This window comes from Rhinolophus ferrumequinum, chromosome 6 (assembly GCF_004115265.2).
Source record: "Rhinolophus ferrumequinum isolate MPI-CBG mRhiFer1 chromosome 6, mRhiFer1_v1.p, whole genome shotgun sequence".
Taxonomy (NCBI): Eukaryota; Metazoa; Chordata; class Mammalia; order Chiroptera; family Rhinolophidae; genus Rhinolophus; species Rhinolophus ferrumequinum.
The window spans coordinates 61,361,019-61,462,481 of record NC_046289.1 but is presented as its reverse complement, the minus strand read 5'-3'; the positions used below and the strand labels follow the sequence as shown (position 1 = coordinate 61,462,481).

Below are 101,463 nucleotides of genomic sequence, written 5' to 3'. Positions count from 1 at the left end.
TATCCCTGGGCAATCTCATCTACTCATGCTTCCCTACCACCTACAGGCTGATGATTTCCAAGTCCTAAAGGAAGATCTGAAAGTACTAAGGAAGTCCTAAAGTACTAAAGTAAGATCTGACACTGCCCAACTGAAAGCACCTGCGTGGTTTTCATCTCCTATCCTTTACATAAGGTATAAGGCTCTTTAAGATCCAACCCTGACTGCCTCTCCAGCCTCCTGTCTTAAAGTTCCATGCTTTCTAGTTTGGGTTTCAGAAATAGTGAACTGCTTTGAGCTGTGTGGGGAGAGTAGAAATATGATGGAGCCCTCTCCTGTAATCACTGCACTAGGATGTGTCTCCCTGCCCTAAGGACCTCTCACCCTTGGTCTGGGAGTTTTATTCAATTGTTCATTGAAGTGGCTTCTTGTCCCAGTTCCTTCTTTCTTTTCAATGACATCGAACATGCATATCTTAGCAGGTAATATGCTATTCATTGTGCCATACAAGCAATGTGAATTTGCCAAGCAAGAATTATTTTAATTGGAAGGTGATTTCAGATGCTTTATTGAATTGCCTTACTCTAATATTCTAAATATTCAAATGCAGGGAAAAACTCATCTCAGGCTTCACCTTCTCCAGGAAACCTTCTCAGACACCCGCCTCCCTTCCAGGTTGGATGAGGTGTGCTTCTAATATCCACTCATTGGCCTTTACACATTTTTCTCGTTTATACTCACCACACAGAGTAGTAATTCTATTTCTGTATTTGTCACCCCCAAATGAAGAGAACAGAGATGTGTCTTCTTCATCTTTGTGCCTCCAGCACTTAACACATTATCTGCAACAGAGTAGGTTCTCAGTAAATATTGAGTTGAACTGAAATGAAAAATAATGGTCTTTCCCCTCAGAGACTTCTTCAGATGGCATTTCTTGCCTGCCACCTGGGTGTGTCCTACTCCAGCCCACTGTCCACATTGCCCTCAAGAAATGTCATTCTAAGAAAACAAACCTCATGATACCTAAGCCAGAAATCGTATGAGAAAAGACATATAGATTTGACTAAAAAAGTAAAACTTCTCTATACTGAATATATATTATGCCAAGTAAATTCAGATGGAGCAAAGATTTAAATTTAACAAAAAAATTAAGCCTCAAAAATACTCAAACAAAGTAAGTAGAGAAGGCCCTGCCAACCATGACCCCAATTCATAAGCCCTGAAAGGCGACTGATGAATTTACAACTACATAAAAATGTAATGCTTCTGAATTGCAAAAATAAATAAATATATAAAACCATAAGCAAAGTCAAAAGAACTTTATTTTGATTCAGTAATCTTACATTTACCTTTAAAAATTATTTAAAAGAAGTTTTAGTTGAAGATTCTTTTTGTTTCTGAAGATTTTGAGGTCTCAGAAAAGATGTTTACGGTAAGCCCAGGTACTATTAGTAATATTTCTTTCACAACTGCTGGTAGTCAATATTATCCAATCAGCAACCATGTCAAAATTAACATAACACTGTTGATGGATAATATAATATTCCTGTGAAATTTATCAGGCTCCAGCTGCTGACTTTTGAGATTAAGTCAACGGCAGGAAGTTGGCCTCCTGTCTCACCATCACCTTGGGGGATAGGATTTCAACATGTGAATTTCGGGGGGAGACAAATATTCAGTCTATAGACGTGACCTTTGGGGAATATAGGCTAAGTATATAAAACCACTAATTTTTTTTAGCGGTATTTTACATTGAAATATAATATTTAATTATAAAATTCTCAAAAATGTTATTGTTTCTCAAAACTATGCTTCTATTTACAGTATAGAAGAGGTGGGTATGTAGATAGAAAAAATGAGGCTGTCTTCCAAATCTGTATTCACTCCATAACCGGGTAATTCAACTTTAATCTGTAATCACCATATTTATAAGGAAACTCCTGGTTAAGAGAAACTTTTTTTTTCCTGCTTCCTATCACCGGTTTATTACAAAGAATGTGAATGAACAGCCAGATGAAGAGGTACATTGGGTGAGGTTCAGAAGGGTCCTGAGTGCAGGAACTTCTGTCCCTGTGGAGCTGGGTGTGCCACCCTCCAAAGCATGAATGTGTGCGCCAACCTTAAGAGAAACCTTTAAAAACAGATTGTTTTAAAAACAGATTGGTTTCATTTAGGCTCATTTATTTAAACATCCTATGACATTTGGTAGATTTTTTCAACCTTAGGAAAATGCAGTTCTTAATAGGGCTTCATTGAATTATACCTAAACTCGGCAACATATTTTTTGCACACTTAGAAGTACCATGGACTAAATAAGGTTACCTAAACAGATAAAAGTAAAGGGTTTCTTTTCAAATTTAAAATATATTTGTTTCACACGTAAGATTGCCTGAAAACAAGCTGGAAGAAACTATTAATGTCTTGACTATGACCGTTTATTGCATTTTTCGGCCTCTGTTTTAAAATGTTCAATAATTTGGAGTTTTAAGTCCTACTTTTCTACTTATGTTAAAATAGATAGACTTGAATGGCTGACATCACCACTATGACCACTAAATTGTTTGAGGACCAGAAATCAACTCTATTAAAGTTGCTTCCTTGTATATTTCAATCATGGCTTCAAATGTTCTAAGCATTTTGGATATGACTACATTTGCTTAACGCTGATTGGATGCTGATGATGGTTCCAGGATGTCTCTGGTTTCATATCCAACACATCTGTGGCCGTAATACATTCCCTCCTATCCTTGCTCCTATTTCTCCATATTATCCGGGAGTAACTCAAAGAAAGACACCTTTCAGATAGGGTGCTGAATATACGGTCACCAATTACAATTTCCACCAATTTCCCTGATTTTCTCTGACCAAAAGCTGAGGTTTTATTTCCTGGAGAAGTGAGATGAAAATCAATAAGCTATTCTTGTTCATCTAAAACTTGGTAGTTGATCTCCAGCGAGGCCATCAGGATCTGGCCTGGTGGCTGGCTCAGGAGCCAGCTGACTCGTGTCACTCATCCTGTCGGCTGGAAGAGGTAGACTTATACACGCTGGCTGAGAATCTCCAGGTGGCAGCAGCACGGTTACTGTCTGAACCCTTCTTGGCCTCTGCCCCTTCAGGACCTTTTTCCTCCTAACATTTCATTTTGAAAAATTTTACACCCACAAGAAAGTTGAGAGACTGATAAAATCAACCACTGTGTGTCCTTCACTTAGTAGTCGATAACATTTTGCCTAACAAATATTTTTTAGATAAACTCCTCTGTTGTATCAGGAAGTATCTATTCTAGTGACTAGGGACTTTGGCTGACAGAACCATAAACAGGAAATTCACAGAACGAGAAACACAAATAAGAAGTAAACTGAAAAACTGCCTAACTTCCTTTTAAAATTACGAAGTAAAACAAGGAGATACAATTTTTCAATGGTAATAACCAGTTTGGGGAAGACTGTTGGGAGATATTCTATGATGGAATATAACTTGGTACAGTTTCTGGAGAGCAGTTTCACAGTGTGTAGGAAAAGTAATAATAGGGAAAACCTGGAAATGTCCCCAATGCAGGAGTGGGTGAAAAAGTACGGTATATTCATATAAAGAAATACTATGAAGGCATGAAAAAAACTACATAGATCTCAATTATCATAGAAATAGATATATTGCCCATGATTAATCGTTAAATAAAATAACTGTTTGTGAAGAAATCTATGCAGCATGATTTCATCTTTGTAAACACATACATCCAGATTTATATCTATATATGAATAGACAAAGTCTGGAAACAAACATTAATTCATTAAAAGTTGTTATCTTTGGTGGTAGGATAACAGGTGATTTAAATTTTTATCTCTATTCTTACCTATATTGTCTGAACTTTGCATAATTAATATGAATTTTATAATTAGAAAAAAAATAAAGCTGCCTGGAAAAGCTTTTTAAAATATCAATCAAAAAAATACCCAAAAGACAAATAATAAGGAAAAAAACCCAGCTCCACTGGTGCCTGCATCACGGTCCAAAGGTTAAGGTCCACATTCTCTTCCTTGGCCCCAAAGTCCTCTGTAGGCTCTTATCTCCTCCAGGTCGAGTTTGTTGCTTTCCTGGTATCATCCTCGATTTATGGGACTATAAACCAGCTCCTTGAAGAAAGAATTTCCCCCAGTATCAACTCAGTCACCAGCACATAGCAAGGTGCTCAGTAAAAGTTTGTTAAATGACTGAAGATTGTGTTGAGCACAGAGACCTGATGGATAGGGTAGGGCCAGGCTGAAAAGCCAAAGCTTTGGGGCATCTTTGTCCTGGGGACCAGTGGGCTCCTTTTGTTACTTTCATTCCCTGATAAACACTGACAACAGCTGGCGGAGCATATGTGGTTTGATCCATTTGGTATGTGTTATTGTGAAATTGTCCAGTAATGGCAGTGTCATCTGGGGCTGACCCACCTCAGTGGTGGCAGTAATATGAGGAAGACCAAGGCTCCTGACCAATCCAGGCTTTAGGAAAACTCCTACCTCCTCAAGCTGTTCAGCTGATGCTAACCCTCCCTTAAAGGTGAGTGTACTCGAAATGCTGAGGTTTTATTTCCCGGAGAAGTGAGAAGTGTGGCCAGTCTGCTTAAGCAACAGGTAAACTCAGCTTGGCAAAGGCAAATATTTATACAGTACTAGGCTCCTGGCAACCAAGGCCCAAGTGGGCATGATTCTGGAAAAGGGGGATGAACTGTTTTGTTTTGTTTTTTCTTCCTGCTGTAACAAATTACCAGCAGCACAATTTATCATTCCACAGTTGTGTAATTCAGAAGTCCAACACAAGTCTCATGGGGTTAAAATTAAGGCTAGTTTCCTCTCTGAAGACTCTCGGAGGGAATCTGTGTTCTTACCTTTTCCAGCTCCTGGAATTCACCCACATTCCTTAACTCTGGCCCCTTCTTCCATCTTCAAAGCCAGCATGTTGCATCTCTCTGACCTTAGTCAGGAAAAGTTCTCTGCCTTTAAGGACCCATGTGATTACACTGGGCCTACCCAAATAATCCTCAATCCCTAATTAACCAACAAAGTCTCTCATGCCATGTAAGGTAATATTAATACAGTCACAGTTTCCAGGGATTCGAACATAAATATCTTTGGATGGAGGGACATTATTCTGCCTACCACAATGTATGATATGGAGAAAAATCTAAAATGGTTAATAATAAGAAGCCAGTTCTGTACATACTGATGTGGAAAATATCTATATTTATAAAATGAAAATAAGCAAGTTCAGTAAATATGTATAGAATGACCCCAATTTTGTGGCACTACATTTCCCCCTCACTAAATCCAAAGTGCATGCTCACTGAGCCACCTCCACCTGTCAATGGCCAGGCTTCTGGTGATAGATCACACCCTCAGGCAGCCTGCAGGCAGAGGGCAGACCCACCTCAGGTGTTGCTGTCATTGGTCATTAGATAAGTAGACTTTTGGCTAATTTGACAGATGATAAATTGTCTTCCAGCAAACACATTGTGGCAAGTTGATCTATAGTCAAAACAATAATAGTAACAACGATGATAATAAATAATGAAATAAATAAAAATTATCACAAAATCACCGACCTTTTATTTTCTGGCTACCTCCTTTGTATCTTAACTACTCTTAGTGTTGATGGCAGCTCTTGCATATACATGCATCACATTTTTATGCTGTTCATTTTGTTTTCCATTTCTGACTCTTTACTAAAGAATTCTTCTTGGTTTTCTCACAGTCCTTTTTTAAGAGAAGAGTTTAGAAAGTTCCCAGATACCAGAGAGTAGAGAGAGCATATCTTGCTGCAGGTCCAACATAGCAGGGGACAGCCAGAAAGGACCACAAATACTAACTGGCCAGAGGCAAGTATCAACTAAGCAAGCTGGAAAGGGGGAAGCTGGGGCTTAGAGGAATTTTCCAAAAGGAAAAAAGGGCATTTGAAGGAGAGTCTTGATTTTTTTTATAGTGCTGCATGGAATCCAAGGCAAGATAGAAAATCCAAGTTAACATTCTGCAGTTTTAACTAGGAACTGAGATGCAGACCCAGGACCTATGATTCGAAAATACCTATAAAAGGAGACTGTAGCAGTAACTTAGTCAGTGGTTGTGGTATTCCCCAGGGACAGTGCCCAATCTTTGGCTTCTGGGGTTGTCCTGTTGCCCCCTACACTGTTCGGAGGTTTTGGCTTAGCATTTATTTACCTAACCCCTCTCTTTATCCAAATTGATGACTGATGCTACCTCGAATTCCTTTTATGCTTTTTAGTGGGTGCTGTGATCTAAACAAATCATGATAATAGTCTTTGTAGTTGTAATTTTAAAATTCCTCACCTTCCAAACTATATACAATATATATCCACAGAGAGATAGGCACCAAACCTTAACAATGGTTTCTGAGGGGAGGAGACACAGGAGGGGAACTTTCACTTTCATTCGGTAGACCTCTAACTGTTGGCATTTTTACGATGGGCATACAGTCATGTATTGGGCTTGTAATTAAAAATAAAAAGTACTTTAAATGCTGTGGTTACTCCTGGGAAGAAGATTTGAGGGAAATTAGGATTTTATTGTCCTGTATTGCTGGATTTTTTTTATAGCAATAAAAACAAATTGGCACTTGATAGCTCTCAGTGGTTACCCACAAGGCTGTGAGGCAGAGATTCCCCACCCACCAGATTATTTCAAGTCTCTCAACTTTAGCCTTCCCATGTACTTGCTCTCAAATAGAGATAATAGTACTTACCTGATATGGATCTTGTGAGTTTTTCCCCCCTCCTATGTATGGTGTCTGACTTAGTAACTATCAATAATAATAATTTAAAAATTCCAGTGCCCACTCTGTGTGTATTTCCTTTGGGCCATCATGTAACAGCTCTCAAATCTGAGAAGTCAATCAACATAAACACTTTAGCTGGGTGCTAATATATTAATTATTGGGCTGATTTTTAACTCCAGATTGAAATCTCCTGGTGGGCAGGGTCTGGTGTTTTCTTCCCCTTTATCCTTACAGTACTTAAATTTGCCACAAAGCCTGCATTCAACTGACATTTGCTGAATTTAATAGAATTTAACACAAAGGAGTGAGGATTTCTAGCCCCCAAACAGACGAAACCAGGCTATACTTTGGAGCAGGCAACAATCTTCAAACTCCTTAAACCATTTAACAATGGTTATCTCTAGATTGTAGGATTACTGGTGGTTTTAATATTCTTATCATTTACTATCATGTGCATGTATTACTTTTGTGGGCAAAAAAATATATTTTTCAATTAAAAACAATACTACTACACATTGTGGTGCTGGTGCCTGCTTATCTACTTCCCCTCATCTTCTCATATGCTTTTAATTCTTGCCTGATCTTCAAACCCCCAATGAACCCCTTCCCATGAACCCCTTCTCAGAAACTGATTTTCTAATAGAAATTATGAGGCCTTTGGAATCAGATGGGCCAGTGTTTGAATCTCAGCTCAGTGCAAAAATGGTTAAGCATCTTATTTCTCTGTCTCCTTATCTGCAAATAAAAGTAATACCTATCTTCTATATTGTTGTATAGCTTGGGTCGGCAGCTCCACTAATTTAATGTGTGTATGCATCCCCTGGGATGTTGTTAAAATGCAGACTCTGGTTTAGTAGGTCTGAGGTGCGCCCATGAGTCTGCATTTCTAAGAGTTCCTAGGTGGTGCTGATGCTAGTGATGCATGGATCGCATTTTGAATTGCAAGGAATTAATGACATAACATTTGAAGAAGCCCTGTCACAGATGTCCTACCTATGTTTGTTCTCCTCTCAAGTGGGCCTGACTTTCTGGCGGTCTGGACGAGTCCACCTGAGAGAGCTGCTGTGACCCGCTCAACACAAACTCACTCGAGTACAAGCCAACTCCTGCAAGCTTTAACCTAGTCCTATTTTCTCCCCACTTCACTAGCCTTCATTTCTTTCTGTCCAAGTACAGGTAACCCCGTATAACATGGTTCTTAGGTTCCCAAAATATGCCGCATTATGCGAATCCATGTTATACGAAACAAAGAACTAGTACCAAAAAGGGAGTTAGGTTCCAAAAATTTTAAAAAACATACTATTGCATTTTTATAATTAAGAGAAATCTCTTTATGAAAGCAATTTTCACCAAAAGTATAACATATTAATATGTATTAAATAATTGTTTTCTTCATCATCACTACTAAGCTTTTATTACGTTCCATGTTGTTCAGAAATTTCTCTGATTCTCAAACCATATTAGAGCGAAACCGTGTTCTAGGATGCCATGTTGTATGAGGGTTTCCCCAATTCCTGAACCGTGTTAGAGTGAAATCGTGTTATAGAAGCGCTGTTATACGGGGGTTGCCTCTACTTCCTTCTTCTTTTGCCTAACAACAATACTGGTATCTGTGCTTATAGGGGTTTTTTTTTTTAACAGCTTTATTGAGGTACAATTGACATACAATGAATAACACTTAAAGTGTACAACTTAATAACTTCTAATATACACAGACACCCATCTTCTTTGAAGCCATCTCCAAACTCAAGATAATGAACATATTCATCACCCTCCATGTTTCTTAATGCTCCTGGTGCTCCCCCACACCTCCTGAAAATGACTCATTTGCTTTGTTACATAGATTAGTTTGCCTTTTCTAGAGTTTTATATAAAAAGTTTATATTTTATATAAAAAGTATATATTCTTTTTGTCTGGCTACTTTCATTCAGCATAATTATGTCATCCATATTGTTACGTATATTAATAGTTCATTCATTGCTAATTGCTGATAGTATTCCATTATATGGATAAATACAACAATTTGTTCATCCACTAACCTATTGATGGATGTTTAGATTATTTCCAGATTTTGGCCATTACAAGTAAAGCTGCTATGAACAATTGCGTACAAGTCTTTTATAGACACATGCTTTCATTTTCTCTTGGGTAAATACCTAAAGTGGAGTGACTGGATCATATGGCCAGTTTATGTTTAACTTTTTAAAAAACTGTCAAACTATTTTCCAAAATAGTTGTACCACTTACATTGTGCTACCAATCTAATGCCAACAGGGGTCCCCAATCTGGGGTGCAGTAAAAGGAGAAACTTCATTCAGCAAAAAAGTTTTCAAACTTTGCAGCCTCCCAAGGAAACCAAAACTGCTCTCCACTGAGACAAAAGAAAGGCTAGCTTTTAAAGAGAAAGTTCCCACCCCATCCCTGATTGGTCCATTTCTATGCAAATGAGGAATCAAAATCTGCACAATCTTATTGGTCGTTATGGAGTTGCTCTGCTTGGTCAGTAAATATGCAAATGAGGGTATAGCTGTTCTGCTCCAATTAAATGGGGCAGGCCTAGCCCATTGGTTGAAAGATGATTCCAGGAACTCCTTTATAAAGGTAGGCGTAGCTGAACAGGAACACAGTACAGGAGGCTTGGCAGCTCAGTCTGTGGCTTTTCCCTGAAATGAAGTGTGCATGAGAGGCCTCTGTCAGCAACTGGGCTTCTAGACTCTGGTTAGGAATTTGGGCCGAGTTAACCATGAGGAGTCCTTTTTGGCAGATACATTCCTTCTTGAGGTTCACAGTTCCCCCCCAGAGGATATGACCATTCCAGTTCTTCCTCATTCTTGAAAGTATTTACTATTTTGAATAACTATTCACTGTAAAAAGTTTTTAGGAGAGTTGGGAAAAAAATACCATCTGTTAATCCCACTACTGGGAGATAACACTATTAAATTGCTATGTTTGTAGATTTCCAAACGACTGACCTACTAGACAAACAGTGTGCTCTTGGATTTAAAAGAATAGTTTTATATCTCATTTTCACCCTCGCTATTCAAAACATGTTACAATAGAAATCCAAGAAAGATACAGGAATTTCCTAAACACAAAAAATTGAGAAATATACTTTTCTGTCTTCACTGTGTTGTTTTATTGCTTTTAAACTGGTTTTCTAAGTGAATAGGTCAGAATCTATCTTTAATAAATTATATAGTATTTCTCTGTGATGTAGTAAACAGGAGTTTAGAGGTGAAAGATAGCCCAGTTAACAGTAACATTTCAGCCCTTAAGAGCCTTAAATGAGTTATAAAACAAACATACAAACAAATGGGAGGGGCAGGAATATCTCTACTCATAACTTCATGCATAAAAATTATTCCAATATTTCAGGAGAGTTATAGCTAAAGCTGGTAGAAAAGCTAGGTAAATAACAGTAATTACAGTACACTTGTTAAATATTATAGACACTCGCTAGGTGCTAGGAACTGTGTGAGGCTCTCTCTGTGCATTATCTCTTTTCATTTGATCTGTAGAGAATATTCTACTTTTTCTAGTTTAGCCATGGCCTCCACAATAGGGATTATCAACAGATGAAAGAAACCCAGAAGATATCTGTTGTGCTCCTTGAGGAAAGCACAAGCCAACTCCCTTCAGCTGAAAAACCATGGTGATTTCCAAAATCTCTGCCCCTCCAGGCTCCTATGATTCACTTCCTCTTCTCACTGTTGCACTCGGAGAAGACTGATGGACTCAGCTGCCATGTGATCACAGCTTCTTTTCTAAGGTGTCTCCCGAGTGTACGTTTTCTTAATGAATCTGTCTAATATTGTCACACTCTTAAAATCAATAAGTTTAACTTCTTTGGCTGGGCCCAGGGCAGATGCAATTTAAATTCTCACTAAAACTGCCACACCCTTTATCTTACAAGTGTCGGGAAGTATGAATTAGGCCAGAGTTTGAATCCTAGTCTCTTAGCCTGTTTTCCCTATTCATAAAAATTAATGAGGCAATTCCTAACTCCTAGAGTTTATTCACGTATTCGCTCCCTCGTTTGTTTGCTCGTTCATTCATTCAGTTTACCAAATACCTACTAGGCACCAAGCTCCACTGTAGTGTGGTAACTCACAGGGAATGACGGAGTCTGTAAACTCTAAAGCTCTAAGCAGTTACTTACTTTTACTATCAGTGGTCGTTTCCCCCACAAATCAACAAAACAAAGAAAATCACCTAAACAACAGCAGGATGATACAGAGAAGAATTTCTTGGCACAGAGCTTTACAGAAAGAAAGTTTTCCCTGAAAGAATTCAGGGAGCAAGAATGTCCTCTTTCACTCTGGACGTTTCTCTGAGCAATCCGCGGGAGTCCTCGAGGTTCCTGGACGATTTTTCTTGCCCCGCAAATCCAGAAACCTACCGTGTATTGCGGGTTGTAATGATTAACAGTAGTTTTTGTTCTGCCCAGCACCGCTCATCCGCTGACCACGAACTTAGTCTTTCTGGGCCTCAGTTTTTTTTCAAATGAAAACCACACGTTCCAGGCTCCTAACTGGCTGAGGCGGGGTAAGAAAGAGACTTAGCATCTCTAGGGCTGGTTCGAACAGCCAGGTTGCTGCACCAAGGTGCGTCCAGACTGAAGTTCTAGGCCAGCAGTTCAAACTCGGAGGCGCACCCCAGATCGGGGGGCGCCGATTTACAGATAGGGAACCCACCCGGTCCAATCCATGCCTTCTTAAGCATCACGAGACTTTATAGGAAAATGAAACTGAAAATGGAAAGTCCCGTTTCTAACCTGGTTCAGCATCGCCCACTAGGAGACGGGTGACGGCTTTCCACACGCAGACCTCTGATTGGCGGTGCTTGAGTGGGTATATATACAAGCCGAGGCGCCAGGCGCAAGCACAGTTAGGCGACCTCTCTGCTGAGCTGTAGTCGCGATGTCTGTCCCGGTGACTTTGGTCCTTCTCGGACTGCTCTGTCTGTCTGGCCTGGACGCCGAACCTCGTGAGTGTGTCCTTCTCCCCTCCTCTCTTCCACTATCCCTTCTCCCGGCCCCAAACCCTCTTTGACACTCTAACTCTTGGGTAACACTCCGGGTCCCCAAGTGCTCTTTCCTGGCCGGGGTCAAGACAGGGAAGCGGTGGGAGTACAAGCGCAGGACGCAAGCTTTTTTTCTTCTTTCTCGCGGAGCGAAGGGTTGGGGAGACCTCAGGCACGCCCGGGCCGGACGGATCCGGACAAAGTTTCCTAGCGTTGATAAGCTTTAGAGCGACCCGGGCTAGGGAGGGTTTCCTTCCGCTCTTCCGCGGGACCTCTCGCCCCCGCACAGCTGGAGGGGAAGGCGGAGAGTCGGATCCCAAAGGCGCGGAGTTGGGGGCTTGTGAATGGGTACAGACAGAAGTTTGGCATTTGGCGGAGGCACCGCCAGGGTAAATCAGTCCATGGCAACTCTGCTTGGCTCGCAAGCGGAGGGCTTCGGGCTTCCTCCTGGCGCCTGCCAAGTTCTCTTGCCACTCGGCACTTCCCCATAAATATGGGATCAAACCATTGAGCGAGATCAGCTCGCGACATTTGTTGAATATTTTGAGGTGCTAAAGAAAGCGTTCACACCATTAACTCACTTGTTCCCATTACACGTCGCTTTTAATAATCAGAAGAACTACCTGTTTTTGAATACTCAGCGTGCCTTGGACTCTGTGCTTTATGTCATTTAATTCTTAAATGCTACTACGATGTAAATATGATGGTTATCAGCATCTCAGATGAGGAAACTGAGTCACCAAGAGTTTAAGTAACTTAATCACACAGGGAATAAATGGCAGACAATAGCTCCTGACCGAAGCATTAAGCGGGGGGTGTACGCCTTTGGGCTGTAATCCAAGCGTTTTGCAGAACTGCCACCTTGGGGTGTGAGATTGGAACTAGCTGGGTAGCCGTAGGCCCCGGTTGGCTTTTCTTTGCAAAGGGCTTTCTCTTTGGCTCCTTGCCTGGTTCTTTCCAAGATGAGCTACGCCTCTACTTTCAGTTTTGAAAAAGCCAAGGTTTATCAGTCAGAGAGTTTGTAAAACCAGTGATAAGGGTAATCAACACGGTTACCCAGACTGGGGGACACCATGGATATTGAGCTCGTTCCAAATACCCCGCAATATACTGGACCCTCTCATCTGTCCCCTCTTAAAAGCATCTATGAAGCGTGTTTTTTTAATCATGAAAAAAAGGTATTTGATTTACAAAATAAAGCATAATGTCTGTCATTACTATTATTCATATTTGCTGCTGACTATAGAAGCCTTTTGAAAAATAACAAGGTGACATTTTAAAAAAAACCTTAATCTGAAATTTTCCAAAGTAGTACAGGCTCTGCATAGACCATTTCTGGAAAATACGCAAGAAATGGGTATTGGTGATTGGCTCTGGGGGTCTATTTTCTGCTCTATCTCATATGTAGGTTTTGTTTGTTTCACTGTAGGCATGCATTGATTTTTCAGGTAAGTTTGGAAGCTTAAATAACTCTCCCAAAGTCACAGAGCCAATAAGTGGCTGAGTCCAGATGCAAATCCAGGCCTGTCTGATACTGGTCCTCTTCTGAGAAGAGATTTTCATGATGCTTTTGCAAAACCCTACCTGGCTCCCTCAGAGAGAATTACAGGTTGGATGAACTTTGCTCTGACTCTTGTGGCATTTATTATGTTCAAATAATTAGAAGCTCAAATGCAAAGAGCTTTCTCATTTAGTTTCACTTTTAACTTGATGAAAAAAAATCAGGGCTTTATTGGGATCCCCAGTCCAGCTCTTGTGGACTTTCTATATTTCCTGATGACTTTTCCTTTGATGATACGATGTTTTAGACAAATACATCTGGTCAGCGTGGCCTGGTACTCCTTCCTACCTCTTCCTGGACATGGAGAAGCAGCTGCCGTGTAGTAATCATGTACCCTGAATGTATATGTATTTAAAATGAACTATACACATGTATTAATATATTTAGTAGCAGTAACACTTACTTCATTTGGGATGAAAAATACAGAGTTTATATTTCCTTCCTACATCCCCAGGAATGGTCTAGTCATGTGTCCCATTTTGGAAACCACTGTTCTGTAGCATTATGCAGTGTATTCCCAACCTGCCTAGTTATAGGAATCATTTGAGGGTGCTATTTAAAAATGCAAATTCCATTTGCATGCATTACTCTACTTGGTCATAATGGCACGTATGTTCTCTCCCATTTGCCAGAGTCCTTACCCTTAACTCTCTTAGGAATCTGAGCAAGGCGGTAATAATATCTGTCACTTACAGAACAATTGCTGGGTGCCAGGCACTGCACTAGAAGACACCTAATATACATGGGTGTCAATCCAGGCAGGAGCAGGTACCAAAAAGGAAAAGGAGTAGTCCTAAGAAAAAACAAATTGACAGGGTTGGAATAGAGTACAGTAACATGTGTTTTTTGATGTGGCTGCTATGGTGGGGGTGTGAAGCGAAAAATGACGTTGGAAAGGTTGGGGCCAAATCATGTAGACTTTTGAGTGATGTGTTAAGGAATTTTATGGGTGCTGAGAAGCCATCAAAAGTTCCTGAGAGCCTCCACAGAAAGATTCCTAAAGATTCGGCACAATCTCCAATGACAGAAGATACTACTAGAAATCTGCTAGAAAAAGCCAAAAAGGCATGTGTAGGGGAATTGACGTGGGAAAGATACTAAGTCATAGTTTATCCTTCAAAATGGAGGTAGCCTTTTGGAAAAGTGTAAGTTCATTTGGCCGGAGTGGAAGTAGAATTGGGAGAAATGGATGATCAAATTTAAACACTTGGTGCCTGATAGCTTTAGACCAAGTTTGCCCCAACTGAAATACTCCGCAATTTTCTTTTGTCTTTCCCTAATGTTCCTTAGGTTCTCCAAGGGTTCAAGTTTACTCACGGCATCCAGCAGAGAATGGAAAGCCAAATTACCTGAATTGCTATGTGTCTGGGTTCCATCCACCCCAGATTGAAATTGATTTGCTGAAGAATGGGGAGAAGATGAAAGTGGAGCAGTCAGACCTGTCTTTCAGCAAGGACTGGTCTTTCTACCTTCTGGTGCATGCAAATTTCACTCCTAGTGCTGAGGATGAGTACACTTGCCGTGTGAAGCACATTACTCTCTCTCAGCCCAAGAGAGTTAAGTGGGGTAAGTTTTCAAGTTCCTCCTTAGCTGCTGACAGTATCTGAGTGTAACCACAGCAGAGAGCTGCTTTGATATTTAAAAAGAAAATACACATACAGGCATAGTCGGAGAATGTTGTTAAAGCTCTGATTAGTGGCACCTTGTGAGAGACTTCAGCATAGCATGGTCCTGGAAATGGTAATTTTCCTGTGGCAAGAGCAAGGAGCAAGCAATAAGCCTTGCGCAAACCTCACACTCCCAGCGCATATCACACACTCCCAGCGTTTCTTACCTACTGGCTTCCTTGGGCTTTCCTGACAGCCTCCTGGATTCTAGGACCAAGGACAGAGTCTCGGAGGCACAGGCCTTTGTAAGTGCTGCTATCCTAGCGCCCTACAATCCTGGGCTCCTCCAGCAGTCCCTGGCGGGGTTGGGATCGGAGGCTAGTAGGCAGGGTTGGGTCCTACTGGGTAGTTCTAAACAAGGTGTTCGTGGTTGGGGACAGCAGGCTATTCTGCCAGCCTTGTTTATGACAGTTTTAGACATTTGTTAATATATAGTATTTAAAAAATAAAACTTACTGTTTTTCTTTTTCTTTCCCCATGTTCTTTTTCATAGATCAATATAACTAAACCAGTTATCACTGAGGTGAGTTTCTAACCTTAAGAAAATGCTTTTTGCTTCGCTATCCAGGGGACTATTTCCAGACAGCTCTGATAGTGTGATAACCTTCAGTATCGGAGGACATTAATCAGGGTAGCATTTCAGCAGGCAGAGAAGACTTCTATGAGGTCACACACTCCCGTCTCCTGTGGAGTGACATGAGGAAGGCGTGTGGGCCAGTTGTGGCTCTGCCAGCATCACTGGCCCTCTAAATGCAGTCAGAGGAGCTGCCAGTGTGGTGTGACAGGATAGAGACAGCTGGTTACCCACAACACCTGCACGGGTTTGATCTTTCTTCTGCCATTTCTACATTGGGCATCTCTGGGCCTTCAAAAATGAACCGTTCTCTTCTTTTGCTTAGCAGTTGCTTTATTATTCAGTCAGAAAAGAGGCGTGACAGGGTTCTGCAGATGTCCCATTGCTTCGACCTCTTGTTGAGCCTTCAGGTGTGGGCACTATGTTTGCCTTCTAGAGGCTCCCAGTCCAATAGAGGCAAGAAATAGAAACAGATTGTTATTATGCGATGTAAAGATACTGTAATAGATATATCTACAAGGAGTTCTGCAAGCATGAAAGAGGGAGGAATTGAACTTCCCTGCGTCTTTGAATGGAGTCCAGAGTAGAAAATCCAGCTCTTCAATGAAATTGTACTCCATAAGGTACCTTAGTACTGAAAACCTATTCAAATCTCCTGTTATATTCTAGGACAGGGAAAGTAATTTGAGAGAGCATCAGAGAAGTTGGGTGACCTGTTCAGAGTCATACACTTACTAAACGGTAGAGCCAGGATCTAAACTCTAATACCAGCATTCTTTCCTCTAAGGTTGTGGGAGAATCAATGGGATAAACTAATGGAATATGCTCTTGGTAACAGGTCTGGGAAATTGTCTGCAGCTACCTCTTTTATAAATGGTGATGTACATGGCAGAAGTTATACAACTTGGGTGGTGTGATCTGTAATTCAAATAAAATAAGTATATTTGCTAACAGGACTTTTTTTTTCTTTTCAGATTTGAAGACATTTCATTAGGGGAGAGAAGTAATTTCTAATTGTGTTTTCCTTCATCTTAATACTTACATACTGTTATGCTTTATGTATTCAAATTGAGAAGTTATATTGATGTTAACACAGATATCTTCTTTATAATTCTACTTTGGGATCTACATCGATGTAGATCCCAATCTGGGCAGGGAGCTGTTGGAAGTTGCTGGAAGTATGGCGGGGGCGGAGAGAATCTCATGTTCAATAACATCTTAGTCAAATCTCAACTCTTCAGTCTTTTGTGCACAAAATTTGATAAGATAGGTATGCATGTTTAAAGTTAACCTTCAGTTTTCATTGCTTAGAAATATGGGGAAATTTTTTGAAAAAATATTGTCAGTACTCTGGAAATTTTTTGTGGATGAAAGAAAAGATACAGTCATATTTATCTCTTACATCTGTTGCATAACTTTTGGTATTTTTTGCTATACTAATTAAAATGATGGGAAACATCAATGTGTTTAGTTTCTTATATATCTCTCCCTCTCTTACCTCTTTGTTTTCAAACAGGGAAACCATCTTCAAGTGTCACTTGAAAAAGAGTGTAAACCCCTGGTATACAGGGTTTGCCTCACAATGGAAGGGGCCTCAGTGATCTGCATTTTATAGATGAGGAACTAGATCACAGAGAAGTTAAATGACTTATTCAGGGTGACACACGGCTGTCTCCTGGAAGTCCAGGCTTCCATCTTTCAGCTAGAGTTCTGTTTCCTAGGCCAAGACATGAGGAATGTGCAGACAAAAAATGAGCAAAAGTTTGTGGAGGAGTTCATATTTTAGCAAGCAGTATATATACTTTGAATGAAAAATACTAGATTTTTAAATTTCAAGACATAGTTTAGACATGACTAGCTTTGTGCATTTGTTTGACTACATTTGAGTTAGCTAGTGCTAGGTACTGACAAGATGAATGAAACAACACTGCTCTCAAATCGCTCAGTTAATGGAGGGGCAGCCATGCATTTGAACAATTAAAATGTAGCCTGATAAAAGAGTAGCACAGGTTTGCCCAAGGAACTAGGTGACAGGAAAATGTGTTCAGGGAACAACAACAAAAAATTTAGATAGGTGTTAGGAGGCCATTTGCTTGAGCTGAGACTTGGTGGGTAGTGGTTCTGACTGGTAAGTGGGGTTTGGGGTTTTCAGGAAGGGGGGCAAAATTTGAGAAGTATAGAGAGACGACAGGTGTGGGTAATTCCAAACAGCAGAGCAAGGGTAGCTGGGGGAAGATTTGTAGGAACTTCGCTGAGAAGATAAAGGAGTACTTAGACCAGTAACTATCCACCCTGGAGGCACATTAGAATCACCTGTGGAACTTAAAAATACCAGCTCTGACAAATAAAGTCTATTAAAAACAAAGAACAGCTTTCAATGCTCCAATCCCGATAAACTAAATCATGGTCTCTAAATACAGAGCCCAGGCATCAGTATTATTATTTTTTTAAATTAAGACCTTATGTTTTTAGAGCAGTTTTAGGTTCACAGCAAAACTGAGGACGGTACAGAGATTGCCCATGTATTCCCTACCCCCATTAACCATAGCCTCCCCCATTATCAACATCCCCTACCAGAGTGGTAAATTTGTTACAACTGAAGAAACTACATTGACATCACCAAAGTCCAGAGTTCATACTACAGTTCGCTCTTAGTGTGTTGCGTGTTCTATGGGTTTGGACAAATGTATCATGACATGTATCCATTATTATGGTGTCACATAGAGTATTTCACTGCCCTAAAGCTCCCTGCCCCCAACCCCTGACAACCTCTGATCTTTGTACTATCCACATAGTTTTGTCTTGTCCAGAATGTTATATAATTGGACTCACACAGTATGTAGCTTTTTCAGATTGGCCTTTTTCACTTAGTAGTATGCATTTGTGGTTCCTCCATGTCTTTTCATGATTTCATAGCACATTTCATTTTAGCGTTGAATAGTAAATATCCCATTGTCTGGGTGTACCACAGTCTGTTTATCCATTCACCTACTGAAGGACATAATGGTTGGTTCCAAATTTTGGCAGTTATGAAAAAAGCTGATACAAATATCATGTGCAGGTTTTTGCATGGACATAAGTTTTCACAGTGTTTTAAAAAACGATTTCTAGATCCAGTGTTGAAACCCATGGAGTTAAATCATAAAAAACTTTCTGTTCCATGTCATTCAACAGAACTGTTTTGTGAAAAGTTTGTTTTGCTAGCCGATGGTCCAATTAGAGCATGCCTTAGTTCTCCATTTCAGAAGAAGGGATCGATCAAAGATGAGCAACACTGGAACTTAATTATGCTTATTAAATGTAATTGTGCAATGGAAATTAAACAAAACTCTCCATGTCAGTAATAAAGAATTAGATATTACATACTGACTTAGAAGAATAGCCATGCTATATTGCTGAAACAAAACAGTAATTTTTAGAAAATATATATTGTTAGTCATTAAAAAGCCCAAACCAGATAAAGCACATGCATTATATATTTGCATCACGCACAAAAGCGGGTCTGGAAAGTCATGCCCTAAATTGTTGTTAGTGGTTACTCACAACTAGAGTAAATAAAGAAGAGGAAACTGACTAGTCTATTGGAAAATTAATTTGCTAAAAGCCATTTTGCTGAGTTATCAGTTGGCATTTTCCTGAAACTCCATGTAAGTGTGTGGCGGGGAAGGATTTGGAGGTGGGATGGGAGTGGAGGAGTAGATGGTGAAACAGGACAGACTCAGACCCTAAGAAGAGGTGTTTCCTCCTGCTGTTCACCATGTTATGCCCTAAACACTGGGGAGTGAGCCAACTCATCTGGCCAAATGGAAGGAGGCCAGAACCCACACTCTCCCAGGCACAGGACTAGTCTCACCCCCAGACTCTATTGGTGAAAGGGCTGAAGGAAGCTATTTCTCAGCTCGAGGCAAATCAATCACTTAGAAAATTATTTGGCTAATCGATATATAAAATTGTTAGAAAATTGATTGTAGAATTGTTTTTAAATTGTCCTCATCATCAAATAATGAAAATAAAGAAAAATATAAACCTCTGCAAACTCCTAGAACAGAGATTACCAGCTTTTGAACCCCACTGAATTTTTTTCAATGTGTACCCATCACTCTCCATTTTATGTTATGGCTATTTTTAAAAATTTAGTCTTTATGAAATAGTTCTCCTTGTATTTCCTTGTAATTCCCCTCTTAGGAGAATTTAGAAAGGTCCAAGACACCAGAGAAGGACAGCGTATGATTTGATGCAGTTACTAGACCTGTAGGGGATGGCCTGAGAGGACCCCATACCTCAAATGATGAAAACAAGGGATAGTGAGAAAAAGCTGTCACGTGGGAACCTTGGCTTACAGCAATTCACCAAGGTAAAGGAGAAGAGAATGCATCTGGAAGAGAATCCAAAGAAATACGGAAATGTGTGTTAGAATTCAGTAGTTTTAACTTGGAACTGCTCGGTTGACCCAGAGACCTACAATGAAAACGTCAAGAGATGAGACTGTGACCGTAACGTAGTGTTTTATATGTAATATTCCTCAAGAATGGAGCCCGGATCTTGGCAGCTGGGGCACTCATCCTGCTCATCCCCTCTTTCAGAGTCTCAGCATTCTCTGGCACTCCAAGCTGAGGTGCTACTTCTGATCCCATTTTTACCCATTTTTAAACAAACTATATTAACGTTTTTACTTTTTTGCCCTCACCCTCTCTTAGCACATAAATCGACAGGAAAAGGTCTAGAAATATACACAACAATGTTTACTTAGGAACAGGAACTGAGATAGTAGGAGAAAGATGAAAGCAGACTTTAAAAAATATTATTCTTCATACTTCTATATGATTTGAAGTGTTACAACTTTCATTATTTAAATATATGTACACTATGTTTTAGGAATTTTATACAGGCAGAAAGGGAAAGAAAATTTATAATCCCACCACGCAGAAATGATCACTTATCAGTGTTCATTTTCCTATGTTTAGTTTCTCAGCAGATTTTTATTTTTCATTCTGTTTTTAAAAATGGTTATTGTTATTATTTTGTTTATTTAAAAACCCTTTCAAATAATTTTTCTCATTTTTTTCACCATCCCTAATTAAAACATGGCATAAATGGAAATAATACAGAGAACTGGCAAATGTGGTCTTTTCTAGTTTTTGTTAACAACCACTCTCCCAATATCTTTGGGCTGTTGTTTTTTACTCGTCTTTCTTATATTGTAAACTCTTGAGGTAAAACTCAAGGTCTTCCTTTAATAAAATAAATAATTTGTCTGTGATGTAGCCATTAAAGTTTTAGGAGCAAAAACTTACCTTATCTCTCCTTGGACTTTAGGTTTTTAGAAAGAAAAAAAATTGAAGACTAACATTTGGGTCCTAGATACCTTGAAATAAATAAAGCATCTGTGAGTACCTTGACTGGAAGCTTTATGCATTAAAAACTGGTCTGATACTTTGGAGAGCAATAAGAAGGGCCAATAGGAAAAAAAACATTTAGTAAATAGAATTAAAAATAACAGTTTGAACACATATCAAGCACTATGTACTAAATTCCGTACATCTTCTCTCATTAGTCGGATGCACAATTATTTGTCTTCTTTCGTCCTCCACAACACAGATGATGTAAATAACTAGGAAATTGAAGAGATATTTATCTCTGACGCACACAGGCCCAACTGAAGGCTTCCCTTCCCCCATGGGCCACTTCCTCTTTTTTACGGTTTTCACTTAGCAAAGAACAAAGAGGATTCTTGTTGACACACAATGTCATGGTGGTATTTGAAGTGGTTTTCCAGGTATCCATAGCTGCCTGCTAGTGTGCATGCCATTTTCATCACCTGAAGAGTCAGTGAGTGTCACAGATGGAGTTCTTGCAGAAGCAGACCCTGAGCCAAGGATTTGGATGCAAATGATTTCTTGAGAAAGGGCTTCCAGGAGAAGCCAAAAAGGGAGTGGAGATGAAAGGTAGAGAATGGGAAGAAGCCCAGGGAGGGTGGATTTCAGAAGTCCCACACTCGGCCTGTTCCCACAGGGAGCTCTAGCACAAACAACACACGTCAGTTTGTCTTGCCTTGAAACAAAGGAGCTGAGTTTTCCTACTCCACATCATCCTGTTTTGGCGGTCGGCTGCCCAGCAGTGTGAAGTGGGATGGAACATAAAACTTCCAGGTACTTCCAGCTTGCTCCAGTGCCTGAGAGTAATCTGCAGTTCTGGGTAATGTGCTAGTGCCAGTTGTTAGCAGCAAAATATGGAAAAGCTGGGGATGGGCTCATAGAGTTGGGCTGGGGCGTCAGTCTGCTTCCTGTGAGTTTGCTGTCAACATCCTTTGCTGGGCCCATAACACATGCCATCCCAAACTTCCATTAAAAACATTCTAATGGGCTAGCATTAAAGTGTGAATGCCATTGAACTCAGACCTGAGTTCGAATCCTAACTCCACAAAAAAGAAATTGGAAAAGTCATATTCCTGACTTGACTCTTCATCACCATATCCATAAAATGGGATAATTATTCCTACATCATAAAGGTTATTCATTTATTTGCTTAATTATTGACTCAATATATATGGAATATCTATTCTGTGCCAGGCACTGTTCCAGGGTTGTTCCGACAAGGGTAAGATGATAAGAGCATTGTAAAATGTAAAGCTCCAGGTAACTGCTTTTACTTTCGGTGGTTCTTCATTTTCTCAGCTCACTAGAACGTAAAATTATCTAGTATCGCAGCAAGGGGATACAAGGGGAAACTTCTTGGCACTGAGCTGTTAGGTTTCTGAATGTTACACACCTTGACTTAATGTTAGGTCTCTGAATGTTAGGTCTCAGAGACCTTGACTTACAGACAGTGCCATGTCTGCAAGAAAACAACAAAATGTCTGTTGGCTTGCACCTGCAGACAGAGCCAAACTTGCGAGAACAGAAAATGCCACAAAACAGCCACTAGCTTACAGGGCTGCAAGTATCCTTTAGACGTGCAGCTCGGGCTGTAGCCATCTTTGCTCAGCCTGATAGACTTTTGTCTCTTACAATAAAAACTTCAATTTGCCTGATCATGCGTGTTCCTTTACCAGCCAACCTATCAAGCTGGTGGGAAAAAACCAACCAACCAACCAAACAAACAAAAAACTACTATGGTGGAATTCCTTTCCCTAAAGGGCTTTAAGTAAAAGATGGTCCTCGCTCTGGACTAGGGTTTGCAAATTCCCGACATTTTGGAACCTTCGGGAATTGAGAAGGGGAAATCGGATTTCCCGAGAATTCCCAAAATAATCTTTTAAATTTAATTTTCATTGATAATCTGTAATAGTGGCTGTAACAATAAATGTTAATAAACAGAAAAGCTGTAGAGAAAGTGGGGCAACCGGGGTTTGTGGCCCTGGGCGCAGTCTTTCAGAGGTTTCGAGACACTCCTATGTGTAAAAGGTCGTCGCAAAACTTGAGTAAATAAAATTTCCTAAATGGAGGTCAACCAGAATTTCATGACTAGTGCATCTCTTGCCCTGAACGCTAAACAGGGGACACTATGGTATCATTTTGGCTAGGTTTCTGTTATATTTCAGTTTTTCTCAAAATATAAACAATGTCATTAATACAAACTTTAACCAAACATTATAGTATGCAGTGAGTTTTTACATATATCACACAATGTATTAACATTCCCAATCTCATTTAAATATTTTATTTATTAAATTAAACATTAATAGAAAACAAAAGCAAATAAATATTATTTGTTTGAAAATTTAAAAAAATACGTCGCATAGTTTTTGTCATTTTTAAAATGAAACTTTAAGAAACATAGATCATTAATTCCCCAGACAATCTTGATCTTCGCTTTGTAAGAAATGTACTTGATGTGGAAAAATTTCTTTCATTTTCTATAGACGTTGGTCGAATTGTTATGCGTGCATCTAAAAGCATCTTCAAGTTGAGAGTGAGAATGTGTTGCTTCACGTAAGCTCATTTCCTTCCTTAGAGAAGCAAATATTTTGTCTGCATGCATAGGGCTAATCTTTGAGGTCAAAACTGATATTACTTTAGTCAATTCACACTTCAGATCAGATTCAGAACTCTCTGTAAGGACATCCTTTATTTCTTCTCTTGAAACTTCTTCTGCTGTAAATGTTCCTTTAAAAAGTCTTTCCATTAATGACTTTGCCAATCATGCAATTTCATTCTTACTTGACAAGGCAAAAACTTCATCCTCTTCCATCTGACAGAGACAACTAATGTTGCTCAAGTACTTTGTGAGAGACACAAGATCTCTATTTCTATGTTTAACCAATTCAAATTTTATTTCCTTTAAAAGGATTAAGAACAAATTAAGAAAGACCTATATCGTGCAGCAAATATTTATAGCTAAAAAGTGCCACAAAACATTATGATATCAGATCGGAAATTACTGTAATATTGGAATAAAATATTAGCAGTGCAAGTTGTTTTTAAATAGACTTATCCATAGCACCTGAGAGCCAAGAACACTCACATACATCACAATTGTCAGCTGCAAACAAACTGATTGAATGTGGTTGGTAGTATCGGCCGTCACTTTGTGGAAACGATTCATCGTGAAGAATAGAAAACAGTTTGTATTTACACAGAGAAATCTTTATTTTCACAACCCAGGATTTGACTACAATGTCATATTAAGATAAACTACCTTATATTTCTTTAGTTCACCTGAAGATGACTTTGTAGTCAAATCTTGGGTTGTGAAAATAAAGATTTCTCTGTGTAAATACAAACTGTTTTCTGTTCTTCATGATCAAATGTGCTCAATTTACAAGAGCTAAAATTAGCTGGTCATGTGATATCTGATTCTGTTGTCCTGTGTGCATGTCTGGTGGCATGTAACATTGTAATACAATGTAACTTCAGATAGTGATTAAATAGGAAGAATGTCTAAGAGATACATTGTAAATGTCTAAGAAATACATTGTGAATAGTATGTTTATTTCCCATTGTGGGTATTACTGGGTTCAAGGAGACGATTTTCCCAATTTCCTGACCACCTTTTCTCTGGATTCGAGAACGGAAAAGTGAAAAAAATTCCCGAGAACAGGCGGGAAGGAATTCCCTCCCAAAAACCCTGCTCTGGACAGTTCCTCCAAAGATAATCCTTAGGCAGAGCTCTCTTCTGATAGTCTCAGGATTTCTGGGAATGGTTTTGCTTAAAGAATTCACAAAGTTTAATTGCATTTTCAGGAACTTCTAGTCTTAGCTCTGTCACAGTTCATCTCCTTTCAAATCTTTTAACCTTTCCTGATCTCAGTTTCCTTATCTATAAAACGAAGGATTCTCATCCACTAACTTGTGATGGCACAGTAACTAAGTCACTTCTGTATTAGAGCCTTGCCTGCTAGATGTTTAGGATAGAGAGTCAGTACTCAAGGTCAGGCTTGGTAGACTGAGATGGGCAAAATCCCCAGGACTCCAGCATAGATTAGAGGTTTCAACTCCAATGAGATCCAACACCCACCCCGGCTGTTTTCCCCAACACTTCCTATTTTGTGGCTGCTCCTTTTACTAATTTGATTATGAAAGCCAAGCAATTTAGTATGTGAATGCTTTAGCCTGGCTGCACTGGCTGGCGTAAAGAAGTGCCAGATGCTTGCAACTGGCTCAGGATCTCTGTAAACTGATAGTGAAGAAAATAAAATGGAATAAATATTGCTAAGAGCATCACTTAAAACAAGAGTTAGGAGGCTATTAAGGAAGTGGGGCCTTGCACATCTTGTGCCTCAGTTCTCAGAACTGCTACTAAGTTGCTAAACTCAGCTCAAAACATCCTGAAGCCTGTCAAAAAATAATAAATGGAGTCACTTTAAAATGGAGTGGGAGCTGTTATGATAGAGGAACTCGCCCTGCACATTTTATGCCTCAAACCTTTGTCTTGTTAAAACAGGGCAAAATAACCTTTGGACTGGGCCTAAAGCAACATTGTTCTTCAAAGAACTTTACAAGGATAAGAAAAGTAGATATTATGACTAACAGGACTGATGACTATGAGACTAAAAATGAAAAACATTGTTTAGAATTAGCATCACTGTTATCTGCACCAATAGAAATGCCTTCCTTCTGTTGACGTAATTGTTCCCTTTCCCTTTCTCACATACAGCCATTGCCTTTTGTCTACTAATTGGAAAAATATTTGGGCTTCTCTCTAAATCGGTGCATCCAGAATAGCTACTTTGTTTTTTTTTTTAATCTCAAATGCTTGTTGCCTCTCATTTGGAAAGGTCTTTTATTTTTAGGTTAGCAAGCCAGAATCTTGTTCCAAGATGCTACATGGACATCCAGAGGGTGCCAAAAAAATGTATGCACATTTTAAGAAAGGAAAAAACTGTATTAAAATTGTAGTACTCAATATATACCGATAAGGAAAGATAAATACAAGTCATGTGTACACATTTTTTGGCACCCCCGCCCCCACATGCACTTTACTTCCTTCCTTGCACTTTCCACCTCTCTAGTTTGCATACTGGAACTAACCAATCCTTGTTAACCTACCCAGCAATCCTTCATATGCATGAAAGAATTACATTTCGTGGTTTTTGTGTTTATTAACCCCGCCTTTCTTTGTTCTCTCCACAGTGCAGTTTGAGTTTCTACACAAATGTACATCTCTCAGACTGCAATCTTGTTGTTCAGATAAATACTGTTTTTTGTTCTTTATTACAGCCTAAACCTCTTCTTTGGTTAACAGAACCATGACATTGAACTGATGAGAGTTGCACTATATTGGTGATTCAGGTTCAGATCCAATGTTTGCTGTCTGTGGTGTGATTATCTGAAATGGTGAAACTCTTTAGGTAAAATTCCAAAAGCAAACAAAAAATTAAAAATACATCTTCCCTTGAATTGCCTGATAGTTGAATTCCTGGAAAATTCAGTGTGTATGGACCTGGCATTGTCAATAAATATTCAAGGAATACAATTAAAATAATTGAAAAATAAAACACATTTTTTCATGTGATTGTAAAGCCCAGATTATGAGCAGGTTTTTCATACATTGTGTCTGTCTGTCTCTGTCTCTGTCTCTGTCTCTGTCTCTGTCTCTGTCTCTGTCTCTGTCTCTCTCTCTCTCTCTCTCTCTGTGTGTGTGTAGACTGGGACCCCTGGCCCTCAGCCCCTAAATACCTGTAGTAACCCCATATTAGAAAATAGCCCAATTAATTTACAAGAAATCTCTTTCAGAGGCATAGTGCCTTTACTAAGAACCACTTTTCTAGAGAGTCGTTGATCTAATGACTAGGGAAAAAGAGAGAAAAAAACCACACACACAACAGCTAAGCCCTTCCCTTTCTCGGAAAGCATGAGACTTGGGAGAAAACGCAAACTAAGGACCGGAAAGTCCCCTTTTCTAGCCTGGAACAGCACTTTTTGCCCAGAGACCGGTGACGAACCACTCTGGGCTCAGGGTTTGATTGGGCAGTTGAGAAACTAAAACAGTGGGTTAAAAGGAGGCAAAACCCTAGTGCCTTCCGCTACCGGGTGGGTGGGAAATATGTACGCATCTCTTCGCTTCGCGACCTTCGCTCTGTTCTTCGCAGGCGGCCCCTGGCCAGCCTGGGCGCGTTGAGGGTATGTACCTCCTTCGCCGCCGCCCCTCCCTCTGCTTCTTCCTCTGTCCACTAGCTCTCCCGCGGTCCTCCTTCCCCGCCCAAGTTCAGCTCGCTCAGGCTCCGTGCAGACTGGACTGGGAAGGGGCGCAGAGGCCGGAAAGTGGCTTGCCGCTGGAGTGCACGCTTCCTGCTGTATTCTGGCTGGAGAGCTACCCCGAGAGGGGAGGGCGGGACAGGACCAAATATCTAGGTTGTTGATGGATGCTGGGTGCGTGGGTGGGGTTGGGGGCAGTGGACACTGCTTTGCGGGCTGCCCAGCCTCGTTCTGAGGGGTTCCCTTTTCCTGAGCGCAGCGCAAAGGGATTGGCGGGCGGGACACAAAAGGCAAATACATAGTAGTTGAGGGCAGTGATCCCGTGAAAGGCGGGTTTCTGTGGCGTCCGATGGGTGAGCGGGTCCGCGTATCTGGTGGCGCGCTGCGCACTGCGCCCTCTTCTGTACTGACCCCCTTTTCCTCTCACGCTGCGCACTTCCTCATTCAGGGTCTAGGGTGTGTGTATAAATCCAGATCGTGTCACAGTTTTGTGTGACATTTCTGTGGCAGCTAATTATGTGTTTGTTTTGGCAAAAGCCTTATTGAGATCTAATTCACAAATCATACAGTTCACCTATTTAAAGGGTACAATTCAGTGAGTTTTCGTATACTCAGTGTTGTGCAACCATCACCTCCATTTCAGAACAGTTCCATCACCCTCCAAAGAAACCCTCTGCCCATTAGCAGTCACTTCCATTTCTCCCAATGGATTTGCCTATTATTGACATTTCATATAAATGGAATCACACAGTGTGTGGTCTTTTGTGATTGGCTTGTCACTTAAGATGAGGTTTTCAAAGGCCATCCATATTAATAGCAAGTATCTGCATTTTATTGCCAAATAATTCTCCATTGTATGGATATACCACGTTTCATTTATTCATTCATTCAGTTAATGGGCATTTGGGTGGGTTGTTTCCACTTTTCATTATTATGAATAATGCTATTATCAACATTTGTGTACAAGTTTCCTGTCTGGACATACATTTTCAATTCTCTTGGGTCTAAGCCTAGGAATGGAATTGCTGGGTCATATGGTAACTGAATGTTCAACCTTTTGAGGAACTGCCACACTATTTCTTTCCCAAAGCTTCCACACGATTTTACATTCCCACCAGTTGTGTATGGGTACCAATTTTTCTACATCCTCTCAACACTTAATCTATCTTTTTTATTATAGCCATCCTAGTAGGTGTAAAATGGTTCTCTTATGGCTTTGATTTGCATTTGCTTAATGATGAATGATACATTATTTTTAAATCACAAAATAAGTTTTTAAAAGGGTTTTCATGCTGAGATTTTGAGAACTTCAACCGCGTAGGTCACATACCCAAAAGTAAGAGAGCCTAGACTCAAACCAGCTCTCTCTGTGAGAAGTGCCTCAACTCCATCCTTTCTGTCCTAGAACAGAATTTGGGATAAAATTCTTCAAAACCCCACTTGCTGCCTCTGTTAGAAAAGGAATCCTGGATAACATGAACCTCTGCATGAACTAAATGGTTCACCTCTTATTTGCTATTAGAAACTCAAATGTGCAAAGAGCTTATTGGTCTCTCCATTTTTACTTTGTAAAAATTAAGTGTTTCCTTGAGGTCCTCATAATGGATCTTGAAGGAAGTTATGACCTTTCTTGGTGTTTATGATTGTGTGCTTCTCTTCATGTAAGTGCCCCTTGGGCTCTCCTTCTCCTGCCGACCATCATGTCATGGAATGAGGAAGGGCACAAAGTTTAAAGTTTGTTTACATGCATAACTCAAAAATTTTTGAATTATGCATTTTTTGGGTATATATTTATACATTTTATACTACTATCAATTTTAAGTATTACTAATGCTTAATTTTTCTCTCATTTTTTTTCAGTTAAAAATTCAGAGTGAGCTGCCTTATAAGTGGATCACAGAAGATTCACACCCCTCTCCCCCATGAGAACGCAGACAAGACTGGAACCAGAATCAGAGTTCAAACATACCAGAAAATCTGGGCTTTACATTCTTATTTAAGTCAGAGAGTGACTGACCAACATCTGTGAGAAACTGAGGACTCTAACATTCACTGTAAACTGTGGCACAGATCACTTACTTCTCTGAATACTGGATCCCAAAAGCACAATGACCACAAGTATTTGTGATGGTAACATGGTGAATTCCAGACAAGCCCAAGAAGTTGGTACAGCTGGGGAAGGAAGCCCAACTCCTGCGATGGTCTTGGAAGCAGAACTGATAGAACTTGGAGAAAGTGATGAAGTAGTCGACCTCACCTCTGAACCTGTAGAACCCGCAGTGATTGACCTAACTCACCATGACTCTGTTGTGATTGCTGAAGAAAGGAGGCCAAGGAGGAACGCAAGGTCACGCCAAGGCCAAACTGGCAGCTGGGTGGTGAGCTGTGATCAGAAGAGGTTGACGAGGGTCAGAGATGTATATGTGACCAACAGTGCCCACCATACGGCCCTAGAAAAAGCGACTTTACGTTGCACGCTACCTGGGTATATCCAGTGCCGAATTTGTATGGACGGGTACTCGGAGATTGAATCGAGTAGACGACACATCTACTCTACAGAATGTGGACACATCTTCTGCACTTGGTGCCTCTTCACTTCCCTTAAATATAGTAAAAATTGCCCAGTTTGTTTGAAAAATCTTGGCGGCTACCAGTACCACCGCATTTACATATGATGTGCGCTGTGTTGCTCAGGACAAACAAACCCCTTGGCTGGATTTTTCCATATCCTTGCGCAGAGACTACAGGGTTGTTGGCATCCAATGTTCCAAACTCAAAAAGCCAGATTTTAAAAATTGCTCTTTGGAGTATATAAAAAATTCTTTTATTTCTCACAAACTATAAGACTGCTTTTTGATTCCTTTGGTTTCATGATGCAGGGCTGAACTTTTGTTGTTACAGTGAGTCAGAGACTGATGGGTGTCCTCAAAGCAATTTTCTCTTTCTCATAGGAATCAATTTTTAATTAGCCACACGTGGGCATTTTGGAACATGTAAATAAGGGCATCATCTTAGAGACAGTGGAGCAAGTAGAAGGAAGCTGGGAGATTGACAACTCTGCAAACCAGAGCCACAATACGAGTTTGGACTTTTACTTGAGAGATAATAAACTTCATTCTTGTTTAAGCAACTATTATACTGGGTCTTGTTTATTGCAATGGAGACTTTATTTTCATTAGTGGGCCAGACAGGGTACTGTCCTTGGGTTTGTCTGGATTTCCTGATTCCATCAGAGTGGAAGGAAGTCAGTCCTTTTTCACCTCCTGTCCAACCAGCAGCGTGAAGCAGAGTATTACAATGGGTAGGCACCATGTCCTACTGGGACTCCTCGTGGCTTTTGAGGCCAGCCTGGGGAGTTGCCTAGGCACACAGGAAGCTAGAGCTGTGGTTCTGTGCTCTCTGACCTGCCAAGCCAGAGAAGGGCTGCCTTCATCCTAGTTTTACAGGTATCCCTGCCTTCTACCACAGTGGTCAGCTGATCAACAAGTTGGCATGCTTTTCTTTGAACAAACACATCATTGCATCACCATCCCAGCGCTCTAGCAGCCTGGCTGGGTCACAGACCCTGGGAAGACCTCCTCCCCTCCCTCACCCCAAGTACATCCACCCACTAGCTCTTTCTTCTTTTTCAGAGAGAATCACTTAGTACTCAAAATTCAGCCTGCACTTTAGAATTGGAGAAGGCATGATTTCTACGGTGCTCTCTCCTTTTCCTTCAGAACGAAATGTGCAGTAAAGTTTGTTCTTACTTACTAGTTGTAGTTGTAGCAGTTGCTTTCTTTCGTGGAGGCTCAGTCTTGCCAGTGGAGCAGTGCCCATCCCTGCGTCATGTCTGTCTACTCAATGCATTCTCAGGAAGTCCTAGACAGCAGACCTGAGTTGCCTGACTTGGCAGGATATGCAAGGCAAACATGGCCTACTCCTTTCTGTGGGTTCTTTTGTATGTGCTAACATGAAAGGAGGAAGGAAGAGAATACGAAAATGAAAAGACAGAAGTTCTAAGTATTATCTTCTCACATTTCAAAAGATTTATCGTGTGCATCCCACTTTGGAGACTATTAATTGCTCTGTGACATAACACAGTATATCATAAATGTGGCTAATAATCGAAACACCTGAGGTGCCTGTTAAACACAGATTCTGCTTTTGTATGTATTGTCCAGGACAAAGAGCATACTCTCCAGTTTGCCAGCAGCTCTCGACCCTTCCTATTGTATTCTACGCAGCCCACTACATATTTACCTTGCTCACATAGACATTTTAGGGGGAAAAAATAGAGAGGACTCTTTTTTTCAAAACTAAAATACATTTCATAGACAGAAAAAATGCATTAATCTTGTGTATAATTAGATGAGTTTGAGCAAATATGTGCATGCATATGACCAATACCCCAATCAAAATAGAACAATTCCATCATTCCAGAAGTTTCCTTATGCCCCCTTCTAGTCAATTCCCATCCCCCACAGATAACCACTGTTCTGATTACTATCACCATAGATATGTTTGGGGACACTGATTTTTATTACTTCCTTATTTAGCCTAGCTCATCAGGGAGGAAAATTTGATAGGTATTTGGAGTAGAAGGTCTAGGCAAGGATCAAGGGTTTGTTTTAGTGGGAGCATGACTTATATTCTCTCTCTTAAGAATTGAAGCAAGAAGGTATTAATAAAGACAACTGCTATTTTTTTTTTAAGCAATAGCTATGTCCCAGGCACGGTACTAGGTACTTCACCCATCACAGACAGTCCAGTATACACCTAGGTAGGAGCAGGAACCCAACAAAATGTAAGAGCAGAGACTGAGAGGAACTGCCACAGGGCACATTAATGTGTTTAGTTCGGCTGACGACTGAACATGGCTGTGGGAAGAAGTGAGAACTGAAACTAGACAAGAAGACTAAGATCACATCACGAGTAGAGCACTGTGTGCTGTGTTATGGAATTTAGATTTTATTCTACAGGTGCTAAGGAGCCACTAAAGGCTCGGGAGGAGACCTTCCAGAGAAAGATTCGTAAGGATTCATTCAGCATGCTTTCAACGAAGGCTGAAGAGACTCTTTGAAAGTTGGCGGGAAAATATGGAGGTGGAATTAGGAAAAAAGATCCTGGTTTTCATTTTCCTCTAAAAATAAACGTGAATTTTATGAAGTGTGTAAGAAAAAGGATGAAGTAACCTTGGTCTAAGGAATTTGACACTGCACTGGCACTTTCCTGCCCTTGAATGTCACAGTTTCATTTTAGCGCAGCCAAATGTGCAAGCCTTTGAACTGTGGTAGCTCTGGGGAGATGGTTTTGGTCTGAGGTGACAGTAGGAGGAGTCCAGAGGGGCAGCTGTGGCAGTGTGGATTTAGCTTGCAGGTACCTTTTTTGAAAAGTGGAATCTCCTTGGCCAGAATAGAAATGGAATTAGGAGAGATGGACAGTCAGATTTCTCCACTGATGCTTGATCTAGCCTTACACCAAGACAGCCCCACAGTGAGATAAACTGGCAGTTTTCAATCGTCATTTCCAGATGTTCACTGAGAGGTTACAGCAGAAAATGAAAGCCAAATTTAATAAACTATAATATGTGTGGATTTCATCAACCACAGATTGAAATTGAGCTGTTCAAGAAAGGAGGTAAGAGGGCCGGCCCGGTGGCTCAGGCGGTTAAGAGCTCCGTGCTCCTAACTCCGAAGGCTGCCCGTTCGATTCCCACATGGGCCAGTGGGCTCTCAACCACAAGGTTGTCAGTTCAATTCCTCGATTCCCACAAGGGATGGTGGGCTGCGCCCCCTGCAACTAAGATTGAACACAGCACCTTGAGCTGAGCTGCCTCCCTGATGGCTCAGTTGGCTGGAGTGCATTCTCTCAAACACGAGGTTGCCGGTTCGACTCCCCCAAGGGATGGTGGGCAGCGCCCCCTGCAACTAGCAATGGCAACTGGACCTGGAGCTGAGCTGCGCCCTCCACAACTAAGACTGAAAGGACAACAACTTGAATCTGAATGGCACCCTTCACAACTAAGATTGAAAGGACAACAACTTGACTTGGAAAAAGTCCTGGAAGTACACACTGTTCCCCAATAAAAGTCCTGTTCCCCTTCCCCAATAAAATCTTTAAAAAAAAAAGAAAGGAGGTAAGAGGGGTGGCTTGTTAGCTCAGTTGGTTAGAGCGTGGTGCTGGTAGCACCAAGGTTGCCAATTCGATCCCCGCATGGGCCACGGTGAGCTGTGCTCGCCTTAAAAATAAAAAAAGAAAAGGAAAGGAGGTAAGAGACAGAGTAGAGGAGTCAGACCCCACCTTTCAGCAAGGACTGGTGTTTCTATTGTCTGTCTACACTGAAGTCATCCCAACTGCACATGTTAAGTACACCTGCCAGGAGAAACGAGTTACTCGACAAGAACATAACATTATCACGAGGGATAAACTTTTAGGTCTTTTTCTTAGCTACATCAGTGAGGTTCCACGGATTAGATATTGAAATCTACATACTGGGATGGCTATCCCGGGGAGTGTTAATAAAGTAAATTAGGTTTCAATGACATCATTAGCTCAGTGTCTGATCTCTCAAAGAGTAATTTCCTTGCAGTCAGAGCAGGAAGAAGCAGTAATAGGACTTGCGCAAATCACGCACTCCCAGTGTTTCTTACCTACTGGCTTCCTTGGGCTTTCCTGACAGCCTCCTGGATTCTAGGACCAAGGACAGAGTCTCGGAGGCACAGGCCTTTGTAAGTGCTGCTATCCTAGCGCCCTACAATCCTGGGCTCCTCCAGCAGTCCCTGGCGGGGTTGGGATCGGAGGCTAGTAGGCAGGGTTGGGTCCTACTGGGTAGTTCTAAACAAGGTGTTCGTGGTTGGGGACGGCAGGCTATTCTGCCAGCCTTGTTTATGACAGTTTTAGACATTCATTAATACATAGTATTTTGAAAGTAAAACGTAGTTTTCTTCTTCCATCCCCAATTTCATAGTCCAGTTTTATGATATTATGCAGGTGGGTTTCTATCTTTGAGAAAATCTTTTTTGCTTCACTGTCCTGGGGACTAGTTACAGACAGTACTAATATGACAACTCGCTGTATGGGGGACATTAACCAGGGCAGCATTTGATATGGGCCCTTGTCTGTCCCCTTAGTTTTCGGCAGGCAGAAAGGTCCCACAGGGCATATTCCCGAGTCCTGCAGAGTGGCGTGAAGCAGGCATGCGGCCCCAGTTATGGCTCTGCCAGCATTCCCAAGCCTCTAAAGGGAGGGCAGAGGGGCTGCTGATGTCATGTGACAGGATAGAGGCCGTCAGTTACCGCATGGCTTCGCCTCTGAGAAGGAAGCCTTTAGAGAACTAATTTTTCTCTTCCTTTTTTCTGAACAAGCCCAAGTCACCGAAATGGCAGCTTCGCTATTCTCCATTCCGAAGAAAGAAGCTGCAGTGCATTGCTGGGCATGGGCCATTCATTAGTTCACTTACTCATCTACTCAGTGACCTGGTATTTGTTCAATTTTGATAGTGTGGTAGGCCTAGATAGTTAGAAAGATGAATAAAGCAGTTCTTTCCACTAAGAAGCTCCCAGCTAGGGGGGAAGAGATGTGAAAACAAATAGTTAAAACAATAAAAAAAGGAATTCAGTGTAATAAAAGCTACGATGGAAGTATCTGCTAGGTGCTGCATAAAAGAAGCCTAAAAGAAAATAACTTTGACTTCTCAGTAACTTCCTTGGAATCTAGAAGATGGAAAATTGAACTTTGAATTTACATTCAAAGACAGAAAGTTAATTTGAACGAGCTGAAGTTTTATAAACTATTTGCTATACCAATGTTAGTGCAATAATAGCCATTACCATTTATTTTCAGTATGTGCCAGGTACTGTTAAGTTCTTCACATATATCATCCCATTTAATTCTTACAATGATCCTGTGAGGTAGGTATTATAATCTCTGTTATAGAGACTTGGAAAAGAAAAGCAACTTTGATTTATGACTTTGTCTTTTTCCCCCTACTGATTATATGGTAAAGCCTGGTATGTGTAGTTTCTCAGACATTACTGTCCACTGCCTCTCCCCAACTTTTTTTTTTAAATACTGAAATAAAAATTGGAAATGTTCCCTTGTGACATTTGGGATCACTTGTTATATAGGTTTTAGAATCACTAACTTTAGAGATGGAAGGGGAGTCTTAAGAATTCACATTTTATGGATGGAGGAAATAATACCCAGAGTAGTTAAACATCTTAGCAAAGGTTACTCAGTGCCCTGGGGGTGAGGTTAAGAGCGGGGAGATAAGGCTTCTACCTTCTAGGCCAGTATTCTCACCCTTGGGCTAAAAGCTCAAGAATGTGCAGACTCTAGGATTTAGTACAATCATCTTTACTAGACATTATTAAACATTTTAGCCAACAACAAAAATGTTCAAGGTGAAACTGAATCAATTTTTTGACTTAGGGACATAGTTTCTAAGTGATCATCAGTATTTCATAGAATTTGATCCAATGAATGCCATGTACTGTCAAGATGAGCAAGACACAGCATTACCCGGCAGTTCACGATTTAATAAAGGGAGGACATGCAGTCAAACAATTAAAAAATCAAGCACAGGCATGTACAAAGATCTAGGGTGCTACAGAAATGTGTAAAGTGGTGATTCTCAACTGGGGGTAGGTCCCACGCCTATACCCTCAACAGATATTTGGCAATGTCTGGAGACGTTTTTGATTGTCACAAATAGGGGGTTGCTACTGGCACCTAGTGGGTAGAGGTCAGAGATGTTGCTAAACATCCTAAAAATCACAAGACAGCCCCCACAACAAGCACTTAGCCAGCCCAAAATGTCAATAGGGCTGAAGTTGAGAAACTCTGGTGTAGAGCCAGCAAAATATCTACCAGGGATAGGGGTGGGTAAAGCTTGAGGGGCTGGTTATAGAAGAGTTTAATGAAGGGATCATGATTTGGGTGGGGAAGGGAGGCTCCCTAGCAGAAGGGACAACGTGTGCAAAACCACAGAAGTGTTGTATATTTGGGTAATCCCAAACACTGGGGGAAGAGTTGTGGGCATAAGGCTGGACAGCTAGTTATGAGCTAGGCATTCAAGAAAATATACTGAGTTAGAGGAATTACTGTAGGAAAAGCTGTTTCGTTCCATGATGGCTCTTTACAAGTCACTTAGGAGCACAGTCCAGCTATGTATCTGCGAGCTAAAACTGCTGAAGAAAGCTGTTCAAAATGAGGCTTTCTCATCTTGCTTCCTTCGGGCCTGGGGTTTTCCAGGCATTTGTTACTTTCTCAGACATAAGAGTTGGGGCTGTTTCAATGGAATGTGAGCTCTGAGAGGTGGAATAGCTCTATTAAAGACACTTAGCCAGTGTCTCAATGCTCAGGTGGGCTCATGAGGCACAAGGTGGTTATTGCTCATGCGTTCCGCTTACAGGCAGATGATGAGGTTTATTTCCTCTTTCATAGAGCACCCTAGTCCTTATATGGGAATATGTGAACCTTCAGATTAGACTGCCACCTCAATTCTAGATGAGTTGCTTTCCCCCTCCCCCACAAAAAAGGGTGGGTAGGTAGGCCACTCCAGTCAGGGCTTCTCTTTATCTTAAGCTAATGATGATCAAAGCAACTGACAAACTGTCACGGAATCTCCCAGACCTCACTCTGGCCTTTCCCCTTCTCCTCAGCTCCTGAACTTTTCCTCCTTCAGTCATGTTCTGAACCTGTTCTTAGCAAAACTGCTGGGTCCTGGACTCCTAGTCTGCAGCCATCCTGGCGGTGTTGAGCTCTGGTCCAAGTGCTTGCCTCTGCCCCCTGGTGGCCTGGTGACAGAGCTTAATGGAGGTGAGTTACTCTTTTCTAACTCAGCTGGTTTTCTAGGCATAGTGTGGAAACCCCAACCAACTCTGAGAAGCTCCCATAGTCAACAAGTCCATAATCTTTCCTTCTTCTGTGAAAATGTCAGGGGTGTGGAGCATGGCTATATCCTGCTCTTGCATTTGAGTTGGCTGTGCCCTATGGTTTGTCCTCTACAGGTGAATTGTATTTCTCTGCTCTTTAGGTTAATTCTTCAGAAAATCTGTCCATCGCATTTTCAAAAAATTACTTTGAAGGAATAAAAGCTGAAAAGCAACAAATGTCCTTAAATATGCAATAAATGCCTTTAAAAGGCAACAATTTCCCTTAAATATTTCAGTATCCATGATTTCAAAAGTTCATGATCAAAACCTTCTCAGACAAAAACACAAAACTCTTGGAAAAATTATTTCGTTTGCAAATTTCCAAGGACTCATTGCCCTACTCCTTGTCTTTTCTTTGCTCTGTGAAAATGTACTAGGTTAGTGAAAGAAAGTGATTCCTGCCAGCCAGGGGCTTTGTAAGGATGAATATCAGTCCCTGACTTGAATTTCCATCCCTGTGTCTTAAGATTAGACTGTCCCTAATGGGCTGGCAGTGGGTGTGATTTCCTAAGATTTCTAGGTAATTTCAGAATTTCCTTTGGTTTCCAATTCTATTCCTTCCTCTAGGGCAGTGGGAAATTGTCCCAGCTATTTTGCCTCACAAATATGATCTGTTTAATAAATTCAGTTGCACAAAACATTGACTGGTTCTCTGCTGACTCAATGATTGGATATTGGGCTTTAGGGTCAGATAAATTGTTCAAATTCAGCCTCCTCCACTTAATTATTGAGAGGCCCTGGCAAGTTATTTAACTTCTCTAATCTTCAATTTCCTTAAAAATGACATAATAATACCAACACCATAAGGTCATTAAAAGGATTAAATGAAAATAATGTGCATAAAGCATTTTGTACAGTGAATGCTCAATAAATCTTAGCTAATCTAATTAAAATAATCCCTTATTTTATAGCAGAGGCTATGTTCTTGAAAGTCAGAGGAACTGGCAAAACCTCAATCAGCAAGATGAATTAACAATCAAATAACAAATAACCACATAACATCAATAATCAGTAACATTAAATACATATTTTTATATCATAAAATTCATCCTTCTAAAGTGTACAGTTCAGTGACTTTTAGCATAGTCACAAAGTTGTACACCATCACTACCATCTACTTTTAGAGCATTTCATCACCACCCATTAGTAATCACTATTTCACCTCATTTCCCCCTTGCCCTAGCTGGCAACCACTGATCTACTTTATATATATTTAAAGAACACATTGAATAAAGTTCCTAAATGGCATCCATTTCCAAAAGATCCTGCATTCACTATGATTAAAACCCGGCTCAGCTGGGCAATACTTCTCTTAAATCACCCTTCACTGGCTAGGTTCTCCCACAAATTTTATCTTATACAGAATGTATCTCTTTTTAAATTTTTCAAGACAGCATGATTGTCTTAAAGTGCAATATATTTTGTGCTTGGATATTCCCTGATGGGCATATTTCTCTAAGTTTGATCTTCTAAGCACATATTGAGAGGGTAGAGAATAAACAGATTTTGCTCTCTTTGCTTCCACAGAATTGCCCACTCAGCCTAGTACAAAAAATGGAATAATCATTTAAAAAAACATTTTGTTATCTTTTGGTTAACGGAATTTAAATGAATTGTTAATATGTAACGGGATGGTAAATTAAAATTTTCCACTGTACAATAATAGTACCATGGGAAATAAGACTAGAAATGAGTTTGCAACATGTTGTAGAGAATTCTGAATTTTGGGGTACTTTAAAAAAAAAAACACAAAACTTTTGGTAGGCTATGGAAAGCAACAGATTTTGGAGGCAGACGTGCGTTAGCAATTATTATTTTTATTATTAACTAGACTTTACAACTGATTAAATGCTGGGGAAGGAACAAGAAAAGAAAACAGCCAAAGATAACTCAGATTTCAAAACTGGGACATGGGTGATGCAATAAAAAGAAATAGGGACTCATGAGAAGGAAATGACTAAGGGAGGAAGATGAGTTCTATTTCAGTCTTGTTCAGTTTCAGGGACCCAGTTGTGGGCTCAGAGATGTGGGCTCAGAGATACAGATTTGGGAGTCACCTCTATAGAAGTTGTACATAACGAAATAGGATTGAATGGTTCACTTGGTAATAAGAGAGAACAGAGCTAGAAGAGAGCTGAAGACAGACCACAATGACTGTTTACACTTAAGAAAGTGAGACGAGGAAGAGAAACCAGCCAAGGCAGAGGAGTGGTCAGAGGCAGGAGAACTAGGACAGCACTGCATCACAAGAGCCCAAGGACAGACTCAGTAAGTCAAAGAGGATGAAGACTGACAGTAAGTCATTAAATGAGTGTTCGGCAGTTTCCTTTTCCTTAAGTTTTCTTCTGGATATTTTAAGTTTTTGCCTAGATTCCAGAGTTCTGCAAAAGTTGATTCCGACAGTTTTTGTGAGTATTTTAGTTGTTTTTGTGAAGTTCTCCCTGGAGTTCCCTACTCTGCCATTTTTAGTGATGTCAGTCCTGAATTCAAAATTTTAATCTACTGTATTTAGTACTTAAAATTAATAGGGTTTAAGCATATTTAGTTCAGGTGAGTAAATAAAATGAATCAGGCAGCTTTTAAAAGCCCAGTTCAATGTTCCTCTGCAGAAAAGTGTGCAATAGTTAGCATTTCAATCAACAGGAAGGCCTGGGCTTCTCTTTCAGTTTAATCCTTTGCCTGACCTGTCAAAGCCATTCCTGCTTCATTGACTGATATTCTTAATATGAAGCCTCTGCTGGCTCCCCAAATTGAAGTCCCAAAAGTGTTCAGAACTACAGAGAAAGAAAGTATTTTTCTTCTGCATTCTATTCTCAAAATAAGGGGTGGGAAATGCTAGGTGATTATAGCACCTGCTTGATTTACAATCACTGAGTTTTTGGGACTTAGACACCTAACCTTAGTCTAGGCTAGAGGAAATTGAGAGCGGATTTTCTGGCTCTAGAGATTCCGCGTGACAATAATAGAAAGATGGAATATGGAAATCACTCAGGATGTGGTCCTCTTAGCCTATTGAAAATAATCTTTTCTACTTATGTGTCTTCTCCATGGTTTAAGGGGGCAGAGGACGTCCATGACTGTAGTGTCGGGAGGGCTAGAGAGAGAGAGAGGGGGAGGGTGATGTATGTTGGATTGATTGGCGTGATGGCTTTGATTGTTTGCTGTCGTTTGTATTTATTATGCTCTGCTTCTTCTCGACCCGCTCTATCTCTATCTCTCTCTCTCTCCTCCTACCTCTCTCCATCCTTCCTCCCTCCCTTTCTCCTTTCCCTCCCTCCCTCCCTTCATTCCTCCCTCCCTCCCTCCCTCCCTCCCTCCCTTCCTTCCTTCCTTTCTTTTCTTGGATGGGTATTTTGTGTTTTTTACAAGTTGCTATTGATTTGTGGCCCTTAGCCTCAGGAGTAGCCTGAGTTCCATTTCTGGCAATACCATGAACCATTTATCCTGGAAAACCTACCACTATAAAATACCTAGAAATGCCAGTTAAAATGTAACTAACATCATTTGTAATGCATACCTGAATGTTCAAGAAAGTAAAGAGAAATTCCAAAGTTAAAAAAAATATATATACAGAACTGAAAAGCAGCAAATTTGGCTGGAGTTACCAAGGCAGTGGCTGCACTGAGAGCTTTTGTGCATCTCAGGAAAACCAAGATTTAACAATCCTTAGACCCAGACAGAGTAAGAAGTTTGATCTAAGACGCTTGAATAAAGCTGAGACATTTGAAGAGATATATCCACAGTGAAGGAGTGGTAAAGAGAGATAACCAAGAACCTTAACTATTTTGATCTGGGGGTCTGAGTGAAAAATAAGTTTAAGAGTCTACCTGGAGAATTTTTAACCATACGCTTGCCTTCACACAAGGTTAGGCTTAAAATATGTAATTCCTCTATGATCTGGAGACTTGAAACCAATAATATTGACATAAAATGGTGAAGCGTGGGTAGTAACTTGTATCTCCAAGAATAAACACAAATATTCCCTGGAGGGACACATCTTTAATCTAGGCTAAATAGAAAATAGAAAAGATTTATAAACTAAATTACACTAAAATTAAGAACTTCTCTTTATGGGAAGACACTATAATGGGAGTGAAAAGACAAGCCATACACTAAGAGATGGGAGAAGATATTTATATCAAAATAACCAAAACAGAACTATTGTCTGGAATATATAGAGAACTACTTTGAATCAAAAAGAAAAAGACAGGGGCCGGCCCGGTGGCTCAGGCGGTTAGAGCTCCATGCTCCTAACCCTGAAGGCTGCCGGTTCGATTCCCACATGGGCCAGTGGGCTCTCAACCAAAAGGTTGCCAGTTCAACTCCTCGAGTCCCGCAAGGGATGGTGGGCTCCGCCCCCTGCAACTAAGATTGAACATGGCACCTTGAGCTGAGCTGCCTCCCGGATGGCTCAGTTGGTTGGAGCGCATCCTCTCAACCACAAGGTTGCCGGTTGGACTCCTGCAAGTGATGGTGGGCTATGCCCCCTGCAACTAGAAACGGCAACTGGACCTGGAGCTGAGCTGCACCCTCCACAACTAAGATTGAAAGGACAACAACTTGATTTGGAAAAAAGTCCTGGAAGTACACACTGTTCCCCAATAAAGTCCTGTTCCCCTTCCCCAATAAAATCTTAAAAAAAAAAAAAAGACAACTCATTATAAAAATGAACAACGGGCTTAAACAGACATTTCTTCTTTAACAAAAGAGGATCCACAAACATGTGAAAAAAATCTTCAAGTGCATTAATAATCGGAGAAATGCAAATTAAAAAAGGCTGTATTGAAATACCATTACACATCTGCTTGTTTGGCAAAAATTAGAAAATATGACAAGAATAAGTGTTGGTGAGGATGTAGAGCAACCAAAATTCTCATCTTCGACTAGTAGAGTGTAAATTGCTACATTCATTTTGGCAAACAGTTTCATATTTTCTAGTAAAGGTGAACAGGTGTATATCTCATGATCTAGCTGTTCTATTTCTTGGTAGAGACCCTAGAGAAACTCTTACACACATTCACAAAAAGATACATACAAGAATGTTATTAAAAGCATTGTGTGTGACATGGATGGATCTTGAGATTATAATGCTAAGTGAAATAAGTTAGACAGAAAAAGTAGAGAACCATAAGATTTCACTGACGTGGTATATACAACTGAAAACAACAAAAGAACAAGAAAAACAAATGAAAAAACAAAACTCATAGACACAGACAATAGTTTAGTGGTTACCAGAGGGTAAGAGGGGAGGGGGGTGGGAGATGAGGGTAAAGGGGATCAAATATATGGTGAGGGAAGGAGAACTGACTCTGGGTGGTGAACACACAATGTGACAGATAGATGATGTATTACAGAATTGTATACCTGAAATCTATGTAACTTTGCTAACCATTGTCACCCAAAAACTTGAATTAAAAAAAAAAAAAAGCATTGTGTGTAATGGTCAGAAAAATTGAAACAAATATCCACGAACAGTAGACTGGATATATACATTGTAGCATATCAAACAATGAAATACCATATATAATTGAAAAGGAACAGCCACATGGGTTCTCCACGGATTAATCTTACAAACATAATATTAAGAGAAAGAAACAAATTACAGGAAAATACATGCAGTATGATTCCACGTACATACAGTTCAAAACAGAAAAAAACCCAAAACACTATATTGTTTAGGGATACAATCACAGATGGTAAAATAATAAAGAAAAGTGTAGGAATGTTTAACTCAAAAGGCAGGATATTTGCTCTCTATGAGAAGTGAGACACATGCAATTGGGAAGAACACACAGGGGCCATTTAAGGTATTGGTAGTTAGTGTTTTATTTCTTAACTTGGGTGGTAATTACAAAGTGTTACTTTGTTATTATTACTTAAAATGTATACAAATGTTTTGTACACTTTTATTATGCATGAGTATGAATAATATATCTCATAATAAAAAGACAATAAGAGAATGCAGCTTTACATTCACAAACTTAGGCAAAATATATTCCTAGAAAAACATAAATGACCATAACTGTCTCAGGAAAATATAGAATATCTAAATAAACTTATAACTATTCAAGAAGTAAATCAGTACTTCCAAATAAAACAAGATTTAAAAACAAAACATTAATCCCAGAGGTTTTGCTGGTGATACTTAAAGAAAAGATAATTCTATTTTTTACACAAATTCAGAGAAGAGAAAAAGAAGGCACATTCCTCCCATTATTTTTATGTAACTAGTATAACTTAGGTTAAAAAAAAAAAACACAGACAAAGATAGTTTAAGGAAAAAAAATAAAAAGCTATCTTCTACGTATGTAAAATAAAAAACATTCTTGTATGTATCTTTTATGAACATAAAGGTTGAATCCCAAATAAAATATTACCAAACCAAATCCAGCAATATGTGAATAAGATAATATATCATGATCAAGATGGAATAATTCCAGGAAAGAAAGGATGGCTTAACAATAAATAACCTAGAAATAACATTAAATAACCTAGAAAAATTCTTGCATATATACCAGGAAACACGTGGAAGAATGTTCATAGTAGCATTGGTTGTATGGCAAAACACCAAAACAACCAATTGGTTATCAACAGTAAAATGGATAAATACATTTTCATCAGTAAAATGTTATTTAGCAATGAAAGTGGATGAACTTCAGCTATGTTCATCAATATAGATGAATCTCAAAACTCATGGTGAGCAAAGAAAGCAAGGCACAAATACATAAAATATGATTTTTGTTTACATAAACATCAAAACAAAGGCGGAAAAAGAAATGATTAACAGAATTCAAGATAGTGATTGTCTCAGGAGTAGGGGAAGGGGCAGTTAGGTGGTAGGGAGTACATGGAAGACTTACGGGGTAGCTGGCAAGGTTCTATCTCCTTTCATGGTTGTTCATCATTAATAATTCAATAGTCTATACACTTTTTTCATGCTGCTTTCTGCATTTGCATTATGCTTAAAAATAAAAAAAGTTCAAATAATAATTTAAAAAACTTGTGTTCACTAAAAGATATCACTAAGTAAGTGAAAAGGCAATCCACAGAGTGGAAATACATATTTGCAATATGTGTACCTGATAAAGAACTCATATCTAGAATAAGTGAAGAACTCCTGTGAATAAAGACAACTCAACAATAAAATATACGCCTTGTATGGGCACTTCACAAGAGGGGAAATGCAAATGGACAATTAATATATGAAAATGGTCCCAATATTCATAGTCATCTGACAAATGCAGATTAAAGCCACAATGCAATCCTACTGCATACCCACCAGGATGGCTAAATGAATATACTTATACTAAGTGTTGACAAACATATGGCACAACACTGGTGGTATTGTAAATTGATATGACCACTTAGAAAAAGTTTGGCAATATCTACTAAACTGAATATATGCTAATCCTATGACCCACTCCTAGTTATACACCCAAGAGAAGTGTGTGTGTGTGTGTGTGTGTGTGTGTGTGTGTGTGTGTGTGTGTATTCACCAAAGAATATAAACAGGAATATTCCTAGCAACACTATTTGTAAGTCCCAAACTAGTAAATACCCAAAAGTATATCAACAGTAGAATGGAAAAATAAATGATGGTATATTTACACATTTATACTATACAGCAATAAGGATGAATGGACTGCAATTACATAGAACAATACGGATGAATCTCACAACTGTAATGTTGAACAAAAGAAGCCAGCAACAAAAGAGTACATATTGCATGGTTGCATTTATATAAAATTCAAAAACAGGCAAAATTAATGTATAGTATTGGAAATCATTGAGCTGTATAATTAAGCAATAATTAAGATTCCGTATTTTTCTGTATATATGTTATTTGTGTAATGTGTTTTTTACAAAGGAGGGGGGAGGACCTGGATGATTTTATAGTTGGGGATATTGTGCCATTGACTGAGGAATCTGATTGATCTTCCAATTCTTTGTACATGAATTCCAGAAAATAAAGTCAAACACAAAGGTAGTAGTAACTAGGAGAACAGAAGTTGAAAGCAAAACTTGCAACTGACACATGGGGAAAGGGGTGGAGGGATGGATGTACAACAAAATACATTTCTTTGGTTGAGTACTCTGTTAAAGTTTAAATAGTGTCGGGAGTAATAAGAAACGATGATGTTAGAAAGCACTGAATTTATTGGATCAATTTCAAAGAAGAGATTATGGTGCTTCTACTTTGGCTGCACCAATTCTCAGCTCCTTTAGGAATGGAGCCCACTAACCTGAAGTGCTGAAACGGACAGCTAGAAAGAGAACTTATTTTAGCTGTTGTTTTCCAAAGGTATCTCCCAAACCCTCCGCAAACATTGACCCAGGCAACCACATTGAAGTGAATGATTTGATCACCCAGATACCCTCTAAAGTGCAGATACAAGATATTACTACGGAGCTACACTGTCCTCTGTGTAATGACTGGTTCCAGGATCCACTGATGCTAACCTGTGGCCACAACTTCTGCCAGGCCTGCATTCAAAACTTTTGGAAGCAGCAAGCAAAGGAAACATTCTGTCCTGAATGTAAGATGATATGTCAATATAGCAACTGTACATTCAACCTTGCACTGGAGAAGCTGGCAGAGAAGATGAAGAAGCTACCCCTACTCAAGGGCCATCCACAGTGCCCAGAGCATGGAGAGAACCTGAAACTGTTCAGTAAGCCAGATGGGAAACTGATCTGCTTCCAGTGCAAAGATGTTAGGTTGTCTGTGGGGCAGTCTAAAGAGTTCCTGCAGATCTCTGATGCTGTTTGTTTCTTCATGGTGAGTGAGCCCTGGGCTTTGAACAATCCCTTAGGGAAGCTGGGGGGAGGGGAATATTCTTTCTTCCAGTCCCACCCCTTTATTCAGATGATTATTAGAAAGCTCAGAGTGCTCAGAAAATACAACGTATCTTGCAATGTTCTTTCTCTAGAATTGCTGATTGTAGGAGAGGAGCAGTGGAGGACCTGTGGCCTACTCCTTCAATCAATCAAATATTTACTTAAACCTTGCCGTGACAGCACTCTGCTAGACTAGACACTGTGTAGAATATGGACATATAAGATATTGTTCTGGTTCTAAAAGTCTTGAGATTTAGTCAAAATGAATAACACAATGGAAGTAATATAAGATAGTCTACAATTGAGAGCATAATTTTGTCACATTAGTAATTCATAAATGTTTAGAATTTCAGAAAAGATTGGAGAAAACTGAAATAGTCAGAGGATGTATGGTGAAAAAGTTTGAACTGGGAAATAATTTGGATTTGGATGGGCAAAAGGAAGAAATAAGTGCTCTAAATGAAAACAATGTAAGTGAAGGTATTGTGAGAACAGTCTAACTAGGGTAGAAAATATATAGAGTTCTCTTGCCTTTCTCAAACCCCTGTAGTTAACTAAGAAGGTAAAACAAACTAAATGTTTCTGCTGCTTGTAATTTTCTTCACAATTCTTGGAAGAGACAGGAACTGTGATACAGGGGAAAGGAAAGACTTTTGCAGCAAGAGTTGGCTTTTTTTCTGACACTGGGGCTTTGGGGGAGATATCTCTTATGGCCCTTCTCCCAAGTCAGTGTGGGTTAATTCCACGTGGTATTCCCAGGAGGAGCTTACCATCTACCAGGGTCAACTGGAGGCAACCCTGAAGGAACTTCAGGCCCTGAGGAACATGCAGAAAGATGCTATTGCTGCTTACAAGGTGAGGTGCAGGGCAGAGGGGTGATGAGATTGAACTTGAATATAGCCTCCTTGTAACTAGCTATTTGGGTCAAAGGGTACCTATACTATGTTATCAGTACACTAAATGATAACTGGGCGATAGAATTAAAAACCAGGCACAGGAGGGTGGAAAGGAATGTAGCAGAGGAGTCAGTTTCCAATAGTTGATCTACAGAGTGAGCGGACTGGCCTTTGCCCTAATATGCTGATCCTTTTGATGGTTCAGTCACTAGGTATTGGGGTTGTGATCTGTCTGGTCTTTCCTTTAATCTATGGCAAAATGAGGAATTCATCTATGGCAAATCCACTAAAGATAGCTCTGTCCAAAGAAATACCTTTCTTTTCTTTGGGTTTGCAACCAGGCTACCTCAGAACCAAGGTCTCTCAGATTGCTGGTTTTTCCCATCAGATTTGATCTTTCCTAACTTCCTCCAAATGTAATAACACGACTGCCTATACTTTCAACTTCACAGGAACTATAGGACAACATTAATGGTTAGAGACTTGGCAAATCTGTCCCTAGGGTGGGGGGAGTTTTATTGCTTCGTTCATTATTCTATGGACGGGAGTATTCGCTGGCATTTGGCATCTGAAAGAAGAAATATATACAGTGAGAGGAAGAAGAAGGATAGAGGGAAATAATGATGCCTCCAAAGAATCTTGTTCCTGTTTTAAGGGTTCCTAGTTCAGCTATTAAAGTTAACATTCATTCATTCAAAAATATTTACTGAGTGGGTCAAGCATTACACTAGATACTATATTCCACTAGGTTGGGAGACAGAAGTTAAGTAACCCCTCCAACAACAATAAAATAACAACTGTGATAATTACTATAAATGAAAATACAAGGTGCTATGAGAGCATATAAGCGGGGAACCGAACCTAGACTGGGGGAGTTCTCTGAAGAAGTCACCTACTAATAATTGAGAATTGAAGGATAGGTAACTTAGCTAAGTGAACTGGGTGAGGGGAATATGAAGGACGGGTTCTGAAGAAGAATGTTCGATGAAGAGTAAAGAGCATATGGAAAAGTCCTGAGAAAGGAAGTTAGTTGCTGTGTTAAACAGAGAGAAAGCCAATACAACTGGATCCAGGTAGGCGAGATGGGATTGAAGAGGCAGATATGGGCCCAAACACGTAGGCTCTTGGAGATAATGTTAGAAATGTTGAACTTCACCCTGTAAATAATTAGAAGCCATTAAGAGGTTTAAACAAGACATAGCTTCATCTTATTTTGAAAATATCAGTCTGGTGGCTCTGCAGAGAATGAACTGAGCGAGCCGAGGACATGGATAATGGGGAGAAGGCTACGGCAGTGGTCCCAGAGAATGATGGAGAGGCAGTGGGCGGGGGGGGGGAGAGAAATGAACAGCGTCAGCATATGCTGTGGAGATAAAAAATAACCTGGATGTGGTGATTCATTGGATGTGGGGGCGAGTGGAGATGCCACACAGACAGTTGGACATAGGAATCTGGAACTTAGAAGTTGATGTAGGCTGGAAAGAGGACGTCCGCATATAGATGGTACGTAAAGCTGTGGTAAAACAGGAAACCACCTTGAAAGAGTGCAGAACAAGAAGGGAAGAGAGCCCAGGACAGAGAATATCAAGTAACTCTAATATTTAGAGCTTGGTTAGGGGAGTCAGAACCAACAAATAAGTCTGAGAAATAGTGGTGAAATAGGTAGAAGGAAAATTGGAAACGTGTGAGCTAGAGAAAAGAGAGAGTTAAAGACTATTTGATGAGCGCAATTATAATGATGGACTATAGAATCCAAGCTGGGTAAGAGGGGACATGGAGACAGAAGAAGTTGAAGGAACAGAAATGGAGGGGTCAATATATAGGAGGTTTCAATGAGACCCCAAAATTGTTGCAACAGGGGTATCTGAGTGAGTATAAAGTTATTTTTGGAGATGGTGCAATTGCTGGGTATGATAAAATCCTCATTGTAACCAAGAGAATGAGTAATAAAGGTGGAAATCACTAGAAATGAGGATAAGGAACCAAGAAACCAGGATATCAGGTGGCTCACCCGTGAGGATGTTGAGGTCACCTAAGAAAAGAGCTGCAAGTGTAGCAGCTATCAATTTCAGTGCTTCAAACGTTTCCCCGTCTCCTGCTTCTTTTACATTTCCTGGCAGCAGGAGTGGCATCTCCCCATTTCCCAGTTCTTGATACGGGCAGTTTTTTCAGCCTCCGTATGGCCCGTCTCGCATCACTTGGTAGATATTAGTTTGCACTTCTGGGCAGGAGGGTGGTGTCATTCCTTCTAGAATGTTTGGTTAACCCCAAGTCTAATTTATTGTGGTATTGGTTACCCCCTCAGTACTGCATTAGGAACCTACAGACCACTTTTGATTATTTTTCATCCTCAGCTATTAAATTAGCTGAGAAAGATGGAGTAAGTCCTCTCCCGCCCCGCCAATAAAAAGTGGGGGGGAGGGCTCCTTTTAGTATGGTTGAACGTTGATACTCAGCAGCCATGTTTATGCATTTTCCTGTTATGGTATTTCCAAGTTGTGTGAGTCCTGGTGGTGTGGGCCACCCCCACCCCAAGTGCTAGTCTCAGTAATTACCAAGGTGATGATCACGGACGTTTCCAGGAAAACAAGCTACATCTGCAGCAACACATCTCCTTGGAGTTTCTAAAGCTGCATCAGTTCCTGCACAGCAAAGAAAAGGACATTTTAAATGAGCTCAGGGAAGAGGGGAAAGCCTTGAATGAGGAGATGGAGCTGAGCCTGAACCAGCTTCAGCAACAGTGTCTCCTAGCCAAGGAGATGTTGGTGAGCATCCAGGCACGGACTGGACAGCAGGACTCCTTCGATTTTCTCAAAGTAAGACTCCCTGTCAACATGAATCGGTGCACTACTAGGGGGAGGGAGCGGAAAAGATGTAGAAGCAGCTTTTCCCCACAAGGGGAACATATTGCTATAGCACAGATTCTCTGGGAGAAAAGCCAGAGGCTACTTTTGCCTTATGTTCAATAGAAACCTTTACTTTCACCCTCCTAGAAAAGAATAAAATGCCGTTAATAACAGTATGTGTTAATATTTTAGTATTTCTCCATAAAGAACTTTGAAGCTTTATTTCTCAAAAATAATGCAAATTATGTTGTAACTTTGGCTCTCAGCCATCATAAATTTACCTGTTTGAAAAGTTGTTTGCCAGTCTTTGCTACCTGAAGCTTCACCTCTAAAGTGGCATCGGTTACCACCGCAGCTCTCAGAAGCTTAATTATCCAGATTAAGGAAAAGTAACCTTGGGGCTGGAATACTCACTGTGTGTTTTTCCAGAGACTATGTGGCAGTACCCATAAGAATAGCTTAACCTTAACTTTCTTGTTCCATGTAAAAGGGAACTCTAGAATATCAGAGCAAGATAAGGCCAGCTTATATTGGGTTAGATGAAGGATGCTGATCAGAAAATGCATATGGAAGATGAGAGGTGGCGACAGAATGGGGACCATCTGCACAGGATCTCAGTATTGACAATCAAATTCTGGTGGTGGCCAGTATCACCAAAGAAATTTCTGGAGTTGATGAACAGGAATCTAACTTTTCTATTTCCCCTTTCCTCTTCTAGGATATTGCACCTCTCATGGACAGGTAAGTGTTTCCATATGGTATTAATACCCTACGTTCAGTCCCTGGAGGATGTCCAAGAATAAATGATTTACGTCCCCTGCAGCTTGAAGCAAGGAATGAGGGTGCTGACACCCAGAGAGTTTATCTCCAGGAAGCTGAATCCGGGACTGTACAAAGGTCCCATCCAGTACATCATATGGAGGGAAATGCAGTCCACTCTGTCTCCAGGTATCAGTGGGTAGTAACGATGGGGTCCTGGCTATCCTAATCTATGTTCCATCTGTGGGACCTCTTCTGTGGCCCTACTTAGTACTTTAGATAGAGTCTAGGATATGGGGGGTAAGGGTAGAGTTTAGCCAAAAGAAGGCTATTTGGTATGACTGAATTTCTTTTGGTACCATGGCCTAAGAATTCATGGCTTTTTACTGGTAAACTGAGTCTGATGTCAGAATTACTTCTCAGCCTATGATTTTGTTTGATTGTTGTATCAAATGTGACAGCCAATATTTTATCTTGTTTTGCTAAATCACTTATATAAATCCCTGGAACTTCTCTGCCCTGGAGGAGGAGGTTACTGTACATACTCTTTGGATGTAATAGGGTTTTTACAAATCCTCTCGTGTTTGATGTTCATTATATAGAGAATAATATCTTAGGAAATTGTTTAGAGATCTTAAGTGCTTCAAAAGAAAACCAGTAAGTTCAGTAGGTGTGCCTAGAGCACTAAGTTTTTGTCATCCTGCAGATACCAAAGGACTGCAGATGGCATTTCAAGAACATAAAGTTCTAAATACAAATCTTTATAGAAATAAAGTTCTAAATAAAATTCATAAAGACTCATTATTAGTAGCAGTTACTGACTTCATGAGCATCACAAATCTACCCTTGTTAACAATTTCCCCAGGTAATTGACATTGAAAAAAGATCAGCTTTACTGAGGTACAATTATCATAGAATAAAACTCACCATTGTAAAGTGTACGATTTGATGAGTTTTGATAAATGTATATACTTATGTAAATATTTCCAAAATCAAGATGTAGAAAATTTCTATCATCCCAAAAAGTTCCTGCATATCACTTTGCTGCCAGTCTCTTCCTTCTATCCCCAGCCCCTGACACTCGCTAAGCTTCTTTATTCCACTTTAGTTGTGTCTTTTCTAAAATGTCATATAATCATACATTATGTAGTCTTTTGGTCTGGCTTTTTTTTTTTCCACTTAGTATAATGCTTTTTTAGATTCACCTGTTTGTTGTATTTATCAATAATCATGTTCTACGCATACATAACAATTTGCTATTGATTCACCAATTGGTGGACATTTGGGTAGTTTCTAGTTTATGGCTATTATGAGTAAACTTGCCTAAACATTCATTTACAGACTTTGTGTTTTAATTTCTTTGGGGCAAATACCTGGTGGTGGGATTGCTGGGTTGTGTTAAGTGTATGCTGAACTTTGTAAAAAAAACTACCATATATATATATATATTTTTTTTTTTTTTAAGTGGCAGAACCATTTTACATTCCCACCTGCAACGGATGAGAGTCCCACACTTTCTCCACATCCTTGCCAGAACTTGATAGTGTCAATCTTTGAAATCTTAATCATTTATCAGATGTATAGTATTATCTCTCTGTGGTTTTAATTTACATTTCCCTAATGACTAAGCCTGAGCATCTTTTTATTTGCTTTTTTGCCATTCATATATCTTTTTGGTTAAGTGTGTTCAATCTTTTGCTCATTATTTTTATTGGATTTTTTTTCAAATGTTGAGTTTAAAGGACACAAATTCTTTATCAGACATACATTTTCAAATATTTTCCCTCAGTTTGTGGCTTGCCTTTTCATTTTTTTAACAGGGTTTGTGAAAGAGCAAAAGTTTTTAATTTTGATGAAATCCAACTTACCAATTTTTTTTAAATGTTTTTATTCTGTGTATCCTAAGAAATCCTTCCCTAACCCAAGGCCACAGATATTTTTTCTTATACTTTCTTCCAGAAGCTTTATTATTTCAGCTCTTATGTTTCAGTCTATTATCCATTTAGAGTTAATTCTTGTATATAGCGTAAGGTAAGATTCAAGGTTATTTCTTTCCACACGAATGTCCAATTGTTCCCACATCATTTGTTTAAAAGATTACTCTTTTTTTACCACTGACATACTTTGGCACCTTTGTCAAAAATCAACTGTAAGTCTACTATCGTCTCTGAGTTCTGTCAATCAACCTGTATTGTCTATTCTTATACCAACAACACAAGATTTTATTATTTTAGCTTTATAATAAATCTCAAAATTAGGTAGTGTGATTCCTCCCTTCAGTTCATTAAGTTTTGCTTCATGTATTTTGAAGCTCTGTTATTAGGTGAATACACATTTAGAATTGTTATGACCTCTTGATGAATCAGTCTTATTATAATTATAAAATGTTCCTCTGTATCCCTGCTAATAATATTCCTTTTTCTGAATTCTATTTTCTCTAATATGTGTATATTTTTCCATCATCTTACTTTTAACTCATTTGTGTTTTTATATTATATTTTAAGTGTTTCATGTAGCTAACATGCAGTTACGCCTTGCTTTTTAAATCCAACCTGACAATCTCTGTCTTTTAATTGAGGTGTTTTGACCAGTGACATTAATAATAATCAATATGATTGGATTTAAATCTAGTATCTTGATATTTGTTTTTATTCATACCATCTGTTCTTTGTTCTCTTTTTTCTCTATATCTATCTTCTTTTGGATTGAGTGCCTTTTAGTTTTCCCTTTCATCTTCACTATTGGTTTATTATGTGTACTTATTTTATTTTATTTTTTCCACATTTTTTTGTTGCTTTAGGATTTTACAATATGCATCTTTAACTTATCCCATACTATCTTCAAATAACAGCCATTTACATATAGGGAAAAAACTTACAACAGTATACTTTTATATTCCTCATCCTTTATGCTATTGTTGTCATACATTTTATTTCCACACTCTAACTTCCAGATATATTGTTTTTCTTTATTTAAATTGTTTTTCTTTATCTTTTAAAGAGATTTTTACAATGAAGAAACATCTTTTACATTCACATTTTTACAATTTCTGGCACTCTATTTTTTTATGTAGATGCAATTTTCCATCTGGTATCATTTTTCCTTCTGCCTGAAGAGCTTTCTTTAACATTTTTTATGGTTCAAGTATGCTGGTGAGGAATTATCTCAGCTACTGTTTTCTGAAAAAAGTGTTTATTTTACTACATTTTTTTGAAAGATGTTTTCTCTCATATAGAATTCTGGGTTGATGGATTTCTTTTTTAGTGTGATAAAGATATCACACTACATTGTTTTCTGACTTGCATAGTTTCTGATGAGATGTCTATTACCATTTTTATCTGTACTTCTCTGTGTGTACTATTTATTTTTTCTTAGGCTACTTTTATGATATTTAATTTTTGTCACTTGTTTCCATCAGTTTGATTATGCTGGGTCTTGGCATCATTTTCTTTATATTCGTTCTGCTTGTGGTTCATCGAGTTTCTTGAATCTATGGGTTTATCGTTGTCATCACATTTGGAATAATGTCTATAATTATTTTTTCAAGAATTTTTCACCTACCCCCCTTTTTTCTCCCTTTTGGGACTCTGATTTTATGTGTTAGACCACCTGATATTGGCTGACTTATCACTGGTGCTCAGTATTTTTAGCTTTTTTTCTCTGTGCTTCATTGAGAATAGTTCCTATTGCTACACAAATTTTTTCATCTTTTCTTTTGCAGTGTTTAATCTTCTGTTAATCCTGTTCAAGATGTTTTTCGTTTCAGATACATTTCATTTCTAGACGTTTCATTTGAGTCTTTATATATCTTCCATTTCCCTCCTCACCATGTTCATGTTTTCCTTTACATTCTAAAGCAAATGTAAGATATTTATGATAGCTGTTTTAGTGTCTTTGCTAATTCCATCACTGTTGTGATTTCTGGACATGCTTTTATTGCTTGATTTTTCTCCTGATTGTGGGTCTTATTTTCCTGCTGCTTTGCATGGTTAGTAATTTTTTTTCTTTTTAACAGACTTTATTTTTTAGAACACTTTTAGATTTATAGAAAAAATGAGAAGTTCTTATATACCTCATCATCAGTTTCTCCTATTATTAATATGTCATTTTACATTTAGTGTGATACATTTTTTTTATAATTAATGAACCAATATTAATACATTATTACTAACTAAAGTCCATACTTTTGGTAGATTTCCTTAGTTTTTACCTAATGTCATTTATCTGTTCCAAGATTCCATCTAAGATGCCACATCACATTTAGTTGTCATGTTTCTTTAAGCTCTTCTTGGTTGTGACTTACTTTCCTTGTTTTTGATGACTTTGACATTTTTAAGGAGTACTGGTCATGTATTTTGTAGAATGCCACATTATTGCAATTTGTCCAATGTTTTTCTCATAAGACCAGGGTTATAAGTTAGCAAGAGGGAAACCAGATAAAGGTCATTTTCATCACATCATATCAAGCATACACACTGTCAATATGGTCTATGACCACTGATGTTGTAGTAACTGAAGTAGTATGTGTCAGGTTTCTCCAGTGTAGTATTACTCTTTCCTTCCCCTTTTCATCTGTGTACTTTGGAAGGAAGTCACTATGAGCGCTCACAGTGAAGGAGCGGGGAGTTATGCTCCTCCTCCTTGAAGGTGGACTATCTATATAAATTATTTGGAATTCTTCTGCATGACAGATTTCTCTTCTGGCTGGTAATTTTTTATTGGATATCAAACATGATTAATTTTACATTGCTGTTTGCTGGATTTTGTTGTAATCCTTTAAGCTCTATAGGATTTAACTTTGCCATGCAGTTATTTGAAATAACTTTGTTCCGTTTGACACTGTCTTTAACCGTTGTTGAGGCTTTTAAGCTTTGTTAAAGCAGTTCAACAGCAGCCTTTAAATGAGGGCTAATTTAGCCCATTTTCTAAGGTAATGCCCTTTGAGTACCCTGCCTAATGTTCCACATATTATGACATTTTTCCATTCTGGCTGGCAGGTTTGAAAACTATTTCCAGTCTTGTGTGAACTCTAGAAATTTTTCAGCCTACTATTTTCTGGAGATTCTTTTGCTGGCCCTAATGAGTTTTAATGAAGATCAGTACTCAGCCATATCTTTGAGGGAATCCCTTTGTAGATGTTCGAAAGTCTCTGCAAAGCTCCCTCCTCTGTGTTACTCTACTCTACAAATTCTAGCTGTCTTGGGATAACAGTGTGTTTTTCTTCCTGTACTCTTTGCCCTGCAAAATCAAACTTTACTTCTAGCAATCATTTAAAGCATAAATTGATTTTTCTTTATTTTTGGTACATTTTTACATCTAAGAAAAACAAATGGGATTTATTTAATATATGGCTATTTTACTAATAATGTAACTGTAGTCAAACCTTGGTAAAATATACTTCATACTTCTTATTTCTGGTTCTTTGCTTATTCTGCAGGTTCATATTTTGTCCTTTTCTGCTTTATAATAGAGGCTGTTGCTTTAGGAAAGGGGCTGGTATTTTTTGTATAAATGGTCAGATAATAAATATTTTAGGCATGTGGGCTGTATGGTCTTTGTCAAAACTATTTAACTCTGCCATTGCAGTGAAAAAGCAGGCATGGACAATATGTAAATGAATGGTCATCAATGTGTTCCAATAAAACTTTATTTATAAAACAAGCGGCAGGCCAGATTTGGCCTGCTGGTTGTAGTTCTATCAATTCCAATTTAAAATATTTTAATGTATTTCCTTTAGTTTTATGTGTATCAGTAAAATATCACCAAATGTACTCATTTATTCAACACACTCTGATAGAGGACCTACGACATGCTAAGCATTAAGTTGGGCTCCAAGCACATAGAAATAAGAGATATAGTTTCTGCTATAGAGATACAGTTTAGCATCTGTATTAGCCATCTAGGTGAAAAATTATTAAGATCTAGGCCAAAGGCATGGGAATGGGAATGGAAAATAAAGAATAGACTCCAGAGACAGAATTCCAGGAGCTGAAATGTACCAGACAGTAACTGCTGGTAAGGGATAGAGAAAGGTAACATCAAGGACGGAAATATAGGAGATACAGATGTTGGAGGGAATTGATGAGTTCAATTGTGACCATGTTGCGTTGAAGGACCTATAGCACAACTAAGTGAATATATTCAAATAGGTACTATTCCAACTGAAGCTTAAGAGAGCGGGCAGGGCTGAAATAATCAGTATAGAATATAGCTGAAGGAATTGATGTAAATGAGATTTCCTAAGGAAAGTGAGAATATACAGTCAAAGAAGGAGCACCTTATAGAGAATACCAACAAATAAAAGGCAATGAAGGCCCCCAAAAAGATTGAGGAATTCTGTCTGGCAAGAGAAATAAGAGAAAAACCAGAAAACAAAGTTGACATAGAATCTAAGGAAAGAGACTGTCAAGGAGAAGGTAGTGGTCATTGATGCCAAATGTGAAGGTCAATTTAGAAAATGATTGGAAAAGAGATGTTTTTGTTTTTTAATAACAATTGGTGACTTCAAGGTAAGGGCAATTTCAAGAGTGGAATGGGAGAAGTTATATTGTGAAAGGTTCAGGAGTGATTTGGAATGAGGCAGCAGTGGAATGAATAGGTCACTAACTGGAGAAGTTTCACTAAGAAGGGAAGATGTGAGTGTGCAAACAGCGTCAAAGGAGAACTTTTAAAAACATACTGAAGGGAAGCAGCCTGTAGAAAGGCAAAAATCAATGGTATAAGAAAGGAGATAATTACCCTAGAGCCTCCAGAAAGGAATGAAGCCCTGCTGACACTTTGATTTTACCCTAGTGAGATCCATGTCTGACTTCCAACATCCAGAACTGTAAGATAATAAATTTATATTGTCAAAACACACACCACACACCCCCCCACACACACACACACAAAGAAAGGGAATAATTAGTGGAAGTAGGGAAGAGTGAGTGAAATCTAAAGAGAGAGCAAGGTATTGACTTTTCAGTTTCCTCTGCAGATGAGATAAAGATAGTAGAGGCAAACAATTTTATTAGGTGGAGCTTACAGTTTGAGTTGAGTTGAAGAATTGAGGGATTCCTATAAGATGTACTGTAGTTTCTCGGTGAAGCAGGGGAAGAAGTCTTCTGCCTGGGGCTGAGGAGGGGAAGTGGTGGAATAGAAATTGGGGGCGGGGTGAAGGGGATTGAGGGTTTGAAATCACTGTTGTGAGAAACTGGAGATGATTTGATTTGGGAATTAAAGGAGTTCTGGGCAGTGCTGATGGTCTATAAAGCATAAAGTGGAAATAATGATCTGTTGTGTTATCTATATGTAAAGTTTTGTGATTTTCCTCCTTCAGTGGGTCAGGAATTGGGATGTGAATTTGAATAGCTGGATAGTTTCAGGGTTGGAGAGTTGCATGGCAGGTGCTGCAGATAAGAGAATAAAAGTGTGGAGGTTACTGGAAAGAAAGCGGCTAATGACAAGTTGTTTAGGGAAGGATTTTAAGCCAGGAAGCAGATAACTTAGGAAAATAAGGAGAAATCAGGGACTAGATTAATGAAGTCAAGCAATGGTTGTAGGGGGAGATGAGAGTGAGAAAGCTCAAAAAAATAAGAGAATGGGATATCTGAGTTTAAGATTTTAGAGAATGAATATTTCCCAGTGACTATGAGGTCCAGAATATGGTCATTGATATAGACAGCTGAAATGTAATAGAGTCAAAAGTCACCAACAGTAAAGTCAAGGACCTGTAAGTCAAGGACCTGGGAGAGTGGCTATATCCAAAGGAATAGTGAAGTCACTTGGGATGATGGGCTGGAGTTGGGGTAGAAAAGCAAAGTCATCCCAAAGTGCAGGGAGTGTGACAGGAAATTTGTATATTATAGCATCAAATAGAGATAGAGGGTCATATGAAATGGAATGGCAAGAACTTCAAATGAAAAGTGATTTTTACATAAGGATGAAGAGAAGAGTAGGGGACTAGACGTGGCAGTGGTGGCTACTGGATCTCTGGCATCTGAATTTAGAAAATAAATAGTCTTGTGAACTTTTGGAAGCTGTGTTTTTGGAGGAAGAAACAGCCAGGTGTTTGTTAGACTAAGGAAGTGATGAGCGAATTCTGTAAACTAAAGATGCAGGAGAGTCAATTAGAAAGAGAGTTCCAAAGGGCAGAGTGAAAAGGGTTGGGTGGGAGCTGTGGGAGGACGGGTGAAGATGGAGAAAGCAAAGAACAGGTAATGGGGATAGAGCATGTTATAAGATAAAGCATTGGCGGGGTCTACATTCTGAATGTTGGCCAAGGAGAACAGGGATATGAGGCATGGTGGAATTAGATGGTGTCAAGATTTCAAATGGAACTTGATTGAAGTTCATTTATTTATTTAACAAATAGTTACTTGAACACCTAGGAACAGTTCCAAATTTTGAAGATAAATGAGGGAACAAAACAGATGAAGTCCCTGCCCTCCCAAAGGTTACATTCTAGTGGAGGAGATGGCCAACGAATAAATAAGCAATTTCACATAGTGATAACCACTGTAAAGAAAATAAAGCAAGGTGCACTCAATAATTATTCATGAAAAAAAATAAAGTTGGGCAAGAATGGAAACAGTGATGGATGGATGAACATGCTATTTTAGATAAAATGGCCACAGAAAATATCTGAGGGGTAACTGTCCCCTCCCTATGTTTTATTGTGGAATTTCCAAACGTACAGAAAAGTTTAAAGAGTTTTACACTGAATACCCCTGTACCTACCTAGATTCTATCAGTAACCTTACTGAACTTGCATGAACAAAGGCCAAAATGGTGTAAAAGAGTATACCATATGAGGAAATAGTGTTTGAGGACAAGGAAAGAAAGTGTAAAGGCCCTGATGGATGAAGGAGCTTGACATATTCAAGGAACAGCCAAAAGGCAAAGGTGGTTGGATCAAAATAAATGAGGGCAATGTGGCAGAAGATGAGGTTAGAGAGGTGGGTAAATCATGTAGGTCTTGTTTGCTTTGTAAGGAGTCTAGATTTTATCTTGGGAGATGGAAAGCATAGAGTGTGTTGAGTAGAACTGGATGATCTCATTCATGTTATGAACAGAACAGGTTGCCGATGGGCAAGAGTAGAAACAGAACAGTTTAAAACCTTGCAATAGTTCCAGACCAGTGGTATTTGTGGAAGTTATCTGCATATATATTATGAGTAGGCTCAGAATATTTTAAAGGTGGAGTTGACAGAATTACTGTTGGATTAAGTATGGCATGAGAAGAAAAAAGAGGACACAAAGCTAACTCTAGGAACATTCAGAGCCAGTGCAGACTGAGCCAGCTGGAGGTATCAGAAGCTTGGTGATGAAAGCAGACTAGGGTTCTAAAAAGGTTGGTAAGAAGCCTTTGTGATACCTCCAAAGATATCCTAGTTGTCACATTGGAAAGAGTAACAACCCAACGTGGATGGGGGATATGTGAAGGAGAGAAGATTCAGCCTGTCTGGAAAAATTTCAGGATTCTTCAAAGTCTCTTGTTGGAGAGAAATCCTTAGGATGATAGAAGACACTCAGGCTTTTCTGGAAAGAGAGAGTTGGATTGGACTGCTGTCTCTTCCAAGTATAATCAAATCCATTAACAACAAATGTATGCATATATATATCTGTGTCCGTGATGTAAACATACATAGCATTTATGATTCCTTTATCAAATTTTGTGCCAAGTTTCAATTATCTCACACCTAGAGTTTGTATCATCTTTTTGCTGGTTATGCGTCCAACCTCTTTTTACTTAGAAATTCTTTTTTTATACTGCTGCCCCTTGATTTGTCTAAACCAATGCTTAACAAATTACCTGTGATGAAGGACCAGTTTTTAAAATCTCAACCTGTCATGGACTGATATGTTTGTAGAATACAATACAAATTAATTACTTGAAAAAAATGGAACTAAAAAAATAAATTACAAAGGGCAAGTCCAGTTTTTTAATTATTAGATTCAACTGACATAAAATTAACCTTTCAGATTGCTCCAAAAGTTTCTTAAAGTTTATTCTTAATTTCTCTACTATCTTGTCCCAGACTGGTAACCGTACAGTTTGTAGAACACATTCTGATTAGCAGTGGCATAAAACATTCCAAATCTCACAAGTCCCATTATTTATTAAACCAAATATAAACTTCTCACCATTATTCTCTAAACTCTGTACCAGTTAGCTCAGTCCTGCCTGCCTCTAACAGGCAAGATTTTTATGGTCTATCCCACATAAGCTACTCTTTTTAACCCATTCCTTTCTTGCCTCTGTTTACCCAAAGCATCCTGAATACATCTCAGTTATATCACAACTGAAATACTTACTTTCCTTAGAAAGCTTTCCTAGGACAAACTTACCTAATTGTTGTATCTTCAGCATTTGTATTTTCGTATATTTACTAGCACAGGTTTATATATTATTTGCATTCTTTTCTTCATTAGAGCATAAATGGCTTCAAAGTACAGCTGATTTTTACCACAAATATAAAAATGCCTAGAATATAGCCACATGGGTACCGAAACAATAAAAAGTATGTAAGTAATTACCTGCCTGTTCTAAGAGTACATGCGTATGGGGAGATACAGTCTATGTAACTGCATTTTACTATGGGAATTTACATCCACCCCTTCTCTCCCATGCCCTGCTTTCTCTTATTTTCTTACTAGGCCTATCTCCATTGACTTTGGACCCTAAAACAGCTCACCCAAATTTGGTGCTCTCCAAAAACCGAACCAGTGTGTGGCATGGGGACATTAAGCAGGTAATGCCGGATGATCCAGAGAGGTTTGACTCAAGCGTGGCTGTGCTGGGCTCAAAAGGCTTCACCTCTGGAAAGTGGTACTGGGAAGTAGAAGTAGCAAAGAAGACAAAATGGACAGTTGGAGTGGTCAGAGAATCTATCATTCGGAAAGGCAGCTGTCCTCTAACTCCTGAGCAAGGATTTTGGCTTTTAAGACTAAGGGACAAGGACGATCTAAAAGCTCTGGATTTGCCTTCTTGCAGTCTGAAACTGACTAACAACCTCAATAAGGTGGGCATATACCTGGATTATGAAGGAGGACAGGTGTCCTTCTACAATGCTAAAACTATGACCCACATTTATACCTTCAATAGCACTTTCAGGGAGAAACTTTATCCCTACTTCTGCCCTTGCCTTAATGATGGTGGAGAGAATAAAGAACCACTTCACATCTTACATCCACAGTAATTAGCCATACTCTTGTGTAAGTTCAGGGCACTATTAAAGAGATATTGAAATAGTTTACCAGTCTCACTGGTTTCTCTTCTCAATTCTTGGAAAGTCTGGAATAATGAAAAGAGGATTCACAAATTGAACTCCATTCTCGGTGTCCTAAGTGGATTTCACTGGAGTCTTTCAAGATGTCATTCTAATTTGCTGGGGTCTTCTGTGACGCGGGAGCCTCTCTCATGAGAGTGATCATTGTGATATTGTTCACGGAGCAACTTGAATTTGTGATGCTTAGGAACTCTTTTCAAATATGCCCAGAAATTCTATTTTGCTGTCATTATTCTCCAGCATGACTCAATAGATGAATTTTTAGAAGTATGCTCTTCTTCCTATTTAATTTTCTTTTAATATAAAATTTGCAACACATCTCTTTTCTAGAATTTGTTACTGTAATTAAAAAAAAAAAAACTGCTCCAGAGATTTAAAGAAAAAAACAGAAAATGATCTAGGCCAGTTTATAATTTTGTCTTGAATTCTCTCAAGATATTTTTTAGTCCAGTGGATCTCTGACTCTTTCTCAGTCCCTTTTTCTTGCTTTATCGATCTATGAAGGCACTTGTTTTTCTGTATTCAAATACATGTATTTCCATCTGCTATGTCCTTTTCATCATTCCTGCATATAATTTAAATATCAGTATTTTTCATTTTGTCCTCTCCAAAATACTCATACTCCAGCTTGTTCCTTCTAAGTCTATAGTACTTAGCATCATTGATCTCAGCAGTATTCTTGATGAACCATACCTAAAAATAGTCCCATCTAAATGGGCTTCAATCTCTATATCTGACAGGTTTTTTGGAGGGAAAGGGAATAGGTATTTAGAACCTGCAGTACTGACCCTCTTAAATTACAATTAATGCAGCTCTTAGGCAGGGTGAAAGCCCCCTCTCTGTCATAATGAGAAGGATACACACATACGAGTATTATAGGTAAAAGTCACGTATCATTGGCACATATAATATACATACATTTATAGCTGCTGATTTGGGTAAACAGCCATGACATGATTATGGCTACATTTAAGAAATTACCTTTTTTTTTTTTTTAATGAATTCACTTCAATAAGAATGTCATGAGGACTTGTTTTATGCCTGGAACCTTGCTAGATGTTTTGAAGGATATAAAAGAAACATACAAAGAAAAAAGTTTCACCTAAAAAGATTTAAACGAAATTCCGATGCTTGGACCTCATGCAAGACCAATTAAAGCAAAATCTCTGGCAGGTAGGACCAGGTATTTGTAGTTTCTAAAAATTCTCAGGTGATTCTAATGTGCTGTTAAGGCAGAGAATTATTGAACTAAAGGAACATGTTTTCTTCAAAAATTGTTTATAAAATTCAAATTTACAGAAAAATTGCACATTTGTATGATAAACTTCCATGTGCTCTTTGCCTAGATTCACCAATTATTAACATTTTCCCACATTTTCTTAGTCTCCCCCACATCCACCCCACGTGGTTTTATGTGTATATAATGATTACTAATGTTATTTTGCTGAACCACCTTAGATTAAGTTGCAAGCATTATAATTCTTATCCCTAAATACTTTAGCAAGTATTTTCTAAGAACCACGATATTCTCTTACATAATCACAGTTCTAAATTATCAAATTCAGAAAATTTAACACCGACACGATACTACTTACTGGCTAATATACAGTCCATATTCAATGAGTAAATATTTCTAATGGTGAGGGTTTAGGCACTGTGGTAAAGACAAAGTAGTATGACAAAGAGTTTGGGGGATCAAAGAGGGCATAGTTGCTACCTCTTAAATCACATGCATAGTTCTAGATAATTGATATCTAAAGTCTGTCCTTGGAGACAGACAAATATTACAGAGAAAGGGGGGGTCAATATTCTCCAGAATAGGAAGAGAAAATCATACGGAAAAGTTGTGATTAAGTTGGATAATGAAAAATAAGTAGGAATGAATAAAAATTCTAATCTGAATTTAGAGAATATACTTCTTAAAAAATCAATGTTTTGTGGTGATGGTTGCATAGTTATATATGAATAAATACGCTAGAAATTAGTGAACTATACAGTTATAATAGGCAGATTTTCAGGAGGTAAATTATACCATAGTAAAGCTGTTTTTAAAAAAAAAAAGAAAAAAATCAATTATTCAGATCACCAGGAGAACAAGGACAGACCACAGATGTACACATATTTTCCACTACCTGAAGGGATCCACTTTAATACTTTTCTGACATACTACCTCAGCTCTTCAGCATTTACCTTAACATTAGATGACACAAATTTTTTTCCCCACACTTTCCCCAGATAACTGGTTATTCCATGCTGAATAATTTGAAGAATCCCTCTACTTAGAATTTAGATTATAATTATAGGCAGGAATCCTTCTAATGAGTATGAATTATAAAACACCAATATGGGGCTTCCCTGCTAGAAATAGACTCTGAATGGTATTCACTAAGAAGCATGACTGGGGCTATTTTATACATTGTTTTATCTCAGGCTACAGGAGATGAGGCTGACAGTAACAAAAATATCCTTGTATGAAGTAGAAGGTAAAGAGGACCCCATCAGTGTGTTAGGATTCACTGAGGTGAGACTCTAAAAGGAGAATGCCTTGCACTTTTCTTTGACTAACTGGACTTTTAGAATAACAGTGGTAATATCATTGCTCAGTTGTATAACACAGCTGAAATACAAGAGAAAAAAAATAGTAAAACTGGATTACCAGGTATTTCCAAGGAAAGAGATGCTGTGGATAAATTCATTTTTCAGATGAATAAAGATGGTGTTTATTCAAGGCCAAATATTTGGTTAGCTACTTTAGATAAAATTCTCCTAAATTGACATACTTTCTTGCTTATTTTAAAAAATTAAATTGTAAGAAACATACAGAAGAATGTATGTATGGAATACATAGGTACAGTTTAGAGAATAATACAAAAAACAAGCACTCATTAATTAACCACCTAGTTTTGGAAATGAAACAGTATCAAAACCTTTGAAGATGCCCCTACACCTCTCTCAGCCCTGAGGGAGTCACTATTTGAAATTTTGTATCTGGCCTTTTCCTTTTTGAAAATAATTCATATGCCTGTTTTTCCAACAAGCGTACTGTTTCGTTTTTTCTGTACCACATATGTAAGTATAATTTTACTGTGCCTGCTTTTTGAACTTCAAACGAATGGAATTATGTTGTATGTCTTCCCTGCTTTTTCAAAATTCAAAATTATGTTGTGCTCCGACTATGAAAATAAAACAATTTAAACATCCAAACTATTGTTGATAAATGATTGTTTATCAAACACATGAGTGATGGTTTCTAGTTTTTTGTTTTTGTTTTTTGGTTGTTGCTATTGCTTTAACAACAATGTTGCCATAAACATTGTTGTATATGTGTACCAGTAAACAGGAGCAAGACTTGCTCTATGTATATACCTAATAAATGCTGGGACATAGGATATGCATATCTGCAGGTAAGGAATGCTGAATTGTTGGTCAAAGCAATTGTGCCGAGTGGGAGTTCCCTTTAATCTACATCTCTGCCAATTCAATTTTTACCAGTAAGGTGGGTACGTAATGATAACTCATTGCAGTTTTGGTATGCATTTCTCTAATTACCACTGTGGTTGAGCATCTTTTCATAAGTTTATTGGCCATTTAAGTGTCCTCTTCTATGAAATGCCTATTCGGGTGTTTGCCCATTTTTTTATTGGGTTGTTTGTCTTGTATTGATTCATAGGATTATTTATATGTTCTGGGTAACAATCCTTTGTTGGTTATTTGCACTGCCAATATCTTCTCCTACTGGTTAATACTTGTGTCCTGTTTAAGGAATCCTTCTCTACTCAGAGGCCAGAGAGATACTCTCCTGTGTTTTATTTATACGTGTTGAAGTTTTACCTTTCATATAAAAGTGCTTATTAGTTCAATCAACTAGAAAGTAACAAGTATGTCTATGCATGCACCTAATTACATAATTTCAATATATATAAAGCAAAAATTAACAAGAAGGAATTAATAAATCCGCAAATAAAGTAGATTTTAGCATGCCTCTCTCAGTAATTGATAGAAGAATCAGACAATATGATTAACAAACTTGTCCAAATGAACGTATGTAGAACACTGCACCCAACACCTCAGAACATCCAATAGCTGCAGAACATTCTTTGTAAACAAACACAGAACACTGATCATATACTTCAGTCACAAGGAAAATTTCAGCCAATTTTAAAGGATATAATCACACAGGCCATATTCTTTGACCTTAATGCACTTTAAAAAAACAGGAAGCAATTTTTAACAACAAGATAATGAAATAATCACATGTATTTGGAAATTTTAAAATATTTTAAATACCCATGGATCAAATAACTTATATTGGAAATCTGAAAATATTTTAAATTGAATTAAAAAATGACATATCAAAAACCGTGGCACACAGTTTAAAGAAAATGCATAGACTTATATGCACATATTAGAAAAACAAAGGATGAAAATCAGTCATCTCTTTCAATAAATTAGAAAAAGAACAGCAATTTAAAACCAAGAATAATATGAGAGCAGAAATTAATAAAATAGAAAAGAATACAAGAGAGTATCTATGAAGCCATAAGTTTGTTCGTTGAAAAGGTTAATAAAATTGACAAACCTCTAGTGAGACTAAGAAATTAAAAGACATAATTAATTAATATCAGAAATGAAAAAGGAAGCATTGCTGAAGAGCCTTCAGACTTTTAAAAAAGATAATTAAAGGTTTTATGAACAACTTTATACCAATATTTTTGGAATTTTAAATTAAATGGATCCAAGGCCAGAAAAATATAGTTTATCAAAACTGATGTAAGGAGGGGGAGTAGATACTGTAAAAGAAAAACAATTTTGAGAAAAATGGAAATTTGAACACTGGTGATATTTGACTGTATTAAATAATTATTATTTTTAAGTGTGATAATTGTATTGTGGTTATGTTTTTTAAAAAGTCCTCATCTTTTTAGAAATTCCAATTAAAACATTTATAGATGACATGATAAAATGAGTTTTGCTTCAAAATAATACTTATTGCTACAATCCTGCCTCTGGGTATTTATCCAAGGAAAATGAAAATCAACTCAAAAAGAAATATGCATTCCTATATTCAGTGCTGCATTCCTTACAATATGCAAAATATGGAAGCAACATAAGTGTCTGTCCAGTTGATTCATGAATGGATAAAGAAGATGTGGGGTATATATACAATGGAATTTACTAGTTAGCCATAAACAAAGAATGAAATTTTGTCATTTGCAACAACATGCATGGTCCTGGAGGACATTATGCTAAGTGAAATAAATAAAACAGAAAAACAAAATACTGTATGATTTCACTTATATGTGGAATCTAAACAACAAATGAGTAAAACAAAACAGAAACAGAAAAGAAACTGGTGGTTGCCAGAGAGAGGGAGTGGGTAGGCAAAATAGGTGAAGGGGATTAAGGGGTACAAACCTCCAGTTATAAAATAATTCACAGGGATAAAACGAACAGTATAGAGAATAGTCAATAGTACTGTAATAACTTCGTATGGTGACAGAAAGTAAATCAACTTATGGGGTAATAACATGGTAATGTACATAAGTGTCGAATCACTATATGGTACACCTGAAACTAATATTGTAAATCAATTATGCTTCAATTAAAAAAAAATACTTGACGCTACAGAACCTGCACCCATGCCTGTACAACATGGAACAATAATTTTGTTAATACTTAGGGTATGAACTCACAAGCATGACTGACCCTTCTCCACCATAGTCGGTGAAAGCTGAGAGGCCTCTCCACAATCCCCGGAGTTGGTCAGCTGAGTTTCGAAGTGACGGGATTCTCTTTCCTCCAGTCTCAGGCTTTTCCCGCCTGTTACTCTGAGAACCAATCATCGAGCTTGGCTTTGGACCAGGACCAATCAGCGATCTCTGCCACGCCCTCTCCCTCACACCCTCATGTGCGAGGCCTCGCCATGTTTCAAGGGCAGCGGGGTTGGTTCTGCGGCAGCGTCCGCCAGGACCTGAGGCAGTTCTGGGGTAGGAAGCTGGGAGGAAAGGGTGGGTGAGGGGTTGAGGGGAGCACCCCTCCCTGCTCTGGTGCCTTGGCCTCAGGGTACTTGCTGGCTTATGCTGTGTTCTTGCTTCCACAGAGGCCGAAGGGGGGACGATCAGTGACCCAAGGGCCGCCGACTTCTTGTTCAGCTGTGATGCTTCCCATCCAGACACGCTGAGGTACCTGAAGGCCACATTGCAGTGCCTCTTGGGTCATGACAAGCCAGGAGTTGGAGATGGAAATTGCAGTCCACTAGTAAATATGGATGATAGGAAAAGACTGGAAACGAACAACTTTTCAGTCCTAGATGTGGGGGTTAAAGTAGATAACCTTTCCTCTCCTTTCTGCCACACTGGCATGGCCTCCTACCTGGTCCTTGAGTCTCTGCCCGAGTCCCAGTCATGTTCTTTCCAGCTGTCTCTCCCACAACTCCGTGTGGCTTCTTGAAGGCCCCTCATATTCATTACGTTTAAGCCAAATCTGATTGCCCTCATACATACACCAGGTCAAGCTAAAAAACCTTCGTAGTTTCTTTTGAATAACAGCCTCTACCCCCATTAATCAGTCAGTGGCCAAACACCATGGATCTTACCCATGTAAATATTCTTCGTATTCACTGCCACCATCTTAGTACACACCCTAATCACCTCTTGCCCAGACTAGTTCAGTAACTTTCTAGAGGTTGCTTTGTCTCCAGTCTGTCCAACCGAGAGCCCCCTTCACACTGCTGTCCAAATATGTTTACAAAGCAGAGGTCTAATCATGGCCCCGGCTGACATCCACGCCCCCTCTCCTGACTGCCTACGGATACTAATTCTCTCTACTTCCATTTATTCTATTTTTTGAAAGTTTGAATACATTTTTATTCATTTCATAACCTAAAATATTTCCTTTCTTTTTCCTAGAATATATGAGAGCCTCGATTACATAGAAGATAACGCTACAGTTTTTCATGCCTACTATCTCTCTGCAGTAGCTAAAGCTGAAATTAAAAACTCGGTGGCTTTAGGTCATTTCATTCTTCCTCCTGCATGCCTGCAAAAAGGTGAGCAAAGATCATTCATCCAATCCCTATTAGACAGCCAAATCCAGTTAGATCACCCAACGGTACTGATCTTTGTTCTCAATCTGAGATTTTTGTGTTTTGTATCATTTAACTTAAGTGGGAGAGCATGGACTTTGGATCACATTGCCTTGGTGTATATTCTAGCTTTGTTTGTTTATCCTTCATTTTCGAATTCACTGAGCTTCTACTGTGAAGCAGGTTTCAACCCAGGTGCTGGGGAGATTCAGTGGTGAATAAGATGCAGATGTTGCCCTCACAGCGTTCACTGGCTAGGATCCAACACTTACTACTAGTTCTGTGATCTTTAGCAACTTCTCCCAAGTTGTTCTGAGGATGAAGTGAGATAATATAAGTAGTCTGGTGTGTGAGCATTCAATAAATGTTCTTTGCTACTTTTGAATCTCTTCATTATTTTTCTGAAACTATTTTCTAATATTTAAAGATTCGTTATGATAATAAACCCATATACTTGTATTGTTCTTTATACTTTTGACAGTACTTTCACATTAATTATTTTAGCAACCCTGTGAAGGGCAAGTAAGTAATCTGCTTCTGAGATTGGTTCTTTTAGTTTTCCCTGATTGGAACACACTTTCTTATCCTGTTTGGTCAAATCCTACCTATCTTATATGGGCTAACTTTAAATATCCCATTTTTGTAGGTCTTGTATTATTACCTAATTCTTGATGTATATCTTGATGTGAATATGTCCATCCCTAGAAAGACGGACTGAAGCTAAAGATTTCTATAGAAGAGTTTTAGAAAACCCAAAGATTGGGTTCCTTTCATAGTTATTTTCCTGGCAAGACCTAGTTATAACAATAAATTGCTCTAAGTGATTATATAAATAAATGACTGGATAGGAGAACTGATTTATTCAAAAACTGTGCCAATCAGTGAATACCCACCCTCAAGGAACTTATATTGTAGAATGATTATCTGATCTGATTTTAAATTATCATTCCTATTCCGTCTTTGAGTTTATTATCGTACATTGAAATGTATATAATTTTTTTAAAAATCTGTTTGGAATAAAAACACACTCATTTTTAAAAATAAAAAGTATACATTATTATCCATCTAAACTAATATTGTCTAATAGAAGTGTGAAGATGCAAATGTGAGCCACATATTAATTTTAAATTTTCTAGTAGCCATATTAAAAAGAATAAAAAGAAGGAGGTAAAATTAATTGTAAGAATGTATTTTATTTAACCTAATCTATCTAAAATACCATTTCAATATATAACCAATATAAAAATCATTGAGATATTTTACATTCTTTTTTTGATATGTAGTCTTTGAAATCCAGTGCTTATCTTACATTTACAGCACATCTCAACTTGGACTAGTGACACATTTCAATTTGTCTACCCACATGTAGCTAGCCTAGTGGCTACTACTAGACAGCATAGGTCTAGCAGAATATTACCTTTTGTCCTTGAGTGGACTACAGTGGAAACTTGAGATCATTGAGTTAGGATGATGACATAGTCCTTTGATATGCTGAGCATTGTAGAATTCCTGCACTACCATGCCCCCTACATATGTAGCTCTTCCACTCTTCTTTTAGCAAAACAAATTATTGAATTCTTGAGGACCTCTATTCTACAAATTCAGGAATTGTACAGCTTTTATTTTGACTAGACATTATCTTTTTTATTAGTGTTTGGCTTAAAGACACTGACATCTAATGAAGATATATATTCCAGCAGAAAAAGTTTACAAGAATGATTCTCATAATGCATTGTAATGATCTGGAAAGTTTGTTAGAAATGCAAATTCCTAAGCTTCTCTTCCATTATCTGATTCAGTAGGAATCTGCATTTTAAACAAGTCTCTTGATTTTGATGTAAGTGGAATAATGCTGGCCTAGAAATTTCATACTTCAAGTAAAATTCAGAAAATTCTACAAAGTTCCTTTTTAAAAAATAATATTGGGTTTCTTTTTCTTACCACAGAAATAAGAAGAAAAATCGGTAGTTTTATTTGGGAACAAGACCACTTTCTGATAGAAAAGGTAAGAGTAAATTAAGGTAATTGATTATAATCTACAATTTCAAAAATTTTTGAGAGCCATGTAACCTTAAAAATGTTTACTTGTGACATGTTAGCACCGATGATCCAGATTAAGGAATTTATATGCCATGCTTTTATTGAACATTATCTGGTTTGACATTGTTTTTATACTACCGTGTTTCCCTGAAAATAAGACCTAGCTGGACAATCAGCTCTAATGCGTCTTTGGAGCAAAAATTAGTATAAGACCCGGTATTATATTATATTATATTATACCCGGTCTTATATAAGGCCTTATATTATATAAGGCCCGGTCTTATAGTAAAATAAGACTGGGTCTTATATTAATTTTTGCTCCAAAAGACGCATTAGAGCTGATGGTCCAGCTAGGTCTTATTTTCTCGGGAAACACGGTAGTACATTAGTAACATTGAGATTTTTTTGGTAGGAATAAAATTATTCACATAAAAAACTTGAAAATCTGCTTCTGTCAGTTATATTAAGGGAGTAATAATAGGTGCATAGTATATACCAATTCTTTACTGCCAGTGTAGATTCTGATTGATTAATTGCTGATTGTGCCATTTGTTAAATGCTTTGAATAACACACCTCAATAAATGTGAATAATAGTGAAAATTGACTTACAGCTTTTGCCATCCTGCCTCAAATTTGTCTATGCTTTTGACTTACTTCAGAATCTTTATGAAATAACCAAATTGGGGGCAATCTGAACATCAAAAAGAATAATGATGGTAATGGATTATAAAACTTTAAATTCAAAAGAACCCATGATTCCATAGTAATACTTTAAAAACAAAAAGAAAGAAAAATAGAAGAACTGAAGGAAGGAAGGAAAGAAGGCAGGCAGGAAGGAAAAGGTAGGATAAGAGAAATTGTCCTTTCAGAATAGCAGCTAATAAATATAGAAAGAATAATAGAATAGAAAATCCCCATTTTACCACCCCCACTAAAATAATTGATTTAGGCAAGGGTCATTAATGGATGTTAAACCCATGATCTTAAATGATCACCCCACAGATTACTTATTATAAAAATGTGGACTGTATATTAGGTGATATTGAATTAATGTTAATTTTTTCATTGTAATAGTGGTATTATAAAGATAAAATAATTTTTTTTAGAAAATACATGCTACAGAGTAAGGAGTAAAATGTCATAATATCTGCAAATATTTTCAAATGGTCAAGCAAAAATAAAAACTGATAGAAGGCATGCAGGGTGGTAAAAATGTTAACACTTTCTGAATGTAAGTGAAAGGTATATAGTACTTATTGTATTATTCTCTAACTTTTAGTAAGTTTGAAATTTTTCAAAATAAAAAGTTAGGGAGGACATCTTTATAATATATTTAAAGCCAAACAATTCACTTATACATTTTTTTGTTTTGTTTTTTTCTTAACTTACACATTTTTTACTCCTTTTATTAATTTGCTTTTTCTTCCCCAAGTGTCATCATCTGAAAATAATAGTTCTTTTAGTATCTTTGTCTATATTGTACAAAGTACTAAAATATCTAATCCTTGACTTACCACAGTACTTCCAGGGACATGAATGGTGATAGACTGGTTATTACTTGACAGTAAATATTGAGTATACCAGAACTTTACAGCTAAAAATTTCCATAAAGATCATTAATTTAATCATTCAGTTTTAGAAATGAGAAAAGTGAGGTAAAGATCTATTTTAGTTCACGTAGCGAGATATTAGCAAAGTGGAACCACATTTTCTCAGTTCCAACCCAATCTAATGATTTTTCTACCAAAAAATTTAGTATAACATGCCTGTTCTACTATTGACTATTGACTACAGACTATTGACTCTAGAAATTGTATGATTATATGATAAAGGATTTTGTTAGTTCTTTCAAAATACTGATTGATTTGAATATTAAATTATGATGTAACCATTTTATATGTAAGTAGAAGGTACTTCACTGAACAGTAACAACAAGGGTAAATCTGGAAAGTAATTTGGGGGAGCATTATTATTGTTTGGAGTGGATTTGTGACCCAAGTATAGAAATTTCCTAATGACTTACACGTATTAATATACTATGTGGTAATATCTGAGTCACTTTCGCATAATCTTTTGGAAAAGCTTAGTATGCATTTAGTTCTTTTGTAACTCCATAGCTAAATACTTCACTTTAATTTTGAAGAGGAAACCTAGTTTGTTCAGCTTCCTTTGTGTTTTTGATTTGTAGCTCACAGGCAGTCTAGGAATCTTCAATTCAAGAATTTTAAGAATATTTAAATTAATAACACTTTTTTGTTTCCTTATTTTTTAAAACTAAAAAGTGACTAACAATTGTCACCCCAATAAACTTTAAAAAAACACACAAAAAAACCAAAAAACTAAAAAGTGTTATGACCACATTAGGGAAAATTTCAAAAATTGAAAAGAATAAAATCAATCAAAGTTTTACTATCTAATACAACCACAGCTGATATTTTAAAAATTCTGTTCTTTATGTATCTCTAAAAAATATGGTGTTCAAAATTTTTTTTTCCTACCAAACCAAATTGAATGTACCTAAGTGTATAAATATTTTTATGACACTTGATATATATTACTAATTAACTTTTTTCTTTAAAAAAACACAATTGATTAGATCATTAGTGTGCTGCTTTTTTTTTTTAAATGTGATTTCTTTTGCTATCCACAGCATGATGAAGTAATACCAAATGAAATAAAGGCCCTTAGGGAAAGCAGTGAACTAGCAACAGATCACAAAAAAGAAATATCCAAAAGGTATTGAATTCATATACTTCATGACATTCAATTCAACATAGACATCTTTGAGCACGGACTATATGTTAATCTCATTTAATTTTCACAGTTTCCTTATGAGATTGATATTATTATCACCATTGCCATTTTACAGAAAAAGAGATCTAGGATTAGATAAAGTAATTTGCTCAAAATCTTCTATTAAGTGGGGAGAAGCAGGATTTGAACTGGTTCAGTCTAATTCCAGAGGCCATCTATTTAACTACTATGTTAAACTAAACCTGAAGAAAAGAAACAAGAATTTTGTGTATATTATGATGACTGTTACATTATTTTTAAAATAATAATGAAATATACTAAATATTAGCAGTAATTTTATTAGAATTGGAAGTTCTGAGTGATTTCCCCCTCTCCTTCCCAAATTGTTTGTAATGTGTTTACTTTGGTTTAAGAAACTACATTCAAAAAGACAAACAGGGACTTACCATTATGTTAGGGCCAATCTATGAGAAGCCCCTTTGTTGGAGGCTGACTTATTATCAAATCCTAATTTCATATTTTCCAGTTCAGTGGTTTCAAAATATTCAGAGGGAGCATTGATTATGTGAAACTCTGGTATTAACTGCTAAAATAAAAATGACCAAATAGTAGTTGTCTTTCTTCAATATAAAAATTAATGGGTTTAATTTATATGTTTTTTTCCATTTTTCCTCTCATAATTTTTTTCTCATACATTTTGTACCTACTATTTTGGTTTGTTATAATTTGATGTAAGTTATCTGATTTAATACAAAGTTGCATATTTAATTATGTTAAGTTTAGTAAATCATTGCTTCATGATCCTGTGGCTTCTAGGTATTCTACTACTTAACTTTGAACTTACTTGTTATGCTTTTTGAGATAAGAAACTGGTAAGGAGAAGGAAAAAAATGAGAATAGAAGTGATGAGACCATGAAGATATTCTCAAGAGATGGATAGAGGAGAGATTAGTTACCCTAAGTGACCCGGTAAGAGAAGGTTGGGAAATAGAAAATAAAAAGTGATGACGTCTAGTGATTCACTTGACTAGGAAAAGTATCGGCTACATAAGTTCTTTGACAAATGGTTGTCCTGCAAAATACAGGAGCCATAAAGGAAAATATTGATAAATATGACTACCAAAAATATTTTAGACTTGTGCATAGCAATAGAAATACCATAAACCAAGTCAAAAGAAAAATATACACTGGGAAAAACATTTGACAAAGGTTAGTTTCCTAAATATACAAAGACTTCCAAATCTGGAGAAAATATGTCCAATCCAATAACAAGAAAAATAGACAAAGCATATGAATAGACACATTTAGTACGTGTCTACCTAGAGCCTTTTCTTTGTGGAACCACCAGAGGACAGCAGTTCACAATAATTCATTTGATTCTCGCAACCTTATAGATAAATACTATTAGTCCCATTTTACAATTGAAGAAACAAGTTCAGATTGCTAAATAATTCACCCAGTATTACTTAAGTAGTGAAGCTAAATTTGAAACCAAGGCTACCTGGTCCAGAGTCCAAACTCTTAATCACTATGCTGTTTTCTTTCTAATTTGTTTACAAAATCTTCAGAAAATTGCATGATTTTTTATTTTTCTTGTTTTTAATTATAGTATTTTATTATGAATGTAATTTATATGATTTGTCAAAATAGAAAATACAAAAAAAGAATAAAGAAAATTTAACTTACTATAAGCAACCCCACCATTCAGAGATAACCATCATCAACATTAATACATTTCTTTCTAGTTTTATAAAAACACACACATTAAAAAGAATTGAGGCCAGCCTGCCTATATAGTCTGTCTCTTATTTTACGTTTAGTGTTCTATGAGCAGTTCCCCATTTTGAAAAGCCTTATTTGATATTATGATTTGTAATGGCTGTATAAGGTATTTATTTCATCTTCTTTAACCACCTTCCTTTTTTAAAATAATGTTTTAAATTATTTACAATTTGTTACTCTTATGGCACCTTCATGAACATCTTTTTAAAAATAAATCTTTCTCTACTTTTTAGATAATTTTCTTAATGTAAATTCCTAGATGTGGAATTTATGGTATAAAGAGATATGAATATTTTCAAAAGCCATGACGTCTACTGTTAGTTGCTTCTCACAAAAGTACAAATTTAAACTACAACCAGTGTTGGTCTCACCACATCCTCTTCAGTATATTGAGTGTTAATAAGAAGTCATGTGCTAATTTAATAGATGAAAAATGGCATCTTGTTTTAATTTGCATTTTTTTTTATTACTAATAGGTTTGAACTGTTTTGAATTTGTTTATTAACATTTTCCATTTCCTTTTCTGTGGCTTATTTGTTTCTGTCCTTTCTCCATTTTTGATTGGGGGCCTTATTATTTTCCTTATCAACTTGTCTGACATCTTTATATAATAGCTATATTACCCTTTTGCCAATTTGTCACATTGTATCCTCAGTTTGTTTTCTGGCTTATACTTCTTCAGAGATACAAGTTTTAAATTTTTACATCATTAATTACTTTTATAATTTTTTCTATTGCTTTTACCTTCAGGTAAGTCCTTTCCCAAATAGAGATCAAATAGGTTTTTAATTCTGCAGATATTTATTTTGGTTTATGGTGATAGGTGAAGATCTAAATTTATTTTTGTTTTGCAAATAAGAAATTTCCACCAGTTTTTTGAAAAATAAATATATTTCAACTGATGTGTGATTTCCCTTTGTTATATGCTGTTTTTATGTGTATAGACATCTATTTTTAGACTTTTTCATTCCATTAATCTGTGGATCTATTTTTATATCAATATAGTATTCTTTTAAGTTAGGCTACTTTATTTATGTATTTTAATACCTGACAAGGCAAGTCCCAAACTCATTATTCTCCTTTTTAAAATCTTTTCTTTAACACTTCATGCCTACTAATTATTTTTCTATTTTCAAATTTTAATTATATTTTAATAGTTAATATATTAACATGCTTCAAAATCCAAGAAAATATAATGGCCCCTAACAAGCCTGTTTCCTTCCAGACGCAACTAATATTATCATTTTTTATATATGCATGTACTAGCAAATTTATATAAATATTTTTTAATTTCTCCTTTTCTCACATAATAATACACTGTATTACATTCATTTGTCATGCAGCAGTGCCACTGTGTTTTAGTTATTTATAATATGATTTAATATCTAGAATTAGTTCCTACTTACTCTTTTTCAAGTTTTCTTAGCTATTCTTTCTGGTTTATTTTTCCATATGAATTTTACAACCAACTTGTTCATATTAACAAAAAAAATTCCTGTTGTTATTTTTAGTGACATTACAAAAAATTATAGATTTACTTAGGGTGACTATCTGTAATGACAAATCAGCCTATCTGAGAAAATGGTATTTTTTTCCCCATTTGTTCAAGTTTTCTTTTATGGCCCTTAGAGAACTTTTTCGTATTTTTTTCATATTCCTAGGGTTGTTTATTATTATTATTATTATTATTATTATTATTATTATTATATTCTAAATTTAGTCTTGCCCCCATTAGATCTTTTAACATGTTGTTCAGGTGAACTTTAGAATTATTTTTTTTCTTAAGCTCTAAAATCCCTTTGGGATATTGAGAATTGTGTTAAACTTCAATTTGAGAAGAATTGTTGTCTTTATAATTTTCAATATTCCTATCCAGGAGAATGATTTTGGTTTTCCTTTAGTTTTCTTTTATTTATCTCAGTAAAGTTATTTTTCTTCATATGAGATCATAAATTTCTTGTCATGGTTATTCCTAGATTTTTATGAATTTTGTTGCAATTGTAGATTTCTTCCATTTTATTTTTTATTAATTATTGCTGTTATACATGAAAATTATTGATTTGGGGGTGTCTTATATCTACCCACTTGGAATCTTTAAGATTCTAAGAATATTTCAGTGATTCTCTTGGCTTTTCAGGGTACAGAATCATATCATTTGTTAATATCAAAAGTTTTGCTTCTTCCTTGTCACTAGGTATTTCTTATGTTTCTTTCTATCCCCTCTCCCATCTCTTACTACTTGTCCAGAAATTTTAGACCCATGATAAATAACAATAATGATATGGGTATCCTAATTTAGTCTCTGACTTTTGGGAAACACTAGTTTGCTTTATTTGTATGACTTCATTCTAACTGAGCTATAGTTTCTTTTAGAAGAGTTTAGATTAAATCTAATTTTAAAACAAATTGAAAATAAAGCCTGTATTATCATTCAGTGTAATTTTAGATTTTTAGGAAAATAATAAATTTAAGGATGACCCCAATTTTTTATTCTTGAAGTTTTTATTTTCATACAATTGTATTATATATTGGTCATATGTAGTCTAAATATAGCAAATATGTACTGTTAGAAAATAAGATATTTTAGATGAAAACTGCTTAGCTCTTTAAAAATTAGAATATAATCAATTGTACTATACAGCCACACTCAGAATAATATAACTTTTTTCTTTTTAACTCAGAAGTCACTTCAGAATCTTAGTGTAACTCATGATTTTCCCAGACAGCATTTTCTTTTTTATTTTAAAATATGGAAGTACTAGTATAGAGTTCCAATTATTTGAACACTGGATAACAAAAAATGCTAATTATTTAAAATAGAGCCCACTATGCTTTTCTTTTGGTATATTTAACATTACATATGCACATATGTATTTTATCTAATTCTAAAGTATCATTGAATTATAATACATTCAGGAATATTGAGAAAAAAGACCCAGTCCTCTATATAACTCAAGAAATCTTGTTTTTAGGGAAACACGGTATATATATATACATATATATATACACACATATATATATATATATATACACACATATATATACATATATATATATACACAGTATATATATATATGTATATATATATGTATGTGTATATATATGTGTGTATACACACACACACACACACACACACATATATATATATATATCCATAAGAAGTGGAGTACAGCATAAGGAATAGAGACAGTGGAAATGTAACCACTGTATGCGATGTCAGAGGGATAGTAGATTGGAGGAGGTGGGTTATCACTTTGTGAGGGGATTAAATGATAAATGTCTATTACAGTGTTTTGTACACATGAAACTAAAAAAAAATATATAGTGAAATCTAGGTGGTATGAGTAGATTTCCCTGTAAAATTATTCTACTCTAAAATCCTTTCAACTTTGCTATATGTTTACATTTTTCATAGTAAAATGTTGATGAGAAAAAAGATATCCCATTAGAATTTCCTTAAAAAATTAAGAACAGAGTTACCATGTGACCCAGCAATCCCTCTCCTGGGTACCTACTCAAAAAATCTGAAAACATTTATCCATAAAGACATATGTACTCCAATGTTCATTGCAGCTTTATTTACGGTGGCCAAGACATGGAAATAACTAAAGTGTCCTTCAATAGATGAATGGATAAAGAAGTTGTGGTATATACACACAATGGAATACTATTCAGCCATAAGGAAAGATGAAATAGTACCATTTGCGACAACATGGATAGATCATGAGATTATTATGCTGAGTGAAATAAGTCAGACAGAAAAAGTAGAGAACCATATGATTTCACTGATATGTGGTATATAAAACTGAAAACAACAAAAGAACAAGACAAACAAATGAAGAAACAAAAACTTATAGACACAGACAATAGTTTAGTGGTTACCAAAGAATGAGGGGGATGGGGGTGGTAGATGAGGGTAAAGGGGATCAAACATGGTGATGGAAAGAGAACTGACTCTGGGTGGTGAACACACAAGGTGATATATAGATGTGTTACAGAATTGTACACCTGAAATCTACATAACTTACTAACAATTGTCACCCCAATAAACTTTAATTAGAAAATAAATAAATAAATATTTACTTTGTTATGTGACTAAGAGAACCAAAAATCTCTTGTATTACTTAGAAGCACAAAAGAAGTTCACATTTAACATTTTTACCCAATTAAGACTGAAGTCTGATCAAAGAGCAATTAGATTATTATATATATTGCCTGGAAATATTTCTTATTTGTAAAACAAGTCCAGAAAACAAATATAAATATAACTTGTGTATGTTTCACTTCACAGAACAGAAAAGCATTTCATAAGGACTCCAGTTACAGAAAAGCAGATGTACTTCCCTCTTCAGAATTACCCAGTGAACAACATGGTAACAGGTAATTAAAAAAAAAAAATTTGGAGTAAACCCAAGTAGAGAAGAAACAAGGAAATATTTTGTACCATAAAACTGTAGCCTAATAAGTAGAGACCCCTCTATTACACTATTATAGATGCTAATAGAGGATATATCATTTGTGCATTAAATAAATTAATCTGCAGAATTGGCCCAAAGATTGTCCCATATTTTCTCTGTTAAAACACTAGTCTGTGGGGAAGGTGAACACACGTTCCTGTTTATACAAGACAGTTCCAGTCTATGCCTGTTGTCCTGGTATTAGCTTTTACTCTCAAGTGTCCCAATTTGGAAGATAAATTATATGGACGATTCTAATCATAGTTTCCTTTGAGAATCTGATGAAACATAGGCCCCTTTCCCTAGCATACACACACACACAAACTTTACATATAATTTAAAGGGGCTCACATATGCCCAGAAACCCATTCATAGATCACCCAGGTGATCCATGGATCACCCTTGGACTCCATATTTGGGTTTCCTAGTGCCCAACAGAAAGAGAAGATAGATAACTGAGGTTGACCTTGAGAGGGTGGAACAAAGTGTTCAAAAAAATTGAACACTGGCCACTGGGATTTGGATAGTGCTAAGTGAGATGGATATTTGGATACTTGGTCTGGGTAGTATTCAGCAAGGTCATTGATAATTTTAAAAATTTGAGATTTAAAAAAAACAAACATTTTTTTTAAAGATTTTTAAAGAAAAATTTGTTTTCAAAACACAGCAGCTTAAAAAGTATAGGTTTTTGAAATTTCATTAGAAAAACTATTTGTGTATTTATTATTTTCTCTTTATTTGGCAGTGTCAAAGCTATCTCCACAAATTCCTAGATGTCTTCCGTCATATTACTATTCTATCCATTTTGGCTAACCACTTGTTTTATTATTTGTTTTCTTTGTTCATTTGAATAATATAAAATAACCTTTACAAAAGCACTTTGACGTCTTGGAGACTTGGAGACATCAAAGAAAACTGTTTCCCAGCTACGATAGTAAAGTGAGTCAGTCAGTCCTGGGACTCTTAGAAGCATTTTTGGACTGCAAAAGACAATTAACTAAGTAGAAGTACTTAAGTTCTAAGATTGGGAGCAGCTGATTGTTGCCCATATTTATCTCTAAGCCTAAACATTCAGATAAACTATAGGTTCCTTAAACCATGTTGTGGTTTATTACTGGTATTGATTTTGCTTTAGGCAACTCCATCACCAGGCACTAAATGTCTTGTGTTCATTTGGACTTACCAAATATATGATAACATATTAAGAAGATCAATAATAAATGTTAAAATGAGCCATATAATAAAGACAAATACTTAGATGTGGACATGTAACAATTGTTGACGTAAGAAATGTCCTAACCTATAAAGAATTTTTATAAAACTTTATTTGAGCCAAACAGAGGGATACACCTGGAAAGAAGATCTCAACAGACTGAGATAAATGCTTGGGAGAACAACAGTTTGCAGTTATTTTATGCGTCTAAGATTAAGAAGGGAACTAAGGAAGATTACATGAAGGTGGAATGAAGTAATGGGATGGGGTTACAGGATATTTAAGATTATGTGCTCTCTTGGGGGTGATCACATGGACTTTGGATTACAGGGTAGTTAAGATTTTGTACTCTCTTGAGGGTGGTTGCAGTTTAATTCAAAGGTATGTTATCTAGATGCACAATACAAAGGACAGGGCTGTTTAAGGGAAAAGCTAAACCTTTCAACTAAAAAGTTATATGCCTGGGGCATGACGACCCACCAGGAGTTTTATGATCAGATCACCCTGGGAGGTTATTTTCCATAGAACCCCTTTTTCCCATATACACAATGCTGCTCTATGTTTCACTGCTGTCTGTTCGAAAAGACATGAGAGTATTATATAAAAACAAACTAAAAAAGAGCTATAAAAATAATCATTAGTCAGAATTTTTAAAGTACAATTTTAACCTGTGGTAATCTTTTGTTGATTTTATTAGTAGAACTGAAGTAAAATTTTTTGATATTTTTATTTGCTCAATTGAATAATTATTTTCTCTCTTTTTATTGCTACATTAAATTTTAAAATAATATTTTCTTGGAAAACATCTTCAATTTTTAGAGATAATTAATTTGTCTTTAAAATTTTTGATGTGAAGTGACAAGTACTTCTCTTTTGTTATCATTCCCATCTGCTTGTACAGGAAGAAATAACTTCTTTTTTAAACTTTTATTTATTTGAAGTGTGTTTTTCCAGCACCCATCAGCTCCAAGTCAAGTACCCATTTCAATCTAGTTGTGGAGGGCGCAGCTCACACTGGCCCATGCGGGGATCGAACCGACAACCCTGGTGTTACGAGCATCATGCTCTAACCAACTGAGCTAACCAGCTGCCCCAGGAATAACTTCTTACTGGGAAAATCAGCTTGTGTTAATTTAAAATGTAATGAGTGAGAGTTCTAATTTAGGCGGTGGCACTAACTTTTGTGACTATAACTTGACTGTCTCTTCCTCAAAATGGGTTGGGTTCAACTCAATGAATGTTTAATCTCTTAAAATAGAATTAATTAGATGTTTGGTTGTAGAAAATACAAGTTGGAGCTATACCATACACCATGGGTTTCTCAGTGCTGCAACTCTTGGCATTTTAAGCCAGATAATTCTTTGTTGGAAAGGGCAACTTTGGCCTCTGCCCACTAGATGCCAGTAACCATTGCATCCAGCATCCCCTAACCCCCAAGTTGTGACAACCAAAAATATTTCCATGCATTGCCAAATGTCCCTTAAAATATCAAGGGATTTTTTTTGGGGGGGGAGGGTGTCTGTTTTTTGTTTGTTTGGTTTTTGCTTTTGACCAGAATTAAATTCTTGTAGTCTGATAGAATTGGTTATATCACACATGATAAGTTCTGATTGAGGGCTACATGTGTGATTAATAAAAGAAAAAAATGTACTACTAATTATAAATTTCTTGCAGGCAAAAATTTCTAAACCAAAAAGTTCTGATAATTAAATTTTGGGAACCTATAAATAGATTCTGTATTAGAGATCTATTGCTATGTAACAAATTGCTCCAAAACTTAGTGGCTTAAAACAGTGAACATTCATTATTTCATAGTTTCTGAGGACTGGGAATCCAGGAGCATCTGAGTTGGATACTTCTGTCTCAAAGTCTGTCATAAGGTTGTTGTCAAGTTGTCAGCCAGGCTGCAGTTATTTCAAGGCACAACAGGGACTGGAAAATCCGTTTTAGAGCTAACTTGTGGTTGTTGGCAGGCCTTGGGCCCTTGCTGGTCCTTGGCCAAAAGCTTCCAACTCCTCGCTTGGTGAGCCTATCTATAAGGGCTGTTCACAGCAGGGTAGCTTGCTTTCATCAGAGTGAAAAATCCAAGAGAGAGAAAGAGTGTGCCCAAGACAGAAGCCAGTGTCTTTTTTTTTTTAATTAAAGTTTTTTGGTTGACAATTGTTAGTAAAGTTACATAGATTTCAGGTGTACAATTTTGTAATACATTATCTATATCTCACATTGTGTGTTTACCACCCAGAGTTGGTTGTCCTTGCCAGTGTCTTTTTAATATACTACTGTCCACATTAGAAATCTCCAAATATGCAGAAAATTTTTATAAGAGTTTATTTGAGCCAAACTGATGACATGCTGGGGAACAAGATCTCAAATGCTCCCAAGAATAACAGTTCTGTAGCTTCTTTTATGCATTTGAAATTAAAAGAGGGGATATAAGGAAGACTACAGGAGGGTGGGAGAAAGCAACGGCAGGATTATCCTACAAACTAGTTAAGATTATGTGCTCTCTTTTGAAGGAGGAGTCTGAAAGTGGGCGCATGTGCATGTTAGAAGGAAGGGTCTGGAAAAGGGGCATTTCAAAAGTAGTTAACCTAGATGCATAGAAACAAGGGGTAGGACTAGCTTAAGGCAAAGATAAACCTTTAGTAAAGAAGTTATATGCCCAGGGCGTGACCCTCCCATTTAGGAATTTATGATCACATCACCCTGTGAGGTCACTTTTCATAGAACCCCTTTCTTCGTCCACACTACTTTCAGAGGTGACATACCATCACTTTTGTCATGTGCTGTTGCTCATATAGACCAGCCCAAGCACAAAGTGGAAAGAGACTACTCAAATTTGTGAAGACAGAGAGACAAGGCTCATTCTGGGCCATTTGGGAGACTGCTTACCACGGTACATATGGAATTGTCCACCAAGAATGCCTCTCCTAGGCACCCTCTTTTCTTTCTCCCAGTTCATGTGTATTACACAGAAACAGTCATTTTGTAAAACATGAGCTTGCTCCGCAACCCCAAGAGCTCTTTCTCTGGATTTTTAGACATGAAACGCAGCAAGTCAAGTCATTCTTATTCAGGTGACCATAGCTCCAAGATATAAAACTTGAGCGCTATCAGCAGCCATGTTTTCTACCATGTAAGGAAAGCCAAATTACCTCAAAAAAGGAAAAGAAAATAACATACAGAGAAAAACTGGAGACCAGTGAGATAGCCAAGAGAGTTGGTTCTAGTTGTTTCTTTTCTTTCTTTCTTTCTTTCTTTCTTTCTTTCTTTCTTTCTTTCTTTCTTTCTTTCTTTCTTTCTTTCTTTCTTTCTTTCTTTCTTTCTTTCTTCTCTCTCTCTCTCTCTCTCTCTCTTTCTTTCTTTCTTTCTTTCTTTCTTTCTTTCTTTCTTTCTTCTTTCTTTCTTTCTTTCTTTCTTTCTTTCATTTTAAACAAGAAGTTTATTTAAATAACAAGATGCTTGACTTGAAGGGAAAACTATCTAGGATGGTTCTAATTATTTCTGAGGCCCAGCAATATGTCTGCCTTCCTCATAGCTTGGTTGATGTGCCAATGTCCTTCCAGTAAACTCCCTTTTTGTTCAAACTAGTTTAAATTGGGTATCTGTTAACTTCAGCCTAAAGTCCTAACTAGTTAAAAACTGCAACAATAATCCATTTATGATGCATAATGTCCTATCCTTCTTATACTTACAGAAATATTTTATTATTTTAGTAATTATTTTAAAAATTCCTATCCTTACACATATCTTTAGAAATTTCACACAGTGTATTGTGCAATTAACTAGACATTAATATTTTCTTCACTAGTTTATTTTACACAGAAACATAGCCATTAGGCAAATATCGTGAACTGTATAGTAATAGTTCTTCAAGAGATTTTTTGAAGTAAATGATTGTGATTAAAACATCTTTAAAGATATTAATGAACTTTACATGATTAGATCCATAGTTAATTATTAACTGTGAATTTATTATCTATTATTAGAAACAATTAAACTATATGCATAGATAACCTGTTGATGGTGGTGGTGTTCTAAATTCAATCATCCTTGAGCTCTACCAGAATTTTTTTTCATACAGTATTTACTTCTAAATTAGGTTTCAATTTTAGTATAAACTACAAACACTTATATTACACATAAAATATAATCACTCAGATAAACAATTGTTATCGACTTAAAGTCATTAAGGACTTAAAGTCATTAAGGACTTAAAGTCATTAAGTCCTTAAGCTCTCCCCATTTTAGGTGTTCTTTTTGACACTCACATCTCTTTCAGATTATTTATGACATCAAAATTACTCATACTCATAACCTTTGTTGACTAAGCAATAAATCAATTTTCCCATTAACTTTTTTTAATTAAGGAATGTTATCCCAGTGTTAGCAGTGCAGGAAAGTGTTGCCCACTCTACTAGGGAACATTACTAGCTAGTTGGATAGATAGTTCTAAGTGATTATACTCTAAGCCAGATACACTTCCCAGTTATTTTGGTCTAGGTACTTTAATGTTCTATCCCCGACCTCATCATCACACTCTCAATAGTCAAAGTAGTTAATAAAGTATTTGTGTTTCAAAAGGAGGTAAAAGATTGGAGGGAGCAGATCAGGGGTAAGAAGGATATTCCCTGATAATTATCAAGTTTCATGGAGAATCTTCTCACTGGGATTATTTCTTCTTTTTACATTTTTTCTATAAACATTCTTTAGAAATCTTTAATAAATCAAAGACACTGAAAAGCAGATAGTATAATAAGATTTCAAATATATACATATTTTTTATTTTGTAGGTTATATATCAATTGATGCCATGAAGAAATTCCTCGGAGAGCTACATGACTTCATTCCTGGAAGCTCAGGATATTTGGCATATCATGTTCAAAATGAAATTAATATGTCTGTTATAAAAAACAAATTGAAGAAGAAATAGTAAGTTAAATTGTCCTTATATCTGGGCATTTATTTTCTATAAAATCTTACCAAAGATGTGCATAATTTTAAATTCTCCCCTTTGGGACAGAATTCTTCTCTTCCTTCCTCAAAATGTGTCTTTAGGAACTTCAGAATCATTTTGGCTCTGTGTTTTGACATTTGGGCTGGACTTTTTTCTCAGCCTGTAACATTTGTCCACAAATTCTAAGTGTACAGTTATGGAGTAATTGTCATTGAAACTTCATAAGAAGTCTCAATCAATCTCTCTCTCTCTCTCTCTCTCTCTCTCTCTCTCTCTCTCTCTCTCTCTGTCTCTGTCTCTTTCTCTCTCGCTCGCTCTCTCTCTCAGATGCTCTTTTGGCTTTAACATTCTATTACATATATTTTTTTTTTAGGTTCAGTGATGTCAATGCAAAATTTATTCTGGTTATCTTATTTCGATGTAAAAAAAAATTAGAATGTTATAGTTGAATTCTGAATTACCGTTTCTGACTTGAAAAATATGGAGTAAAATATTTTAATAATTCAGGCTTCATGTGTGGATAGTTTCTGATAATATATCAGAAGTGATTTAATATAAACAAGTGTTATGTCATCTGAAATGAACCCTCAAGACATCTTAGAATCACAGTGCTTAAAAGGACCTGAAGAACAGAGATCCAATCCATTTATTGTTCTTAATGAGGAAATAAGGGCCTTGAAAGGGTGTCTTGCCCAGGGTGACTAATTGGGGGCTAAACCAAGACTGGAACACAACCTCTTGATTTTCCAGGCCAGTGCTTCCCTATTCTCCCACAAGGTAACATGCTGTAATGTAGCCTGTGCCAGATACAATAGACAGCAGATCTGCAAAGGAGACCCAGAAACAAGCAAAAATGCTTAGCTTGTCTTTTAAATAAGCTGAAGTAATATTGACATGTAGTGATTTCAAGAAGGCAACTTCTTTATTCACATTCATGCTATGCATAATCTGGTGGGTTTATTACATTTTGGAGATTTATAAATGACATATTATTCATGAAGCTATCATCTTATTAAAACTGCACTCTCTCCTAGGAAGTGCATACCAGCTGTAGAATAAGCTAATGAAAATGCACTTTTTTTTAGCATTTGGATCATTTGAGTGTATGTGGGCCCTGGCCTTTCTCCCATGACTCAAATTTCATAATTCGAAATTTTAACAGTAATCTCAGCATCGGCATTTGAGAGTTCTGTTTTTCAATAGTAATATTTCTTTATTTATACTCATATTTTTGGTTAAACTCTTCTAAACTTGTAGACTTAAAAAAAGAACAACCCTAAATGCGAATTATCTTTTCCTAACATAATGAATATTATCTTTCCTGAACACTTTATCTTAGTCACATTCAGTGATTATCTTTCTTGTATAGAAATCAAGCCTGTCTATGGAACTTAAGTTAATTATTAAAAGGATTAAATCAATTTACAGCAAGCGGTGTACATTGGGATTTTGTACATTGAGAGTGTTCAAGTATTTTTCTGACATACGTAGTATGCATGTGTTAACATAGTAAATCAAAAGCTACAACAAAACGGGGCCGGCCTGGTGGCTCAGGCTGTTGGAGCTCCGTGCTCCTAAATCCGAAGGCTGCTGGTTTGATTCCCACATGGGCCAGTCGGCTCTCAACCACAAGGTTGCCGGTTTGATTCCTCGAGTCCTGCAAGGGATGGTGGGCTGCACCCCCTGCAACTAGCAACGGCAACTGGACCTGGAGCTGAGCTGTGCCCTCCACAACTAAGATTGAAAGGACAACAACTGGACTTGGAAAAAAAGTCCTGGAATTACACACTGTTCCCCAATAAAGTCCTGTTTCCCTTCCCCAATAAAATATTTAAAAAAAAAAAAAAGCTACAACAAAACAAAAATGATTCCCAAACATTGAAGTTATATAGGCAACTTTAGTGACATCACATGTCTATTAGATTTATAGCAACTTTAGTAAAAAATAGTTCTTTCAAATGGTGTGTTTGGTTATACTACTACTTAGCAGTATGAAAACCTGAAAGTAACCTCAATGTTTAATGATAACAAATGAAACCTTAAATCATATAGCATCAATTTAATAAAATAGCCATTTTTTTTCCTTTTAATAAGCTTTATTAACTGCTTTGCTGTGACGTTCAGATAAATCCGAATGAATATTTACATCCGCTAACTGCGGCATTTGCGTTTACCCCACGAGCTAATAAAAAACTTCCCTCTCCTGCGGAGTTCAAGTATATGTGCATAAAATAGTCAAAATATCAACTTTTTATTTTTTGTGGATTTTTAACACATTTCGGAAAAAAAAACTTGAAATCAATGCAGTGAAAGGGTTAAGATATAATCACATACATACAATTCACCCATGTCATGGGTACAACTCAGTGGTTTTTTAGTATAATGACAGTGTTGTGTAATGTCACCACAATCTGATTTAGAACATTTTCATCACCCGCTCACAACACCCCTTGCCCATTAGCAGTCGCTGCCCGTGACCCTCCTCTACACCCCCACTCCCAGTCCTAGGCAACCACCAATCTACTTTCTGTCTCTATAGATTTGCCCGTTCTAGGTATTTTACATGAATGGAATCATATAACACATGGATTTTTGTGACATGCTTCTTTCACTTAATATAATGTATTGAGTTCATCCATGTTTTAGCATGTATCAAAACTTCATTGCTTTTTATTGCTAAGTAATATTCCATTGTACAGCTATACCACATTTTATTTATCCAACAATTGATGGACACTTGGGTTTTTTCCACTTTTGGGCTATTATGAATAATGCTGCTGTGAACATTATATGTACGAATTTTGTGTGGATGTATGTTTTCATTTGTATTGGATATATATATCTAACAGTGAAATTGCTGGAGTACATGGTAACTATGTTTAATATTTTGAGGAACTGCTAAACCGTTTTCCAAAGTAGCTGCATCATTCTACATATCCACCAGCAATCTATGAGGGTTCCAATTTCTCCTCATCCTCGTCAACATGTGTTATTTTTTGTCATTTAGAATGTAGCCTTCGTAGTGGGTGTGAAATGGTATCTCATTGTGATTTTGATTTGCATTTCCTATATGGATAATGATGTTGAACATTTTTTACATGCTTATTGGCCAGTTTTTTATATCTTCTTTGGAGGAATGTCTATTGTTGGAGCTGGTCATGGAGAGGACATGACCGCTGATTGACCCATGAGCTGGACTCAGGGAGCTGGAGGATCCTCACCCCCTCACATCCTTGGAATGTACATTCTGTCCATTGTTCCTACAGTGAGAGTCATTTTCAAGGACACAGTCTTGAGAGCAATGTGTTGTTGAGACCATCTGGACAGTATATGTGACTGAAACTAGTTAAGGCCCCTACATAAACTTTTAAGATTCTGACAGGTGATTGTGGAGATCTACTTGTTTTGTGGCTACACAAGACAGACCTCATATGTCAGTTCCCTTGCTTATTAAGCCTTCCACCTACCAAGCTGGAAGGGTTTCCCTCTTTTTTTAGTCTTTCCTTGCCCTCTGCTTACAGGGGCCACTTACAGATTTCTCCCTGGAAGTTTCCAAGTTTGCAAACCAACATCTATTCAAGTCCTTTGCCTATTTTCAATTTGGGTTGTCGTTTTATTATTGAGTTGTAAGAATTCTTTATGTATTCTGGATACAAGTCCTTTATTATATATATGATTTGTAAATATTTTCTTCCATTCTATGGGTTGTCTTTCACTTTCTTGATGGCATTATTTGCAGCACAGAAGATTTTGATTTTGATAAAGTCCAATTTTTTTATTTTTCTTTTGTGCTTTTCTACCATGCTTTTGGTTTTGTATCTAAGAAGTCTTTGCCTAAACCAAGATCATGAAGGTTTAGTGCTAGTTTCAATTCTTGTGTTTAGGTCTGTGATTCATTTTGAGTTAATTTTTGAAGATGGTGTGATGTAGGGTACAAATTCATTTTTTTTGCATGTGTATCCAGTTGTCCTAGCACCATTTGTTGAAAAAACTATTCTTTCCTCCACTGAATTGTCTTAGCTGGAGTAACCACTTTATTTTTCTGATTATGTAAATGCCTACGTTAAGAAAAAAGAAAGATCTCAAATAAACAAACTAACTCGATACCTTACGGAACTAAAAAAGAAAAAACTAAGCCCAACGTTAGAAGAAGGAAGGAGATAACAAAGATCAGAGCAGATATAAATGAAATAGAAAATAGAAAAACAACAGAAAAGATGGGCAAAAATAAGAGTTAGCTTTTTAAACAGATAAAATTGACAAACCTTTAGCTAGATTTACTAAGAAAGGAAAAGAGAAGGCTCAAATAAAACTATAAATGAAAGAGAAGACATTACAACTGACACTGCAGAAACACAAAGGATCATAAGAAATTTCTGTGAACAATTATACACCAACAAATTGGGTAACCTAGAAGAAATGAATAAATTCCTAGAAACACACAACCTACCAAGTATGAATCATGAAGTAAAAAATCTGAATAGGCCAATAACAAGTAAGGAGGTTGAATCTGTAATCAAAAACCTCCCAACAAAGACAAACCCAGGACAATATGGTTTCACTGGTGAATTCTATTATACCAAACATTTAAAGGAGAGTTAATGCCAATTCTTCTCAAACTTTCAAAAATTCGAAGAAGAGGGAAAACTCCCAAACTGATTCTACAAGGCTTGCATTACCCCCATACCAAAGCTAGATAAGGACACTATAAGAAACAAAACCTACAGGCCAATATCCCTGATGAATATAGATGCACAAATTCTCAACAGAATACTAGCAAACCGAATTCAACAGCACATTAAAATGATCATACACCATGATTTAATGGGATTTATTACTGGATGCAAGGATGGTTCAACATATGCAAATCAATAAATGTGATACGCCAATTAATAGAATGAAAGACAATAGTTATATGGTAATAAATAGGAAGGATACTCAGTAAATTGGTATAGAAGACATGAATGTTATTCAGCCATGAGAAAGAAGAAAACCCTTCCATTTGTGACAATATGGATCTTGAGGGCATTATGATAAGTGAACTAAGTCAGACAGAGAAAGACAAATAGTATATAGTCTCACTTATATGTGAAATCCAAAAACATTGATCTCATGGAAATGAAGAGTAGAATGGTAGTAGCCAGGGGCTGAGGGGTGGGAGAAATGGGAAGATGGTGGTCAACGTGTACTAACTTTCAGTTATAAAATGAATAAGTTCCAAGGATCTAATATACAGCATGGTGACTGTAGTTAATTCTGTATTGTATACTTGAAAGTTAAGAGTAGAGCTTTACTCTTCTCCTCATAACAACAACAAAATGGTAATTAGGTGATCTGAAGGATGTGTTAACTAAACTTATTGTGGTAAACATCTCACAATATATATGAGTACGTGTACCAAATCATCACATTGTACACCTTAAACATACACAATGTTATATGTCAATTATTTCTCAATAAAGCTGGAAACAACAATAATGTACATTTATTCTCTTATAGTTCTGGAGGTCAGAAATGTGAAATACACTTCAGTGGGCCAAAATTAAGGTGTCTGTAAGGCCAAGCTTCCTCCCGAGGCTCTAAGAAAGAATAAGTTTCCTTGTGTTTTCCAGCATCTAGGGCTGCATTCTTTGATGGCTAGCATCTTTCTTCATCTTGAAAGCCAGCAGTCCAGCATCTTGCTTCAGTCATCACATTGCCTTCTTCTATAGTGAAATATCCCTCTGCCGGACAGAAATGGAATAAACAATTTCCAAATCACTAGAGGGAATAAGAAAGGAAATATAGAAAATCCAACAAAAGGTTGAAGAGAATGTAAAAATGAAGCAATGGGGAAAAATCACGTTAAACAGAAAACACAATAAAAGAAGGTGATAGAAATCTATCCAAATATGTCTGTAAATACAATACATATAAATGGATTAAACTCACCACTTGAAAGACACAGAAGCACAGATTGGATGCATAGAAACAATAACAAGCAAACAAAAAATTTCCCTCTGCCTCCTTCTTATAAGGATACTTGTGATTACATTTAGGATCCACTAAGTTAATTCAGGATAATCTCCCGGTCTCAATAGCCTTAATTTAATTACATTTGCCAAGTCCCTTTTGCCATATAAGGTAACATTCATAGGTTCCAGCGATTAGCACCTACGTATCTTTGGGGCCATTATTCAGCCTGCCAAGTTGGCTAAAGTAAATGCTTAAAAAAACATGTGCTATTATTATTAATGTACAAAGCACTCCATTATAGTATCTAATTTAATCCTCACTACAAGCCTATGAGGTAGAAACTATATTTATCCCTATCTTACAGAGAAGAGGTTTAAGAGCTTAAGTAGTTGTGTAAAATCAGATGGTAAATGGAATTCCAACTGGAGACTAACTCCAGAGCCCATGCTCTTCGCCTGTATTACAGGCTGGCTTTAGGGAGCACACCTATCACTCCCCTTGCAGTAATAGTGAAGCCATCCGATTTTACTATTTGACTCATTTGAGTTGGTGTATGTTTTCTGGGAGAGGGGAGATCCTTCCCCATAGACTGTTGTCTCTTTCAGGACTGGGAGTATGTCATGCACTTTCCCTTGTGGATTGGTGCTCTGTACATACTGAAAATGAATCAATGTTGTTGATTTAACTGTCAAAGCTAGAGACCATAAAGATAATTAAGTGCAAACAACATTGATCAAACAGACCAGAATCTACATCCTTTTTTGCCAACCCTTAGAGACTGACATAGTGGGAGGGGTGAGTTGAGATAGAGAAGTTTAATTTCACCTTCTAAAGTTCAGTTGGTCTATTGATCTGGGACATGTGGAGATTACAACAACTACTCTTCAGGAAAACATCTTATTTTGTTCCATGAAAAATAAATAGTATTCTGTTAATGCAACATGTTCTAGTCTGTCTGGCATGATAGGACTGTGGTTAAACTCGGCATGTCATGTGGATGGGTAGGAGATGGACATCATTCAACCAGAGAAAGTCAAACCAGGAAATCAACTACGAAGAGAGATATCCAAAATGTCAAAGTGATGAGCATTCTGGATGATTGTGCGGAAAGGCACAGTGAAGGAAAATAAAGGTGATGGAAATACTTGTATCTGATGCTGGTACTGCCTTCCTGGGAAATAATGAAACATGGTAAAAGAGAAGAAAAGACAGGCTTAGAACTAGGCAACAAAATGAAGGAGCTTTGTTAATATAAGATTTTCTCTAAAACATGAGAGAAAGAACTAGAAGTGGGCATATAAAAATTAAACTATCTTATAATGAGCTTGTTTTTCTTCAAAATGGATAAGTACTTGTACTTGGTAAGTTTGAGAACTCACCATCAGAGCCTTATCTTTGATGAATCACGTAGCAGCCACCTCAGAAACCTGAATCATCAAAGCCTCATTTTCCCTCCTTATTGCCACATAACTAGATTGGGGTGGAAAAGATAGAAACTACAATACGTAATCTAGTATCCTCACTAGCATCCCCAAGGCACTAGGGGAAGTGAAATGGCCAAGATCCTGGGCTGAGGGCTTTTAGATTTCCACCCATACATCACTAAAGAAATTGAATGGATGCCCTGTTGGTTCATCAGTATGCCACCCCCACCCCCTTCTTGTGAGCAAATATGTGTGGAAGCTAAAGGTTGCCCAGTAAGCATGAAACCAGAGCATGGGGTAGGGGAGTGGGGGGGTGTACTGGATGGTTCCAGCACAGGCTGATGACACCCTGCTTTGGTGGCCTGATGCCTCCATGTCTGTTATCGGGATGTTCTCATGGTTGGGACTAGCTCTTCATGTTCTTAGGTCAGGAAAATGTCTTTCCAGGATCATTTTGGAGGCCAAGTGTCCCTTCTGCTAGCACATTTTTTCTTCCCACATTATTATGCAATTGATTAAATTTAAACCTAACATAATCTAGTCCCATCCAGTCCATATTTTCCTGAGATCACAGCATACCCATGCCACTTTAATCTGATCTGGATATTCCTGAGACTCATCTATTACACATTCATAAATAATCCCTTTGGCTGTGTCATTTCTACTAATGTCTGATCTCATCCCTTTTATTTGGGTCTTACTGATTTTATTCTAAGTGTGAGGATACTTTGGGTTGTCAGCACAACATATTGCCCATATAAATATTGTCTCATTAAGTCCACAAATGAACATTATGGGGTAGCTAGTGTTATTCTCATTTTTAAAGATGAAAAATTGACACTAAGCCTTGTCTGAACTTGTCCAAAATTAAATAGCTGATAAATTATGGAATTGTGATTCCATCCTACATCAGTCTGATTTCAAAGTTCAGCCTCTTCTTACGTAATACTGAAGTGACTATGAAAAATCAAGCTTCCAAACTGATACTTCAATTGGAATTTATAATTATGTTTCCTGGTGATGACATCTTGCACGATGCACAATAGGGGTTCATACTTGACTGCATATCAAGTCACGTTGTTGAGCTTTGAAAAACCACATAAGCTTTTAATGTATTATTGCAATTAGATTTGCTAATATTTTGTTTAGGATTTTTGCACCTATACTGATGAGAGAGCTTGGCTTGTAATTTTTCTTTTTTGTAATGTCCTTGTGTGGTTTGGGTATCAGGATTATGCTGATCTCATAAAACAAGTTAGAAAGTGTCCCCCCCCCCTTTTTTTATTGCCTGTGCTTAGAATGTGTTATCTGTACTATTTGTACCATTTGTACATCACAGAGATTTTGTTTTTGGCCTAACATAAGGTCAATTTTTGTGAATTATTCATGGATGGATACTTAAAAGAAAGTGTATTCTCTTTTTAGAATGCCAAGTTTTATTTATGCTATTAATTATGCAATTTAGACCTTCTATGTCTTTAAGGCTCCTACTTCAGTAGTCTTCCCTTATCCACATTTTAACTTTCTGTAGTTTCAGTAACCTGAGGTCAAACATGTTCCAAAAATATTCAATGCAAAATTCTAGAAATAAATAATTCATAAGTTTTACATTTTTTGGCATTCTGAGTAGCATGATAAAATCTCACACTGTCCCGCCTCGGACATCATCCTTTTGTTCAGCATATCCTTCCCATTAGACAGGTAGTAGTCTCAGTTATCACATCGACTGTCCAGGTATCGCAGCATTTGAGTTCATATAATTTTTATAATAGCCTAATGCTATGTCACTATGCCTACATCATTCATCTCACTTATCTCATCACCCAGGCATTGTATTATCTCACATCATCTCAAGAAGAAAGGTGAGTAGAGTACAAGATATTTTGAGAGAGAGAGATCACATTCACATAATTTTTATTACAGCACATTGTTATAATCGTTCTATTTTATTATTAGTTATTGTTGTTTATCTCTTACTGTGCCTAATTTATAAATTAAACTATCATAGGTATGTATATATAGGGAAAAACAGTATTGTTACCAATGCCAGGTTCGCGTGCCCACGCATCAATGTCCAGTATTCAAAATGCTAGTTTGGAATAAGGAGAGGTTTATTGATCGAGAAGGAACTAGCTCAAGAAGATGGGGGACTTTAATGCTTCCACACATCCATCTTAAAAGTGCTCCAAATTCAAGCATCCTTTCTGTCAAGGGAAGGGAGGGGAGTGGAAAGAGGTGGGTGAGAACTATAGAGAGCTAGGTATGGACAGGGATCCAAGGAAGAGAGAAAAATCTCTAAATCTCTTTGTTCCACATCAGTCCATTGACCCCCACTGATCTGAGCCCCATCTGAGGCTCCTGTAAATCTTTGATAAGCAGTCATTGTTTTGTACATATTTTCCCACTTTTTCAAGAGAGGCGCCTTCTGGCAAGGGGCTGTTTTCCCAAAGTGCTCAAGCCTCAACAGAATTCCTCTAGTTATTTAGCATATTTATAGCAAGGCCATGGGAGAAATGCAGGCTAGAATTTATGATAGAATCAGAGAGAGAGAGAGAGAGAGAGAGAGAGAGAGAGAGAGAGAGAGAGAGAGAGAGAGAGAGAGGAGAGCATTTTACTCTTGTTACAGTATATACAGGGTTCAATACTATCCATAGTTTAAGCCATCCACTGGGGATCTTGGATTGTGTCCCCCATGCATAAGGGGGGACTACTATTGTACTGTATTTCTATTTTTCCTTGTATATCCTGTGGTTTTATGTTTTAATATTCGTGCCGATGCTATGTTGTTTGGTACAGAGAGATTCATAACTTTGTATATTCATTGTAAATTACATTCCTTATCATTATAAATGACTATTCTTTGTCACCTTTAATACTTGTTTGTCCTAGAGTTAACCTTGCCTCATATTAAAATTACCACCCCTGATTTCTTCTTGTTGGCAATTGTGGAGATTTCTGAATAATTAGGTTGGTGCAAAAGTAATTGCGGTTTAAAAGTTTGAAAATAATTGCAAAAACCGCCATTTTGCACCAACCTAATATTTTGTTTTGAGTTCCTTGTTGGATGCAGTTGGAGTTTCTGCTCTATGATTCAATCTGGATTCCTTTCAATAAATTACTTTTGTCCATTTGAAACAGGGCCTGGCTGGGACCCCACAAAAAGGCCTCACTTCTCCCTGCCCTAGAACTTAGCAATTGATCAACCCTATCTCTATGTCTGAGCTTAGGATGTCCCCTGTCCCAGTTCCCTGCTTTAGATAATTACCCTGAAACTTATGCTTGCTTGCTAGTCACACTGCCCCCCGTGCTTGCCTATTACAATCTTTATGGACTAGCATTCGTTCCAGGTTACTGTCATCACTGCTTCTGGGTTGGTGACCACTTTAGAGAGCCACATTGCCAGAGGGAAGGCTCCATGCAGACCCCTGGAACCATTACGTAGACTTTGGAGGAACACCCAGATTTTCCCTTAGATACCGCAGCCAGTCTGAGAATGGTAAGGTAGCTTTTGGAGGTGTTAACCCGCTGCCTTCTCAGACCACCGGTTTTCCGATAATAAACGCTTATTCTATGACCCAACGCCTATGTCGGTCTATTGGCTGAGCGGCAGCACGAGCCCTGGACTCGTTTGGCCTCCGGTTTCACCTTTATATTTATCAAATTGATATATATTTGATCTTAGTTGTCTCATAGTATTTTATATAATGCTACAATATTGTGATTTATAAGAAATATATATTTGGTCATGCAGATGACCAAAATATATTTGCCATATATATATTTGGTTTTTGTCCACAAAACCATTGGAATATCGTAAGTGTTGAGAGTGAAAAAGATGTCTCTTGTTATGTTAATTAGGTGACTTTTAGAAAGTATCTAAGGATAAGGGCTGGTTACCAGGAGAATTAATCATGAGTAGAAGGTTGGAATTTTTGGTCCCACTTTCTTACCCCTGACCTCTGGGGAGGGGAGACCAACTGGAGGTTGAAGCAATTGCCAATAGCCAATGATTTAATCAATCATAACTATGAGGTCAGACAATTAAGCTCATGAACTCACCCTAGAAAAAGTGCTACATACGTCATTGCTGAATATCACTACGGTCACCTTAGAAGTACTCCCCTTGGGAAGCTATGCACCGATGCCAGCGCCTAGTCCACCTTTTAAAGCAGTTTTAGAACTCTTTTTCTGGAATGGCCATCAGAACTGTCATCGTATTACCCTTGATGTCCTGAATGTCATCAAAATGTCTTCCTTTCAATATTTCCTTTATCTTTGGGTAAAGAAAGAAGTCATTGGGGGCTAGATCAGGTGAGTAGGGAGGGTGTTCCAATACAGTTATTTGTTTCCTGGCTAAAAACTCCCTCACAGACAGTGTCGTGTGACTGGTTCATTGTCGTAATGCAACAGTCGTGAATTGTTGGCGAAAAGTTTAGGTCGTCTAACTTTTTCACTTAGCCTTTTCAGCATTTCCAAATGGTAAACTTGGTTAACTGTCCAGTTGGTACAAATTCATAATGAACAATCTTTCTGATATCAAAAAAGGTTAGCAACATTGCTGCAACAAGTTTGCAAACTTAATTGTCTGTCTTCATATGTAATGAAACCTCCATAAAAACCTAAAAGGACAGGGCTTGGAGAGCTTCCTGATTGGTGGACACGTGGAGGTACCGGGAGAGTGGCCTGCCTTGAGAGGACATGGAGGTTCCACACCACTTGCCACATCCCTTTGATGTGTCCCATCATTCTTGGAACACTTCCTTACTTTCTAGTACAGTAAGATTTACCAGGTTCATCTTGTACTTTATCTGTCCCAGCCCTAGATTAAGTCATTTCTTCAAGGAGCTCCAGTTCTTTTTAAGGGAGAATAGTTTTAGAAACCAAGATTTGCTTGCTAGATAAGCTCTTTATCAGGTATCATTGTTCCCAAGCACTTTCAGTAGACAGAGCTATGCAGTGTATGTGAGCACAGATATTTATAACTATATTTATTTCTATGTCTGTCTATCTATATTGAAAACCATGAGTTTACACTGGTCTCTTTAATTTTATGCAACACCACACAGGCTTTGTTCTGTTTTTCTCTTTCCATATTTGTACCTCCCTTTTCCAACAGTGAGAAATCTTGCTCCCATCATCCTTGATATATTTACTTAATCAATCTCCCATCTCTGTGGCTGTCTCCTCATCTGTCCCCAGCCTACCCAGGTTCCTACACCGCACACTGGCCCTTCCCCGTGGTTATCCCTGCTTTGTATTCAGTCTCCCTCTCCTTCCATTGAGCTGTGTTCCCCCCATATGGACTCCTCCCTAGCCTTCTAGGGCTTTGACACCCTACCACTGCCCTGTAAGGATGCCCTTCTCATCCCATTTAGGCTACCACACCGGTGATCCCCCCCACACCCACACTGACCCACTCTTTCCCTCAATGTGGAGTGCCTCCATATTGCATGCCTTCTCTCTTTGCCATATGGCAAAGAGTTCGATCACAAGTTTCACTTGCTTCTCAGCAGTATTTTTCTGGTGAATATTCTTTGTCTGCATTTCTTTTCCTCTTCTTTTCTTCCTTTTTTCCTATATCATATTTGTACAGTCCCTATTGTGGCCCTTAATTGATAACTAATTTCTGAATGAGGTGAATTATTCCTGGACCAGCTATTTGCAGGCATGACATGAAGAGGACAAATCTGAGTTCTAGACTAACAGGAATTTCCCCTATAATCCATGTTATCTAGAAGAACTCTTTCAGCTCTTACTTCTCCCAGCCACAAAGATAGGCAGCTGTCACGCTGTTCATGACATAACCTACTTGCTCCTCTCCATTGCCTCCGGCAAGTAAGTTTCCTCAGTAGGATTTCTTTTTCAAACCTATCTTCTCTGATTCTCAGAACCAAACCAGTCTGGGAACTTCTACCACCGTGCTATGTTCCCTGCTGCAAAAATGGACATTGCAACTCAGAGAAGACTTCTCACCTTGAAGATATGTTATTTTCCAGCATTTTCCTTAAGATCTTCAGCCACGAGCATTCTCACTACATTTCTTCTTGCACTCCTACATTTCAAAAAATGTGAAACACTAGAAGACCTATGTATACCCAAAGGGTTCCTTTGTTTACTGTTGCCCTGCCACACTGCTGACTTTTACTGATAAGTCTCCTCCCTTTCTAGGACTCCATGTGTGTGGTTTCTTCAGCCTGGAACCCACACACAGTCTTTCCCTTGCCTCACTGCTGTGACTACCCGAAACTTTCAAGTACAGCTTATATGTCACTTCCTTGGGGCAGCTTTCCCTCGCTTTTACTGGGCAGGGTTCTCCTGTTACACAAGTTCATGGTATCCTTACCTTTTTCTTCAGAGCCCTTAATGTAATTATGCTTGAGTCATTATTTTTCTGATTATCTATTTAATGGCTTCCCCTCCCTGGAGTGGAGGTTATGTCTATTTTTTTTCATTGTATCCCCAACACCTTGTACCTGGAATGTCATACTTATTACGTATTTGCTGAAAGAATGGATCATTGATCCCAACCCAATATGTCTCCTCCTCATACCTTCAAACCAAAACTCTTTTCCATCATCACCAATGACCTCCTTGTTGCTAAATCCACTAGACACTTTTTGGTTTCCATCAGTATTCAATAGTTTGCTGTTTCCTTCTTAAAACACTACCTATTCCTATTGTTCCTTCGCTTATTTTCAGCATCCTTTGCTGGTCCCTTTAATGTTGGATGCTCAGAGCTTAGACATGAGCTGTCTCTTTTTTGTATTCTACACACTCTCCCTAACTCATCCCATTCTCTCTTATTGCTTTAAATACAGTCTACATACCAGTGATCTCCAAATTTAGCCTAGACTTTTCAAGTCTAGACTTCGCCAGGCTCTTATATCAAACACGACCTTATATCACTTGGTCATTTCACAGGCATCTCAAACTTAGCATATCCAAAATTACCTGCCTAATCTTTCCCCAAAATCTACTCCTCCTCCTTTAGTGTTGCCTATATCAGATAATGGCATCTCATCCATCCAGTTAATCATGTCAGAAATCTGGGAGTCAACATTTCCACTATCTTCTCAACTCCTAAGAGCCAATCTCTTACCAAGTCCCTTGAAACTTACCTATAAAATAAATCTTGGATCTATCTACTTCACTTCATCTCCACTTCCATCATTTATCCCCAGGCAAGTGGATGAAATCACATCATCTTCAGCTGGCATGTAGCACTAATCTTTAACTGCTCCCATTGCTTCCATTCTTCTGTGCCAGCAGTACTGCTACTACTACTAATACAACCAAGCACCTCTCTCACCTCTGGATAGTGCTAGACTAAAATTCCTGCTCTTTGAGTCCCTTTTCCTAACCCTTCTTATTCCTTTCAAGCCTGTCAAAGATTTGTTAATAGCAGATATGTTACTAGTGCCTTACAGAAATCCATTAATCTCATCCATTGCATATGGATTTTAATACTTTAACTCTCATTGGTAACCTTATTTCCAAGGTTCTGAAAGAAATTTCATGGTTGTTATTTTTTTATTTGTTTTTGTTTCTTTTTTTGTTGTAAATAATTAGGTTTGGGTAATTGAATAGTTAATGACCAAATACAGAAATCTGGAAATCAAAATTTCACAACTGTTCTAACTTTTAGAACACTGATTTTTGTTGGTAGTAAACTGTATAATTCAGACCTGAAGTAACCCAGTATCTGTGATAAGATGTTTCCTAAGCTAAAGTCTCCCTTCTAGATATGTGACCCCACAGGATATGTATCCTGTGAATTAATTTCTAAATTCCAAATAAGCAGAAATGTATTGACAATTTGTTGAAGTTGTATTTAGTTAAGAGAGTGCCTCAAAGTGCTGCGCTGTGTGGGGAAGTCAGGCAGGGGTCCAGCGAAGCTGTGCCAAGCAGGCTAGCAGCAAAGGCAAAGCCAGTATTTTATCCCTTATTCAGTAAAATGCCTGGGAAAGTCTTTTCCTCACCATTGTGAATGCTGGGCTCTGTTAGGAAATTATGTAGAAATGCCACAATAAGTTTTTTAAATACTATAACAACTTAC

The 101,463-nt window shown here is 37.5% G+C and overlaps 4 protein-coding genes across 4 annotated transcripts; all 4 read left to right on the top strand.

Moving 5' to 3' along the window:
• The first annotated feature begins 11,584 nt into the window (after positions 1-11,584).
• B2M (beta-2-microglobulin) lies at positions 11,585-17,040 on the top strand. The gene is made up of 4 exons (XM_033108872.1): positions 11,585-11,740; positions 14,628-14,903; positions 15,498-15,527; positions 16,553-17,040. Exons 1-3 carry the CDS (start codon positions 11,674-11,676, stop codon positions 15,509-15,511), a joined length of 357 nt encoding a protein of 118 aa, XP_032964763.1. The 5' UTR covers positions 11,585-11,673; the 3' UTR covers positions 15,512-15,527; positions 16,553-17,040.
• A 9,953-nt stretch (positions 17,041-26,993) lies between these two features.
• Positions 26,994-30,339, top strand: LOC117022855 (E3 ubiquitin-protein ligase RNF4). Its single transcript, XM_033107035.1, has 2 exons — positions 26,994-27,139; positions 29,075-30,339. The coding sequence occupies exon 2, from the start codon at positions 29,323-29,325 to the stop codon at positions 29,887-29,889; it is 567 nt and encodes a 188-aa protein (XP_032962926.1). The 5' UTR covers positions 26,994-27,139; positions 29,075-29,322; the 3' UTR covers positions 29,890-30,339.
• A 15,483-nt stretch (positions 30,340-45,822) lies between these two features.
• Positions 45,823-61,650, top strand: TRIM69 (tripartite motif containing 69). The gene is made up of 6 exons (XM_033109166.1): positions 45,823-45,910; positions 46,729-46,824; positions 49,448-49,630; positions 50,430-50,452; positions 50,535-50,659; positions 61,109-61,650. Exons 1-6 carry the CDS (start codon positions 45,908-45,910, stop codon positions 61,648-61,650), a joined length of 972 nt encoding a protein of 323 aa, XP_032965057.1. The 5' UTR covers positions 45,823-45,907.
• Positions 61,651-67,663: 6,013 nt separating this feature from the next.
• TERB2 (telomere repeat binding bouquet formation protein 2) lies at positions 67,664-86,004 on the top strand. Its single transcript, XM_033107180.1, has 7 exons — positions 67,664-67,727; positions 67,841-67,922; positions 68,649-68,788; positions 70,771-70,829; positions 73,516-73,601; positions 79,693-79,781; positions 85,865-86,004. Exons 1-7 carry the CDS (start codon positions 67,664-67,666, stop codon positions 86,002-86,004), a joined length of 660 nt encoding a protein of 219 aa, XP_032963071.1.
• Positions 86,005-101,463: the final 15,459 nt, after the last annotated feature.

Excerpts from the sequence above, each read along its gene's own strand:
- B2M (XM_033108872.1), top strand. The coding sequence starts at position 11,674 with ATGTCTGTCCCGGTGACTTTGGTCCTTCTCGGACTGCTCTGTCTGTCT. Across the intron at positions 11,741-14,627 it reads TGGCCTGGACGCCGAACCTC|GTTCTCCAAGGGTTCAAGTT; the intron begins GTGAGTGTGTCC and ends AATGTTCCTTAG.
- LOC117022855 (XM_033107035.1), top strand. The coding sequence starts at position 29,323 with ATGACCACAAGTATTTGTGATGGTAACATGGTGAATTCCAGACAAGCC.
- TRIM69 (XM_033109166.1), top strand. Across the intron at positions 46,825-49,447 it reads ATGCTATTGCTGCTTACAAG|GAAAACAAGCTACATCTGCA; the intron begins GTGAGGTGCAGG and ends GGACGTTTCCAG. Across the intron at positions 50,660-61,108 it reads GCAGTCCACTCTGTCTCCAG|GCCTATCTCCATTGACTTTG; the intron begins GTATCAGTGGGT and ends TTTTCTTACTAG.
- TERB2 (XM_033107180.1), top strand. The coding sequence starts at position 67,664 with ATGTTTCAAGGGCAGCGGGGTTGGTTCTGCGGCAGCGTCCGCCAGGAC. Across the intron at positions 67,923-68,648 it reads TCCCATCCAGACACGCTGAG|AATATATGAGAGCCTCGATT; the intron begins GTACCTGAAGGC and ends TCTTTTTCCTAG. Across the intron at positions 70,830-73,515 it reads ACCACTTTCTGATAGAAAAG|CATGATGAAGTAATACCAAA; the intron begins GTAAGAGTAAAT and ends TGCTATCCACAG.